At 41.7% G+C, this 144179-nt stretch overlaps 3 protein-coding genes and 2 long non-coding RNA genes across 6 annotated transcripts; all 5 read right to left on the bottom strand.

Moving 5' to 3' along the window:
- Positions 1–18853: 18853 nt before the first annotated feature.
- LOC113015719 (NLR family CARD domain-containing protein 3-like) lies at positions 18854–38306 on the bottom strand. The gene is made up of 12 exons (XM_026157902.1): positions 38246–38306; positions 36898–37021; positions 35541–35660; positions 31808–31888; positions 31607–31723; positions 30528–30606; positions 30151–30379; positions 28195–29980; positions 27672–27845; positions 23870–24031; positions 19646–19692; positions 18854–19481 (listed from the first exon to the last, which is right to left on the bottom strand). Exons 4-12 carry the CDS (start codon positions 31882–31884, stop codon positions 18940–18942), a joined length of 3213 nt encoding a protein of 1070 aa, XP_026013687.1. The 5' UTR covers positions 31885–31888; positions 35541–35660; positions 36898–37021; positions 38246–38306; the 3' UTR covers positions 18854–18939.
- A 16138-nt stretch (positions 38307–54444) lies between these two features.
- On the bottom strand, positions 54445–81664 carry LOC113015721 (protein NLRC3-like). Of its 2 annotated transcripts, XM_026157906.1 has the most exons (10): positions 81639–81664; positions 81370–81514; positions 81072–81185; positions 70300–70378; positions 69169–69397; positions 67246–69016; positions 58615–58788; positions 57913–58068; positions 55692–55738; positions 54445–55517 (listed from the first exon to the last, which is right to left on the bottom strand). In XM_026157906.1, the coding sequence occupies exons 1-10, from the start codon at positions 81661–81663 to the stop codon at positions 54925–54927; spliced, it is 3333 nt and encodes a 1110-aa protein (XP_026013691.1). In that variant the 5' UTR covers position 81664; the 3' UTR covers positions 54445–54924. The 2 variants fall into 2 exon arrangements, with proteins under 2 accessions (XP_026013691.1, XP_026013690.1); XM_026157905.1 differs by lacking the exons at positions 54445–55517; positions 55692–55738; positions 57913–58068; positions 58615–58788 and adding exons at positions 65375–66705; positions 66981–67154.
- A 19016-nt stretch (positions 81665–100680) lies between these two features.
- On the bottom strand, positions 100681–101063 carry LOC113015724 (uncharacterized). The gene is made up of 2 exons (XR_003271147.1): positions 100894–101063; positions 100681–100814 (listed from the first exon to the last, which is right to left on the bottom strand). It is a non-coding gene; the product is annotated as an uncharacterized LOC113015724 (long non-coding RNA).
- Positions 101064–105467: 4404 nt separating this feature from the next.
- On the bottom strand, positions 105468–105809 carry LOC113015725 (uncharacterized). The gene is made up of 2 exons (XR_003271148.1): positions 105681–105809; positions 105468–105601 (listed from the first exon to the last, which is right to left on the bottom strand). It is a non-coding gene; the product is annotated as an uncharacterized LOC113015725 (long non-coding RNA).
- Positions 105810–110975: 5166 nt separating this feature from the next.
- LOC113015720 (protein NLRC3-like) lies at positions 110976–139906 on the bottom strand. The gene is made up of 10 exons (XM_026157903.1): positions 139771–139906; positions 122578–122666; positions 122359–122457; positions 121298–121376; positions 120385–120616; positions 118457–120245; positions 118195–118368; positions 114371–114523; positions 111760–111806; positions 110976–111585 (listed from the first exon to the last, which is right to left on the bottom strand). The coding sequence occupies exons 2-10, from the start codon at positions 122664–122666 to the stop codon at positions 111038–111040; spliced, it is 3210 nt and encodes a 1069-aa protein (XP_026013688.1). The 5' UTR covers positions 139771–139906; the 3' UTR covers positions 110976–111037.
- Between the last annotated feature and the right edge of the window lie 4273 nt (positions 139907–144179).

Here is a 144179-nt window from a genome sequence, read left to right as displayed (position 1 = left end):
AGAATAATACTAATAAACAAAGCATGACAAAAGGATCAGAATACAAACCATAATAGAAAGGAATATAAGAACTGAAAATGCTGGGTCAAAATGACCCAGGACCGTGACAAAACCCTCCTCTGAAGTTAAGTTGTTCTGCGCTGGAACACTTGTAGTTTGTCGCGCACTGAATGGCTCCGTCGTTGCTTCTCCGGGTCACGGGTTGCCATGGTGACATTTGCTCCAGTGGCTCTATCAGAGACGTAGGGTCAAATCCTCCTCTTTCACATGGCTCCTCCACCCTAAATCCTCTCCGCTGCATTTCTCATACCGCTTCGGCCGGACTTTGGTACACCTGAGGGCCCGTGTCCCTGTGAATCTAGAGTTTTGTTAATGGAGATCGTATGCCCTTTTGTTTAAGTGTGCTTTTCACTTCTCTATATGCTGCACGGGACTGTTGTACTACCGTAGCAGTATAGCCATAGTCAAAACCAATGGGCTTGTCTTTCACAAGGATCTTCTTCTGCTATGCGTTTCTGAGGACTGTTTCCTTTGTTTTGAACTGAAGAAAACAGACGACAATGGAACGGGGAGTGGCATCAGCACCTGGCCTAGGACCGAGAGACCGGTGAGCCCGTTATATTTGTGGGTCAGTGCCATCAGGTATTAGCCTCTCTCTTCGGATCAACAAAGCTTGTATTTATTCTCGATCTACACTGAAGGTCTTCTAGCTTTTCGGTCAGTTTCCTCTGCTCCGTTAGCAATTGTCTCAGCGCGTCGTAGGCCACCGCTGACCAGTTTTCGAGCCCCGCCACTCGTGTTTCGGCTTCCTTAATACTAGCTATCTGCTTTAGTGATCCCTTCCTGTTCTTCAGTCAAGTCCCTGTGTCTGTCTTGTCTCTCTGTCTTATGTGTCTGTCATTGTCAGATTTCCCCATTTGGCATGTCTTCACATTCAGTTATATTTCCCTTTGTTTTCTCTGTATGTGTATTACGTACATGTACATATGTGTGTGTTAGTTCCTCTTTTTTAATCATCTCATGTAGAACTAATTTTTTAATTTGGCAGAAATATGGCCGCAGTTTGAAATGAAACTATGCCGGCTGTAGAGTAGGCGAGAATCAAGAATCTACTGAGATTTTCATTTAGACAATTAAGAAACATTTTTTTAAATGAATTTTTTATATGTAGTAATAATATTCCAATGAGCTTGTTGAATTTGTGGAGAAATGTCTGTGGAATCACACAGTGGGCTGAGATGAAAAGAGAAATCAGTTAAAAATTTAGTGTCAACTAGTAAGCATGAATTTTTTAAATTATTTTTCCAGATATCAAATTTTTTCTGTAATATAAAACTGTAATTTATGCTAGAAATAATTTTCCAGTCCAATCAGGCGGATCATCAATTAAGAAGTGCACTACAGCAAAACACACACAGACACACAAAAATACAATTTTACTGTGCCTTAACACAGTATCATAAATCTAATTATGATATGTGATAGTCTATTAAATAACAATTTAACTATGCTTCAAAAACATATTACAGCTTTTTTCAGTCTGTTGAACAATAATCACCAAAGAAGGAGAAGCACTACCATAAAACTTAGTGTAAAAGCGCAAGAAAGTTTAAGAGGCTTACAAATGATTGCTTACATAAACGTTGTGTTACAAGTCGACGTTGTTCATATGAGTCCGTCATCATGAACAATGCTATGATTTGTGCTGTTTGTGCTGGAACTAAGCTGCACACAGGTGATATTTGTTGTGATATTTTGATACCACGGTTAGCATTTACAGGAAATTGTTTTATACAGGAAAACTGTTCATCTACTAGTTGTTTTTCTCTTTCTCTCTGACCCAAGAATTGATGTGTAAGACTCACAAGCTGGTACCCCAAGGTCGAAAACACCACAGAGATGAGACCACTTCCTTACTCCCATCCTCCCTTTTTCTTTATCTCCTGGAAAAGGCTCGTTAAAGGCTAGGTGGTTTGTTTCAGAATTCACTAATGAAAGAACTCTGTATTTTATGTCTAGGAGTGTATTTTGCTGGGATGATCATAAATTATAGCTGAACTGATAAACTACACAAGGGATACTTTGCTCAGAAGGCAGGAAGACGTTTCCTTATTTAGTCTGTACCGGTTTGAACTGGGAAAGCTGACACACGAACCTTTTTTCCTCTATATAAACTGCTGTGTATCAAATAAACCTTTGAGTCGATTCGGAAGGCAACCTAAAGCAGTCTCTGTTTTCTTGTTCTCCCAAGCTGCTCCCGAGCTCGTACTAACACGCTGAATGGCATACCTGAGTGTTACTTTAAATAATTAGGAATCTTAGAAGGAAAGGACAGAACTCTGCTTATCGGTGCTCGTGCCTTGGAGGGAAAACCGGGATGGACATTTTTTCCTTCAATTTGGCGTCAGAAGTGGGATCCGCTGACAGAAGGTAAATATGCGTCTTTCATATTTATATAAAGACCGTATTATACCTCTCTCAGTGATCGATCCATAAAAAAACGGGATATGCTGACGAAGTTTCACTTAGTGATCCAGAGAGATACACTGACGACTTCCTCAGTCCCCGAATAAAGTAAATTAACCCTTGTGTGGTGTTGGTGGACACAGGAAGTTGCCTGTTGTCTTGAATATTTTAATTTTGTTAAAAAAAATAAATAATAATAATAATTAATTGTTTAATTAAACGTACGTTAAAAAGTGAGAAGTTGCTCACTCAGAAAAAGTGACACAGGAAGTTGCCTGTTGTCTTGAATATTTCTCGTTAAGTGAGAAGTTGCTCACTAAAAAGTGACACAGGAAGTTGCCTGTTGTCTTGAAACGCACGTTAAAAAGTGAGAAGTTGCTCACTCAGAGAAAGCTAGTAAATAATTAAATTTAATTTTGTTAAAAAAAAAAAAAAAAAAAAAAACGAAAGAAAACTGAAAACGGGTCTCACAGACCCGATTACCATACAAGGGTTAAAAGCAGTAAATTAAAAGCAGAAAGACACAGGAAGTTGCCTGTTGTTTTACGAGAAGTTGCTCGCTAAGCGAGAAGTTGCTCGCTAAGTGAGAGTTGCTCACACAAACAAAAAATTGCTAGCAATAAATTTAGAGTGACCTCAGCTGTGCCGCAGCGAAAATACTAACATAAATCCTCCTAGCGTGTAAACCCCTCTGGAAATCACTGAACATGGGTCAGAATTATTCAAAGACCACAGACAGGTCCGATAAAAAAATCTAAAGTACCTGTAAAACCAAAAAATTAATAAAATACAAAATAAAGTCTCAAATAACGGCTCAGTACGACTCCCATTTCCGGTTACGTGTAACCCACGTCCACGAATCGGCGAAGACTTCCATGATCACGTATCCAGAACATGCGGAAGTGCTTATGTGACTGACTTTGTTTACAACTTACGGACTGTAATTCAATGCATTCTAATTTCTTTTTGGAGCCTTATCCCGAACGATTATCGCCAGAAAACAGGTCAGTAGAAATGTTGAATACCATTTGTGATAAGAAAAGTAGTCTGCTTAAAAAGTCCTGTAGAAAATACATGATAGAATGCCGCGATGTGATACATCAAATGTTACCACTATGGAAAAAGGGACCGGAACCAGGTGTAGATGCTTTAACATCAAATAAAACTAGTGCAGGCTCCAGCATAGAAAATAAATCTACTGCGGGAAAAGCTAGTCTTGCATGCTCAGCCATTCAGCCCACAGCCCCGCCGCCTTACGAAGATGAGACCGAATTAATAGTTGCTGCCGCAGCCGCATGCAAACAACGTCAGCGCTTTGATCCAACCAGCTTAAAAGACAGTGACAAAAAAACCTGAATCACATGCAACGGATCTTAGCCATCTCTTTAAACAGGATCAGGAAAAACAATATATACGCCGCAAGGAAGAATTAGCAGAACATAAAAAAAGAGAAAAACTTTTGAAAGAAGAATGTGAGGAACTTATGAAAAACAATTTAGACGACTATGAAGAAAAACTTTTGCATCAGGCAGTGTCCACGATAGACACCCACATGAAACGCCACGATATCGTAGCTAGAGGTTTAGAGGTAGCTAAAGAAATACCTGTTACCCGAACTTTAATAAAGACTTATCTAAAAGGAAAAAAAGGAAAAACAAAGCCGGAATGACAAAGGTCCTTACGCCAACACTCGCGGTAGTAAACAAACAGACCCAAAATCTAGTGACGTCAATGACACTTACCCCTTTATGATAATAGGAGATCAGTGTTGTAAGCAGCCCCCTAAAATCTCAGAATTAGTGACAACTATTAAAGAGCTTCCCGATCCTCTTAAAAATCCTACAGCCTTTGTCTCTGCACTACAGAGAAGTACCAGATATCACCATTTGGGTGGTCCGGATTACAGGTACATATTGTGTCAATGCATTCCTGGAGTAACCGAGTCACAACTCATAAGAGAGATAGGTGAATTAGACCCAAAGCATGATAAAGCATCCACAACTGCAGAGTTTTTGTGGGTAAATAATGACAAAATCACCGATTTCTTTAAGAATCTAAAGGAATTCCTGCTAACAATGTCCAGAGACAAAATTGACTTAAATGCAGTAACTATGTGTAAACAGAAGCCTGATGAATCTATCCTAGTATTCATAAAACGCTTTATGCACTGTTGGACAAGCTAGAGGTGATAAATTTAGCTCAGTTTTCCAGCAGCCGCAGACACCCAGAGCAAAAATGAATTTGTGTATTTCATTTAACATAAAGGGTGAAATGTTTGCTGACACTGATAACAGCTTATGTTTTCTCTGCCCTATGTACCGACATGATGGAGAAGGAACATCCTCTGTGTCAGCTGGACCCTCAGCAGAGAATGAACTCAACATCCTTTTTGTCCGGTACTCTATGTCACACACTATGCCAAAAAAAAAAAAAACGTGTACAGACGCCACTAACAGGTAATCCCATGACTGGGAGCCACACTTTTGTTTCTCTAAGGTCAAACAGTGATTTTGTCACATAACTCAGACATAGTTTATGATATAACTACACCATGTCATCACATACATCTAACCTACCCTATCCACTGTACTATTTCTGCAGTTACATTGCCAGCTGAATACCAGAATATGACATTATGGTCTAAAAGTGAGAATGATATAGGATTTATTGACTGTACACTTTATCACGTACACCTATTAAAACACAACAAGCCAGTATATGTCAAGCAACATCCCATTTCTGCCGAAAAAGCCGCAGCCCTAGATGTCATGATAGGAGATTTATTGACTACAGGAGTAATAAAGCCCACACTCCTGTCAATCCTGTGCCAAAGCCTAACAAACCTGGCGTATGGCGTTTCATACAAGACTTAAGGCAAATTAATGCAGTCAACATTCCTCTGCCACCTCTCGTTTCAGATGTTCACAGCATATTGACATGCATTGCATACACACTTTACCGTGGTGGATTTATGCTCCGCTTAGTACCTGTGCATGAAGACACACAGCCGTTATTTGCATTCACACATAGAAATAAGCAGTACACTTGGACTCGTTTGCCCCAAGGCATGATAGACAGCTCTGCTGCTTTCTCAATGGTGCTTCACTCCTCCAGGGCTGCACCCTGATCCACATGTGGATGACCTCCTCCTCTGTGCTGAAAGTGAAAAACTATGTCAAACTGCTACACACATGCTTCTCCAGCACCTCCAAAAGACTGGCCACAAAGCATCAGCAAAGAAAATGCAGTACTGTCAGACTTCTGTTCAATATTTGGGATTCACACTGTCTCACGGAAAACGTTCCATGACTGCAGACAGGGTCAAAGCTGTGACCTCCGTCCCTCGTCCCACTACACAGAAGGAAATGTTGTCCTTCCTGGGCATGGTGAACTATTGCAGACAGTGGATACCAGACTGTTCTTTTCATGACCACATTCTGCGTGACTGTTGTAAAAAAGAGAAGCCTCCTCGAATACTGTGATCCACAGAAATGACTGTCTCTTTCAATGCATTAAAGGGAGTGCTGACCTCCGCCACTCAAAGGTGCTGCCTGAATTGTTCAGGAATGCCGGCCTGCCTGAGGGCAGTAGCAGCTTGCTCTATCATGATAAGGGACTGCGAGAAGCTCACACTCTAACATGACACTATTCTATACACCAATCACCAGGTCACGACCATTCTAGCAAACATAACTACACAACATATGCAAATCTCACTATAAAAGCGAGCAGCACACCTGATTCGCCAGCACATTTATTGATCCTATGCTGTGTTCTTCTGACCGACAGGATGGCTCAGACAGGCTTGACGATCATGACTGCATGACACGTATACAGGAATCCACAGCACCACGTCCAGATTTAGAGCAAACACCTATCCCAGACTCAGCCACGGTTTATGTGGACGGGTCCTGTTCAAGGCCGAATGACAACTCATTTCTTTGTGGCTATTCAGTGGTGACATTGCCTGACATCATACTAGAGGCTCACTCATTACCATTTCACTCAGCACAAAAAGCAGAGCTCATGGCTTTAATACGCGCCTGTGAGCTACATTTGGATAAGCATGTGACGATTTACACAGACAGCCGCTATGCATTTGGCGTTGTGCATGACTTTGGCACATTGTGGAGACAGAGAGGATTTAGATCTGCTGATGGAAAATAAATTGCTAAATTCTGATTTTGTTCAAAGACTCTTTCAGGCTATACAGCTACCATCGGCCGTTGCAGTTGTAAAAAAACGAAAGGACACAGTACAGCTGACACAGACGAAGCAACAGGTAATGCCCTAGCAGACGTGACTGCCAAGGCTGCAGCTGCATCACAGCTCCCACCTCCGCAGGAAGTATTATCTGTGCCCCTACAGCTGCCACTTGTTACACTCCCAGACTATTTAGAAACAAATGTTGATTTAAAATTTATACAAGAGCAGGCCTCTGCATGTGATTACACCTATTGGGAGAATAATGACTGTACCTTAGATGACAGAGATGGCTTATACAAAATCTTAAGGGTTTGATTGCCCTCCCATATTCCCTGATGCCAGTCCTTGCCCGACATTTTCACTGTGTGAGTCATGTCGGACAAAGAGGGGTAATAGGGGCAATAAAATCAAGATTTGTAATCAAGAAAACATCACATGCAGTAAAAAGCATATTAGCAACCTGTCTAACATGTGCACGAACTAATGTAGGTAGCTCAAAAGCAAAACATCAGCATTTACCACAACCAGATTTTCCATTTCATACATTACAAATTGATTTTACACACATGCCAGTACAAGGAAGCATCAAGTACTACCAGGATCAATTTAGTAAATGGGTAGAAGCTTATCCAACCTCAAAAGAAACTGCAGAAGTAGTCTGTCAAAAGTTGAGCAATGAAATAATACCCAGATTCGGAATACCTCACCAGATTAACAGTGATAGAGGATCTTCATTCACATTAGAAGTAATTCAAAAGTGTGCTAAAACTTTAATGACCTGGGTCAAATTACTTCCTCAAGTCCTCTGTGAGATTGGAATGACTCCATCTGCAGTAACCAAATTATCTCCATTTGAAATAAGACTATTTCCAACACCATGGTCAGCTTCCAGAGGGGCACCGCTAGTAGAAGGTGATGTATATTGCATTGTCCACTGATGTTCACAACCTGATAGAAAAACTGAATAATAACTATCAGAAAGTTTGTCTCTCTCAGCTTTTCCCCTCCACAGTTCCACCAGTGGAGACAAGGAGATGCATGTTGGAGAAGTCACTAAACCCAAGGACACTCTGGGAGGCCGCGCGTGTTCCAGCCCCAGACTGTACTGGCAGTGACGAAGAACCAGCATCCTCACAGACGGACAACCTCAGTGGATTCATGCCAGCAGGGTTAAGACCAGCCCAATCGGACCATCTCAGGCGTCGGATCAAGCAGACGACATCTCCGGCGAGCCAGCGCCCGGATCCAGAGCAAATAAACACACGGGTAGATGACATCTCAGGCGAGCCAGCGCCCGGATCCAATGTACACACACACACAATCACTGATTAACACACAACGCCTGAAAGAACAACAACAAGGTACTCGAACATCCAGCAGGAACAGAAAGCCAAAAGTACCACATGATGTCTAACCTGATAAAGCCAGACTCATTCCATCCTGATAATGGAGAAAATGAAATGCCCATTGTCATCATACGACGCTTATTCTATGTCTCTCGAACCTGGGACCAGGCCAGAAGACGAGTGAAGAACTGTCTTTCTTATATATTTAGGTTATTTATCATATCTATCGCATTAACCTTAGGATTTTTCTTTGCTATTTTGTATTGTAAACTGCGACCATGTTCATATTTCTGCAGGTCATATTTTGCTGACTATACCTGATGCTCCATTTTGCAAGACACCTACTTAGTGCACTCCTCACGTTCCCTAAAATCAGTAAATAGCAACATAGACGCCACTAATAAACCATTTTATGCACCCTCTAGAGCAGGAGCTAACGCCTGGTATGAAAATGTCAGAACAGCCGCTCGTGATTTAGGAAACAGTAACTGTTATGTCTGTTCAAAGGCTAATCCAGAACAGGTAATAGTAGGATACCCCATATCCGGTTTCCCCCTGACTGAGGGACTAGAGGAAATCGGCAGAGATAATGCTCTCCTTAAAGACACTTTACAGTTGACTCTGAGCCCTCTCGACTGCCTACTTAGACACACACACACACCAACTAACCCTGAGACTCCATTAGGCGAATTATTGAAGTTATCTACTGACACCGCAGGGACCTGCGCCCCAATGAAACGCCCTAAGAATAGGTTAAAGCCCTCACTGCCCTTAGGACAGATCCCTCTCCATTTTAATACTAGTATGATATGTCTGCGCAGACTAAAGTTAACTGGCCCAGACACACACATAGATTATACAAAGGATAACTATACATTCTTCTCTGACTCCCCAGGTGCACGCTGTAATGAGACATGGCTAGCTGTCTCTGTGGCTGAAGTTTTATCATATCTGGAGGAACACACACACAGTTCAAGTTCGAGCAGAGACTCGATCATTGTTCCCCCAGACGGTGTATTAAATGACACTGACTGGGGGGAGTTAGTTAAATCACACATGGTCACGCGCCTGACCAGACCAATCCCACATGCTTATTGGTTGTGCAATAATACCCTTAGATTAGCTTTACCTGTTAATTGGACCGGTACCTGTGGTCTAGTAACCGTTGATGTATGCTGTGCTTTCATTCCCAATAACACCGCCCCTAACGGTTCATTCACACAAGCTATGAATAGACTTGAAGCATTGAAGATAGAACTAATTGCCAATGCAGGCCACGGTCAGTGGCTACATAAGTGGCTACAGGACACGTTTGGAAGATGGAAGGAACTAATTGTAGCCTTTGTAACCGTTGCAGCATGTTTTTGATGATTATTGTCTGTTGTGTGGTACCCTGTGTACGTTCAATGATAACCCGTATAGCTACTAGTACAGCTACTTCAATGTATTTGCAATTGGCACAAATTGACCCAGATTATGTGTCAGATGTCATCAATGATGATCCTGATGTATGTATTGAGCATTAGATTGTAAATTACTCGATTGTCTAAGAAAAGAATGACGTTTTCTTCTGTTTCTTTTCTTCCTTTTAAAGTTTTGATATTAAGCTTCCTCAAAGGACTAGTTACATTTATGATTTGTTTCACATTTATGATTTGTCTTTATATTATGTTATTACATTCTGTCTTTATACTATGTTATCATTTCATGATAAAAGGAGAGAACTGTTGTGATATTTTGATACCACGGTTAGCATTTACAGGAAATTGTTTTATACAGGAAAACTGTTCATCTACTAGTTGTTTTTCTCTTTCTCTCTGACCCAAGAATTGATGTGTAAGACTCACAAGCTGGTACCCCAAGGTCGAAAACACCACAGAGATGAGACCACTTCCTTACTCCCATCCTCCCTTTTTCTTTATCTCCTGGAAAAGGCTCGTTAAAGGCTAGGTGGTTTGTTTCAGAATTCACTAATGAAAGAACTCTGTATTTTATGTCTAGGAGTGTATTTTGCTGGGATGATCATAAATTATAGCTGAACTGATAAACTACACAAGGGATACTTTGCTCAGAAGGCAGGAAGACGTTTCCTTATTTAGTCTGTACCGGTTTGAACTGGGAAAGCTGACACACGAACCTTTTTTCCTCTATATAAACTGCTGTGTATCAAATAAACCTTTGAGTCGATTGGGAAGGCAACCTAAAGCAGTCTCTGTTTTCTTGTTCTCCCAAGCTGCTCCCGAGCTCGTACTAACACGCTGAATGGCATACCTGAGTGTTACTTTAAATAATTAGGAATCTTAGAAGGAAAGGACAGAACTCTGCTTATCGCTCATGCCTTGGAGGGAAAACCGGGATGGACATTTTTTCCTTCAATATTAATCCGAAAAAAATAACACACTGCTTCCATTACCTTCACATGGAGATTCACACGAAGACAACCAGCTGCACCACCAAGTTTAGGAGACAGACAGTAAAACTTTAAAAAAGGAAACAGTGAGAGTAGGAGGAGTTTGTGGGAAAGCGGGGGCTGGGGAACATTAGTAACTGATTAGTTTATAATCAAGTTCTGTGTTTGGGAGTGGAAATGTTTCTAAGCATCTGTAAATGTTTGTTGGGGGGTTTATAGAAGCCGAATCATTTTGTGTGACAGTTAAAGTCAAACATACTCGTAGTAGAGAGAGACTGTCTCTGCTGATCAAACAGGTCTCACTGTAATGTCTCTTTAGTCAGACTCACAGCAGCGTCTCTTCTTTCTCCACAAACTAAGAAGAGCAGGAGCACCAGCCCCCATCATGTACACTTTCTACAGTGGCACCATCGAGAGCATCCTGTCGAGCTGCATCACTGTGTGGTTTGGAGCCTGCAATGCGTCCTGTCATAGAACCCTCCAACGCATAGTGAGAGCTGCAGAGAGGATCATTGGTGTCTCTCTCCCCTCCCTCCAGGACATTTACAGCACCCGTCTCACTAAAAAAGCCCTTTGCATAGCGGCTGATCCCACGCACCCAATGCAAAGCTTCTTCAAGCTGCTGCCGTCAGGGAGGAGACTGCGGAGTCTCCAGGCCAGGACCAGCAGACTGAAGGACAGCTTCATCCATCAGGCTGTCAGGAAGCTTAACTCCCTCCCGATTCTGCCCCCTCTCCCCTCTTCTCCTCTATGGTCTCACTGAACTCTGTCACACACACACACACACACACACACACACACACACACACACACACACACACACACACACACACACACACACACACACACACACACACACACACTCTGACTCACTCACTGGCCTGCACCAGTTACCAGTCACTTTGTGGAGCATTGGACTGCCACTACCTCATAAGACTTTGTTGTTATACTATCTCTTACCGTACATTACTAAATCTCCATTTGCACTATTTGCCTATTTGCACTACTCTGCCTGACTCAATGTCATTTACCCTTACCTGAATATTGTATATTGTATATTGCATAGCTTTCTTGTTAATTTGTATTGTATTTATTTAAATTTTTACTTTTTAATTATTTTATTTGCATTTTTTAATCACTCTCTTATATTTAAATGTTCATTTGCTATTTCATCTAGGGTTTGAGAGTAACGAAATTTCTATTCTCTGTATGTCCTGTACATGTGGCAGAATTGACAAATAAAGTTGACTTTGACTTTGACTCTGTCTCTGCTACATTACTGACTGCAAGCTGTCACATTTACATTTAGTAAATACTCCTTATACCACTTATACACTTTTATTTTATTACACTACAGATTTTCTGATGAAGAAATACGGTATATATATAGGCAACCTGATGAAGCAGTATTTCACTTCAAAAAACTAAGAAGGAAGCACTGCAGTGAAGTTACAGCTGAGTTTACCTGCATTCAACTGGTGATGCAGAAAATGTTTTATGTTTGAAATATAAAGTCTGTTTCATACTGCTGGAGTTGCAGCTGATAAAACATTACGACCCTGGAAATTGTGGTAAAAAATATTAATATCTGATTTCTGATCTTTTTTGTGACCAAATCCTACGGACTCTTTATGGTTATCATGGGATGGTCTTACAGGTGGAGGATGCTGATATTTTTCCTTCTCATCTTTTCTGACAGTTTGAATGTTTCCAAGAATGAAATTCAAATTGCGAAATCTCCTGGAGGTGAGTGACTGTTTTCCTATAATTGTTTCTTTGGATTCTAAATCACAGTTTAATGTAGTAAGACATTAGACCAGTATTAAGTAGAGGTAGAGTATAGTTATTTTAACATAAATTCTGACTAATGGAATTGTCCAATTTCAGGCACCAAAACTGAAAGTGGAATACAGAAAACTACTGTGAGAGAAGAGTGTGTGTTTCCACTGGTATTTTTTGGTGTGTTTGTCATCTATCTATTTATAAATAATAACAACTGTATTAATTAATAATTGAATTGTATGCTTTAAGCTCTTCCAGATGATAAAAATAAACCTGTCATGGTTCTGGGTCATTTTGACTCAGCATTTTGAGTTTCTTATGTTTTGGTTTTATTTTGCATTATGGGTTATATTCTGATTCTATTGTTGTACTTTGTTGGTTATTATTATTATTATCCTGTGTTCTGGTTTCTGTTTTTGTATTTTGAGCCCTTCTATTCTGTGTGTAGTCTATGTCTCTGTGCCTGCCCTGGTCCCATGTCTGTGATGTCATAGTGTTTGCTTTAAGTTTTGCCTGTCATGTTTCTTGTTTTACTTTGAAAGTCTGTGTCGATGTGTCTAGTTTTGATTCCCTTGTCTTGTTAAGTCTGATTTCTCTCAGCTGTGTTTCCCTCCTGTCTTATATTCCCTGATTACTCCAGTGTGTATTTAAGCCCTGTTTTCCTTACCTTGTATTGTGTTATACCCTCTTCATGCTGTATTTTTTTTCCCTTGTACTCCTGTTAGGTTTGTAGTGTAGGTTTCTTAGTTCCTGTTACCAGTTTAATTTCTAGTTTTGCTTTGAGGTTTTGGTTTGTTTTTGTAAAGTCTATTTTCTCAGCAATACAGCTGCGCTTTAAGTTTAACCTCCCGTCTACGAGTCCTGCATTTGGGTCCAATCCTTCCTGCCACACAGCGAATCATGACAAAACCAAGGAAAGTGGAAATTTTTCAACTGGTTGAATGTATTGCCTTGCATATACTAAAAGCAGAAAACCTGTCCAAATTTGAACTGTGTAAAGTGAATCACTCATAAATATATATTATGTCTGCAGGAGACAGCAAAGAGGTTTGCCCCTGGAACTGGTCTCCATACAGAGATCGCTGTTTCATTCATGTTCATTTATGTACAGATGAAAAGTTCTGGGATGATGGTGAGTGCAGGTCTACTCAGCCATAGCGCAGACAGATGGAAATCACCATAAATGCAGACACCTAAATGCTATTGCATTTAGGTGTGGACAAGTAAAACAGATTTACTCACGCAACGTCAAAGGTGTGCGCTGTTTTTGACGTTGCGCTTTGTGCCATGTTATTGTTTACATGAGATGAATTTCTACAATTGGCAGATACAGACAAAATACTGTTTCTGTTAATCTTACTATCTGCAGTTTTTACACACTTACATATACACATGCAGTTACTATCCCTCCATTTAGTTTTAGGGACATTGGAGAAAAAAAACATGAAGATGAACTTTTGCGACTTAGGCCGTATCATCCTTCGGAGGCCGCATTTGAAGGCCAATTATGTCACAGCCAGGCAACGAAGGCTGTCCCAATTCGAAGGCTGCTCCAAATGCATCTTTCATTTTCCCAAATTTGACTGATGCGTCGGGTATATCCTTCCTAGAATTCATAGCACGGTCAAGCCAATTCCAGTTTCCAACAATGTCGGCAGCTACTTAGTTTTAATATTACTCTTTCTGGGTCACAAAATAAATGTTTAAAATATTTTCAGGAGAGAATGTAGCTGTGAAAACTTCAAATATCTGCTTGGTTTATCAAGACATCACATATTTGCAAAAGTCCTCAGACATTTTTGGAGACATCTGTTAGCCACCATCAAGGCTGGACTGGGACAAAAAATCGGCCCGGGCATTTTGACTAGAGACCGGCCCACCAGGATAAAGATTGAAAATGTGACGTCATTCAGGGGTAAAACCGCAAAGGGTTCTGGGAACTTGTGGCAAGAGGTACTAGCGCACGCAGGCTTTCAATTGAACTCAGTTACACAGCGATAAAAAGAAACCCAAAAAATGGCAAGAAGCTGTTGTATTATTAACTTCAATAGCCGGTCACATGGCAGCCACGGGTAAAGAGATCGTTTTCTTTTTTTATCGGATTACGTCGTTGAAGAGAAATTTTTTAAGCCATGTTTCCGAAGTAAGAGCCGACGGATGGTCTGAATATACCAAATATAATGTCTCAGAACACTCCAGCTCACATGTTAGTCTGCTCCAAGCATTCCCACAAAGGTCAGAGTTTTGTAGTAGTTAATGCGTCATTTTTCTTAACATAATTGGTGAAATAGGTTACAAGCAAGTCTGGCACTGAACAGAAATTGTTGCGCTATGCTCCTTTGTTTATTGTGCATAAATAGTGAATTGTCCTGACACAATATTGCGTTTCGCTTCTGTTATTGCCATGGTACATTGACAAAAACATATACTTTTATTCACAGGATAAAACAGTTGTTTTGTATCACTAATTGTCCAGTGCGATTACAACATACAATATTATTGTCACTGCTACATTTCTGTAATGCTACCAGAAATTATTTCCACTACTAATTAATTACCGTTGAGCTTAAAGTTCCTATTAATAAACGGTTAACGAATGTGTTTTTATGACGACGATTTGTGAGACTGGTAAACTTACCTTTGTTCGTACGATGGTCTTTCGTTCTACACGGTGCATTTCAAGGTCCTGTACCCATCCGTCGGTAAACTGTACCTGGGCTTGTTGCAGTGACCTGAAGTTACTAAACTTCATCAGTGTATGCACTCACTCCAAGAACCGTATAATTATAAATCTGAGCGTGGTGAAAGTTGGGCAGCACGCTAACGTCTTTTGTCCCTCTGTGTGCTCGTAAGGGTCTGACCCTTTCACACCTTTGATTTTTTCCTCGTATCTTTTCTTTGTCTTTTCGTCGCGTCTGTCTTTGTACGGACCGGCATTGTTCTCCTTTTGTTTTGTACATTCCTTTTTTGTGCGGCAAAGAAAAAACAAGAAGGTATTGGAACCGGAGAATGAACGTTTTGCGGTGCTGCAAATGCTTGCATTTGATGCGGTACTTGGATTGTTTTGCCACTAGTTCCCGGCATGCAACGCGCGAAAATCACGTGATTGCTAAAAAAAGGGGGAGGGTGCATCCGGCCTCCTCGGCTGTAATTGGTCCAGCCCAGAGTCGATCATGACCAATTGGCCAATCCAACACCTTTCATTATATATACCCTTCCAATCCATCGGCCCATAAAAACAAAATATCGCCAGCGGCCCACCGGGCAAAGGCCCGGTATGCCCGATGGCCAGTCCAGCTATGGCCACCATCCTTTGGAGGCTGCCAGGTCGAAGCTGATCAGGAGGTCGAGGCCCACTAGAGCCGGCAAGAACACTGCACTCCCAGAACATCGTGCCTTGACCTCCCGGTCAGCTTCGACCTGGCAGCCTCCAAAGGAAAGGATCTCGCAAAAGTAACTCGGGATCTCGCAAAAGTTCATCTTCATTTTTTTTCTCCAGTGTCCCTTGCGGGGCTCCGTACATTACAGTTGTGAGGCTACACCAACCAAAATACTGTCTTTAGTTATACATTTGACATGCAAAGGGAAAGGGACAAATTATCAACTTGGAGTCAAACTCTTTTACATTTAGGCATTCCCTGAAAATTCATCATATTTTGAACATGTATAAGACAGAGATGGCACGATACCACTGTTTTATGTCCGATACTGATATCACAAATTTGGATATCTGCCGATACCGATATGAATCCGATAGTGTATTTTATAATGAATAAAACTGTTTTTTTTTAAATATCTTGCTGCATTTTGTAGAAGTTCATACTCAGGTTTTAAAAAACAAAACACTAAAGCTATTCTGTTAAACCTTTATCCAAAAAATACACTGCACCCAAAATATTCCATAGTTCATCAATACTGATCAATCTAATAAACTTAAAACTACACCATCCTCCCTATTTTGGTATTTTCAAGAGTACTTAACAGAAACATTAAACAGCCTTACTAACAGGGTTGCAAACTCCCAGCAAAAACAACAACAACAACAACAAAACAGGGAACCACCCCCCACCCTCCGCCTCATGATGCTTAATCAATGTAACTGACTTTAATTTCATGCATGTGTAAAACAAATTCACAGAAATCAATTATTTTTCTACAATAATTAAATAGATTCAACATCTTTCTTCAACAGAATTGCAGACTGCACAGATGGTAGCTTCCCAAAGGAAAAAGTACTGTAGCTTACTAGGGTATATATTAGACTTAATAGTTACTATATACGATAATGTACTTCTAGGGCTGGGCGATATAAACGATATATGATAGAAACGATATAAATTTGGCAAACGATAGATAGCACATGTTGATGATGTCATCAAGCTGCGCCTGTTTTGGTCGAAAGCATAGCTGCGGCTACAACCATTATCATCTGCAAATTATGTCGGGTGACAGTCATAGCAAAGAGATGAAGCACTTTTGAAATATGGGGAAAGCGAAAAACTGCACTTCCTCCACTTCCGTAACGTTGATTCATTAATGTTGAATTCTCTTGCAGCTGCTCTGTTCCCATGTTGTTGCAGTATATTAATAACTAACCTCGTATTGTGGATGAATAATCTCAGTTGTTCTCCTGACTGAAGTTTGGCCCGTGTATAGCATCCTGCTATGCGATTGCATTTGTCCCTGACCACCAGAATCCCTCACGTTAACTTTCGAGTGGAAAAAAAGTTGGCGTTCATCCTCCAGCTTCACTGTGCTAATGTTATGCTAACATAGCTGTGTAGCAATCACGTAGCACAACATTATATACCAGGTAGTCCAACTTCAATAACCCTGCAAACGGCACTGCTGTTTAGTTTTCTGTCTTCATTTCATTGTAGCAGAGCTGTACATTTGAATTAGTTTCAAAAATCTCAGTCAGAACATGGTATGTCATGTTTAGGTGGAAACTAGCGAGCTAACTTCCTGTTAACTTCTAACTCCGTTAAATTTAATAAATTCTGTTTTCATGGATGCATGGATGTTAAACTTAATTGTTACACCCGATAAAGCAGCAACGCTGATGATTTTGTTAAAGATGAAAGAATTTAGACCGTTTTTAACTCTCTGTGTTCGTTTGACTTTGGGACCTGAAACGGACGGAGTTTTGGACCCAGATTACTCTGCGAAGCTCCTCACTACGGCAGCTGTAATGCTCTGGCAATCCATCAAGCAGTGCGGCTTACCAAAGTTGTACTAAAACATTTTTTAACAGATTTCTGCACGCCCAAATCGGTTCGAGGTCCTTAAGCACAACCAGAATTCATACATAAGGCACACTCTCGTTGTTTGAGAAAATTAAAGGATTTTAAGTGTGCCTTATAGTGTGGAAAATACATTATACAGAAGAAAATAATATATCGTGATATATATCGTTACCGCACGTGCTTCAAATTATACCGCGATATGGATTTTAGGCCATATCGCCCAGCCCTATGTACTTCTATACATTTTACATCAGATGAAAACTTTGGTTGTAAGATTCAGATAATTATTTATTAAAAGCTAGACATTTTAAATGATAATAAGAAAGAAAATTATTTCTTTATGCCCACCTTTCCCTGTTAATGCCCTATCGGCCCCCCTGGCTAAACTTTGCTAGACCCGCCCCTGCACAGTTACCAGCCGTCAGCTACGTAGAAAAGGTGTAGATGTAGAGAGTAATAATAAATAAATTATAACAACAGCTTATCAAGATTAAACGTGCCATTATTGTTTATCTGCTGGTTTTCTGGTGCAAAGTGGGCAATAAACAAAAAAGAGATGGGACTCACGACAGAAAAGCCGATCAGCTGATCATTGATCAGTTTCATGATTGAAATAGTAACAGGTGAGGGAGGGGGAGAGAAGAAGAGACAGTCGGTCCATATATCGGTTGGTAAGCTTAACGTGGGAAGGCTTTACAAACATTCAGAGATAAACTTACACACTTGCTTTACTTCTCTGGGATACCTTTCTCTGAGATGAAATGGCGGTTTGGTAGCAAGGCTCCAAATGCTCAACCAGACCGCCGACAGGTCTCGCACGCCACAGCCACTCTATCACATGACGCATACTCCTCCAACGTGCTAAGGTCATAAGCTGGGTTACACTATGTTGCAAGTTTTGTGATTTGCTTTTCTGATAGTTAATGGATCGGATTACATTTTTTATTTCTCTCCAGTATTCGATCTATCTATTTTTTCTGCTGATAAAACAGGAAAGTCAAACTGTAACGTGCAGGCTAGTCAGACAGTTTTATTTTTAGATTGGAAACTGAACAGGCTTACAATGAAAGTAGAAAACTGGAAACCAGGAAGACAAAATAATGATTCAGCAATGTACAAAGCTGAGAACTAATACATTTATAACTGTTTTCTAAAGGATCATTTAATGCCATTACAGGCTAGCTAAAGTCTAGCTATCGCTTCATCATTCTAACAGCAAAAGTAAAAATCACAATGAGCCCTGGATGCTCATTAAACTTGTAACCATAGACAATAATGTGTGAATGTCTCTGAGCAGTTTGTAAATTCATCTTTTGGGTAACTGCTGTTCAGTGATTCCATAATTTAAAACAGTTTAAAACATTAACTGACTGAATCCATGAATCTGAAAACATGTTTCTGAGTGAAAGAGACAGACATGTACAGACTATCTGTTCAACAGTCAGAGCGTTTCTCTAACAGGAGGAACCTCTTTACACTCAACTCAGCACAGAGTAACTGAGGAACCAGGAAACCAGACTGTAAATCCAGGATAAAGAGGTTCAGTGAATGTGGTGTTGAAGGTGTGGAGGTGGATCAGAGTGTCAGAGGAGACTTTGTAGAAGGACAGAGTGCCAGCAGGATAATCCACATACACTGCTACTCTGTTAGAGACAGAGGAGGAGGAGGATGGGGGGTACAGATATGTTTCTCTGTTACCGTGAACGACAGAGTAACCCTTAACATTAGAGGAGAACAGACTCCAGGACTGATCATTCCTTCCAAACACACAGTCTTTACTGTCTCCTTTTCTTCGGATTGTTCCATAGCTCACCGATATTTGAACCTCTACTTTCCACTCGACCTCCCAGTAACAGCGACCAGTCAGACCATCTCTACACAGCAGTTGAGGATACTGGTAATCAAATCTGTCTGGATGATCAGGATATGAATGAACCTCCTCAACATGTGTCACCTTCCTGTTGTTGTCAGACAATTTGAGATTTCTGTGTACTGTGTTTTTGTCGATTGTGAGTTGACAGGAATCTGATGGAGAGAACAAACACAATCCAGCTGCAGTTATTGATCCATCATCTGTTCATTGATTGACACTTTGATGATGACTCCTGACATCAGAGATGTGAATGAGTGATGTGACAGTTTGAAGATGGTTGAATGTTTTTAATGAATCACATTAAAAACACACTTACACTTCCTCAGACCTGGTCTCAACCATCGGACTCCAGCAGGCTCCACCCTGAAAGGAGGAGGGGGATCAGACCAGCAGAGTCTCTTTCAGCATGCACACATGGACATTACATTGCTCTCATACACATTGTTATGTTTTTATTTTTTCATTTTTAAATTGCATTATTTAGTTCATTTAAATCAAACTGAGGTTCATTTTCTACGTTGGAACAGTCAAACATTTTGACACATTTAAAGAAAATGTCTCTAAAGTCCCTTCCTGTGGTTGTCATGTAAGTATCTTCAATCAGACCGTTATGTTTTTTTGCTTTTATTACTTCTCTTAAATATAACCTGGTCAAATAAGTTTAGATATTACATAAGTAATCAGATTTTCAATCTGACATTTTGGTATATTTTATTACTGATTAAATGAATCAAGTGGATTAAATTACTGTTGATTTCAACTGTTCCTGGATAGAAATACACATCGATACAGAAATGATTTAATGCCACGCTGAAGAAAGACTACTAGTTACAGCAGCAATTAGAGATATATTAGAAAAGTAAAATCAGAAAAAGGTAAATAATGGGGCTCTATGGGTGTAGGTGACTGGGCAGGACAAAGCTGGCCCTCTTTACCAGTCTACCAGTTTGTGGTTTCGAAACAGTCCCTCAGCATCTCATTGGGTTCTGTCAGGTCACACATTTTAACAATTTTGCTGAATTTCTTCAGGGTGAAATGATGTGGATTCAGGCTTTTAGAAATCCACCACATCCCCTCCGACCCGATCTACAGAGCTCACTGCTGATGGTGTTTTATTCACCTTGGGGATGTAGTCTGAAGCAAATGTTGGAAGCTGTGATCTGAAAAGCTGAGTGGGGATGAGGGGTGGCATGGGAATCGATGCATGGAGTTGCTTATTATCAAGTCAGTCTGATTGACATTTCTAGATTAAATAACTCTGTGAGTTAGTGTAATGTTCATCTGAACTGAAATTAGTCTGTGGAATTGGAAGGTTTCTTTGTAATGATGTAATTAATTCATAATTCATTAATATTAAGTTGAAATTCATGGGACCACAGGGCCCAGCCTTTGCTCCACATGTGCATCAGTGAGCCTTGGTCACTCATAACCCTGTCACTGATTTACCACTGTTCCCTGGACCACTTTTTATAGATACTGACCACTGCAGACTGGGAACTCATAATAAGAGCTGCAGGTTTGAAAATGCTCTGATCCAGTCATCCAGCCATCACAATTTGGCCATTGTCAAACTCACTCAAATCTTTAAATTTGCCCATTTTTCCTGTTTCTAAGTCAATGTTGAGGACAAGGTATTCACTTGCTCCCTAATGTATCCCACCAACTAACAGGTTAGTGTTATTCACTTTAGCTGTTAGTGGTTATGATGTTGTGCCTGATCTGTGTATAAACACAGTATGCAAAATAGACTGTTCAATGTGAGTGAAGTTAACACTTTGATTTTCTGTCATTGTTTTCTGAATTACTGTGGACACATGGCACTGTGCATCAACATGATGCACACCAGTCTTCAACTGAACAGGGCAGAATATTGACCTTAGAACCTCTGCCCTCAAAGAATAGGTATGTTGAATGACACCCTTTTAAGCAAGGGATTTCACAAGCTGGAATACTGTATTCTCCTCTGAACTATTCAACATGTTTTGAGCAGAGAGACTGTCACAGAAAGCAGAGCACAGACTTTTACAGAAGGCATCAAAGGCACAGGTGTTCATGAAACAGTGCTGTCCTTTGCCAAGCTTGACTGGCTGTTGATTATTTCCATTTTTACTTCTTTCTTTTTTTACTGGATCTGAGTGGAGCCATTCAGGACCAAGGGAGAAGTATGAAGTCAATTTCCTCTTCTTTGGTGGGACTGCAAGACCTCTCCAGTTTGTGGAGGCCTGGTGTGGATTCTGAAGCTTTACCATCCTGTCCAGCAACTTCTGCTTCTTTTCACAGCAAAGGTCACACACTGGACCTTGATTTTTTTACTTTGGGTTTAAATAATGATTTTATTTGCTCTGAGGACATTTTTATTTCTGATCACTATGTTATTATTTTTAACTTTTCTTTTAATGAGCCTTTGTCCCCCGTTATACGGATGGTTAGCTCTCGCATCTTAAACTCCTCCTCAGCAGAGAAATTTGTGGATGCTTTTAACTTACAGCTATCTCCTCAAAATGGTATTGATTTCTCAACCAGTCTTTTTAATAATTATTGCCTTTCTATTTTAGATGAAATTTGTCCGGTTAAGACGAGGAGTGTTTCTGCCTCCAAATCTCCTCCTTGGCTAAATGACAGTATTCGTTGTCTAAAATGTGATTGTCGTAAAGCGGAGCGCAGGTGGAGGAAAACTCATCTAAATGTTCACCTCCTCTATCTTAAGGACCTTTTAGCTTCTTTTAATAATGCGATCGGAGATGCGAGGGCTGCCCATTTCTCACACTTGGTTACAAAGAGCAGAGGCAATCTTAAGGTGCTATTCAACACCATAAGTGACATTTTGTTCTGCCTGCAGCCCCTATTTTTTCTAACGAGGACTGTGAAAATTTTCTCTCTTTTCTGCTTGCAAAAATTCATAACGTGAGAATCAATTTTACACACTCAGCACCTGTTATCTCGATCTCTACCCCATCTCGGCCCATTATCTTGGATACTTTCTCTCCTGTTTCACTACCTGAGCTAGTGAAATTAGTGAATTCTGTGAAAGCATCCTCCTGTTCACTTGACATTGTACCTGCATCATTATTCAAAAATGTCTTCCAGTCTATTGGCCCATGTGTGCTGACTTTAATCAACTCTTCACTGGCATCTGGTATAGTTCCGGTTCATTTTAAAAACGCTGCTATTCTCCCACTTTTATCTTGATGAATAATGATGCAGGAAAATGCTCTGTTCTACTCATGTTGGACCTCACATCAGCTTTCGACACAGTTGACCATCACATCCTCATTGAAAGGCTGAAAAATTGGGTTGGTGAATCTGGAACTGCATTAGAGGGGTTCTCCTCTTATCTCCATCACCAATCCTTTTCTGTGGCAGTCTCCGATTTTAGGTCATCCTCTACCTCCCTTACTTATGGTGTCCCTCAAGGGTCAGTTTTGGGGCCTTTATTGTTTTTAATATAGCATATAATGGGCTCTTTTGAGGACATTTCTTATCACTGTTATGCTGATGATATTCAGTTGTACGTTTCTTTTATGCCCGAGGATTTATCTAAGCTTCAGCATCTGAATGATTGCTTAGATTTGATCAAACGTTGTGTTTAATTTAACAAAAGTGTAAAGAGCTATTGGCGTCATCTTTTCACCAAGTTCTTTGCACAGATTTTGCCATATTTCAACACTTGGAGTTGAAATGTTTCATTTTTTTTGACTGCTTCTTTTGAAGCACCAAGGACTTCCAACACTGCAGTTTTGTTTACCACTGATCTCTTTGGCATCTGTTAAGCAAAATTAAAAAATATATTATATTACTGCTTTAATTTGGTTATAACTGTAGTTCAAATAATCAAGTGAAAATAAAATTACTTACTTTGATGCACTGCATTGAAATAGTGAACTGAAGTGTTGATGATTGCTGTTGATCACGATATCTAGCTTAAAATGGCTTCTGTGCCAATTTTAAATTCCTGTTTTGTTCAGTTCAGCTGTTTATTTCATTTAATTTAACTTTTTATTTTTGTGTTGCTTTAAATAACATTATTCTATGTTGTGCACTAATTTAGAAAAACACTGCCGTTTGTTCATAAAAAGTGCTATGAATAAAAACTTTTTTTTTTTTAATTCTGCAAGCTTGCATGCTCTAAAATGTACAGAAAAAATGCCTGGTGCTTGTCAGGTTCTACCACAGTTTTAATTATAAACCTTTTCTAATGATTTATTTTTGATCAAGCCAGGCTGAAGGTTTCCCCTGCGTACAGTCTTTCTGCTAGGATAAACAGGCCGTAAACCTGTCTCTATACAAAGAATACAGAAATACTGAAAATGAGTTAATAGTTAAACCTACAGAGATCAAAATGATGAATAAATGGTGCCCACCTACATAAATACCTCTTGTTATTGTTCAGTTAGACTGGTGTTTTTGTTGTAAGCAAAGGAAAGATTGTTCTCAGTGTGTTATTGTTCATGTCACATCTACATGAAACAAACAAGAGCTAAGTGAAGTACACAGAAAATGTTTCCAGCTCTTTCTCCTCTATCAGATATTCTTTCCATACCTGAGAGTGTCCAGGCTCAAGTGTAGATCCTTTAGCAGCTTCATTCCTGAGTCTCCAGGATGATTGTAGCTCAGGTCCAGCTCTCTCAGATTTGAGGGGTTGGAGCTCAGAGCTGAAGCTATAGAAGTACAGCCTTCCTCTGTGATCAGACAGCCTGAAAGACTGCAGACACACAAAAATAACAATCCATCTGTGAACACTTTATTTTAAATGTTTTTTAGTTTTTCTAAAAAACACATCCATATTCATTTTCATCCATTAAATCAATGTATCTTTATTTATAGTGACCACATGCAACAGACAACAACAGCTGTTTCAAGTTGTTAAATTGTGTAAGGTGTAAGGCGTTTATTCTAGCATGGCTAAAATGTGGTTCAGTCACCTGATCCAGTCCTAACTGTAAACTATAAGTATGAAGGGCGTCTTTTTTCTGAACTTCTGGTTCCATAGAAGAGAGATCTCTATCCTAGTTATACAAATTCTAACAGCCATAAGTAAGTCTGCAGTCTTAGTGTCAAGTGCTCTATTTGAATGGATAAAGTAAGTACCGAACACAGCACCAATTTTCTAAGTAAAGTTATTTCTAAAGGTGCTATTGGCATGAAATTCTCAAAAGATATGTGTAATAACCCATCCAATCCACACTTGCAAAGAAATTAAACCATAGATGTCCTTAAATCAAGTTTTGTGTAATAAACTTAATTTAAGGACACAGGAAAAATATTTTCTAGTGTTGAAAATTTTAGTAAGAGTTCTTCTTCTTTTTTTCTTTTTTTTCTTTTTTTTTTGTCTAAAAGCTTTTGTTGGCGGTGACAACTTCAAGATGCCTCCTGTATGGAGAAATTAGTCACATGCATCGTTCAGGTGTGGTTCTTCATCAAAAATAATCTTCAAATCTGGAAGGCTCCAATCTACGAACTCTGACCTTTAGATCTTGCTATAGATTTTCAGTTGGATTCAGTTTGGGTGATTGGCTGGGCCAATCTTTACTTTCTTTCTCTGAAAACAATTGAGAGTTTCCTTGACTGAAACATCCACACTCATTTCATTTTCATCATCCTGGTAGATGGCAACAGATTTTTATCAAGAATGTCTCGTTGCATTTTTCCAAACATCCTTCCTTCAAGTATATGAAGCATGCAAGTGCCCTGTGCTGAAAAATACCAATACACTATGATGTTCCCACATCCAAACGTCACTGCTGGTGTTTTGGGGGTGAAATACAGTGAAATACTATGGCATCCAAAGATTTTAATTTAGGTCCAATCTGAACAGACTATATTCTCCTAGTATTTCACAGGCTTGTCTAAATATTTTTCAGCAAACTTTAAATCATGGTGTTTCTTCAGTAATGGATTCTTGCACGATCAGAGTGCTAATAGGCCATGGTGGTTGAGTGAATTACTTTTCTTAGCAACAATTATACCTGCTGTTTCCAGGTCTTTCAGTATCTCCTCACAAGTGGTTCTTGGATCTTGGATAATTCTTTTCACTTGTCTGTCTGGCATTTGTGGGGAGCACCTTGTCATTGTCAGTTTATTTTGAAATTATGTTCTTTCTACTTCTGGATTATGACGCCAACAGAGCTCACTGGAACCTTCTGTAGTTCAGAAATTCTTCCTTAGCCTATACCATCAGTATGCTTTGCAGCAATTGTGAAGGTCTTGAGAGATCTCATCAGTTATACACATAGTGATATTTTTCTTGTGTGACACCTTGGTTATGAGACACATAGGCCATCAGTTGTGACCCTGACAAATCATATTAACTTGCATTGAGTGGAAAGATTGCTTTCTAATTACCATGATGTTCCATGCCTTTTTACACCTCCTTTGCTTCATGTATTCAATACTTTTTTCCCTGTATCATTTCTCATTGTCACACATAATTAATGGCCATCTATGGTTTGATTTCTTTGTTTGTTGCTGACATCTGGTGATAATTTCATGTCAACAGCACCAAATAGAAATATATTTACTTAGAAAGTTGGTGATGTGTTAATGTTTATTTTTGCTGTTGTAAATGAGAAGAAGTTGTTGCTCTGGATATAGCAGGAAGCCACTGATGAAAAGCCAATATGGATAAAATTTGATCTCTCTCTTTCTAGTCACTCTCAGTACTCCCACTGGAAGGTTTTGCTTAAGCTAAAGACTCTTCAGGGAGCTTTTAAAGCAGTTTAACCTCAAAGCAATAAATGCTACCCATCAGCACTACTCTGAGACTTTGTTTCTAATTATAGAAACATTAAATAGAGCAATTCCAGTTATTTGTTAAATGTGCACATCAAAGAACATATCATTAAAAAAGTGTATTCAAGTTTCATGACAATGTTACCAGAAGCTGAGGTAATGCCATCTAGAATAAGTATAAATTAAAAACCAAAAATTAATACATTCTTAAACATCAAGCTAAAGGTAGTCACCCTCGTACTAAATACTCATTCAATTTCAGATTTTTATTTTTTGGTTGTAACTTCAGTAACGATTTCAAACTATTCCAAAGGCAATAAGTTCAATTCAATTCAATTTTATTTATATAGCACCAAATCACAACAAAAGTCGCCTCAAGGCGCTTATAAGTTAAACCCTTGTGAGCTAAGAAAACAATTGATGATTATTTGATTTAAAATGATATCGGAACAGGCCTTGCATTACCATAAAAGGGCTGACTGGATATATTACTTTGATTTGTAGACTGTGGCAAACTTGCGACAAAAATAAATAGACCCAGAGAACAGTTAATATTTGATGTGTTTGTGATGTTCATTTTATATTTAAGGTAAAGGGGTTGCAATTATAGGGAACAACTCGGAGTTAGCATTAGTGTAGGATGTGTTGGCTGCAATGGATTGTGAAAGTCAAGAATAAATATACTTATAGGACTAAGGAATAAGAAGGAAACTTTGAAATGAATTAGTCTTCGTTTATTAATATGGGTTCTGCTCAGTGTTTAACTCAGTCTAATCCTCATGTGTTATCCATCCATGAAGTTTCAATACTATTAACAAGACAATCTACCTGTGTGAAAGTAAAGTTTAGGTAGCGTCTATAAATTGTGGTGACACATGGCATCGAAGAAAAACAAAGTCAAATCACTTCCATCTAATTGAGATTTGCAGGGTGTGAAGTATATCACAGTCAACATTAATTGCTGTGACATTAAATTCCCAATACTCTCATTTTGAGAAATCAACCTTTGAAAGTCCATCTATGCATTTGCGTCTGCTTATTCTTTTCAGGGTCGTGGGGGGTGGATGGAGCCTATCCCAGCTGTCTTAGGGCGAGAGGCGGGGTACACCCTGGACAGGTCACCAGTCTATGACCTGACCATAGACATAGACAACCATTTGCACTCACATTCACTCCCACATTCACACCTATGAGCAATTTTCAAATTAACCTATCCCCACAAAGTGAATGTCTATGGACTATAGGAGGAAGCTGGAGGACCCAGGGAGAACATGCAAACTCCACACAGAAAGACTTTGAAAATATATATTTTAAAATTCCAGAATATTTCGTTGCAAAGAGTGAAAAGAGTAAAAAATAGAAATACACCTGGACATGTAATTCTCTGGGTTTAAACTAGCCTGGTAACTGGTGTATGTTCAAACCAGTGTCATGCATATCAGTAATTGTTACCAGTTCAAAAACAAAATAATTTGAAGAAGAAAAACCTTTTCAGACAATATTCCAACCAAATTTAATTCAAAGTGACTAAAGAATTCTGTACAGGTAGTGGCTTATGCACTAATATGGTTCAGATTTTAAGTGGTAATCAGTGTAAAAGTCTGAAACCTGACCTGAGAGTTTCCAGTTTCCAGTATGGACTCTTGAGGCCAACAGACAAAAGCTTCACTACTGAATCCCGCAAGTTGTTGTTACTCAGGTCCAGCTCTCTCAGACTAATGGGCGGGGAACTGAGAAGTGAGGACAGAGCATCACAGCTTCTCTCTGAGAGGTCACAGCCACTAAGTCTGAAAAACAATGATAATAGTGGTTAAATTAAATCACTTAATATTGAACGTATTAAAGGAAAACAGAGTGTGTACTACAGTTCTTGGTTATTTAAAATAAATTAAAACATGTCTCAAATTTGTCAAATATAAAACACCTTAAATTTGCCCAGTAAAAACACAACTATGCCTATATAATTAAATCTAAACCAGTGAGGAGCTGGTAGATTTAGTCATACTTGTGTAGTACCCACTGACACAGGCACACTAGGCACAGTCTGTGTTTTGTTTTCTTTTTTTGTTGTTCTGTTTTGTTCAGGTAAGTAGAATAAACATTTTAAACAGACACAGATGAGTCCATTTTACTTACAGAGCTTTGCTGGAGGCTTTGACCACGGGCAGCAGCCTTAGAAGAGCCTTCTCTGAAGCAGAGTATTTCTTCAGGTCAAACACATTCATATCTTTTTCTGATGACAATAAGATGAAGACCAGAGCTGACCACTGAGCAGGAGACAGTTTATCTGCAGAGAGATCTCCCGATCTCAGGGACTGTTGGATCTCCTCCACTAGAGAACAATCATTCAGTTCATTTAAACAGTGGAACAGATTGATATTTTTCTCTGCAGACAGATTCTCACTGAGCTTCTTCTTGATATACTGAACTGTTCCCTGATTGGTCTGTGAGCCACTTTCTGTCTGTGTCAGCAGGCCTTGTAGGAGAGTCTGATTGGTCTGAATTGAAAGACCCATGAGGAAACGGAGGAACAAGTCCAAGTGTCCATTTGGACTCTGTAAGGCCTTGTCCACAGCAGTCTCATAGAAGTATTCATCTGTTTCACACTGATGCGATGATTTTTGTTGCTCGTCCAGCAGATTAACTCCAGAGTTAATAAATGTCAGGTGGACATGAAGAGCAGCCAGAAACTCCTGAACACTGAGATGAACAAAGCAGAACACCTTATTCTGGTACAGTCCTCTCTCCTCTATAAAGATCTGTGTGAACACTCCTGAGTACACTGAGGCTGCTCTGATATCGATGCCACACTCTGTCAGGTCTGATTCATAGAAGATCAGGTTTCCTTTCTTCAGCTGCTCAAAAGCCAGTTTTCCCAGAGACTCAATCATCTTCCTGCTCTCTTGACTCCAGTGTGGATCTGTCTCAGATCCTCCATCATACTTGACTTTTTTCACTTTGACCTGAACCACCAGGAAGTGGATGTACATCTGAGTCAGGGTCTTGGGAAGCTCTCCTCCCTCTCTGGTTCTCAGCACATCCTCCAGAACTGTAGCAGTGATCCAGCAGAAGACTGGGATGTGACACATGATGTGGACACTTCTTGATGTCTTGATGTGGGAGAATATCCTGCTGGCTTGCTGTTCATCTCTGAATCTTTTCCTGAAGTACTCCTCCTTCTGTGAGTCATTGAACCCCCTGATCTCTGTTACAATGTCAACACATTCAGGAGGGATCTGATTGGCTGCTGCAGGTCGTGTGGTTATCCAGAGGCGAGCAGAGGGAAGAAGATTCCCCCTAATGAGGTTAATCAACAGCACATCCACCGTGGTGGACTTTCTAGGGTCAGTTAGGATTGTAGCTTTGTGGAAGTCCAGAGGAAGTCGACACTCATCCAGACTATCTAAGATAAAAACAACCTGGAAGTCTTCAAAGCTGCAGATTCCTGCTTGTTTGGTTTCAGTAAAGAAGTGATGAACAAGTTCCACCAAGCTGAACTTTTCCTCTGTAAGCACATTCAGCTCTCTGAAAGTGAATGGAAATATGAGCTGGATGTCCTGGTTGGCTTTGCCTTCAGCCCAGTCAAGACTGAACTTCTGTGTTAGGACTGTTTTCCCAATGCCAGCCACTCCCTTTGTCAACACTGTCCTGACTGGTTGTTCTCTTCCAAGTGAGGCTTTAAAGATGTCTTCTTGTTTAATTGTTGTTTCTGGTCTGTCTGGTTTCCTAGATGCTGTTTCAATCTGTCTGACCTCATGTTCTTCATTGACCTCTGTAGTCTCTCCCTCTGTGATGTAGAGCTCTGTGTAGATCTGATTCAGAAGGGTTGGGTTTCCTGTTCTAGCAACCCCCTCAAACACACACTGGAACTTATTCTTCAGAGAAGATTTGAGTTCATGTCGAAAATCTGGAGCAAATATTTCTGAACACACAAAATAAATACATTTAATTATGGAATTATTATTTAGTAAATACGCTTACATTTTTCTTGCCTAAAGAATAGGTTTTTGAATCTACGTTGGTCCATTTCTTGAGACATTCCTAAATTTCCCATTTATGCAGCAGCTTAAATCTTTAAAGACATCCTCTTACTGCTCTGCAGACAGTCAGCCAGTTCCTCCTGCTTCAGTTTCCTTAGGAAGTGCAGTGTGATTTTCAAAAATGCTTCTGTGCTGTTTCTGTTCTCCTCTTTATCTTCACCCTCCAAGACCTCCTCATCCTCTTTCTGGCTCCCTAAGGATTCTGGGTAATCTGAACTTAGAATTTTCTGGATCTCCTTCAGCTCATTCTTCACAAAAGTGATGATGTTGTCCTCCAGTAGCTGGAACAGAAGATGATATGAATAATCCAGCCAGACTGAAATTGACCAAAACCTCAGACGATGGAAACATTAACAATTCAGTGGTCTATAAAGTCCAGAATGGAGTAAACAGAACAGATGTAAGAGCTGTTTTTCTGCATGTACAAACCATAAATACAGAGTCCAAATGTGTCTGATGGTGTTTGGCAGGTTGATCAATGGGAACCTTTGAACTCTTCTGGTCCACTCTATAAAGAGTCATAAAGAATTAGTTCACACTTTCCACACAGAGATAAATACAAGCTAAAGGACACAACAGATGCTTTGCTGTTTGTCTTGGTGTCAAATTGAGAATCTTCTCTCTGACATTTGAGAAGATCAGATCAGGTGACAAGTATGAAGAGTTTTGTTTTGGATTTTGTTTATTTTCATTTTTATGTTTCGGACTAGTCAGGTCTTAAATTTTAAAGCCAAAATAATAAATTTATCTGAACCCCTCTATGAAGTACATCCCATGAGATCAAGAACTTTGTGAACATTCTTCACAGAGCTTGTCATCCATCTTCATTATTGTCCTTTTTGATAGGTTTTTGTGGCTGATGTTAACTCAGAGTTAGAAATCATGGCTGTTATGCTTGTCTTAAAGAAAGAAATAATTAATTAATCTACTTGACATTTTTATGACTTAAAAATGGGTTACCCTCCCAAAATAAACCATATATCTCACTAATTAGGAATTTCTTTAGTATCAAACAATTTGCACTATCAAAAGAGCCATAACTAATCATAATCACCAGGTGAACCTCTTTTAAAATAAAAACTATAAAAACGAAAACTTTCTAAACTAACCATTAGTACTAATTAGCTTGCAAAACAAACACTCTTCTTTAACAGGTGTTCATATAGTAGTATAACATATGATATAAATGTACTTAAAACGTGTAAATAGGTCAGCACAAATACAGTACATAGGTACAAACATCTAGCATAATAATTCCCACTCCAACTTCATGGCCTTCCAGTGTATTTAGGTCAATTGTGTTAATACAATATGTAAAAAGTACACTCACTATAGAAACATATCCTACAAATACTCATTCTTCAATCTTTGACTGCTGTATTTATGAAAAGAAAAACTCCCAAAACACACAGCTTTACATACGAACATACAAATGTGTGTGAAAAGAGCTGAGCTGGCATTAAACATAATGTAAACATTTTAAGAAACAGCATTTAGTGACACATTACCTCTCTGCAGCAGAAGAATTTTCTTTGAAATCAATATTAAAGTTCTTTGACTCATCACTTTTTAAGGACACACAGCTGGGTTCAGGTTGATGTTTACGTTTAGTTCCTCGTTTCTTCCTGTGAATAATGATGGAGCAGTGATGTGAGTGCTGAGCTGTGACATGGAGAAGAGTCATGGACCGTTAGAGATTGTCATCTCACCTTTGAGCTGTGGTCTGGCTCTCTCTGGCTCTTTTAGAGGGAGGGACTCCCTCCTCTCTGTCCTCACACTGATCCATGCTGCTAAATACACATACACATCAGCTTACACACACTTTCTACCTTCACCTGCAGAGGAAACACAAATCATTCATGTGCACATCAACTGAAATCTTCTTTTCCATCACATGTGCTGTCCAAATGTCAGCTGCTTCTTTTGTCCTTCCTCTCAGTGTCAGCTGAATGCAGTCAGACAGCAGTGTGAGGCAGAGGAAGCTGCCATCAGCTGCTCTACTTCTACTATCAGTCCACTAGATGGAGCCATAAAGCACACATGATGCATTCACTGACACACACTAATTCACTGTGACTGGAAGTTTGACCAATTTACAACTTAAAACACTCATAAATATTGTGTTTTACATCCGATTACCCACTGAATGACCACTGAACGACCCACTGAACTGAATTTGGTGGTGAAAAATGTTTGTTATGCTAATTTAAGAGCTGTTGAAATAGACCAGTCAACACTAAAGTAAGGGGTGGGAGGTGAACACGACAGGAGGGCTAGATGCAGGAAACTCAGTCGCTTCCTTTGGCAGATCTAAATCTCAGACTAACCAATTTCACTCTGGCTTAGTGAACAACTGTGGACAGAAGAGATACTAGATGATGGATCTTCAAATTCCTTATCACTAGAATGTTGTGCATCTGGAGAAAATGAAAAAAAGTGATGTCATAGAGCAAACTGCATTTAATTTTTGAAAGTGCTGAAGAAGAATCTCCACCCCACACATGGACTGACACACAGGTGAGCTACTTCCTGGAAGGAGTCAAGACTCCACCTGAAGCAGGACAGGAAGGAGATGCTCAGCAGGAGCAGCAGACTTTAACATCAAAAGTAAAGGTTCCTTCTTTTCTTCTTTTTCCATTTCCTCACTTTAAACATCTCTGATTTTCCTGTAAATATCACTCTCCCAGGTGACACAGGAACATCTCTCTCCTTTCCTTCCTGTTGGCATTAGATTAAATCTGCCCTTTGATTTCCCTCCCATCAACATGTTCAGGAAGCAGGCACAGCATAACTTCACAAAACCTCATTTGATCTCATGAATAAGATCAAATCAAAGTTTTTCTGTGTCTCTACACAAACAGAAAGCATTAAAGTTCAAAGCTCCATTCTTACTGAGGATGAGCCATTTTTAAATACAGATCATGTTGGGACACAATAAGTAGCTGTGAGCCAGGAAATGACTGGAACTGAATTGGATACAGGCGTGATCAAATTTAAATTCGCGCTGCCGCCGCTTTCCACGCAGCCAGCCCCTTGAACTTTGAATTGTGGACTTTTATGCCGTCTACCTCTGGGTCAACCCACTGAAGTGTTTGGCCTGTAGGGAAAGTAACACGCCTTCTAAAGAGCACAGATAGCCACATAAGAACAGTAGAAGTCGCAGTGCGGGATAAAACATATACAAAAACCTGTAGCATGTCTCATCCCCCTGCCTTCACTTCCTGAAAAGGACTTTTGACTATGGTAATTTAAACATATTTCCAACTAGAAATATGGGGGCGGCTGTTGTAAAGATTCTTGTTTTTCTTACCATTTTTTCCCCACTCTCCTTCAGCTCACCAGATTGGCCTTGTTTCCTTTTCTCACCATTGATTGGCTCTGGACTTTGTCCCTTAATTGCACTCATCTGGCACACGTTCTATAAGGACTGCACTCACTTACAGCTCACTCATTTCACTCTCACATAGGGTGGGAGCTGAGGTGAGTTTGATTTGGTCTCTTGAGTTTAAACCTTTATTCGTAAGTTAGGTTAGTGACTTGTAGTCCAACCTTGTTTTCTCATTTAGAGTTTACCAGTCCATGTGTGTCTTCCTTTAAGTTGAGTTACCACTGATTACAATTCAATCAACTGAAATATACTTCAACAGATTGATGGCTGTTTTTTTCACATTCTGACCAGATGGTGATAACAACCTCAAACTTCCTTTGAACCTCTTCATTAGCACAATAATGAACTCTTCCATAAAACAATCTGGCCATCAAAATCAAACTGGAATCCGTCACGTGCACCAGTGTCTCATATCACATCTCCAGTTTTATAGTTTGACTATGAGCCCAGAGCTTCAGAGTCAAAGTGAAAACTGAGTCCTAATAAACATGTCATCATACTCAAACTTCACTGTTAAAGAGGACCAGACAGTTCTAGATGTGATGTAAAGTGGATGGTGAGAAACATTTCATGATGTTGAAGCTAACCTGCAGTCTTCTGATTAAGACACTCAGACAGTTATTCTGATGTGAGGAGAATACATCTCTACCTACAGACTCTACAAATATCAGCTCACAGACTTTTACAGTTTATTGTTGGAGGAACTTTGTGGTTTGATTGCCAAGACATTAAAGATGAAATAAATCTGTTCTCTACATAAACACGCTAACAAAACCTCAGAGAATCAATTAATCAAACTTCTGTTCTGAAACTCCACTTTCACAACAAAAGCTGCAGCTGCAGATGTTACTGAGGTTTTATCAGAGACACAGCGATCAAAAATAATCCTGAATTAACATCTATGGAAGATTTCTATGAAAATAAATAAATAATGGTGGTAGAGATATAGCCTCCAGGGAAGAATAAAAATCACATTGTGGCAGTACGCAGAGTTTTTAAATGGTTTTGAAAAAATCAATTATTTATTTATTTAATGCAAATTGCTCATGATTCTATACATGCACATGTTGTGATTATTGAAACAGAAGTTTATTTAGATGAGGATAATAAATTAGTTTTCATTAACAGAATATAACAATGGCATCTTTCTAGTTTTATCATTATCCCTATTACCGCACATTATCAGCAATGAGTGAGACAGGCTATTTAATTTTACCTTTTATTTATTACTGATTTTCTGTCTATCTATCCACACCTTACATGTCACATATGTGATCGTTCACACTACCTGGTCTCCCTTACAATCTGTTGGTATTTTGTGTCTTGTTTGTAGGCACCATAGAACTGGTGTAGCTCGTATCAGTGGCACTGCAACTGATTATGTAGCTGTGAGGGACCAACTACAGCAGAACTGCAGTGAATCCCTCAAAGCCTCCATAAATCCATCCTGCAGTATCACTGTAGACTGACAAGCAGCACTCAGGGGGAACCAGCAGGGGGCGCTCACTGATTCCTGTTAAATATTATCCACGAATTATGGAGAATATTTAACAAATGAACATGAACCTTGATGCCCATAAAACAACTTGAGTATCAGTCAGACTGGAGTCCAGCATTTGAACCATCTGAACTCAAATCAGAGCTCGTTTTATAGTTTGATTTGTGAGCCTCTATCTAATCTGTTCAGAGTTCACAAGAAAACTGAATCTTACTAAATATCACATTACAGTCTGATCTCCTCTGTTAAAGAGGCTCAAACAGTGGCAGATGTGATATGAAATGCAGAATGAGAAACATTTAATGAAGCTGGTAAAAACCTGCAGCCACCTGAAGACACTGACACAGACTGTTTGCCTGAAGAGAAGAGAGTAAACCAAATATCTACTTGTAGATTTTGTCAAGTTTATATTCAAGGCACATTATGGTTTTGAGTCTTTATCCAATGTATCACAGTCCTCATCAGTTTTCTGCATAAACACACTAACAAAGAGCAGCAGCTGATTTGTGATGAAGACAAAACCTCAGAGACTCTAATGAATCCAAGTTTCACTTACTCAGCTTCTTCCAATGAACTTCTTCACTCTTTGGTTCTCCACTGTGTGGACCACGTCTGTTCAGAAAAACAGAAAATCCTCTGCTTCTTCTCTGTGATCTGGCTGCCGCCACATTGAACACTTTAAATCATAAAAGAGTTTTAAGATGCATCTCAGAGCTCAAAGATCAGCTGCTCTACCTTTACCTAATGTCTTTGAACTTATCAATGATTACAACAACAGCAACAACTTCCTGCTGTGACTCTGATGCTGTAAAACAAACAGACACAGCCACACCCAGCCTGCTTGCTTTATTTGAAATATGAACATTTGTACTGCAAAGGTTGAAATATTAACAAATCTGTTTACAGACTACTTCTTCCAGTTAGTACAGATACCAGCATTACTTCAGACATCTGGAAGGAATCATGTTGGATAAATATAAGTAATAAATAATGGATGAATCTGATTATTTGTGAAAGAAAAGTGTTCCTGCAAACAACAACAACAAAAAACAACAACAACAACAACAAAACCCTAGATACTGGGCAGTGAAATGTGCTGCCCAGTATCAGAAAGCTTTGTCTCAGTCACAGGTCACAGATCCTCCAAAAGGATGATGAACCAAAACAGGGCTAAAAACTGAAACATGATTGTGCTGAACCACAATTAGTACATTTTCAGTAAATTTTTAACTATTTCGAGATTTGTCAGTTTTAAGGCAGCATAGTGGCTCACTGTTGCCTCACAGTGTGAACATCCTGAGTTTGACTCCACCACCAGTTCAGGGCCTTTCTGTGTGGAGTTTGCATTTTTTTCCTCCCACAGTCCAAAGACATGCAGCTAGTGGGGTTAGGTTGACTGATGATTCTAAACGCCCATAGATGTGAGTGTGAATGACTGTCTGTCTGTTTGTGTTAGTCATATGACAGACTGGCAACCTGTTATAAGTTGCTCAGAACAAAAACCATAATCTGAGCAAAAAAACAAAACAAATATATATATATATATATATATATATATATATATATATATATATATATATATATATATATATATATATATATATATATATATATTTATTAATGGGCATTATGATGGTGTAGACATGAGGAGTCAGAGAAGAGTGTAGTCGTGACAGAGCTGCTGACTTTACAAAGTAAGGTAAACCTATATTATAGGAAGTATATGAAGAGATTAAACTGATAATGCAAGCTAAAAATAAAACACACGTATGACTGTGTGTGACAGGAAAAGTAGTGAACAGAAGTTTACAATTAAAAGTGCGGCATGTTTGAAAAAGTTTGGTCCGTGACACTGAAAAATAGCTGCATAAGTTACCATTGGGAACATACCCCTGTAAGAACCCTGACATTACCTTGATAAGATCAAATCCTGCTTCGTAGTACAGACCTCAGTAACAGGACGTGTTCCAGTTGGATTCTTATATGTTGTGAGTAGAAGGACTAAGAAGGACTGGTGTTTCCCAGTCTGCAGTCTGCCTGCAGAAAACGAACCAATGGAACAAATTGAAACTGATTATTTCACACACATATTTCAGCTCACAGCTTTAAAATTACAACATTAAACCGTTGTTACTACAGAGAAATCTATCGTAATTTTTAAAAACACTTTGATTTAATACATTTCTGAGAAAGATCAACAAAGATCCATGAAAAGGACTCCGATTTATTCACAGATTAATTATTTATCACTGGAAACATTCTTCATGTGATCATGATTCTGTTTGCCTGTAGACGTAGTTCACGTTAACATCGATCTTTTTTTAAATTTAATGTTTTAGCAACATTTTATCTGTACTTAAGAGTTTTGAATATTTCAGTGTAAAATGCTGTCAGAGCACATCCAGACTCTCTGTAGATGTTCAACAACTCCCCAAAAATATATTCAGTGATGTTTGGAAGCAGTCATGTAGGGAAAAAGCTGCCCTGATGTCCACAAACTCAGTATTTCTAGATATGTATAGATCTTACCGAGATCACCGGCTCTGTCTCTACTTTGATGACAGACTGATGACATCAGCACTCATGCTGAACACAGAATGTGGGGAACTGATGAACTGATGTCTAACTGGAATTTAAGGTCTTTAAACACAAACTTGTGCAGATTAATTGTACTCTGATATCAGCTTTAGGAATAAGGTAATGATTTACAGACACCTGCTTCAGGCTCCCCTGGGCGTGTCAGTGAGAAAGTCAGTAACAATTGTGATTGATATGTAATCAGCTTTAAATGATTATGTTTAAATTTAATAAAGTTTAATGAACAATAAAAGTTCATAAAAACGTTTGGTCCAGTCAGTCTCTGAGTAAGACCACTCTTCTGTGGGTGTAAACAGTGAACAAAAGCCTACTTCCTGTTAGAAGAGAATCAGAGGTTTGTGACGCAGTATTTGTATTTCGAGGTTTATGTCGAATTTTTGTTACATCTATATTAAACAATAATTTACACAGACCTGTCCCTCTATCCTCTGAGTTAAGCTGCTGACCATCAACTAACTGTTTCTGCTCTCATTCCCGGACTCTGATCACACACACAGAAAATGGCGAACAGGTTACCAGTCGCTTTGTTCGTGAGTCCGTTATTGTGAACTATGCAGCAGCAGATTTGTGCTGTTTGTGCTGGAACTAAGCTGCACACAGCTGATGTTAACTTAAAAAAAACAAAACAAAACAAAAAAACCCATCACAGACTGCTTTCATTACCTTCACATGGATACTCACACCGACAAGATCATCTGCGACACCAAGTTCAGGAAAACGAAAGTGAAACTTTAATAAAAAGAAGAAGAATGTCATGGTCCTGGGCCATGTGGGCCCAGTATTCTTAGTTTTCATGTATTTTTGTATTTTGTTCTTTATTTAGGCCATGCTTCCTGGGTTGATCTGTTACGTTGTTCCTTATGTGTTTTCCCTTCGTGACTCTTACCCCCTGTGTGCCCCTCTGTGTATTTATGAGCCCTCGTCTCTCTTTGTGCTTTATTCTATGTTTTCCCCAGCCCGTTATGTCTGCGTTCTCCCCGTGCTCTCTCTCCTCCTGTTTGAACCTCTGTGTACTTCCTGCTTTACTTTGCCCGTCTCCCATCAGTGTTACGTTCACTCCTGCCGTGTCTTGTTATGATTATCAGTGTCACCTGTGTTCCCCGTGTGCATCCACTTCCCCTGATCTTCCCTCATGTGTATTTAGTCTCTGTGTTTCGTACAGTCTGTGTCGCGTCGTCTGTGTTCTCACCTCCATGTTTTCCCGGTCAGTCCTTGCAGTGATCATCATAGTCTGAGTTTTCTTAGTTTGTCGCAGTATTAGTTTTCCCAGTTTAGTTATAGTCTAGTCACGCCATCCCTGCTTTGTTTGTGCACTTTGTCTTCAGCCATAATAAAGGCTCGCTTTCTGTTAAGTCCACTCCCGTCTACTCACTTGTGTATGCACCTGGGTCCATCACACACACCACCGCACGGCCTGTCTGCAGACCGTGACAGTACGACGCGACCATGCCGGACCCAGCGTCACAAGACCAGGAGATCATTCGGACAGTGGAGTCGCTATGCGGCGGTTGGCTGCAGTGTTCCGGGGAGGAGGAACGGGTTGAGCTAGCCCGCCAAGCCGGAGTATGCATGTCCGCATTCCCCTGGTTATGGGAGGCGCTGCATCCCCTCATCATAGACTTTCTCGCCTCCACTCTTCAACTCCGCCCGCGACAGCAGCTGCCCGGTAAGCGTGAGCCGTCGCCTGAGCCATGCTGTAGCTCTGTTTCCCCGCTGCCTCGTGAGCCTGAAGCGGTCAGAATCGGTACGGTGTGGCTCACCGCCGACGCACCCTCGGCTCACGCTCCATCGGCTTCCGCTTCCTCGCCATCGCCTGACTGCACTACGCGGCTCAAGGAGATGCCAGCTGCTATTGACTTTGGTGAGGAGGAGCGGCAGCAGGTATTACGGGCGTATCGCGAGGACAAGCTCCGCTGGAAGCCCTGGCTCATCCCCGAGGAGGAGTTCTCGCCAACTTCCCCACCTCGCACCTGCCGCCCGCCCTCGCCGCCCCGATCGGACTACTCGTCCCCTGCTGTCTTTCTAGCACGGATGTGGTTGGAGGACGAGGAGCCGGTCGCCAGGGAGAGTCAGGCTTTGTCCACCGCCGCTTCAAGGGGAAAGCGGCGTTCTCGCCGCCATCGCGCACTGCTACGTCCTGTCTCGCCCTCCACGAAGCGTCCCGCGGACGCTGTGGGGGTCCTGGACGTCGGTCACGAGGGGCAGCAGCACGCCGCAGGCGCACAGCTAGTGGAAGAGTTCGGGAGGGAGCCGTGGCTCGCTCCTGATCATGACGAGCGCTCTTTCCGGGGAACTCGACTGGCTCTTGGGGGTCCCCGGAGTTGCCAGGGACTTCCACCGCTCACCCCGCCCGCTTCCACGGATAGAAAGAAACGGCACTCTCGCCGCCGGCGCTCTGAGCCCCACCCTAAGGAGGTCCCTCAGTTAATGCCATCTGAGGCTTTAACTCCCATCAGCCATCCAGCCGTGAGTACCCCTGACTCAGTTTCTGACGTCGTATCTAGCCCCTTAGCCAAAGACCTCAAGTCAAAGGGATTTTCTGAGGTAACTAGTGATGAGGACGTTACGTCTCACACAGTGAGCCTGCAATCGGTGGGTTTTTCTGGAATAATGAAAGATGCTGGGAGTAAGGGGTCAGACTCAAAGTATTCTGTATCAGACGACTTTCGATTTAATGTGTTGACATCCTTAGCGAGCAGTCCTAGTTGTGTGGGTGATCAAGAATTAAATCCTATTACCTCTGACAATTCAACGATTACCAAGCCACCTCATGCCAGGTTTGAAACTTTGCGTGAACCATCTACCGAGTCTGAAGAGAGACTGCCTAGCTTTCCTCAAGGAGCAACTACAGACTGTTTGTACTGTGCTGAAGTCTCTGAAGAGGTGGGGGCAGCAGCTGTCCAGTCAGCACCCGTCCTAGTTTTGCCCCAGACTCCTCTTGTAACGGAGGTGAGTGACTGTGCTTTTTCATCTCATGAACCAGATATAGTGGAGTGTACTGGGTTGCCCTTTTGTGGGCCCAGCTATGAAGAAACTGGTGCCAAAGACTGCTCTACCATTAATCATGATTTCATAGACACCCATGCTGTGACTGACCTAACTCTAGTTACGAATGAGGGCCAGTCAGAGCAGTGTTGTGATAATGAAAGGACTGTGTGTAACTGTTTTGAAAAACCACACAACGAAACCACAGACAACGTTCTTGGCCCTGTAGAATCCAGGACTTTTTCTAGTGTTGCTCCCATAGCCGCACCACATGGAGCAAAGGTTCATGAGACAGCGAAAGGGATTCACACGTCGACTGTACAGTCTGCTTCTGAGCCTGCTAGGAATGGCGTGAGCTTTCTCTCCGCCTCAGACTGTTATCTACTGCAGCAAACTCGTACAGCCGAGACGGAGTGTTACCCCCGCGTGCAGATCGTAGTGGAGTCTAGTTCCGTATTCCCTGATGGTGGGATTGCAGACAGGGCTCAAGACCAAATGCACAGGAACGTGAGCTCTGATGCTACTGCTTCTCAGTCGCAGACTGTTAGGCCAGCCATAAGCATGCCTGCCTCTTTATGTGACTCTGAATCCAGCTACGGACTTATGTGCAATCCTACCATGAACTATTGTGTTGACAATACCGACAGGGAGTTGGCATCTACTACTCGAGTTACCGAAAGTGTTCATGACCTGAGAAATTATGTTTTCAAAGCTTGTCATGCTAACAGTGTTCTATGTGCTGCCTCACCAGTCGCTTCTGAGCTTGAGACTCTCCCCAGGGCCTCCTCAGATGCCACGTCAGCTGGGGGGCCCGAGGAGCCCGTCCAGTCCCACGCCACGTCAGCTGGAGGGTCCGAGGGGCCCGTTCAGCCGCCTGTCTCCGCTGGAGGGTCCGAGGGGCCCGTTCAGCCACCTGTCTCCGCTGGAGGGTCCGAGGGGCCCGTTCAGCCTCAAGCCTCGTCAGCTGGAGGGCCCGAGGAGCCTGTTCAGCCACCTGTCTCCGCTGGAGGGTCCGAGGGGCCCGTTCAGCCTCAAGCCTCGTCAGCTGGAGGGCCCGAGGAGCCTGTTCAGCCACCTGTCTCCGCTGGAGGGTCCGAGGGGCCCGTTCAGCCTCAAGCCTCGTCAGCTGGAGGGCCCGAGGAGCCTGTTCAGCCACCTGTCTCCGCTGGAGGGTCCGAGGGGCCCGTTCAGCCTCAAGCCTCGTCAGCTGGAGGGTCCGAGGGGCCCGTTCAGCCTTCTGTCTCCGCTGGAGGGTCCGAGGGGCCCGTTCAGCAACTTTCCTCGTCAGCTGGGGGTTCTGGAGAACCGCACCAGCCTCATGCCACGTCAGCTGGAGGGTCCGAGGGGCCCGTTCAGCCTCCTGTCTCCGCTGGAGGGTCCGAGGGGCCCGTTCAGCAACCTTCCTCGTCAGCTGGGGGTTCTGGAGAACCGCACCAACCTCATGCCACGTCAGCTGGAGGGTCCGAGGGGCCCGTTCAGCCTTCTGTCTCCGCTGGAGGGTCCGAGGAGCCCGTCCAGCCTCACGCCTCGTCTGCTGGAGGGCCCGAGGAGCCCATCCAGCCACCTTCTGCTACGCCAGCTCCAGCCTGTGCTTCGCCTGCTGCAGCTCCAGCCAGTGCTTCGCCTGCTGTGGCTTCATCAGAGCCTTCGTCAGCCGCAGCTCCAGAGCCTTCGTCAGCCGCAGCTCCAGAGCCTTCGTCAGCCGCAGCCGCCTCAGAGCCTTCGTCAGCCGCAGCCGCCTCAGAGCCTTCGTCAGCCGCAGCCGCCTCAGAGCCTTCGTCAGCCGCAGCAGCCTCAGAGCCTTCGCCAGCCGCAGCAGCCTCAGAGCCTTCGTCAGCCGCAGCAGCCTCAGAGCCTTCGCCTGGTCCGGCCTCCGAGTCTTCAGCCTCGTCTGCCGCGGCTTCGGCCTGTGCTTCGGCTGGTCCTGTGCCCACCGGGCCATGGCCGGCACGCCTGACACTGGAGAGCCGCCGCTGCCTTCCGCGCGGCCGGCCCCCTGAACTGCTCCGTCGTCTCCTCCGCCGCCGCCGCTGCCTTCCGCGCGGCCGGCCCCCTGAACTGCTCCGCCGCTGCCTTCCGCGCGGCCGGCCCCCTGAACTGCTCCGCCGCCGCCGCTGCCTTCCGCGCGGCCGGCCTCCGGATCTGTTCTGTCACCGTGGCCACCTTTCCCGTGGCCGGCCTCCGGAACGGTTGGACTGGACTTTTGTGTTGTCGCCTCTCGGGTTGGCCTTCGGGCCTCTTTGGACATTCGCCTTCCTGTTCTGGACTCTTTTGTGTATTTGTGGACTCAGTTTTGTTCTCGTGCTCCTTGTTTTTGGTTCGTTTTGTTCCCTCCGTCCTGGTCCCCCGCCTCCCGCCCTGGGTGGGGTGTTTTCTGTTTCGCTTGTGTTTTGTTTCTCGGGTTTGGGCTGTCGGGAGCCAGCCCTTTAGGGGGGGGTGGTGTCATGGTCCTGGGCCATGTGGGCCCAGTATTCTTAGTTTTCATGTATTTTTGTATTTTGTTCTTTATTTAGGCCATGCTTCCTGGGTTGATCTGTTACGTTGTTCCTTATGTGTTTTCCCTTCGTGACTCTTACCCCCTGTGTGCCCCTCTGTGTATTTATGAGCCCTCGTCTCTCTTTGTGCTTTATTCTATGTTTTCCCCAGCCCGTTATGTCTGCGTTCTCCCCGTGCTCTCTCTCCTCCTGTTTGAACCTCTGTGTACTTCCTGCTTTACTTTGCCCGTCTCCCATCAGTGTTACGTTCACTCCTGCCGTGTCTTGTTATGATTATCAGTGTCACCTGTGTTCCCCGTGTGCATCCACTTCCCCTGATCTTCCCTCATGTGTATTTAGTCTCTGTGTTTCGTACAGTCTGTGTCGCGTCGTCTGTGTTCTCACCTCCATGTTTTCCCGGTCAGTCCTTGCAGTGATCATCATAGTCTGAGTTTTCTTAGTTTGTCGCAGTATTAGTTTTCCCAGTTTAGTTATAGTCTAGTCACGCCATCCCTGCTTTGTTTGTGCACTTTGTCTTCAGCCATAATAAAGGCTCGCTTTCTGTTAAGTCCACTCCCGTCTACTCACTTGTGTATGCACCTGGGTCCATCACACACACCACCGCACGGCCTGTCTGCAGACCGTGACAAAGAAGAAAAAAAACTGGGACAGGACGGGTTTGTGAGAAAGCTGGTGCTCGGAAACATAAGTTTAGAATCACTTCCTTTGTTTAGGAATAAAAATTTAAAGGTTTGTTGGAGGGTTTAAAGAAGCTGAATCATTTTGTGTGACAGTTAAAGTCAAACACTTGTTGCAGAGAGAGACTGTCTCCGCTGATCAAACAGGTCTCACTGTAATGTCTCTTTAGTCAGACTCTGTCTCTGCACATTACTGACTGAAAGCTGTCACATTCTGTAATGTGAATGCAGATATATCTTACACTACATATACTCCTGTTTTAATACTCTGCTGAAGGAATACATTTTCTATCTGCAACCTGTTGAGTCTTATCTGACAGAGAAGGAAGCAGTGCAATAAAGCTGACATCACAGTTTTTCTAATCTGCAGCAAAATAACTGCAGGCAGTGGCGGCTTTTGATACGGGCGATACGGGCGGCACGGGCGGTTGCCCGGGGCGGCATCGTGGTGGGGGACGGCATCACGGGCATCAGCAAAAAGAAAAAAAAAAATAATAAAAATTGCTCGTACTCATGCTGCCACGACGTCATGCCAGCGCATATTGGGAATGTCACAGGCACCGATCGGTTTTCTATCGGCCATTTGCTGGGAGTAAGGGCGCCCTCGTTTGCGAGGTGCGCCTGCTGCTTGCGGCACAGGGAGGAGAGGGCGGGGCGGGGGATTCTCTGGCTGGCTGGCACAGCATCTAATAACCAACTCGCAAAATAAAAACAAACCAACAAACATGAAAACACCAGATATTATAATATAGACTTATAATTTGCACCGATGTTTTTTCGAAATTCTGTACGCGAAAAGTGAGCGCGAGAGCCCTCGGTGCGCCTGCTCGCTGCTGAAGTCAAAGTAAAACTTTATTGTCATCTCCGCTACATACAGTCCAGTATATACAGACACGAGACGACGAAGCTCCAGTTACAGAAGTGCAAGTAAACAAACAATATATATAAGAAGAGTAAGAAAATAAATATGCACTTTAGGACTCGGGGTAAAGGGATCAATAACAATTAAAATTTATAATTTACAGTTTGATGATTTCTCACACACAACCTGTTGAAAGGGGAGGGGGTGCTTCCAAATAGAGCACATTTCATTCATAATGTTGTAAATCCAAGCCCATTTGTATTCATGATTTGAATCCTGGGTTGTGTGAAATCCCAGAAATACACCCTAGACAAAGTGAATCTGTGAACTAAGGTGTAGGTCTGTTAGGTTATGTTGTGGTGCTCCTCGATATGGGGGATTTGTGTTCATACTGGAGTGCAAAATTAAAACCAATGGAAGATGGACAAGAAAAGTTCAAAGGCATCAGGTGCTCAGTTTAGAAAAAATAGAAAAGAAGAGGAGAAACGAGCAAAAGATACAGGTAAGCAGATGTGCCATTGGATAATGGCAGGTCATGTATCCTGAAGCAATCAGAATCAGAATACTTTATTAATCCCTAAGGAAATTATGTAGGAAACAGGCTAGGGCCGCTACTGACTGCAGGCGACATGAACTGAATATTCTCAGCTGAACTGAGCTTCAGAGAAACACAACATACTGATATTCACTGTGAAAGTTTTACAAAGACAGACAAACAACATCTGAATCATAGTGTTGTGGAAGTTTTCCATTTAAATAAAGCCTGCAGATGAGCGGTGAGCGGTAGCTAACATTCTTTAATCCAAACACACAAAGAACAGAAAACCAAGCTTGTGGAGAGCCTACATGACCGCGGGGCAGACGGTCAGCAGAGTCTCACTGAGCCTAGCATGGCTCTCAGTTAAATACCTTCTCCAGGAACAAAAGGCAGTACACAGCTGTTTCACACCTTAAGATTCACACTCCTTTGCGTGAATCCTTGAAGAGACAAAAGACTCTTCCTGTAGTCCTTCCTGTGGTCCTTCCTGTGGACAAAAAAAAACATTAGCCAGCGGTGTGTCCTGCTGTAAATCATGTGATTAGATCAACCCCGATTAACCCTCTGCTGTGGAAAAAGTGATGTAGATGTTAGCGCAGCGCATCTGTATGAACACTTTCTCACAGTGACCTCTGCACTGTAAACAATACAAGGTCATTAATAACACACTGCTGGTAAATTCACAAAGACACAGAAAGTGGCATTTAAAAGGTTAAGTCAGCACGGCCCAAAAGCCCATGCAACATGTTGCTGTCACCTTTCTGCTCCTGTAAAAAGAAACATACATACATCCACCCTTTTGTCACTCTGGGTGGAGGTGCAATCTTGCATACTGGTGTCAAGTCAGCCAAAGCTTTTGTCAGTCCAGTCAGTCCCCATTTTTTATTTGCTGACAGTAGAACCTCTCGTGACGCAATGAGTTTCTACTGCCAGCAATTACGTCATTTCAAAAAAGAAAAAGAATTTAGACTGGATTACCTCGCTGAATCCTTTTTGGCAGGGACTTGTTTTCTGATTGTCCCAAATAAGTGGCTTTCTCCCGAGCCCATTTTAATTTTGGAGAAGCTCACTTGCGATTGTTCAACATGTTGTGTAGCGCTTTCGATTCCGATCTTGCAGGCCTGCTTGAAAAAGAGAAAATTGCCAAACAAAAAATCTCAGTGCACTGTTAAAAATCAAAAAAATATGAAGGCCTCTTTTTAGAAGTTGTCTAAGCGTACTCTCTTAGAATGATAGATCAAAATACAACTGGTAGGTTAAAAGTGGTACCAAAAGAAAATGCATCAGCCACGTAAATCCCCAAAACATTCATCCACCAGTCACACACCTCACACAACAGCAATATTCTATTAAATGATGAGTTTTTGCAAGGGCGTAGATTTGGTTTTGGCATTGGTGGGGACGGATGATTCAACCACTGAACTCTGCCCTGTTTCTTTTCCTTTTTGTTTTTGCTTCTTAATAAAAAGAGGAGAAATATACTTGCCTACTTATGCTATTCTACATGCTTTTAAACCATTTAAAATCACAATTCATAGTTTTATATGTGTCACGGTTTGCCGGGGCAAGCTGTGTGGAGGTGGAGAAAGGACCCAAAAGGCGGCAGCTCTGGTGCAGGTGAGTGTTTATTTACAGCAGTGGGTACAAACAGCAACGGGGTGTGAACATGAAACCGAAAACCTAAACTGGGTAAACTAACAACACAAACCAGGAATGACGGTGCAGGGAGATCTGGGGAAATACACATGAAGAGACGCAGGGAGACCGAGGGGAAACAACACAGACGAACCAGCAATTACTATGACAGAAGACACAACTTAAATACACTCAGAGAACACAGGGAGATTACATACAGGTGGGAACACAGCTGGGAGTGATTAACATGACGAGACTAGGGAGGCAAACTGAAAACACTCACATAAGACACAGACCTTCACAATAAAACAGGAACTTACACAAGAAAAGACACAAACTAAGAAACGCGGACTAGATACAGGAACACACGGGCAGAACAGAGTAAACACTAACCAGAGAAAGAACAGAACCACAATCACGAAGAGAAAACACAAAACGCTGGGTCAAAAGGACCCAGGATCATGACAATATGTGAATTATATAATGTTAAATTACTATTAAACAAATGACTGACTAAGTATTTTAGGCTTTAGTTTACTTCAGCCATATTCCATATAAATCAGGTGACATACAAAAATAAAAATAGCTTCAAATACACTCATGACAATAAAAGAATATGACTTTAAGGACTTAACAACATTACTTCAGTTATAGTACACCAACATCTCTGACACATTAGCACTAAGGGAACACTGACTGACCTGGTGGTTTTTGGCCATAAAACTACTCATGTAAGATTACCACAAAGTAAAAGATCTCTCAGCAAAATTATGCAATATTTTAGGCACTATTGCCCTCTATCAGATCAGTGAGCTGGGATCTTTTATTCTAAACATGAACTACTGTTACAGCAACAGACATGGACTACTGGTGCCCCACACAACAACTCAATGTCCACTATGTGAAGCAGCCAAACACATGCCCGCTCCTCTCGTTAGCTGAAATGAACTGCTGGCATATTGGTTTTACATCTATACTGTCCAGTCTCTCCTGGTGGACATGGCATACAGCGGCATTGTTTAATCTCATTTGAGTCATTGTTGACCTTAGCCATGTTTTTAGTCTTCTGAGAGCACTGAAGCTTCTTTCAGCCTCAGTACATGCGTTTTATCCTCAGATTAAAATTATTATTCTGTGCTTGATGTGCCTCACCTTTGGCCCTGGCTCTTCCCCTCTGACTACACTAGGACATATTGCCACCTGATAAAATAACGCATGGATTCGTGCCATATAAAAAGTGAGACATGTCAATTCAGATTCTTTGTCAAATATACACTAATGAATCAATTTACATCAGCAGCCTAACAGTTGTCATGATAATAAATACTAGTTAATCTACAGCACCAAATCATCAGTCAGTCACCTGTGACCTCGCCTCTTCACCTCTGTCCGAGCTACAACATAGCAGAGCTGCCTCTGTCACCTGATAAATAACAGTGAGACATTCCACATACATGCAGTCACACATGTGCTTCAAATACAGTCATGAACCACCAGGTCATCATCCAATTTCACCTGTGATCTTGTATCACCTTTGCTCTCTAAGCTCTGTGTTGGTTCTTCTGTCACCTGACAAACAGGACATACATGACATCCATCCATCCATCCATCCATCTTCATCCGCTTATCCGAGGTCGGGTCGCGGGGGTAGCAGCCTAAGCAAAGAGGTCCAGACCTCCCTCTCCCCAGCCACCTCCTCCAGCTTGTCCGGGGGAATACCAAGGCGTTCCCAGGCCAGCCGAGAGATATAATCTCTCCAGCGTGTCCTGGGTCTGCCCCGGGGCCTCCTCCCGGTGGGACATGCCTGGAACACCTCGCCCAGGAGGCGCCCAGGGGGCATCCTTGCCAGATGCCCGAACCACCTCAGCTGGCTCCTTTCGATGTGGAGCAGCAGCTGCTCTACTCTAAGCCCCTCCCGGATGGCCGAACTTCTCACCCTATCTCTAAGGGAGAGGCCAGCCACCCTTCGGAGGAAGCTCATTTCCGCCGCTTGTATCCGCGATCTCGTTCTTTCGGTCACTACCCACAGCTCGTGGCCATAGGTGAGGGTAGGGACGTAGATCGACCGGTAAATTGAGAGCTTCGCTTTTACACTCAGCTCCCTCTTCACCACGACTGACCGGTGCAGCGTCCGCATTACTGCAGCCGCAGCCCCAATCCGTCTGTCGATCTCCAGCTCCCTTCTCCCATCACTCGCGAACAAGACCCCGAGATACTTGAACTCCTCCACTTGGGGCAGGAACTCATCCCCGACCCGGAGTGGGCACTCCACCCTTTTCCGGCTGAGAACCATGGCCTCAGATTTGGAGGTGCTGATCCTCATTCCCGCTGCGTTACACTCGGCTGCGAACCGCTCCAGTGCGAGCTGGAGGCCCTCACCCGATGAAGCCAACAGAACCACATCATCCGCAAAAATCAGAGATGAGATTCTGAGGCCACCAAAGCGAAAGCCCTCCGCCACTTGGCTGCGCCTAGAAATCCTGTCCATAAAAATTATGAACAGAACCGGAGACAAAGGGCAGCCTTGGCGGAGCCCATCACCCACCGGGAACGAGTCCGACTTATTGCCGGCAATGCGAACCAAGCTCTTGCAACGGTTGTATAGGGATTGAATGGCCCGTAGCAATGGGCCAGACACCCCATACTCGCGCAACACCTCCCACAGGACGCCCCGAGGGACACGGTCGAATGCCTTCTCCAGGTCCACAAAACACATGTAGACTGGTTGGGCAAACTCCCATGCACCCTCAAGTATCCTCGAGAGGACAAAGAGCTGGTCCAGTGTTCCGCGACCAGGACGAAAACCGCATTGTTCCTCCTGTATCCGAGGTTCGACTAGCGGACGAACCCTCCTCTCCAGCACCCTGGCATAGACTTTCCCGGGGAGGCTGAGGAGTGTGATCCCCCTGTAGTTGGAACACACCCTCCGGTCCCCCTTCTTGAAGATGGGGACCACCACCCCGGTCTGCCAGTCCACAGGTACTGCCCCTGATCTCCACGCAACATTGCAGAGACGTGTCAACCAAGACAGCCCTACAACGTCTAGAGCCTTCAGGAACTCGGGGCGGACCTCATCGACACCAGGGGCTCTGCCACCAAGGAGTTGTTTAACTGCCTCAGTGACCTCGCCCCCGGAAATCGGTGGGTCACACCCCTCATCCCCAGACTCTGCTTCCTCCCCGGAAGACGTGTCAGTGGGATTAAGGAGGTCCTCGAAGTATTCCTTCCACCGCCCGGCAATTTTCTCAGTCGACGTCAACAGCGCTCCGCCAGCACTATACACAGTGCAGGTAGAGCACCGCTTTCCCCTCCTGAGACGCCTGACGGTTTGCCAGAATCTCTTCGAGGCAGTCCGAAAGTCTTTTTCCATGGCCTCTCCGAACTCCTCCCACACCCGAGTTTTTGCTTCAGCCACTGCCCGAGCCGCATTCCGCTTGGCCTGTCGATACCTGTCGGCTGCCTCCGGAGTCCCACAGGCTAACCAAGCCCGATAGGCCTCCTTCTTCAGCCTGGTGGCTCCCTTCACCTCTGGTGTCCACCATTTGGTTCGGGGATTACCACCACGGCAGGCACCAACCACCTTGCGGCCGCAGCTCAATGCAGCAGCTTCGGCAATGGAGACGCTGAACATGGTCCATTCGGACTCAATGTCCCCAGTCTCCCTCGGAATGCTGTTGAAGCTCTGCCGGAGGTGTGCGTTGAAGATCTCGCGGACTGGGGCCTCTGCTAGACGTTCCCAGCACACCCTCACTACGCGTTTAGGTGCACCAGGTCTGTCCAGCGTCCTCCCCCGCCACCTGATCCAACTCACCACCAGGTGGTGATCAGTTGACAGCTCAGCCCCTCTCTTTACCCGAGTGTCCAGAACATATGGTCGCAGGTCTGGTGATACGATTACAAAATCGATCATCGACCTACGGCCTAGAGCATCCTGGTGCCACGTGCACTTATGGACACTCTTATGTTCGAACAGGGTGTTCGTTATGGCCAAACTGTGATTAGCACAGAAGTCCAATAACAAAGCACCGCTCGGGTTCAGATCAGGGAGGCCGTTCCTCCCAATCACGCCCCTCCAGGTCTCGCTGTCGTTACCCACGTGAGCATTGAAGTCTCCCAGCAGGACAACAGAGTCTCCAGGTGGAGCACCTTCCAGCACCCCCCCCAGGGACTCTAAGAAGGCTGGGTACTCCGAACTGCCACTCGGCGCATAAGCGCAGATGACAGTCAGGACCCGTTCCCCGACCCTAAGGCGCAGGGAACAAACCCTCTCGTCCACCGGGAAAAACCCCAACGTACCGGCAGCAAGCCGAGGGGATATAAGAATACCCACCCCAGCCCGCCGCCTCTCACCAGGGGCAACTCCAGACTGAGACAGAGTCCAGCCCCTCTCCAGGAGACTGGTTCCAGAGCCCAGACAATGCGTAGAGGTGAGCCCAACTATATCTAGCCGGTACCTCTCAACCTCACGCACCAACTCAGGCTCCTTCCCCACCAGAGAGGTGACATTCCATGTCCCTATTGCCAGTCTTGGCAGCCGGGGGTCGGTCCGCCAGGGCCTCCGCTCCTGGCCGCCACCCGGCTCACAATGCACCCGACCCCTATGGCGCCTCCTGCGGGTGGTGGGCCTGCGGGAGGATGGGCCCATGTCTCCTCTTCGGGCTGTGCCCGGCCGGGCCCCATGGACTAAGGCCCGGCCACCAGACGCTCGCCCTCGGGCACCCTCCCCGGGCCTGGCTCCAGGGCGGGGCCCCGGTAACCCTATCCCGGGCAGGGTAAACTGTTCCCTCGATATTCTTTTCATGGGGGTCTTCTGAATCGCTCTTTGTCTGGTCCCTCACCCAGGACCAGTTTGCCATGGGAGACCCTACCAGGGGGCAAAAGCCCCCAGACAACATAGCCCCTGGGATCCCTGGGACACACAAACCCCTCCACCACGATAAGGTAGCGATTCAAGGAGGATGCCAAATACATGACAATAAGAATAAAATGTGGAGCTGCTTCAGTGTTTCTGTCAATTTGTGCAGATCTTGACTCATCAGTAATGTTTGTAGGCTGAGTGCATTTTTAAAACAATTTGTGCAAACTGCACTACAAGGTGGATATTTGCAAAATCATGACTACCTCAGGATATTTTGTCTCAAAAATTAACCCTATGAATATGTCAGTACCATTAGGATGAAATTATTGTGTCACCAACATTTTAATATTAGACATATAATTTTAACAGCCTCTGTAAACTAATATCCTGGCTTGCTCAAAGCTGCAGTTTTCTCTGACAGTTTCAATCAAAATTAGAAATGCTGCTCTGGGAGACTGAGATAACTAACAGTGCTGCCTGTTGTTGGGTTTGTTTTTCTTTACTCGAAGAGATCAAATTATTGGTGGGGACAATTCAATAATCGCTGGATATTGGTGGGGACATGTCCCTTCCGTCCATGCCAAATCTATGCCCTTGAGTTTTTGTTTCCCCCATGTACCCAGATGTGTGTCATGATATGACCTCCCCCACACATCAGAAGCAAGAAACTCAATAATCTATTAGTCTCCACTCATCTGACCCTCCTGCAGCATTCTGTTCACCCCTGCAATGATTCAATCATCCTTCCCCAAAAATAATAGTTCACTAGTGTATGTATCACCTTTTAACCTACTAAGTGAACCGGACAAGATGATGGTAACAGAAATGCATGGTTAAAAATACTGTTTGATCTTCATGAGCTTCATTGCATGTGTGTATGTGTTAGTAGGATTAATGCATTTTTCTGTTTGTGTAATTTTTGTGTACCTCTCCTCTTTGCGGTGCTCCAGACACTCTTCAATTCTCCACACAAGGCAGTCGTTTTTTCTTCCCAGTTTCTTAAACCCAAATTTCATTTCCCACACTAAAACAGCCTTCCTCCATGTCCTCCCCTGCTCCTTCCACTGTGGTCTCATCTCATCTCCCCCCCTTGCAGCAGTCCAACTATTCACATTTCATCTTTTAACTATTTAAATTTTCAGCTTTTCCTTTTTAAACAAATTTAAAGTGAAACAACACAAAACACTGCAAACCACAACACAATTAAATATAAATTAAAATATGAAAACAAAAAGAAGATGCACATTCTCTGTCATATGGACCTGCATGAATAAACTTTCGGAATCCTTTATCATCCGCAACTGAAAATAGTTGTGGATGATTACTATACCTTTTTAATGTGATGTTGTTGTCCCTGGCTCTCTTTCTGTCTCTTTCCCTCCCGCTCTGTTCCTGTGCTACTGCAAGTGTAACTACCGCCCCTCCCCCCTCTGCTCAGCGCAAAGCACAAGGCTTGTGTGTGGAGTGAAGCGGAAAAAAAGTGCGAGAGAGAGGGTGAGACAAAGGGGAAAAAAAACCCATGGCTCCTGTTGTCCGGCTCACTAGAATGGACTGGAGCCTCCTGCTTGAGGGGAGCAGTGTTTCATCTCATGTCCTACTGCTTTAGTCTGTGTAAACAAAATATGAGTAAAACATTACCAAGCCAGATTATATTTGGCATATTTTAAAAATAGAGTACATTACGGTGAAATCTGCTGTCAATTTGACATTTATATTTACCCTTTTAAAACACATTTTAGTTATATACATCAGACAAACTATTTGTAGAGCACTTAAATGTTTAATATTGTTTTTATAGTTGTACTGATAAGCGTTGATCACCAACAGCTTCATTAATTTTTTTTTTTTTTATTAGTCCTTTATTTATCCAGGTAAAAAAAATCTCATTGAGATTAAAAATCTCATTTCCAAGAGAGACCTGGCATCATGGCAACAAAAGTCACATACCACATAGGTATATAACATTTAAAACAAATACAATATCCCATACCACCATGTGTAAAATATACAATAACAGATCAAATTAAGAGTACATTAAAAACAATCACACTGAGTAAAAGAGCTGTTCACTTAAACTCTCCCAAGGTAACCAATTCTGATCATTTCAGTTCCTTCTGCAGATTATTCCAGGAAGCAGGGGCAGCATATTTAAAAGCCTTTTTCCCCAATTCTGTTCTGATTTTTGGGACAATCAATTGTATGATTTTGTTCGAACGAAGGCTGTATTGGTTGTGGTTTTTACACATATAAACACATAAATAAGATGGAACCAGCCATCTTATTTATGTGGATGAACTGGACGGTTCCAGGGAAACTATTAGGATCACTTGCCTCTAGTGGTCACTGTAAGTAACTACAACTCTACACTTGCAAGAATTAAAGATATTTTTTATTGCAGAAAGATGGAACAAAATTTTGTTTCACTCACTGGCAAACAATGGCAAGAGATAAAAATAGTTTGTTAAAAAAAGACAAAAATGGTAACAATAAAAAGAAATACAAACGACAGGATTATGATCAATACAATACACAGCAAATGACAGTGATGTTGCCATGGTGACCACTGCCATATATATATATTTAGTATTTCTGTTACCTCCCTTGTCTTAAACGTCAATATTGGCTGTGTTTCATTTTACTAATGAGTCCACTCTCTTCCCTGTCTTCCTCATGTTTGAGATTCTCTCAGAGAGGATTTAAGAAAGGGCTTTGATGATGGCTGGCTATAGCGCAGGAGATAGAGCAAGGCATCTAATGATCAGAATGTTGGTGGTTCAATCCCTGGCTGCTCCAGTTGGCATGCAAAATATACTTGAGCAAGATACTAACCCTCTCCATCATCCATCAGAGTATGAATGTGTGCAGAAAAGTGCTAAACAAGAATCTGTTTATTTACCATGAAAATATCAAAATAGAAAGCGATGTCAGTTATGGTGGACTGCACAGCCAGATCACATGACCAACTGAGTGGTACAAATAACAGGAAACCTTCTCTTATGGCGTTAATAATCATTTGAATTGATAACTTATGATTTGCAGACTGTTTTATATCTTTTCATTGTCATCTGTACCACAGAAAAAAATCATATTGGAAAATATAATATTTATATCTAGTTTCTAAAGGATGGTTTAATTCTCCAAATGCCACCACTGACATGTTAAAGTTGAGTTATTTCATCATTCTAAATGTACTGAAAATAAAATATCAGCATCTTTCATACATCTCATGATGTGTTTCTGACTGAAAGAGCCAAATATGTACAGACTGAGCTGTTTCTCTAACAGGGGAACGCTAACTACACAGAGTCACTGACTCAAAGTCAAATAATAGTTTATTCAAAGGAGGGCCATAAATGTCGATAATACCCTTTGCCAAACCATCCGATGGAGCCCAGAACCCAAATCCAGGATAAAGAGGTTCAGTGAATGTGGTGTTGAAGGTGTGGAGGTGGATCAGAGTGTCAGAGGAGACTCTGTAGAAGGACAGAGTGCCAGCAGGACAGTCCACATACACTGCTGCTCTGTTAGAGACAGAGGAGGAGGAGGCGGACGTTTTTATGCTTCTGTGCCAGACAGAATGAGCATCATTAGAGCATCTGAGACTCCAGGACTGATCATTTAAACCAAACACACACTCATCACTCCTTCCTTTCCTTTTGATTCCTCTGTAACTCACTGATAACCAAGCCGTTCTTCTCCACTCAACCTCCCAGTAACAGCGACCTTCAAGCTCATCTTTACACAGCAGCTGAGGATACCAGTCAAATCTGTCTGGATGATCAGGATATAATGGAATCGATAAAACACGTGTCACCTTCCTGTTGTTGTCAGACAGTTTGAGGTTTCTGTTCACTGTGTTTGTGTCGATTGTGAGTTGACAGGAATCTGATGGAGAAACAAACACAATCCAGCTGCAGTTATTGATCCATCATCTGTTCATTGATTGACACTTTGATGATGACTTTTGACATCAGAGATGTGAATGAGTGATGTGACAGTTTGAAGGTGGTTAAATGTTTCCGTTTTTTTTTTTATGAATCACATTAAAAACACACTTACACTTCCTCAGACCTGGTGTCAGCCATCGGCCTCCAGCAGGCTCCACCCTGAAAGGAGGAGGGGGGTCAGACCAGCACAGTCTCTTTCAGCATGCACACGTGGACATTACATCTCTCTCATACAAATACTGATAGACACTGATAAAGGAAAAATCCAACTTTTTGACACATACACTTGAAGAAAATGTCTAAACTTCAAAAGAGCAAAAATGATTAGCACATTACATCATAATCTTTATTATTAAGCATGATGTCCAGAGAGCATTCAACATGTGCCACAGTCACAGTCAATTTCAATACACTGTGACATTCATTCATGCTGTCAGGGAGTGAGTACATATTAAACATAAAGACTGGGACTGGGTACCAAAAAAATGATTTAGTACAGGTAGAGTGCAGCAGCCAGTGCATCACATATTTTGAGCTACTGTAGCGGTCATAGAATATGATGTGATCCTCATGATCATTAGTGTATCCTTTGCTATCTTTGCTATTGCTTTTACAAAGGTTATGCTTCAGTCAGGATGGAATAATTCATAGATTTTATTTACTAGCTCCACGTATTAGAACACAAATCTGCAATTCCATGCTTTAGTCTGTAAACAATTATAACTGTAATAAATGAGACATGATACAACATGCCATTGTGATATGACACAAACAGCAGGAATAGCCAATGAGCTTAATTTACCTAAAATTAAGTCAACATTCCTGCTTCCTGCCACTCATTCTGAGAAGAGTTCCTCTTTCATCACCCTATAAAATCATCTATTATTTTTTTGTTCAGACTCTGTCTCTGTCTTCTCTCTGTTTGTTCTAAATTGACAATATCAGTGACTCTGTGACCGGTTAATTAACAGGTATGTTGTATTTTTCTGCATGTGGATGATCACTGAGGGACCTGCTTGCTTTTCATTTTCCCATCTGTGATGTGCTGCTACTTAACCTGAATGTGAATGGCAAGAATTCATAAATAATCAGATCAATGTGCAAACAGAAGCAGTTGCAGTTAAGACAAAAGGAAGCAATTGTCACTTCACTTTTCATTTGTTTCTGTTTTTGTATTCTCTTGCTCTGTTTCACTCACTCTCATTCTCATACTTGTCGTTTTCGGATTGCTTCTGTCCTCTGGCTGACCTTTATGATGTATAGATTTATTTCATATTCTCCTAACTGTATATAACAGTATATATCCTAACAAATATTTGTACATTTGAGAGTTCAGTTGAGCACAGTATGTAATGTCAGTGATATTTCACAATATGATGTATCACAGCATCACACTAAAATAATTATAGCATATGTTTACATGTTCCTTTTGTATGTGTGTTTAAAGGCTCATCATCTTCATTTATTTATGCAAAAATATCAATAACATTTGACTGAAGTGCTGGTTGGCTGCAGGACCACCGTGCAGGCTCTTTCTGGAGCTCTCAATGGCACAGTACATATCCTGCAGTGCAGGCTGCAGGGTAACAGGTTGTTAATGCTAGACCGGCTTTACAGTCAAAAACACCCACTAGTCTGGGCCTAACACCCCAACCGGTGACCCAGTTTGCTCCACCAGCTCCATTCCATTGTTCCTTAGTATTCGCTTTCTGCTGTAATTATTATTTCTTATTATAATTGAATTTGAATTTCAACCAAAGTTAATTAACTTTGACTTTATGTAACTGTGACTGTGTCATCACAAAGTCCAGAAGATCAATTTGATATTTTAGCACAAACAAGTCTCAGATGTAAACGCTCAGAAGCAGCAAACTAGCAATGCAAAGCCTATTTTTGTAGGTGGCCAGTTAGGTTGAGTGACCTAGTAATCCATTTATATTAACAATTCTTTTTTTCTAAGCTAGGCAAACAACCCTAATTCTTCCCCTAATTCTAGTTTATGCTAGAATTAGGGGAAGAATTAGGGGCTAAACATGTCCTGGGCGTGGTCTCTACACACAGATAAAACTTAATCTAAATAAAGGTCAGAGAGTAAAGATGTAAGTTCCTTTCCACACATCAGTTAGAACAGGTTGCACCATTGTTGTTGATAGAAAATTTGCCCTTTGAGACCCCATACAGACATCTACTGTTTATGTTAGACCAGAATGGGAAAAATGTTCCTACATGTGTGATTATTCAAATTACACTAGTTTCCAGCATTAAGTAATCAGACAGGGTCAGTTTCCTCATCTATCAGACAGTGTTTGTGGTTGTAACGGCCATCTACATACCTCAGAGTGTCCAGTCTTAGCTGCTCAAGCATCTTCACTACTGCCTCTCCTGGATTATTGTAGCTCAGGTCCAGCTCTTTCAGATGGGAAGAATTGAGGCTAAAAGCTGAGACCAGAGACTTGCAACCTTCTTCTGTGATCAGGCAGCCTGACAGCCTGTAGACATGACAAATACTCTTAGAGAATAGCAACACAGCTAAATGCAAACAGAAAAATTGCAGCCAAAAATCATTAAAAAATGACATGACTGAAGCAGTAGTTAAAAATAGCCATTAGTCAATCTAAACCTTAAAATCTGCAAATGATAAAAAATTAATGAAATAAAAATTAAGACAAAAAATACATAAAGTAGGGCTGAGACTGTTTCGGGTGTCATCAGCTTTGTTGCTTTTTGGTTCTAATGAAAATATTGGGCAAGCGAGACGTCTGACCAGATTATGACAGCAAATTAAGTCTATATTATAAAAGTCTTTATATCTTATATTACCTTGTGAGGACAACAAAAACATCTGAAATAAATATGTTCAATATGTTGGACAACTTCCAACACTTTATTTATACGTTTTTCATTTTTTGATCAGATAAATCGCACAGATTAGGATGAACAATATAATACAGTAGATAATTTAAATCACAACAGAAAGCCCTGCATTGCTTAAAGATTTGAAATAGTCATCTATTGACCATTTTAAGAATGCTGACCTGAGTGTTTCCAGTTTACAACACAGACTTTCTAGTCCAGAAGACAAAACTTTCACTCCAGAGTCCTTCAGGTCATTGTTACTCAGGTCAAGCTCTCTCAAACTGGAAGGCTGGGAGCTGAGAAGTGAAGACAGAGTTTCACAGCTTCTCTCTGAGAGATTACAGACACTCAATCTGTAGAGACAATAATGAGAAAAATAACAGCATGTTAAACTTTGTGGTCTGCACCTTTGAAAAAAAATATGATCTTGATAAAATATAATCTTAATTAATTAAACATGTTATTAAATAATTTATTAAATGTCATTAATTTAATTTAAAACAGTTATTAAATTATTTATTTCCAAATTAATTAATCAATGAGACATTTAATTAATAATTATATATTTAATTAATCAATTTTTGAAATATTAAATTAATTATTTAATGATGTATTTACTTAATTCATTTTAGCACTCCTGGCCCTGCTGCTTTGTTCATTAATTAATTTCATTTGTCACCCATCAAAGTCAAGGGGTGGGGTTAACACTGCCACTCCAGCTTGTGTAACATCTTATTGCTTACCGCGCACAGTAAATGAAGACAGTTTGATCTTAGACAACCAATTGCTATGGACTGGCGGTAGTGTTGACTTGGGACAACCAGGTATCTCAGAATGCATTTCAAATCACAAGCGGTAATGGTGCTGCTATAAACTGTAAATAGTGATGATGTGATGAAGCCCCATGAATGTGTCGAATCTTTCTGGCCAATTGCTTCACCAAAAGGCAGATCACACGAAGCCTTGTTTAACCGCTAATTTGGAAGTACTGACACCTGCTGGTCCTTCGATGTACAGCAGCCCTGTGATTTGATCTGATGCTCATATGTGTTAGACTGGAATTCTATGACACTGATAACTATAAATATGATAACTTTAAATTAACTAATTCGTACATTTCTTTTGTAATGAAAAATGTAAAGAGTCATATCGCCGGTAAGTTATGCCATCTGTTTAATTCACAGTAGCTTTTCCAGTAAGTATGGTAACCACAGACACTGATCCAGGCCAGACTTTGGGGAGTACCCCTCATGTCTCTTTGAAACTAAAAAAACAGTCATTCATGACAGTCAGCTGTGAAGCGAGTTCATTGATTGTCTTCTGCATCGATGAAAATGTCTCTCCTGTTTATCTCTCAATTCGCATTTATTATAGCAATTATATCATGTTTTATGTGCAGTATAGATATAGATAGTCACCAATTACCATTAATTGCTAACCTTCTAGAAGAGGTTGTGGCTAAGCAACTTATAGCAGTTCTAGACAAACACAGCCTTTTTGACAAGTTTCAGTCCAGCTTTCAGAGAGTTCACTCTACGGAAACAGCCCTTCTTAAAGTCTCTAGTGACATTTTTATGAGTAATGATGCAGGAAAATGTTCTGTTCTGCTCTGTTCTGGACCTAACATCGGCTTTTGACACAGTTAACCACACCATTTTGCTTGAAAGGCTAAAATATTGGGTTGGTATATCTGGAACTGCCTTGGAGTGGTTCTCCTCATAGTTACATAACCAATGTTTTTCTGTGACGGTCTCTTATTTCAGGTCATCCTCTACCTCCCTTACTTACGGTGTCCCTCAAGGTTTTGTTTTGGGGCCTTTATTGTTTTTAATATAGCTTCTTCCCCTCCAACGTATAATGAACCCCTCCGAGGACATTTCCTATCACTGTTATGCTGATGAGATGCAGTTATACATTTTTTAAGCCCCAAGATTTATCTAAGCTCCAGTTTCTGAATGACTTCTTAGATTCGATCAAACGTTGGATGGCTGTTAACTTCCTCAAACTTAATGAGGGTAAAACTGAAGTCCTTGTATGCGCTCCTGACAGATTTTTTACCCCAGATAGTGTAAGCCCTTGGTCCTCTTTTGGTCTATGTTAAATCCTCTATCAGGAATTTAGGTGTAACTTTTGACTCGACTCTCACATTGGATGGTCATGTCAAATCTCTGGTTCGGTCTTGTTTTTATCATTTAAGAAATGTTGCTAAATTAAGATGTATTGTATCTCGCTCTGAACTGGAGATTGCTATACATACATTTATTTCTTTATGCTTGGACTACTGTAACTCACTTTTTATTGGCTTCTGACCAAAAGATGAGAACTAAAGGTGATAGAGCTTTTGCCACTGTGGCCCCTGTTGGAGTGATTTTGATAAAAGTTGTCATTGTTGTACTTAAAATTGTAAACTTTGTCCTGAACTGCATGTTCAGATATTTTTCTGTCCCTCCTCTACATGTAGGATGATGGGGAGGCAATAGCTATAGTGTTTAATTGCAGGCACATTCTATGTAAGGTTCTGGTTTGCTTATTTAGTAAGGCATGTTTACTTCCTTCCATTTATGGGCTCACCTGTGCTTGTATATGGTGGACCATTAAAGGAGTTGAGCCATATAGGGGAGATGTACGGTGGCCCTGAGAGGCCAAACGGACTGCAACTTCAGAAAGCACTTGCAAAAAGAAAAATGCTGCAAAAAGGAAAACGCTGCAAAAAGAAAGACGCTGCACTGCAACTTCGAGAAAAACGCTGCACTGCAAAAAGAAAAACGCTACAAAAAGAAAGACGCTGCACTGCAATTTCAAGAAAAACGCTGCACTGCAAAAAGAAAAATGCTGCAAAAAGAAAAACGCTGCAAAAAGAAAAGCGCTGCAAAAGCACACAAAGCACAACGGAAATAGGAAAAAAGACAACGGAAATGTTCCTGGGGAGACAATAACCCGACGGACCAGTTGCACGAACCAAAACATGCTAACCAGTGCGCTAGGACTGGGAGACACTTCAAAGAAGTGGAGGAGAGGTAAATATGTTGTAATCTCATGATTCTAATAATACTACAGATATCTGGATTATATATTCAAAGATAATTCTAACAAAGGTAATGTTTAATGTAGCCTTAGAAATGAAGCTTTTTTAAACTCGAGAACAAATACTAATAAGTCAAAGTCATTAAGGAATATTGCAGTTAATGTGTTCAGGTTTTAATTTGGCATTGCCTTCATCAGGCAATGTATTGTCCATATTGTGGAATCCAGCTAGTGGGGCAAATTGGAGTTTTTTGTGGGTCCTGTGGAACTAACATTCAAGTTTTAGCACCTTTTATAGAGAATGGTAGCACTTCACTTTCCTAAGTTCTAGTATTTATTGCTCACCTTTTAATTGCTTCATAATGACTTATATACACCACAGTAGCTTCAGTAATGCGTGTTAAACTTTTTTTGGGGGGGATTATTATTGATGTGCCATTCCAAAGTACTATATTCATTTGCTTATTCTAAGGTTTTTGTATTGTTAAAGACTCTGTATGCAAAGATAAATCAGAATTCCAAAAACGAAAAGGCATGAACTGGTATGTACTAAGAACTGTATTCTGGTTTAAGCCTGCCACCGGTTCTATGGCATAATTTTAAAAACTAGTTTATGACTTAATAGGGCATATGTACACAGTGACGAAATTCTTCTAACTTCTCTAATTTTGCTCATTTTGAGTTGTCAGCATAGAGGTCTTAATGAGAGTGATAAGTCCTGAATCCTGGTCCATGTTCTTTGAGCTTTTGCTGGCCTTTATTTAAGCACACATCAAGAAGATTAAATACTTGAGTCATGTTTATTGAGACTTGTTTCAGATGTGGTATTTTTTTTAAAAACACTTATTAAGTGCATTTGTGGATTCCTGCGGTCGTAATTATCTTTTCATGTTTTCTCTTCAACCTTAGGCCCAGTCTCAGTCACAGACATCATCAATAAGTATTTCTCTGAGGGCCTGTTACGTCTGGTTCGGTTTGGGTAAGACGGAAAAACAGCCGAGTCCGTGTATGAGTCTGAGAACATTAAAGAGGAGGCTAAAAGATGCTGGAATGACTAGAAGGACAGACTTTACTCCCACTGACATTGTCATTTCCACTGTTACACAAGAACTGAGAGGCTCAGGTCAGCTTCTGGGTTACAGATCCATGTGTCAGACACTGCGACAAAAGTATAATCTGAAAGTTAAAAGAAATGATGTAATGCACATACTCTCAAGACTAGATCCATATGGTGTTAAGCGTCGCTGTAAACGCAGGTTTGTTCGAAGAGGATATTTTTCAGAAGGACCAAATCAAGTGTGGCATGTGGATGGTTATGATAAGCTGAAGCCCTTTGGTGTTGCTATTAGTGCATGTGTCGATGGATTTTCAAGGAAAGTTATGTGGCTCAGCTGTGGCAGCTCAAATAATGACCCAGGTATCATTGCAAAATATTATATGGAGTGCTTGTCACGGTTTGGTCAACTTCCAGCATGCCTTCACAGAAAATGGCACAATGGCAGCCATTCACTGTGCTTTAAGATCAGACCATGGAGATGAACTTGCAGGAGCCCACAGTCATATGTATGGTACCTCAACTACAAATCAACGGATTGAAAGTTGGTGGTCTTCGTTCAGAAAGCAAAGGTACATGGCTTTTAAAATATATTCTGAAACTAAAATTGAATGGTTCTGAAGGTGTTTCGTGGTCAGCGATATACTTTTTTTTGTGGGTGGGGTTTTATACTCAAATATTAAATTACAGTCACAAACAAAGAAAGAAAAACATAGTCACCTACACATTTTTCTCATGTGATGCACAACTGCTTCAAAATATATAATAAATGGTTTGGTATACCAGTGACATTTGTTTGTATTAAAACAACTCACTCAAAAAGAAAATCCTACTCAGACATTCCACAAAAGTCCTAAAAAGGAACTATAAAAAACAACAAACAAACTGACATTCAACATTTTAATAAATTATTATGAATCCTAGAGGCAATGGCATCAGTAAAGATTGATGTATTTAAAACTGAGTAAAATTTATTCAAATTTGTGTGCCTACGTAGTACCAAACTAACATCTAGATCAAATAGTTTACCTGTAGGGAGTCATATAAATAAAAGAACAAGGGTTTCTTCAAATTTGAGAACTGTAATATTAGTAATTTAAGAACATTGATCCAACATGACAGAAATTTGTTAGAGGAGGTCATTCGTTTCAGACATTTCTTCGACTTTGTGTGCCAAAAAAAAATACTACTGTTTTCACTAGCTTTTGGATTTCTGTGTGGTATCTAACAAGTGATAACAGCTTCAGTGTTCATGGAGAAACAAAATAGTACATTTATATGGACAGACCTGTATATTACAACTTTTCTTAAGTTCAACCGCCAAATGCAGGAATAACAGAAGGATTAATCATTTTGTTAAATTTTGTTATTTGTGTGAAGTTGCTTTTTTTTTCCTGCAGTGCATTGATGAAACACTTCAAAACATGTGAATAAGCTTTTCTTTGAACGAAATTGCGCACATTTCAATATTCTTAAGATTACGACTTTTTTTTTAAAGAGGACAATTACATTGAATTACTTGTGTTATTAAATTTTATATGCCTTGTCATTCCACCATTAGAACTCAGTTCTGGAAGGGAGGAAAGGATCTTTTGTAAAACAATCCCTATAATTGGACAAATTAAATAACTGAAAACAAAATGTTAATTTCTAATGCTTGAAACCCCTTTGCTGGCAATGACAGTCTTGAAGTCTTGAACTCATAGATATCACCAGATGCTGGGTTTTCTCCTTTTTAATGCCCAGTGACTTTACTGCAGTGACTTTCATTTGCCGTTTGTTTGTTGGCCTTTCTTTTTTTTAATTCAAAACATTTTTATTGAGTATTTGTGGATATAGTTTATAAAGAAAAAAAGAAGACGAAAAACACAAACTGTTTACAATGAATACAAAACAGAATTTCTCATGTTGGAACATTGTTTTCCTCTCTTATTATTTACCAAACAAGCAATGAGAAAAAAGAAAAAGAACAAAAACAGAAAACAAAAAGAGAGATCCCCCCCCCCCCCAAAAAAAAAAACAAAAAACAAAAAAACAACAACCCCATAAGAGCCACACAGAAGTTAGCTACACCATCACTGAGCTCCACGTTCCCGTTAACACAGACAGACATCTGACCACTATGGAGAAGCAAATCCGTTAGACAGCTGGAACATCCTTAAGTTGAAGTTAAGAGAAGTTGTCCAGAAAGAGACATTTGTTGGCCTTTCTGTCTGTAGTTTAGTCTTCAACAAGTGAAATCCATGCTCATTTGGGTTAAGATCAGGTGACTGACTTGGCCTTTCAAGATACTACCACTTCTTTGCTTTGATAAACTCCTGGGTTACTTTGGCTGTTTTGGGTCATTGTCCAACTGTATTATGAAACACCACCCAATCAGTTTGACTGCATTTATGTGAGCAAACAATACATCTCTGAACACATCAGAATTTATTCAGCTGCTTCTGTCCTGTGTCACATCATCATACTTTTTTTTCTAGCCATCATTCTGGTAGACGGTGTTCTTGGTTTCATCTGTCCAAAAAACATTTTTTGTGCTGGCTTTTTTAGAGTCCAATCTAGCCTTTCTATTCTTGAGGCTTATGAGTGGCTTGCACCTTGCAGTAAATGCAGTCATTTGTTTATGGTAGCCTTGAATATCAATACGCTTACCTCGTGGAGAGTGTTTGTTTACATTGTTGGATGTTGTAAAGGGGTTTCTCTTCAACATGGAAATCATTCTGCAGTCATCCAGCACTATTGTCTTCCCTGGACGTCCTAATATTGTAGCAATTTCTCAGATAGGCTTAAGGATGGCTTGTTTCATGGAGAGCTCCTTTGACCATATGTTTTCTGTTCACAGCAAAATCTTCCAAATGCAAGCACCACACCTCAAATCAACTCCAGGCCTTTTATCTGCTTAATTGATAATGACATAAAGAAGGAATTGCTCACACCTTCCCATGAAATAGCTTTTGAGTCTTTTAGTCCCTTTAAAGTAGCTGAAACTCCTAAATCCTTCATCCAATTTGAATATGAGTACCCTCAAATAAAAGCTGAGAGTCTACATATTATGTCCATGTTTCCATTATATAAATAATTAAATATATATATAACTAAACAGGTAAAAAAAAAAAAGAAAAGAAAATTTGTGTCTTATAAGTGTGTGCAAGGGGAATGCACTGCCCACTGTACTAAAATCCACTGAAGTGCAATCTGTGTGTCACATTGTCAAAGGAATGCGCATGTATGAATTTGGGAATTTAGAAAATGTATAAATGTTGCTCTACTTGATTCTGATCTGCTGCTGAATCTCTTTTATGCTGATGGAAATGTAGAGTTTGATCTGTGACACACTGAAACATTAATCTCTTATTGGGCTCTTCAGTGTCTCCAAGAACCTGGGCCTGTTGCATGAAGCCTTGTATGCATGCTGGATGTTTGTGTAAACAAGGTATAACATGTTGTCCCCTCTTGTTGCAAAGTCAATGTTCCGATGAAATTTGGGTAGAACTGATTTAAGTTTTGCATTATTAAAATCCCCAGCGACAATGAGGAAGCTGTCAGGGTGGGCTGTTTGCAGATCACTGATAATCTTGTAGAGTTCACTGCGTGCTCCACTAGCTTTAGCATTAGTGCTAGTACTAGGTGGGATGTAAACAGCAACAATGATCACCACAGTAAACTCTCTTGGGATATAAAACGCCTGCATCTGACTGCTAAGGCCTCCACAAGTTCTAAAAATTGCACAGACACAATTGGAGCATTCCTACTCCAGCTGTTATTGAAGTAAACACACAGTCCACCGCCATGTGTCTTGCCGATGATAGGGGGTCTCTGTCGGCACGGTAGCTATCTAGCCATTTAGCTGGATAGCGTGGTCTACGATGCCTCCGTGTAGCCATGTTTCAGTAAAAATAAGAACAAAGCAGTGCCTTGTTTCTTTCCTGGAGTTTATTTGTAGTCTCAAACAGTCCAGTTTGTTTTCTATGGAGCACATGTTGGAGAGTAGTGATGGAAGCGCGGTATACCGGCATGGATACCGGCTCGCTTACTGCACTTCCACTTCCTCGCCGACACCGTTTTCGATGGACTTCCAGGCGGACGCTAAGATGTGGTGGTGCTGTAGCCCGTCTGTTCAGAGCTTGCAGAATGCTGCAGCAGCGCAATTTCTCCACTTTGTCTCCATCTGGTTGAGTTTAATGGTGTTTTCCTAAATCCAAAAGTTGTTGGTGGTTATAGAAGTGTTTGACTGTAGTTCCGACGTACATTACAGCTATATAATGAACCAGGACTCAAGTAGAACTTGAGTAAAAACACGAAAATTGCACCATGATTTCGACACGGTGTGGCCGCTGCGACCTAGCACACCACCATCATGGTATTTACCGTAATACCATACCAAGAGTAAGGATATGTCAGTACAAAAACTAAATGTAGCTTTTATGTTGCAGATTTCAAGTCAAATCATAAACAACATAATCTGACCTGAGCGTTTCCAGCTTCCAGTTTGTAGTCTTCAGTCGAGAAAACAGTAGTGTCAAACCTGAGTCTTGCACGTTGTTGTTACTCAGGTCTAGATCTCTGAGCTCACAGTCTTCTAGTTGAAGAGAAGAGGACAGAGCTCCACATGCTCTCTCTGACAGGTTACAGCTATTCAGCCTAAAAAGATATATGTATAATAAGAAGAATGGAATAGCAAGAGTTTTCTGTTTGTAAACTGAATTTAAATTATAAAAACATCATGACTTACAGAGCTTTTTTAGAGGCTTTGACAACTGGCAGCAGCCTCAGAAGAGCTTCCTCTGAAGCAGAGTATTTCTTCAGGTCAAACACATCCAGATCTTTTTCTGATGACAGTAAGATGAAGACTAGAGCTGACCACTGAGCAGGAGACAGTTTATCAGTGGAGAGACTTCCTGAACTCAGGGACTGTTGGATCTCCTCCACTAGAGAACGATCATTCAGTTCATTTAGACACTGGAACAGGTTGATGTTTTTCTCTACAGACAGATTCTCACTGAGCTTGTTCTTGATGTACTGAACCGTTTCCCGATTGGTCTGTAAGCTACTTCCTGTCTGTGTCACCAGGCCTTGCAAACAAATTTTATTAGTTTTCAGACCCAAGAGAAAACGAAGGAACAAGTCCAGGTGTCCATTTGGGCTCTGTAAGGCCTTGTCCACAGAACTCTGATAGAAGTCGTTCTCTGTCTGAGAGCTTGTTTGTTGTTCTTCCAGCTGATTGACTCCGGAGTTGATGAAGGTCAGATGGACATGAAGAGCAGCCAGAAACTCCTGAACACTCAGATGGACAAAGCAGAACACCTTGTCCTGGTACAGTCCTCTCTCCTCTTTAAAGATCTGTGTGAACACTCCTGAGTACACTGAGGCCGTTCTGATATCGATGCCACACTCTGTCAGGTCTGATTCATAGAAGATCAGGTTTCCTTTCTGCAGCTGATCAAAAGCCAGTTTTCCCAGAGACTCAATCATCTTCCTGCTCTCTGGACTCCAGTGTGGATCTGTCTCAGTTCCTCCATCATATTTGATCCTCTTGACTTTGGCCTGAACCACCAGGAAGTGAATGTACATCTCAGTCAGGTTCTTGGGCAGTTGTCCTCCCTCTGTGGTTTTCAGAACATCCTCCAGTACTGTAGCAGTGATCCAGCAGAAGACTGGGATGTGACACATGATGTGGAGGCTTCGTGATGTCTTGATGTGGGAGATGATCCTGCTGGTCTGCTCCTCATCTCTGAATCTCTTCCTGAAGTACTCCTCCTTCTGTGGGTCAGTAAAGCCCCTGACCTCTGTCACCAGGTCCACACACTCAGGAGGGATCTGACTGGCTGATGCAGGACGTGTGGTTATCCAGAGGCGAGCAGATGGGAGCAGGTTCCCCTTGATGAGGTTTGTCAACAGTACATCCAATGAGGTGGACTTTCTTGTTTCAGTCAGGATTTTAGTTTTGTTGAAGTCCAAACTAAGTCGGCACTCATCCAGACCATCAAGAATGAACACAACCTGGAAGTCTTCCAGCCTGCAGATTCCTGATTCTTTAGTTTTAGTAAAGAAGTGATGAACAAGTTCCACCAAGCTGAACTTTTCCTCTTTTAGCACATTCAGCTCTCTGAAAGTGAATGGAAATATGAACTGGATTTCCTGATTGGCTTTGTCTTCAGCCCAGTCCAGAGTGAACTTCTGTGTTAAGACTGTTTTCCCAATGCCAGCCACTCCCTTTGTCAGCACCGTTCTGATTGGTTCATCTCTTCCAAGTGAAGATTTAAAGATATCTTCTTGTCTGATTGTTGTTTCTGGTCCCTTTGATTTCCTGGATACTGTTTCAATCTGTCTGATCTCATGTTCATCATTGACCTCTGCAGTCCCTCCCTCTGTGATGTAGAGTTCTGTGTAGATCTGATTCAGAAGAGTTGGGTTTCCTGCTTTAGCGATTCCCTCAAACACACACTGGAACTTCTTCTTCAGTTGGGCTTTAAGTTCACGTTTATAGAGTGGAGCAAATATTTCTGAAAATAAGTAATTCAGATAAATTAATTATTATATAATAAATATCATAGCCTTTCAGTACCCCGAAAGGATAAATGAGTGAATAGATATTGGTCCATTTCTTGAGATATTAGGAAAGATCAATATGCAATCTTTAGAGAAATTCTCTTACTGCTCTGCAGATGGTCAGCCATCTCATGCTGCTTAAGTCTCCTCAAGAAGTGTAATGTGATCTTCAGAAATGCTTCTCTGCAGCTCTTTCTTTGATCTTCATCCTCACCTTCAAACATCTCCTTATCCTCCCTCTGGCTTTTTATGGTTTCTGGGTCATCTGGACTCAGAACCTTTTTGGTTTTCTTCAGCTCATTCTTCACAAACATCATAATGTTGTCCTCCAGCCGCTGGAAAAGAAGACCATATGAGTTACCGAGCGGTCTTTCTATACAGGCGCTATGGAGAACATCCTCACACAGAACATTGCATCCTGGTATGGGAACAGCTATGTTAAGGACCAAAAAGCTATTCAGAAAGTGATCCGTACAGCAGAACGCTGCTGCAGGGCTGGCCTCCCCTCCCTACAGAACATTTACACCAGGAGATGCTGGACTAGAGCAGCTCAGATACTGAAGGACCTGTCCCATCCCAGCAATACACTGTTCCAACTTCTGCAATCATCTGAGCCCTGAGTCTCAGGCCATCCCCCCCATTCACAACGGCACAAGACACTTTAACACACCATTTAGAAAATGTACATTCTCAGATTTGAATGTAAATTTCCAGATTGTTTTATTTTATTTATATAATATATATAACTCACTCACTTATTGGATATAATGTCATCTTTGTATATATTCACTCCCAGTATATAATGTTCTCTCTCTCTTGTTTTTTTGCACAGTCGAGCGTATCATGTTACATTTCACTGCGTGTTGTACTTCTATAACTATGCAGGTGACAAATAAACAATCTTGAAATGCACTGGTTCTCATACAGCTCTTCTACACTCTGTGCATTCAGAGCACTTTATACAACATGCCACAACTTTAACACTCTGATGGTTGCATCAGAGAGAACTTTGGGTTTAGTATCTTGTCCAGAACATTTACCAGCCAAGGTTTGATCCACCAACCTTCTGATTAGTAACTGACCTGCTCCCCTCCTGAGCTACAGGCACCCCCAAATGGACTGAAATCATGGAACCAAAAATCTGATTCATATTGGACACAATGACAATCCACTGGTCTACAAAGTGCAGCATAGAGGTGACCGAAAAAAAACCACATGTAAAAGTAGTAGTACAGACCATAAACACAGAGTCCAGGTGTGTTTGACGCTGCTGTGCAGACTGACCAGTGGAGACCTCTGCTCTCTCCTTGTCCACTCTGTGGAGAAGTAGTGTATAATTAGGTCATGTTATGTCTGTCCACACACAGACGCAAGGTCCATGAAGTGATGTTTTGATGGGTTCAGTGAATACAATGACTCCCTGCAATGGTGAAGCTTTGCTAGTCCTGGTGATCTCACTGAAAATTAAAAACTCAGTTTTCAGATGTCTGTAGCTTTCCGCTCAGTTTTTTTTAGTCCCAACAGCTCTTACCATCTCGTGCATTAAGCTTTCCCTCCATGCTGAGATGCCCTGGAGCAAGGTACTCTCTTTGCACCAGTGACTGGTTTGAAGTGACAACTTTCTGACTTTTTAGCCTCCAGGGGTCCAGAGTCGACTGCGGATTGAAACTCAGACTCTGGGGAGGCCCTGGAGAGAGTTACTGTCTCTAAACAGGCCAGCTTTTGAGGAACGATTACATTATTTATGGGTTTGTCTCTCTACTTACAATGGACGAATGAAAAACAATTCCCTTCGGATAGAATTGATTTAGCTTGTCGTACTGGAGGAGCAGGTGACACAGGTCACCGGGCTAGTGGCTGCTGAAATAGAGGCTGAACTAAGGGCAACTGAAGTAAAGGTTGAAATGACAACTGTGGTGGAGTTGGAGACTGAGCTTGAGGCCGGGCGGCTAACTGAGCTTGAGGCCGGGCGGCTAACTGAGCTTGAGGCCGGGCGGCTAACTGAGCTACAGGCTGCTGTGTAGGTGACACTGGAAACTGGGTTGAAGGTAGCTGAGCAGTAGACTGAACAGGCGATAAGCAGTCATTGTCCTTTGCCGTACAGAACATAACCCCTGAGTAAACAGTCCCACAGTTCAAACCAATACTATTGTCCTGTCCACTCACCACAGCCGGCCGCTCTGAAATCCCTAGGTCCGACTGTGGTGAGGAGCGTTGACGGCGTGAGCGCCGTTTCCCTTGTGAAGGCTGTGTTGACAGGCCGGGCAGAGCATCCTCCATCAGGACAGGCAGCGAAGCATGAGTTGCAGGGTGGGTGGTAGCAACCGGGGGGTGAAGACAAAGTTCGTTCAGAACAAAATTCTGTGCGAGTGGATGAAGTGAGCTGAGCAACCAGGGGAGACCAGAAACTAAGCGCTGCAGCCGATTAGCTATGGCCTGACGGAATTCTCTCCCCTCGTGCTCCAGCCATAAGTTGATTAATTTATCCACAGAGTTAATAATATCCCCCCCGAAGCTCCTCGGTCGGGTTGAATGCTGCTGGGTCCATTGTGGCCGGTTCGTACTGTCACGGCTGCCGAGGTGAGCCGTGTGATGTTGGAGGGAGAAAGGACCCAAAATGCAGGCAGTAGATGATAATGCTAGTGATGTTTATTTACAAAGTGGCGTAGTGGCAAAACAGGCAATGAGGGATGACAAAACTAAAGAAACCTAAACTGGGAAAACTAAACAACAAACCTTAAATGATACCAAACGGGGTGAGAGGCAGAGAGACGAGGAACAGGGCACCGTGGAACACAGACAAACCGGCAACAAGCAGGAGAACACACAGGGCTAAAATACACACAGCAGTAATCAGGGGATGAGAGACAGGAGGGCAACACACCTGGGAGAAATCAGAGCCGACGGGACAGGGGAAACGTAAACTGAACACACTCACATGAGACAGGGACCTTCAGAATAAAACAGGAAACTCAGACACAGAGAACCAGACAAGGCACTGAACTAAAAAGACAGGTTCACAAACAGACAGTGTGACACCATAGACAGGCAGAACACAGAAGTGGGATCAGGGCAGGCACAGAACAGAAACCTAACAAATGGCAAATCATAACAGAATACATACTCAGAATAAACAAACGCATAAAGAAACACAAAACCCTGAGTCGGCAGGCTCAGGACCATGACACTATGTATGTATGTGGTTTTATGTCACGACGGCCAATACAGGTTAAAGGACTCAGGTGCAGACACCACTCTGAAGCTCGGAGGATGAGCAAAAAGCAAGATTTTATTTCAGCAAGCGAAGGTGACACAAGGGAAAATAGTTAAAGGCAAAAACACTAAACAAGAACAAAAGGCGAGAGGAATAAATCTAACCTCAGGAGTTACTCAAACTAAAAACTAACATGATGCTACAAACTCAGGGGACTAAGAAAGTGAGATTAAACACACTCTATGGCAGGTAAGAAACTCAGTCACTCTTGGTGGCGCTGTCACTTGGTGTTCGCTCTCTCTGCGGTAGAGTATCACTTCCAGTTCCTGCTCAAACACAGTGATGTTTTTGAGTAGCTTATCTGCTTAGCAATTTAATTAAAAACTTTAAATACATTCTTTTTCATAGTATAATCTTCATGTGTTTCATCCGAAGCACACTTTCTGTGTACTCACTACCTAATTTATAGCCAAAGTTTTCACTCACTGTGTCTGTACTGTTTTGCTAGCTTAGCTCGTAGCCGACTCGCTACCACCATGGCTACTTCACCTGTCCCTTCTGCACTTTCCTGCTTATTGTGTCAGATGTTTAGTTACTCCTCGGCCTCCTTTAGCAGTAATGATACTTGTAACAAATGTAGCATATTTGCAGCTCTGGAGGCCAGGATTACTGAATTGGAGACTCGGCTTCGCACCTTTCATTCACCTGTAGCTACCCAGGCCCCTGTAGCTGGTGCAGCCGAAGATAGCGTAGGCCCCGCTAGCTGTTCCCCGGCAGACCCTAAGCAGCTGGGGAAAGAGGGCGGCTGGGTGACGGTGAGGAGGAAGCATAGTCCTAAACAGAAGCCCCAGGTACACCACCAATCTGTTCATGTGTCTAACGGTTTTTCCCCACTCGGCGACACACCTGCCGGGGGTCAAACTCTGGTAATTGGTGATTCTGTTCTCAGACATGTGAAGCTAGAGACACCGGGAACCATATTCAGTTGTCTTCCTGGGGCCATAGCAGGCGACACTGAGGGAAATTTAAAACTGCTGGCTAAGGGTAAACGTAAATTCAGTGAAATCATAATTCATGTCGGCAGTAATGACACCCGGTTACGCCAATCGGCGGTCACTAAAATCAATATTGAATCAGTGTGTAACTTTGCCAAAACAACGTCGGACTCTGTCGTTTTCTCTGGTCCCCTCCCAAATCAGACCAGGAGTGACATGTTTAGCCGCATGTTCTCCTTAAATTACTGGCTGTCTGAGTGGTGTCCCAGAAACAATGTGGGCTTCAAAGATAATTGGCAAACCTTCTGGAGGAAACCTGGTCTTGTTAGGAGAGACGGCATCCATCCCACTTTGGATGGAGCAGCTCTCATTTCCAGAAATATGGACAAGTTTATTAAACCCCCCAAAATATGACTATCCAGAGTTGGGACCAGGAGTCTTACACGCCTCTCTGCAGCTTCTCTCCTCCTGGTACCCCCCCCAAAAAAAAAACCAAAAAAAAAAAACCAAAAAAAAAAAACCATCTCCATCTCCATTATGTCAGCTCCCAAACAGACAAAAGATAAACTAAAAACCAGCAATAAACAACTTAAACATAAAAAATCACAAAGAAAGATCTATACAGTATCCACATCTGAACCAAAGAGTAAAACAGTGAAATGTGGATTATTAAATATTAGGTCTCTCAACTCCAAGTCTCTGTTAGTACATGACTTAATAATTGATCAACAAATCGACTTACTCTGCCTTACAGAAACCTGGTTGCAGCAGGATGATTATGTTAGTTCAAATGAATCAACACCCCCGAGTCATTCTAACTACTAGAAATCTCGAAGCACAGGCCGAGGGGGCGGTGTGGCAGCAATTTTTCACACCAGCCTATTAATCAACGAAAAACCAAGACAGACTTTTAATTCATTTGAAAGCCTGATGCTTAACATTGTCCACCCCAGCTGTAAAACTCAGAAACCAGTCTTACTTGTTATCATCTATCATCCACCTGGGCCTTACACAGAGTTTCTCTCTGATTTCTCAGACTTTTTATCTGATTTAATGCTCAGCTCAGATAAAATAATTATTGTGGGTGATTTTAACATCCATGTAGATGCTAAAAATGACAGCCTCAACACAGCATTTAATCTGTTATTAGACTAAACTGGCTTCTCTCAAACTGTAAAAGAACCCACCCACCACTTTAATCACACTCTAGATCTTGTTTTAACATATGGCATAGAAACTGAACATTTAACAGTGTTTCCTGAAAACCCTCTCCTGTCTGATCATTTTCTGATAACATTTACATTTACAATAATTGATTACACAGCAGTGAAGAGTAGACTCTATCACAGTAGATGTCTTCCTGAAAGCGCTGTAAGTAAGTTTAAGAATATAATCCACCCACTGTTATCATCTTCAATGCCCTGTACCAACACAGAGCAGAGCAGCTATCTGAACGCTACTCCAACAGAGGTCGATCATCTTGTTAATAATTTTACCTCTTCACTACGTACGACTCTGGATACTGTAGTTCCTGTGAAAACTAAGGTCTCAAATCAGAAGTACCTGACTCCGTGGTATAATTCTCAAACACGTACCCTAAAGCAGATAACTCGTGTGCTGGAGAGGAAATGGCGTGTCACAAATTTAGAGGATCATCATTTAGAATGGAGAAATAGTTTGTTGCTTTATAAGAAAGCCCTCTGCAAAGCCAGAACGTCTTATTATTCATCACTGATTGAAGAAAATAAGAACAACCCCAGGTTTCTCTTCAGCACTGTAGCCAGGCTGACAAAAAGTCAGAGCACTGTTGAGCCAACAATCCCTTTAACGTTAACTAGTAATGACTTCATGAACTTCTTCACAAATAAAATTTTTATTATTAGAGAATAAATTACCAATAATCATCCCACAGATGTAATATTATTTACAGCTACTTTTAGTACCATTGATGTTAAGTTTGACTCTTTTTCTCCAATTGATCTTTCTGAGTTAACTTCAATAATTACTTCCTCCAAACCATCAACGTGTCTTTTAGACCCCATTCCTACAAAACTGCTCAAAGAAGTCCCGCCATTAATTAATGCTTCAATCTTAAATATGATCAACCTATCTCTAATAATCGGCTATGTACCACAGGCCTTCAAGCTGGCTGTAGTTAAACCTTTACTTAAAAAGCCATCCCTAGACCCAACTTTCTTAGCTGATTATAGGCCAATCTCCAACCTTCCTTTCATATCAAAAATCCTTGAAAGAGTAGTTGTCAAACAGCTAACAGATCATCTGCAGAGAAATGGCTTATTTGAAGAGTTTCAGTCAGGTTTCAGAGCTCATCACAGCACAGAAACAGCTTTAGTGAAGGTTACAAATGATCTTCTTATGGCCTCTGACAGTGGACTCATCTCTGTGCTAGTCCTGCTAGACCTTAGTGCAGCGTTCAATACTGTTGACCATAATATCCTATTAGAGCGATTAGAACATGCTGTAGGTATTACAGGTACTGCACTGCAGTGGTTTGTATCATATCTATCTAATAGACTCCAATTTGTGCATGTAAATGGAGAGTCCTCTTCACACACTAAGGTCAATTATGGAGTTCCACAGGGTTCAATGCTAGGACCAATTCTGTTTACATTATACATGCTTCACTTAGGCAGTATCATTGGAAGACATAGTATCCATTTTCACTGCTATGCAGATGACACCCAGCTCTATCTGTCCATGAAGCCAGGTAACACACACCAATTAGTTAAACAGCAGGAATGTCTAAAAGACATAAAGACCTGGATGGCCGCAGACTTTCTGCTTCTTAATTCAGATAAAACTGAGATTATTTTACTCGGCCCTGAAAATCTTAGAAATATGGTATCTAACCAGATTCTTACTCTGGATGGCATTACCTTGGCCCCCAGTAACACTGTGAGGAACATTGGAGTTATTTTTGACCAAGACATGTCCTTCAACGCACATATTAAACAAATATGTAAGGCTGCTTTCTTCCATTTGCACAACATCTCTAAAGTTAGAAATATCCTGTCTCAGAGTGACGCTGAAAAACTAGTTCATGCATTTATTACTTCCAGGCTGGACTACTGTAATTCATTACTATCAGGATGTCCTAAAAACTCGCTGAAAAGCCTTCAGCTAATCCAAAATGCTGCAGCAAGAGTACTGACAGGGACTAGAAAGAGAGAGCATATTTCTCGTGTTTTGGCTTCCCTTCATTGGCTTCCTGTTAAATCCAGAATTGAATTCAAAATCCTGCTCCTCACATACAAGGTCTTAAATAATCAGGCCCCATCTTATCTTAATGACCTTGTAGTACCATATCACCCTATTAGAGCACTTCGCTCTCGCACTGTAGGCCTACTTGTTGTTCCTAGAGTATTTAAAAGTAGAATGGGAGGCAGAGCCTTCAGTTTTCAGGCCCCTCTTCTGTGGAACCAGCTTCCAGTTTGGATTCGGGAGACAGACACTATCTCTTCCTTTTAAGATTAGGCTTAAAACTTTCCCTTTTGCTAAAACATATAGTTAGGGCTGGACCAGGTGACCCTGAATCCTCCCTTAGTTATGCTGCAATAGACGTAGGGTGCCGGGGATTCCCATGATGCATTGAGTTTTTCCTTTCCAGTCACCTTTCTCACTCAGTATGTGTTAATAGACCTCTCTGCATTGAATCATATCTGTTATTAATCTCTGTCTCTCTTCCACAGCATGTCTTTATCCTGTTTTCCTTCTCTCACCCCAACCGGTCACAGCAGATGGCCGCCCCTCCCTGAGCCTGGTTCTGCAGGAGGTTTCTTCCTGGGTAAAAGGGAGTTTTTTCTTCCCACTGTCCCCAAATTGCTTGCTCATATGGGGTCATATGATTGTTGGGTTTTTCTCTGTATCTATCATTATAGGGTATACTGTACAATATAAAGCGCCTTGAGGCGACTTTTGTTGTGATTTGGCGCTATATAAATAAAATTGAATTGAATTGAATAAATACAAAATCAGAATATTACTATGGGAGACTATGAACAAAAGCAGAACTACGAAGCACTAAACTATACTAGAGCAACTGTCATAAAACATGAAAGGATGAAACGAGTGCTTTAGCAGAGTCCAAAAGGAAAAGGTCTCTTTAGCAGGCTGGGGAAGCAGCCAGGGAACCCGACATCGGGCATTTTCTAGAACTGGCGCCGTGAGCTGCGGGGCAGAAGGAGGATTATGGAGTTACGCTCACAGAGTCACTGTAATAAGGGAGAGCAAAGTTAAAGTGAGCCCCAAGCAACAGTCCAGGGAGAAAGGGCAATTTGCAATTATCGTACTTTTGCAGGCGGAGGCGAGGCTTAGGGGTAGTAAAATCCAGGCAAGGCTAAACCAGTCAAGATTCACTCACTGGAAAACCGGGCAAGGAGGTAGTCAGGTTAGTAAACCCCGAAAACAGCACGCAGGCCAGTGGCTGTGTGAAGGGAAGGAAAAATGACGGCGTGATCCAGACATCCGTGAGACTGCAGCGAGTAGAAAGACAAGATTAGTTCCAAAAACTGCTATGAGGAGAACTACTTAACTGTGGCTTTCACTAACAAGGGCTAGCTAACGTTCTGGCGAGAAGTGTTTGTTGGTGGGCGGATTGATTGAAATATCAGTTGTATCGATACTAAATTGGTATTGGATCGATACTAGCCTGGTGAGATCGATTATTTACTTTAAGTTCCGCTCTTGTTTGCAGTGCTGTGGTTTCAGCAAAGACGAAACAGCCAGGTCACCGGATTAGCCGCTCCTGTGTCAGCGCAGAGCAGGCACACTTTGCTCCCCCTCCCCCCTCTTGTGTTTAGATTTTGCACCATTACGTGACTTAGATGCACAAAGCAAACAAACAAGCAACTTGCCAGCTCAGGTTCATCAGCACAGAGAAAATACAACAGAAGAACGGCAGAGAGGAAGAGGAGCGCAATGTGGCTGCATTTTCAAGTCGAAAATGAGACAACTGCAAAATGTGGGATTTATAAAAAGCTTGCCAGGTATAGTGGAAACACTACCATTTTATATAAACATATATAAAAAAAATCTGTCCCATCTGCTCTGCCCCAACTCCTGAAACAACCTCAAGCTCGTCTGGAGGGGCTGCTTCATCCCCACCTGCAGCAAAAGGTGGGATATGGGAATAATTTCACCCTAAAGTCCTAGCATCTCAGCAGCATCGGACAACTGGTACTGATGCCCTAATTGAGATGTGCAGGTACTCTGAGGAAAGGCCAGTTCCTTGGGCATAGGATCCACTACTTTGGTGGAAAAACAATGAACAAACATTCCCATCTTTGAGCAAACTTGCCAAAAAATACCTGGCAATGGTTGCAACATCAGTGCCAGCTGAGAGGATTTTTTCAAAAGCAGGGCAGTTAGCGAGTAACAGACAAAGTGCATTACAAGCAAAAAATGTTAATATGATACTGTTCTTGAACAAAAACCTGTAGCCAAAACCTTTGTTCTGCACAGACTAACTAAAGGCTTTGGGGGTTGTTAAGTTGTTTACATATTATTTATATTTTCACCAGTTGTTGTTGTTGTTTCTGAGAATTTTAATTGTAATTTTTGTATTATAGTTTCTCAACAGTACTTGCTTGTTTTGCTTTGTTTACTGGTTTGCATGCACTTTTTAATTAAGATTTTTCTAAAAAAAAATTATAATAAAGCATTTTCTATTTAATTATGAACTTTGTCCTGATTATGTCCTGTGTTTTAACTATTTAATAATAAAAAAGTAAACATTACAAAAAAAAAACACTTAAGGTCATGAAAATTAATTGAGATTTAGCAATTCAATGACGCATCCACCTTATTTACTGAAAAGTATCCGTATCCGTATCGGCAATACTGGCCCGTATTTACTTGGTATCGGATCCAAAATATGCAGTATCACACTCCACTAGTGTTTGTGAGTGCTGGTCTTAAAAGCCTGTCGGCTGATTACTCACAGGTGCACAAAGCGAGAGGGGGTGTGGCGACTCTCCCCAATGGTGGATTCACTGGCACGCTGGAAAACCCAGCACTCACTCGGACCATGACAGTTTTATTGTAGCAAAATTAAAATCGACTTCTCGTCTGGTCTTCATAGTTTCTGAGGGCTGTCCATAGAAGCTCTCTGTCCTTCTCCTGTAGGTCTTCTTGGCTTGTTTGATGCTTCTCCTCAGGTTGGCTGTGGTAGTGCTGTACAGAGAATTGGTCTGATCAGAGCCTGTACTTTACTCTTCATCCAAGGTTTCCAGTTAGGAAGAACCCAGATGGTTTTGGTCACTGTCACATTCATTACACAGCACTTAACAATTACACAACACCTGCTATTTGAAGATGGACCAGTCTGTGAGATTAAAACAGTCCTGTAGATGGTGGAGAGCATCATCTGGCAATGTTTTAATGACCCAGATGCTTGAAGGAGTCCGTTTCTTTAGGCAGGTGTAAGCAGGGACGAGGAGCAGATAGAGGTGATCAGATGGTCCTAGGTGGGGGAGGGGTGTCGCTTTGTAGGCCTGCTTGATGTTACTATACACATGGTCCAGTGTCTTGTCCTGAAAAACTAGTTCATACATTTATTGCTTCTGGGCTGGACTTCTGTAATTATCATCAGGATATCCTAAAAACTCCCTGAAAAGCCTACGGTTGATCCAAAATGCTGCAGCAAGAGTATTGATTAGAAAGACAGCATATTTCTTCTCTATTGCCTTCCCTTCATTGGCTCCCTGTTAAAGAAAGAATCAAATTTAAAATCCTGCTCCTCACATACAACGTCTTAAATAATCAGGCCCCATCTTATCTTAATGACCTTGTAGTACCATATGACCCAAATAGAGCACTTCACTCTCAGACTGTTGGCTTACTTGTTGTTCCTAGAGTATTTAAAAGTAGAATGGGAGGGAGAGCCTTCAGCTTTCAGGCCCCTCTTCTGTGGAACCAGCTTCCAGTTTGGATTCGGGAGACAGACATTCTCTCTTCCTTTTAAGATTAGGCTTAAAACTTTCCTTTTTGATAAAGCATATAGTTAGGGCTGGATCCGGTGACCCTGAATCTTCCCTTAGTTACATTGCAATAGCACGAGGCTGCCCTGAGTTTTCCCTTGCTGTCTTCTTTGTAGTACAGTTTCCCTATGTAGTTACTTCCTGGTGCAAAGTGGCTGTGATGATGCTGTGATAGCTTATCACTATCAGAGCTCTATGATTAAGACATGTAAGAACACCTATTTGTATTCGTTGGCACTATATCAAATACGTATGGAGATTAAGCCTATGTTTGAATTCTGTTTGAATTTTTACTATCGCTCAGGCTGTTAAGCATCACTATAGCTTCATATCTTTTTTTCTCTGCCAGCTGGAAATTTATTTGAAAAGTTAGGTGGAAAGTTTATTGCTTAGTTTCACCAAAGTAAGAAAGAATTATAATCCATAAACCTTCATAAAGACAAACATCTCCCCAGAAGATTGAGCACTGCTGAAGTGTCATTGAAGAGGAGAAAAAAATATTTGTCCATCCGGCAACACCTGAAACACCTGAATGGAAGTTCCCACCTACACTGTGTTTGATGCAAAGCACAAAGGAGACACGTGCATCTGGAGTCCTACAGACACTCAGCCTCTTCACTACAGAAACCCCTTCTACAACATCCATTCTTTACACTCTGACTGCTGTCTTTGTGGAAACATTCCAACACACACCACTTCACACATGAACATAGAAATGTGTGTGAAAAAGAGGTGAGCTGATATTAAACATGATGGAGGATTTATTCACATTTATTCACAATGACATTTAGATACACATTACCTCTTGGCAGGAGAAGGACATCCTTTAAATTTTTCACCAATATCTTTTGACTGATGGCTCTTTAAAGACGCACAGCTGGGTTCAGGCCCAGGAGATTCTGGCTTCTTACTGATCCTAGAAGTAAAACAATAAATGTAAAAGTTTCATGAGACAGATGGAAAAACTGGAAATATTAAATTACTTACATGATGAACAAAATTACTCAAATCAGAAAAAAATGATGTAAAACAAAAAAAATTAAAATGAGAATACTTAATCCCCCAAAACATAAACAACCAGAAAAAAGTAAACTACTTACTCTTTGTCACATAAAAGTTCTTTTTTAAAGTCAGCACCAATATCCTTCGACAGGTCACTCTTTAAGGAAACACAGCTGGGTTCAGGTCCAGGTTCTGGATTAGTTTTAGGCTTAGGTCCAGCAGACCCTGGTACACCGTGCACCTCTGGGCTTTAAAACAACATACACATAAGTATGAGTGTGAATAATGAATAATGATGGAGCAGTGATGTGAGTGCTGAGCTGTGACATGGAGAAGAGTCATGGACAGTTAGAGATGGTCATCTCACCTCTGAGCTGTGGTCTGGCTCTCATGTTCCCCACACAGAGTGGTTTTAGAGGGAGGGACTCCCTCCTCTCTGTCCTCACACTGATCCATGCTGCTGAATTCACATCCACATCAGCTCACACACAGTTTCTACCTTCACCTACAGAGGAAACACAAATCATTCATGTGCACATCAACTGAAATCCTCCTTTCCATCATGTGTGTCCAAATACCAGCTGCTTCTTTTCTGCTTCCTCTCAGTGTCAGCAGAATGCAGTCAGACAGCAGTGTGAGGCAGAGGAAGCTGCCATCAGCTGCTCTACTTCTACCATCAGTTCAATAGATGGAGCCATGAAGCACACATGATCACGGTTGGGAAGGTAACTTTTAAAATGTATTCCACTACAGATTACAGAATACATAACCCAACCTGTATTTTGTAACGTATTCCGTTACGTTACTCAATGAGAGTAACGTATTCTGAATACTTTGGATTACTTAATATATTGTCATGCTTTTTACAACTGCATGAATGTACTATTGCTGTGTGATTTATTACTATTACTGAACGTTACTCGAGATACCAATAGCAACTAGATTTTTAAATCTTAATATAAAATGAGTAACAGTAGGGTGGACATTAGGTAAGGCTGCACTTTTTGCAGCGATCTCATATAGAAAACTATTCTGCTCATATATCAAACAGATCCGCGGCTCCGAACCGTAGTAAAGGGACCTCTGGCTAATACGTCGGGTTCTGTGTCGGGCTCGTAGCCGAAAACTAGCTTTACTTTGTTGTGTGGGTCAACTTTGCTAGCGAGAGACAGAGAGAGGCGTTGAAAGGCTGCTCCAACGGAACTTATTGTTTCAGAGGAAAACACGAACACAGTGTACAGTCGAGTCTTAATAACTTATTTACAACTGGGCTCGTCGGGCACTCTTTTTGGCTGCAGTGGTTATTATTATATTTACTATATATATTATTATATATATTTCTTATATTACATGCTTCCATCTCCCGTTTCTGGTCTGTGACAACTCATACTTTTGACTCTCTTTTTTCTCCCTCCTCGCGCTCACAGACACATAATGGTATGGCAGTCCATTCTCCCTGCAGCACGGACTACACTGCTCATGAGTCTACATTCTTTATGGCTATGCCTGTAACACTCTGCCTATTGCCTTTATATTAAATAATTTTTTGAATAATAATTTTGAAAAGAATTTTCTTCACGTCATTTATACGAGCCGCAAGTAGAGGTGACATGGGCCGCAAGACTGAGACACAGGCATTAGAGCCTCTTATTGCGTGTTTTCTTAGGGTTTTCCACAGGTGTGAAATTAACAAAAATTGAGAGGGCATAGCCTAACATATAAAACAGGAAAAGACTGCCATGTAATCCATTTATCTCAACAAATATTCTGAATATCCCCCTTTTAACTGTAACAGAATACAGTTACTCATATTTTGTATTTTAAATACGTAACATGTATTCTGTTACTCCCTAAATAATGCATTCACTGACACACACTGTGACTGGAAGCTTCAACCCTGGGCCGGTTCTAGACAGGCATATATGAGGGGGCAGTGTTAGGGTTCCTGGGTCGGTGACCCAGTGTTTTGTGTTTTTGGTTATTTGATTTTGTTATTTCATTATATTCTAGCTTTGCTTTACAGGTTTTTCTTAGTTAAGGTCCTCTGGGTGGGGTTTGGTTAGAGTTTTAGTGTTTTGGTTTTCTGTCTGTATTTCTTTAGTTACTCTGTCTCCCCTATCACCTGTATCCCCTTGTCTAGTTCGCGTCTCTGTGTATCCTTAGTTCCTATATCCCCGTGTTCAGTCAGTGTTTGTGTCTGCCCTGGTCCCACGTCTCTGTTCCCTCTGTAGTGCCTACATGTGAGTCTGTGTCTTTGTTCAGTCTGTGTTATGTGTTTCCTGTTTTACTTTGAAGGTCTCTGTCTTATCTCAGTGTGTTCAGTTTATGCTTCCTTTGGTCTCGTCAGTTCTGATTTGCCCCAGCTGTGTTTCCCTCCTGTTATTCATTCCCTGATTGCTCCCTCTGTGTATTTAAGCCCTGTGTTTCTCTGTGTCTGTGTCGTGATCTACCGTTTACCTTGCTGTGTGTTCTGTCATTCCTCCAGTTTAAGGTTATTTTGAGTTTTTTCAGTTATGATATATTTTGAGTATCACATTAAAGCCATTTTGAGTTCACGGCTGTCTCCGGAGTCTGCACCTTGGGTCCTATTCCTGTCTGCACACAGCCACACCTAACAGGCAGACAGAAATACCTAGTGGCAATGGAGGCGAGAAAGGTGTGGGGGTTGGGTGGGCTGATCTGGTCTGGATTAGGGCTACCACAAACAATTATTTTGATAGTCGAATGGTCACTGGTTATTTTTGCGATTAGTCGACTAATAAGATTATACATCCATTGGACATAAAACGTACAGCTTATTCCACCAACATGCTGGTGGAATAAGCTCTTATATAACTATCATTAGTTTAGTGTTTAAGGTATGTGCTAACTAAAATTAAGATGATAGTTTATTAAACTTTTAATGAAATTTGCAGACTCAGCCGTCTGCTCCTTGCTATCTAAAATATACAGGACATTGGAGTAAATTCTCAACCATCTCTCCCTTCTGTTTAATCAGTTTTCTGTTTGACGTTTATTCAGCTGTGTGAAAACTATAACTTTAATCTCAGGCAAACCGATTTACTCAGGAACAAATAAAACACTGAAAAAAGCCAAACAATAAAATTTTTAAGTTATCTAATTGACTTATATATCATGTTTAACCCGAGGAGCGAAAGACCACGGGGGGTTTGAAAACAATGTGCCTGGAGTTTGCTGTTCAAGCTGGCTCTAGAGAGCTTCGAACCCCTGGTCAGCTATCAAGCTGGTGGGAAACAGGCGTCTCTGAAAACATCGGAGCACTTTTGCAAATATGTGATGTCTTGATAAACCGAGCAGATATTTGAAGTGATCTGCTGCTACATTCTCTCCTAAAATATCTGAAAACTATTTTGTGACCCAGAAAGAGTAATAAGAGTAATATTAAAACTAAGTAGCTGCCGCCATTGCAGGAAACTGGAATTGGCTGAGCCGCACTGTGAATTCTGGGATAGGTTGGGCCACGAAGGATACACCAGACCCATCCTTCAAATCTGAGGAAAAGGAGGATGCATTTGTCGGCCGCATTTGTCGGAGTCTTTGAATTTGGCCAGCCTTTGTCACGTCGCTGTAATGTAATTGACTTTCAAATGCGGCCTCCGAAGGATGTGGCTACATTTGGACACAGCCACGATACTGGAGGCTGCTTCTTCTTCTTTGGCGTTTAACAGCAGCTGGCATCCTTGTACATGCATTGCTGACATCTTCTGTTTCACACTCTTAAATCCTACTACCTATTCCTGCGTCTTTCAGGATCTTAGCTTCAAACGACGCACCAAACTCAAATTAGTCGTCGACGTAATCGTGACTAGTAGACTAATCGTGGCAGCCCTACTCAGGATAACTGTTTCTGTCATGTAATTGGATTGCAATTTGTCAGGCCTCTACCCTAAGACCTGACCAACTTGGGTGTCCCACCTGAAGGCTAAGCTTCTGCGGGTCTAGCTTTTATGGTCACTAAGGCACGCAAACCCCCTGACCACGTTAAGGTGGGAATCCCTCAGGGGGAAAACAGAAAAGCGAAAACACCAAAAAATAAAATAAAATATTCTTCATCAGATTCTAACAACTAAAAACACGGCATTTACCTTAATATCAAATATATTCATACCAACAATAAAACTTCTCACTATTGCCAATATGAACAAAACTAAAAATGGTAGGCCCAGTTATAAAAAGAAAAGGAGAATTTGCAAATTCTTGGAAAATAACACTGAAAAATACAAATAGAGAATAAACTAAAATATCCATCCAGATCTTTACAATCAACAACATAAGATCGAACTTAATTGGATGGCCTAATTCAAATAAATGTGCAAAATTAAATAAGACCCAGCAACACACTCACACAAAAACTGGTTCATCCAAAAGACAAAACTCCTAAACACAAACTTAACAATGTGTAGTGTATGCTGTACAGTGTAGCGAGGAATGCCCAGACCTCTACACTGAAGAGACCAAACAGGCCAAACAGGGTTAGGGTTACTTATCATCTCATTTGTGCCTTTTCCAGTGGATTATTAAGCTACTGTAGTAAATCTTGCCCATATTCAGTTTGTGGGCAATCTATTATTTTCTTTCTCAACTTCTACATTTTGATTTAAGGGGACAGGACGTTTGTATAAGGGGGCATTGACCCCTCTTACCCCAGTGTATAGCCGGCCCTGCTTAAACCCATTAATATTCAGTCAGTTCAACACGTCTGAACAACATTTTCAAATATTTCAGCGCATCCATGAAAGGTTCACAATAATTATTCTTAGGCAGAGAAGTGTACACACACATATTGATTTACAGTTAATAAGAAGCATCTTCCATCCAGTAATGTTTTGTCTCCATAAGTTTCAGGATTAATTAGTTGATGAGTTACAATTGGGAATATACCCCTGTAAGAAGTGAAACCCCAGGGTTAACCCTAACCCTGACATTATATGGATAAGATCAAATCCTGTGTCATAGAACAAGCTTCAGTACGTGGATGTGGTCCAGTTGGACTCTTATATGTTGTTAGGAGAAGGACTAAGAAGGACTGGTGCTTCCCAGTCTGCAGTGTGCCTGCAGAAAATCAACCAATGGAACGAACAAATTACAGCTGATTATTTAACACACAATATTTCAGCTCACAGCTTCAGAATTAGAGCATTCAACCGTTGTTACCACAGAGAAGTCTAACATCATTTTTATAAACACACTTTGTTTTAGTAAATTTCTGAGAAAGATCCATGAAATGGACTCTGTTTATCATTTTCATTTCTAGCCAATAATTATTCACTGATTAATAAACATTCTTCATGTGATCTTTTGTTCTGTTTGCCTATAGATGTAGTTTGTGTTTTTATTGAGAGATCTTATTTTAATTTAATGGTTCAGCAACATTTTATCTGTATTTAAGAGTTTTGAATACTTTAGTGTAAAATGCTGTCAGAGCACATCTAGACTCTCTGTAGAGGCTCAACAACTCCTCAAAAATATATTCAGTGATGTTTAGAATCAGTCATATTGGGAAAAAGCTGCCCTGATGTCCACAGACTCCCTAGATAGCAAGAAGATATTGAATTGATGTTGATTTTTGACATCTTAAATTGTAACTTAACAGATGATGGTTATCTTTTTTTAGATAATACACAGTTGTCTTTTTCACATGTTTAAGTATTGATGATAATTTGCAGTGGTTTAGTTGGTTGAAGTCCTGTCGATTTTCAATCATGATTTTATTGTTGTTTCAGTATTAACCAAGGCTGAAAAATGATGTAAAATCAATGTCAGATTTCAGTGTCGATTCAAGGGAATTGCCTGATATTGATTTAACATTATTTCAATGAATGTTCGCTATCTGGATTGATGACAGACTGATGATATTAGCACTCATGTTGAAGACAGTCTGTGTGGTATAAACTGTGTCTAACTGGAGCTTCAATGTCTTTAAGCACAATCTTACAGATTAAGGACATGAGTCACAGACAGCTGTTTCAGGCTCAGCGGGGACAGTCAGTAACAAATGTGACTGATATGTAATCACCTTTAAATGATTATGTTTAAATTTAATAAAGTTTAATAATAAAGTTTTAAAGCGTGATGTGTTTAATCCAGTTAGTCTCTGAGTAACACCACTCCTGTGGGTGTAAACAATGAAAAATAGTCCGCTTTCTGTTGGAAGAGAGCCAAAAGTTTGTGACGCAGTATTTTTATTCATTTTTTATTCTGTTTTGAATTTATGCCTTATCTATATTTAATAATAAAAATCACACCGTCCACTCTCACCCTCTATCGTCGCTTTACGTTTTCCTCCCTACCGTATGCGTGAAAATCCCACAGAGTGATTATAAAGACCCGGAGCTCTGAGTTTCTCCAGCGGCTTTCCGGTGCAGCTCAGGCCAGATTTAGCGTGTCAGTGAACGGGAGGGCAGCGGCTCCTCTCCGCTTCCTCCATAGACTAGTGGAGGCAGAAGAAGTTGCCTTCAGTCATCAGTAAGTGGATCCACAGTAACAATGATTCTGAGTCCAGTTGCTGACCATCAACTAAAAGACCTTTCACATAGGACGCGGCACTCATTCGTGTCTATTCTTTGCGCCACGCAATAACGGTTTCCCGCTGCGCGGACGTACCTTCGCGCGACCAGTAAAAACTGCTGCGCTAAGTTGAACCTCACGATGAAGGAAAACATTCTGTCCGAGTCCGGTGAACTTTTTGTCACAGATTCAACGGACCTCCAGAGCCTTTTCAATGGCTCTGCGGACCTCGGCGGGGAAACCCGAGTTGTGGAAACGACACACTCGTCACTGGTCGGGATAGTTACAAAGCTTTCTTCTTCATGAATGCGATACATTTTTCTTATTAAACACTTGAACATAATACATAAACCACAAATTCTCGTAGAGGATACTAAGTCAGTGAGGTGAAAGTCTCGAAATGACAAGGAGCAGGCGCATCTGGTACACGAAGAAGAAAAAATAAATAAATACGTACAAGCAGAGCGCGGCGGCCAGCGAAGTTTGACGCGCATGCCGCGTCCAGTGTGAAAGGGCCTTAACTTTGCTGCTGCTCTCATTCCCGGACTCTGATCTCACACACTAGCAGAAAATAGTGTGTGACACACCTCGTTGGTCCAGCTGTGAGTCCGTTACCGTGAAGTATGCAGTTTCACTTACCTTCCATTCATACCGAGACGATCATCTGCGACGCCAAGTTCAGGAAAAGGAAAAGAAAGTAAAAAAAAAAAAAAAGAAGAAAAAAAAAGGGAAACAACAAGGGCAGGAGGGGTTTGTGGGAACGCTGGGGCTCGGGAACATAAGTAACGGATTAGTTATGATCAATTTCTGTGTTTAGGAGTATTAATGTTTTTAAGCATATAAATGTTTGTTGGAGGGTTTACAGACGCTGAATCATTTTGTGTGACAGTTAAAGTGAAATATACTCGCAGCAGAGAGAGACTGTCTCCGCTGATCAAACGGGAGAGTCTCACTGTAATGTCCCTTTAGTCAGACTCTGTCTCTATCTCACTGAAACTTGTCACATTCACATTTAGTCATATGAATGCAGTGTGAATGTGCCTTACAGCAGAGATACACTTTTCTTTTAATACTCTGCTGAAGGAATACATTTTATAAATTCAACCTGTTGAGCCTTATCTAACACAGAAGGAAGCAGTGCAATAAAGTTACAGCTAAACAAAAGTCATGAATTTACCTGCATTCAGCTTGTGATGCATAACGTATATGTTTTTATGTTTGATCTTAATCTGCTTGACATACCTGATAAAATAAAGATTATAAAACTGATCAGTCTGTTTGAAGGCTGTTCATCACTGCCTGCATAAGTCAAATGAATTTCACTTTTATCTGAACTAATTTAGATGTCTGCTTGAACTGTGGAGCGGCAGATAAGGATGTGGTACACAGGCTTTTTGTAACATTTTATTGGACTTTGTATTAAAGGAAAATGAACAAATGTACAATGTTGGTGAATACATAAAATTCCATATAGTTTTTAAAGGATCATTTAATTCTTCAAACGTCACCACAGACAAGTTAAAATCGAGTTCTCCTTATATCATTCAAGTAAAAATAAATATCAGGATGAACCCTGGCTGCTCACCAAGAGCTGAGCAGTTTGTAAATTCATCTTTTGAGTCACGCAGTGATTCCTCTCTGATATCACAGTTTGTCTCATCTGCAGCTGACATGAACTCAATCATCTCAGCTGAGCTCAGAATCAGAGAAACACAACATACTGATGCTCACTGTGAAGCTTTGAGTGGAAAAAGACAGAAAAAACATGTGGATTACAATTAAGGACAGTTTCTGACCCACCCAGGAACTTGAAATAAATCCATGCACAGATTATTTAAATATATGTTTATCATGTAAATGACACCTATCATGAGACAAAATACAAACCTAGTTGTTAAAAAAGTGATTACAAAATATTATTTTAAATGCAAAATAGTAATTATGCACTGCAAGTTCATAATTATTGTTCCCACAGCCTATGTGTTACCCTGCTTCTGAAAAATACTTTGTCAAAACAAAGAAAGAAAACTGTGACTGTTATTGCTAACTTCATGAATATACAAAAGGTCAGTCCTCTTTGACAAATGCTTTTAGTTTTGGAGTATTTTCTGAGAGTTGGAAGTTCGCCTTGTAATTGGAAGGTTGCCGGTTCGAGTCCCGGCTTGGACAGTCTCGGTCGTTATGTCCTTGGGCAAGACACTTCACCTGTTGCCTACTGGTGGTGCCAGTGTCCGGCAGCCTCGCCTCTGTCAGTGCGCCCTGGGGTGGCTGTAGCTTGCCATCACCAATGTGTGTGAATGGGTGGATGACTGGTTGTGTAAAGCGCCAGGGTTCATCCTGATATTTATTTTTACTTGAATGATGTAATGAGAACTCGATTTTAACTTGTCTGTGGTGACGTTTGAAGAACTATATGGAATTTTATTTATTCACCAACACTGTACATTTGTTCATTTTCCTTTAATACAAAGTCCAATAAAATGTTACAAAAAGCCTGTGTACCACATCCTTATCTGCCGCTCCACAGTTCAAGCAGACATCTAAATTAGTTCAGATTAACAGAAGAGGACAAATTATTTTCAGCGTTTCCTTCCTTTATTCAGACAACTACACTTATCCTTGACTTTCACAGTAAATGATACTCCACAGCTGGTGTCTGCTTCTGAGAAAACAGTAATACTAGCACTGATCTGCAACCATGTTATCATACATATAAAACCAGGATTACAAACATGCTGTAAGGTGCAAAACAACAAAAGAATATTATTAAACAACCTTGTAGGTGGTCCTGAGACTTCGTTTGTTACATATATGTCATAATCTACAAGTAAAAGTAACATGTCCATTCAGTTATGTTGTGCTACTCGGTTTTATTTTACCCCCATTATCACAACATTTTAAAAATACAATAATGATAAATGTGTTTGTTACCTCGCAGGGGTTTAATCTGATACCTTTGTAATTGTTTGAATTATAATATGAATACTTTTTTTGAAAAAACAAAAAGACAAACAAATGTTTACTGAAATGCTGGATGAGGTGGATTTCTAAAGTTTGTTGACTCAATACGTATAGAGTATGAGTGTGACTGTCTTTTACTTAAGGATCAGGAATGAATTAACAACATTTATTTCTTTGACAGGGCCCAGGTTAGCACTGAGTCTACTGCCCTGAATTTTGTCCCACCTTCTGCCACGCTTGACAAATCTACCATGTCATGACTATTCCCAGAAGCTGACCTTGAATCTGAATTTGAGCTTTCTACTCTCTTAGAGACAGAGGAGGAGGGCGACGAGATGCACATTTGTCTGTTATTGTGCCAGACAGAACGAGGACTACCAGCAAAGCAGCTGAGACTCCAGGACCAAACAGACAGACATTGCTGTGTCCTTTCCTTTTGATTCCCCTGTAACTCACTGAGATATTAACATCTCCTTCCCAAGCGACCTTCCAGTAACAATGGCCAGACCATCTCTATACAGCAGCTGATGCCAGTGAAATCTCTCTTGATGCACAGGATCACTCCACATGTGTCAACTTCCTGTTGTTGTCAGACAGTTTGAGTTTTCTGTTTACTGTGTGTCAATTGTGTCAGTTGTGAGTTGATAGGAATCTCAAGTGAATGAGTGAATGAGAAAAAACACACATGCAAGAAGCAGAACATGAACTCTCATTCATGTTCTCTTTTATATTCATATCAATATGATATATATATGATATGATATATAATATGAACAGCAGCTCCAGAGAGCCCAAAGCAGGAGGCTTCAGATCCAGGAAGAGGAGAGCTTTAGAGAGAAGACAATAGAGAAATGCAGCTCTACATGAAGAGGAGGCTGCAGCTGTAATGGTAGGAATGAACACTGTGACATCATGGTTCACAAATGTACTTTCCTAAATCCTTTTCAAGCAAGCAAGAAATATATAGTCTAAGGAGCTTGGAAAGAAAAGCGTCTGGACTTTTTTAAGTTGCCTAAAGACGTTTCACTCCACATCCGAGAAGCTTCTTCAGTTCTAGGGTCAAATGTCCCAGGTTTAAACCCTGTGGGGGTATCCCCCCCAATGATCCTCTACCTAATCACGTGAGCCAAGGTGTGAAAACGGGTGTACGTCACCATCAGCCAAGGTTTCGGGTGAGGTTTCGGAAAATTAAAGCAAATGGTAGTTTAGATTTGAACAAATTCATTTAAGCTTCAGCATTACCAAATACACTTATCAATTGTCTTATAACTAACACTATTTGTCTAAATAATCTCCAACACCCTGGAGAACAACGAGGAGAGTTTAGAGACTCTCCAAGATTATATTGATCAGTGCTTTCAGGATCTCGTGATGAAGAAGACCCAGTGTGCAGCTTCCCCGGCCAAACCTGAGACGCCGTCGTCGAAAAGGCAACGCCCGGCAGATTCCCCTGGCTCAACATCGCCAGCCGGCAAAGATATTGCTGACATACTGGAGTCAATCGACAAGCGATTGTCCAGTTTCGACGCAAGGCTGTCCTTGGTGGAGATTCTTCACCGAGAATTTAAATGCTTGCGAGAATCCCTGGAGTACAGCCAGCAGCAGGTGGAAACGCTTGCTGCTGAAAATGCCACGCTAAGGGAGTCGGTGAAATGTCTCACAGATAATGTTACCCAGCTCAATAGAGAAAATAAAAAAATAAAAGAAACAGTTATCGATCTACAAGCTCGTAGCATGCGTGATAATCTGGTATTTTCTGGTATTCCAGAAGCCGCTGGAGAGGACGCGGAGACCACGGTAAAAAGCTTAATCAAAACCCACCTGAAGCTGCCGGAGGACACTGTGAAGAACATCGTCTTCGATCGGGTACATCGCCTCGGCCCCATTCGGGCTACGGCCGGGAGACCACGTCCTATCGTGGCCAAATTCGGCCACTTCAAACAAAAGCAACATGTAAAAAGCCGCGGCAGGGAATTAAAAGGAACGGACTTCAGCGTGAACGACCAGTTCCCCAAAGAGATCTTGGAACGACGCAGGGTCCTCTTCCCAATCCGACGCGGCTTCATCCAGAAGGGCTCCCGCGCTGTCATCGCTGTGGACCGGCTGTAAGAAGAAGAAGAAGAAAGTGTGTACATTATTGTACTTTATTGAGCCCCGTGGGGAAATTGCTCTCTGCATTTAACCCATTCACTCAGTGAAGCAGTGGGCAGCCATTGGGCGCCCGGGGAGCAGTGTGTAGGGACGGTACCTTGCTCAGGGGTACCTCAGGGTAGCTGTTAAGGGGAATCGAACCCCCGACCTTCCGATCATGGGGCAACCACTCTACCTACTGAGCTATCCCTGCCCTTACTGAGCTATCCCTGTACGTGGACGGACAGCTCCACCGCGACCCCAACATCACTCCGTGGCTGTATTAACCTCACACCAGATAAGAATCAGCTGCACCCTTTCCCTATCCACTCACACTAACTTGCATTAACATCTGTTTAACTTACCAGTATCAAATCGCATCTTAAAGTGTGATTTCATAGCAGAATTAACACCGTCACTCTCCGTCAGTGATTTAATTGGAATGTTTACGTTTTGTTTTTGTTTTTTTTTTCTTCTCGTTTTTCCTCCTCTCTTTTCCCCCTCTTGGTTTTATGCTGCTCACCCCTGTCCTTGGTTTCTTTCTTTATTCCTTTCACTGCCTCGATCACCTGCTTCGACACTCATCCACAAACATCCTTTATTTCGACACATACGCACCATGCGCTCAACGGCAGCACATTTACATCAGTCAGACAGCGCACACAGTCATATAAGATACACACACACTTAAGCCAAGCCTACTCATATTAGTAACTATGCATACACAAAGTCAGACTCAGGGAGCATCTCGCCACACATTTTTTCTCTCTCTCCTTCTCTTTCTTTATGAACAAGTGACGTATTCTCTCCACCTGTCTAAGCGACGCACACAGCATACATCCCTAGTTATACACAAACATCTATGGGTACACTGAGGTTCATTACATGGAATATAAATGGAGCTGGCTCCAGAGTAAAGAGGTTAAAAATATTTAACCAACTCAAAAAACTACAGGCAGATGTTGTCCTTTTACAAGAGACCCACAGACCTCTTAGAGGTTCGAATGAACTTAAAACACCTGAGTTTCCCAATGTGTTCTCAGCTTGTTATAATTCTAGACAAAGGGGAGTAGCAATTTTAATACATAAAAATATTAATTTCACAGTACTCGATACAGTTATAGATCCAGAGGGCAGATTCTTAATCATTAAACTATCTATACTTGATAAAAAGCTACGTATTGCAAGTGTATATGGTCCAAATGTTGATGATCCCTCATTCTTTCACGGTTTTTTCAGTGCACTCTCTGAACACTTAGATGGCACACTTATTCTTGGAGGCGACCTCAACCTTGGACTAAATGAAGACATGGATAGGCTCAATACAGCAGGAACTCAGCGTAATTGGCAGTCCATAAATATAATCAAACAGTATATGAGCGACTTTGGTCTTTGCGATGCATGGCGCTCCCTTCACCCCACCAGTAAGGAATATACTTTTTTCTCACATGTCCATCACTCCTACTCTCGTCTGGATTATTTTTTGGTCAGCAGCTCACTGCTGAACGACATTTCAGACACTGAGATTCACCCTATAGCTGTCAGCGATCATGGTCCTGTATCTTTAACACTAATGCACAAGAATAATACTACGCCAAGAAAAAACTGGAGATTTAATATATCACTACTTAAAGATGAAGACTTTATTAAATATTTTAAAAAAGAGTGGACTTCATATTTGGACTATAATAACACTCCCGGAACATCAGCTTCTGTTCTATGGGAAGCAGGGAAAGCTGTGATGAGAGGTAAAATCATTTCTTTCTCATCACATAAAAAGAAAAAAGAAAACAAAAATATTCAGGAATTAGAAAAAAAACATCAAATCACTAGAAGAAGCCTACACGTCCCACCAAGATCAGGAAACATTGATGTCATGGTCCCGGGCCATGTGGGCCCGGTATTCTCAGTTTTTGTATGTTTTGTATTTCATCCCCTAGTCATGCCTTGGTTCCTAGGTTCTTCTGTTAAGATGTTCCTTATTTGGTTACCTCCTGTGTGCCCCTGTGTAACTGTGAGCCCTCGTGTTTTATTCCATGTCTTCCTCAGCCCGTTATGTCTGTGTTTTCCCCGTGCTCTCTCTCCTCCTGTTTGAACCTCTGTACTTCCTGTTTGACTCTGCCTGTCTCCCGTCAGTGTTATGTTCACCCCGCCCTGTCTCGTTATGGTTATCTGTGTCAGCTGTGTTCCCCGTGTGTTCCCACTTTCCTCGTTAACCCTCTGTGTATTTCTGTCTGCGTCTCCCTCTGTTCGGTGTCGCGTTCTCCCTCATGCTGTGTGTGATTCCCCCTGTGTTTCCTGGTGAACTTTATGTTAGTTTTTCCCAGTTTAGTTTTCCTATTATCTTTTGTCAGCAATAAAGCTGCATTTTGAGTTTATCCCTTGAGTCCGTGAGTTTTTGCGATTGGGTCCTCATCCTGCCTGCCACACAGCCGTATCATGACAATTGAACAAAATACGCAAAACAAAACTAGAATTAAATGAGATAATTGATAAAAAAACAAAATTCTTACAAAGACTACGCCTACAAAATTACGAACACGGTAATAAATCCGGTCAATTTCTAGCAAACCAGCTAAAAATAAAGAAAGAAAAAACAACTATATGTGCTGTTCAAGATTCATCTGGGAACACAATATATGATCCGATACAAATAAACAACATTTTCAGGGATTTCTATAAAACGTTGTATTCACCACAAATAAACCCATCTGAAAAAGAAATTGATCAGTTTTTGGACAACATAACTCTTCCAAAATTATTAGACACTCAAGCAATGGCACTGGATTCACCACTGACACCAGGTGAACTCCAGGAAGCCCTGATAAGTATGCCCAATAATAAGGCTCCAGGTCCAGATGGCTTCGCTGCAGAATTCTACAAAGAATTCTGGTTGATTCTAGCACCAGTTTTCTACAGAACGTTGTTGGAAATTAAAGAAAAGGGCAGACTTCCTTCAAATATGAATTCTGCAAACATTAATCTCCTGCTAAAACCAGGCAAAGACCCTGTATATCCCTCAAGCTATCGTCCAATATCCCATATAAATGTAGACCTTAAAATAATCTGCAAAGCTCTCTCAAAGAGACTGGAGAAAATAACCCCCCTCTTAATTCAGCCTGACCAAACTGGTTTCATAAAAGGTAGGCACTCATCAACAAATACACGTAGATTACTTAATTTGATAGACTACTCATACAGTAAAAACCTAGAAACTACAATATTCTCTTTAGACGCAGAAAAAGCATTTGACAGAGTTAACTGGAAATTTCTATTTGCAACTTTACACAAATTTGGTTTTGGATCCTCTTTCATAAACTGGTTAAAAATATTATATAATTCCCCAACAGCGTGTGTTAGAACAAATGACCAGACATCCTCCAGCTTCTGTCTCTTGAGGGGCACCAGGCAGGAATGCCCACTCTCCCCTTCACTGTTTGCAATTTTTATTGAACCACTAGCAGCAGCAATTAGACAGAATTCAGTAATTAAGGGCATAAAATGCAAGAACGTGGAACATAAAATCAGCCTTTATGCAGATGATGTGTTACTCTTTCTCCAAAATTCACAAACCAATATCTCTGGGGTGATTGAATTGATAAACTCTTTTGCAAGAATATCAGATTACTCAATTAACTGGTCAAAATCTACAGTCCTAACGATTAATTGCTCCTTCCATAATTCCTCTTCTACACCACTGCAATCGGGAAATATAAAATATTTAGGTATTAATGTTTCTCCCAAGCTTGCAGATCTAACTAAATTAAACCATATCCCACTTTTAAAGAAGGTAGAAGGCGATCTGGCTAGGTGGAAATGTCTACCCATATCACTCATGGGAAGGGTTGCCGCTATAAAAATGATGGTCTTACCAAAAATAAATTATTTATTCTCAATGATCCCAACTAAACCGCCACAAGATTGGTTCAGATCTCTAGATTCATGTATGTCCAAATTCCTTTGGAAAAATAAACCCCCACGTATAAGCTTAAAAGACTACAAAAGACCAAGGATAAAGGAGGACTAGAACTGCCTAACTTTCAGCACTACTTCTTAGCCAACAGGCTTCAGTTTATCTCAGGATGGCTAAAACATACCCTCTTAGATGAACCTTGGCTAGATGTAGAACAAGCACTTTGCAATAATCTAGAGATCTCAGACCTACCATTTATCAGCTCAAACATCCAACGACATGAATGCTTTAAAAGCATCAACATCAGCTCTTCTCTGACAGCATGGTGGGAGTTTCTAAAATTGACGGCGTCTTCATTAATCCCATGCAAACGTACACCTATCTGGAACAACCCTGACATATTACAAAACAATAATATGATAAACTTTTCAGATTGGAGTGGTAAAGGAATCAAATATTTAGAACATATACTAGAAGGAACAGAATTTATCTCATTTGACGGACTAGTTACACAATATGGGATCAACAAGAAAAGATTTTTAGAATATCAACAAATTAAATCCATAGTAAAAAAGAAATTTAAACCAGGTCAAGTTGAACTACAAACACCACCAAGTGTGGTTCAATTTCTTACTCTTAAAACCCCCAAATTACTATCCAAAATATACAGAATGCTTTCTAAAACAGATGAATCAATATCACTTCCTATTGCAAAATGGGAAGCGGATTTATCAGTTAACTTAGACCTAAACTTCTGGTCTCAGATTTGCTTAAAAACCTGTCATCTAATTAGAAATCCCAGTCTTCAATTAATTCAATACAAAATATTACATAGAGTGCACTATACAGGTCATCGGATGTTCAAGATGGGCTTTACGTCTACCAACAACTGCTCACACTGCCAAACCAATTCACCGGACAATTATATCCACGCTCTTTGGTTCTGTCCACCAGTTCAGAAGTTTTGGCGCGAGATATGTGAAGACTTATCGAAGTGTCTGAAATGTAACATTCCAACTTCCCCCTTAGTGTGTTTGTTGGGCAGCTTAGATAATGTCACTTCAGAAAGAATATCGCCCATATGGTTTTCACTGCCCTATGCATAGCCAAGAAAACAGTCCTCATGAACTGGAAAAATAAAAATAATCTTAATTCTAACCAATATAGAAATTATCTATTAGATTACATTAGTCTTGATACAGCCTCTGCCACCACATCAGATCAATTGCTCTGGGCTCCTTTGATCAGCTCCATCACCTAGTGGGGGGTCATTGCTTGGTCCCGCCTTCACTGTTGTGATTGGTGAGGGGGTAGGGACAGGCTTAGGGCGTCGGGGGGTTCCCCAGAGGCATCTTCCTTGGGGGGCTCAACCCGGGGTAGTGGTCATGTCCGGTTAGGGGCTCTGTTGGCTCTCAGGTGACTGTTTCCTCGCGGCTGCGTGCAGCGGGGCTAGGGGAGGGTCTGTGCTGACGGACGTGGGTTACTGACCTGGTAGCCTGGCTGCCCCTGGGTGGGTCCGGGATGGGCGTGAGGTTCTGGGGGCGCTCCGTCTCTGGGCTGGGGCCCGGGCCGGGCCTCGGGGGCTTGGGTCCTGGTTGGGGTGTTGCCCGGGTTGTGGGCGGGTGGGTGCATGGGGGCCCACCCCTGGAGCAGGGTGCCGCCGGTGCATCGAGCCACCTGGGGGGCTCTTCAACTGGTGGGGGAGATTGTCACATCCTGCAGGAGCTTTCCTCTCCTCGGGAGCTCTCTCTGCAGGAGGGGGAGATACAGGAGAGGTGGAGGAAGATCTCAGCCTGGGTGTTTATTGTCTTATGTAGTCTGGAAGATGAGTGGATGGTGGGGTGGGTGCAGTTTTCTCTGTGGTGGGGTTGGGTGGACTGTCCCGGGCTCTGTGGGGCCGGGAGGCGCTGCTGCACTGGGCCCCGGTCTGGATGGGCCTGGGCCCCCTTTCCCTGACGGGTCGCGGACTATGGGGGTGCCTACTGGGGTCAGCGGGGGAGCTGGCCCCAGGGAGGGGTCACCTGCCCCTCCCTTCCTTCCCTCCCCATCTCCAGCTGCCTCCCTCTTCCCGCTCCACCACAACCACCCACACATGCAGGACCTTGGAGTAGGGGTATGTCACCAGGGTGCAGAGGAGGCTACCCCCCCCCCCCCCCCCCCCCCGTCCCCTTCTGGCTGCCTCTGCCTCAATTTTATCCCACAACTTAGACATTCACATTACTCACACTCTCATTACACATACATATAGGATCTTGGGGGTGGGCACGATACACGAAATCCAAAGTACCATCAGGGTGTACACCCCACCCCTGGTGTCGTTGCCCGCCTCTCAAGGTTAAATGCACGTAGACATTGAGGGCTAGCAGGAGGGACCATGCGCTTACCTGCTGCTCTCTGGCAGGTAGCTCCATGCCCTCCTGGGTTTTAAATGCACCTTAGAACACACATGCATCAACACTACAATGAGCGGGTGGAGGGAGGTTTGGAGTCTTCTCTCACCCCCATTCTCTGCGGCCTGCTGGAGCGGGGGGGCTAGGAGGAGTTGGCCGTCCGACTGCGGTCTGGAGTGTGGGGCCTCCCTGCTGCTGCGGAGTCGGGGCGCTCTGCCTCCCCCCACCGCAGGGAAAAGGGTAACACCACCTGGGTCTGGGTGCAGTTCCCCCTCCAGGGGCAAGGGTACCTAGACCCGGTTTGTAGAGTACGCTTGGGGAGTGTGATCGTGTGTACAGCGTCTCTTTATGTCTGTCTCCACGTTGGTTGAGTGTGGAGTAAGTGCATATGAGAGCATGAGGGTGGGAATGGATGTTTGTATATGTGTGTGCCTGTATTTCTGTGTCTATATGTCAGGTTGGGTGTCAGGCGCCACCTCTCTGGGGACATTTCAGGCCCTCCAAGGTTTGGAGGCCTATCTCCCCCTACCACCACTTCCCCTGCCAGTGGCGGACTCCCTCAGACATCCCTCAGTTGGTGGTTCTTTGTGTCCGGGGATGGGCGTCCAGGTACACACCGGCTCACTCCTTGGCGGCCGCTTATCGGGGCCTGGAGCCTGGGGCTCGCTCGGGCCACTTCGGAGGTGGGGTGCCCCCAGCCTCTCGGCCTGGGGCTCGGTCACTCAGGCACGGCTGGCTGCCGGCGGAGCTCACGGGCGCGTCACTGCAACTCCCCCTGGCTTCTGCTCCGCGGCTGCTGAGTGAGCCCTCATCTGGGACTCTCCTCAGCTCTTTCTGGGACAGTGGCGCGGCTGCCCCTCTGTTGGTCTTCCTTGGTCTCTTGTGTTCTGGGGGCCTCTGGGTGTCTGGAGTTTTGATCTCCTCCATACCTGCTTCATGCCCTGGAGGACGGGGCTGTGGCCCCCCCACACCCTCTAGCAGATCATTACATGAAGGAACCTTTTAAAAAACAAGCGCGTCCATGCTCACAGGTGTACACACGGGTGATCACACCCACAAACTACACCCTTTTTGGCTCCTACCTCAAAGCACACTGTGTTCTGTTGATCTTATGTGCTGCACAATAATGTTTAATATTTAGTATTTACTGTCATATTCCCATATATCATTGTGATGCTGTTTATTCTATTACTCTTGTTCTCTTCTGCTTGTTTTCTTTTTTCTTTCTCAGCAGGTGATCCAGGTGATTGATATATGCATTTTTTATTTATTTATTTTTTCTGCTCATTCTGTTGGTTTTTGTTTTTTGCCCTTCTCCCCCGTCCCTCTTCTCAGCTGTTTCTCTTTCCCTCTTTCTTTCTCCCCTTCTTTCCCCCAGTCAAGTCTGTCCCGTATTCAGTAAGTGAAAATAAAATAAACAATAAAAGGTGAATCAAATGGACCATTTCTGTCACGGAGGAGCAGGGAGGACTCGGCGCAGACTGAAATCTCAGAAAAACAGGTTTATTTACACACTCCAGGTGCACTATATACAGGTGAAGGAGAAGGGGGCCAGGGTTCCCAGGGGTGCAGAGCGGGGTCGGGAAAAGCGTCCAGAGTCTCCAAACCAAACACGAGAAATCTGCATACAGAGAACAAGGGTTAGCACGGAACTTTCACGGACAGAGCTCAAAACTGGCTGAGGCTAAAGTAGCACTGACGAGCGTTATTCAATAGTCCAGCGGCGAGGTGCTCTCAGTCACTGCCTTAAGTAGCGGGAGCAAACAAGGTGAGGAGCCACAGGTGATTGCCTACAGGTGGTGGAGGCCGGGAGCTCACAATGAGCTCCGCCCAGGCAGCGAGCAGAGAGAGAGGAGAGAGAGAAAAGACAAAACATAACATGTAGCCACACAGGGCCAGCCGAGCAGGCACGGGGACCATGACAGTACCCCCCCCTCAACGGGAGCCTCCCGGCGACCCACCAGGCTTACCCGGATACCGACGATGGAAGTCCCGGATCAACTCCTTGGCCAGGACAGCCGACTGGGGCACCCAGGATCGTTCCTCCGGCCCGTAGCCCTCCCAATCCACTAGGTACTGGAAACCCCGTCCCCGGCGCCGAGAGTCCATAATACGAGTGATGGCGTACACCTCCTGACCATCCACAAGCTGGGCGGGCGGAGGGGCCCTAAGAGGGGGGCACAGCGGGCTGGAGAGCACGGGCTTGACCCGAGAGACGTGGAAGACGTTGTGTATGCGCATATTGCGCGGCAGCTTCAGGCGAACAGACACCGGGTTGACAACAGAGTCAATTTCAAAAGGCCCAAGGAAGGTGGGCGCCAGTTTCTTAGACTCAGCGCGAATAGGCACAAAGCGAGTGGACAGCCATACCTTCTGACCCGCGGTGTATGCAGGGGCAGGGGTCCAACGGCGATCAGCGAGGGCCTTGTTTCGCTCCTTAGTTCGGAGCAGGGCCGCTCTGGTAGTACGCCAGGCCCGACGGCACCTTCGGAGGTGGTGTTGCAGAGAGGGGACCGCATGCTCGCCTTCAAGAGCAGGAAACAGCGGCGGTTGGTACCCCAGAGAAGCCTCGAACGGCGACATTCCCGTGGCGGACGACGTGAGGCTGTTATGAGCGTACTCAATCCACGGTAACTGGTCGCTCCAGGTGCCTTGATTGTGGGAGACAACACAGCGAAGGGCAGCTTCCAGCTCCTGGTTGGCACGCTCCGTCTGTCCGTTGGTCTGAGGGTGAAAACCAGATGAAAGACTAACCTTTGCGCCCAGGGTCGTGCAGAACTCTTTCCAAACCCGCGAGGTGAACTGAGGGCCTCTGTCGGACACGATGTCGTCAGGGATGCCGTGCAGCCTAAACACATGTGCCGTGAGCAGTTGAGCAGTCTCCAGTGCGGTCGGGAGCTTTGTGAGGGCAACAAAATGTGCAGCCTTAGAAAAACGGTCCACAATGGTTAGTATTACTGTGTTACCTGAAGAGGACGGCAGCCCCGTGACGAAGTCCAGGGCGATGTGGGACCAGGGCCGGCCAGGAGTGGGGAGAGGCTGGAGCAACCCGGACGTCGGTTGGTTGGGACGCTTGTTTTGAGCGCACGTGGGACAGGCGGTCACATAGTCTCTAGTGTCTTTTATCAGGGAGGGCCACCAGAAGTAACGTTGCAAGAAGGAGATCGTGCGATGAAGTCCAGGGTGGCAGGAAAAGCGGGCGGTGTGACCCCACTGGAGAACACGTGACCTGACGGATGTGGGAACATAAAGCCGCCCTGGTGGGCCCGTCCCTGGGTCGGGTTCGGTGACTTGTGCCTCGAGGATTTGGGATTCAATCGCCCAAGTGACTGCTCCGAACACGCAGGAGGAGGGGAGGATGGGCTCAGGGTCAGGGTCTTTCTCCGTAACGGTGAACAGCCGGGAAAGGGCGTCAGGTTTTACGTTTCGTGACCCGGGCCTGTAGGTGAGAGAAAAGTCAAACCGTGAGAAAAACAGAGCCCACCTGGCCTGCCGGGAGTTGAGACGCTTCGCTGACCGGATGTACTCCAGGTTTTTGTGGTCTGTCCATACAATAAAGGGATGCTCAGCGCCCTCTAGCCAGTGCCTCCATTCCTCTAGTGAGAGTTTCACAGCCAGCAGCTCTCGGTCCCCGATGTCGTAATTCCGCTCCGCTGGTGTGAGGCGGCGAGAGAAGAAGGCACACGGGTGGAGTTTACCTTTAAAGCGCTGAGACAGGACTTCCCCAACCCCCGTCTCCGACGCATCCACCTCCACCACGAACTGTTGGTTGAGGTCAGGCTGTTGAAGGATAGGAGCGGTGGCAAACCTTTCCTTTAGGCAGGCGAACGCCTCCTGGGCTGGCGGGTCCCACTGAAACGACACCTTCGGGGAAGTAAGTCTTGTGAGAGGCAATGCGATCTTACTATAATCTTTAATGAAGCGCCTGTAGAAATTGGCAAAGCCCAAAAAACGCTGGAGCTGCAGGCGATTTGGGGGCTTGGGCCAGTCTAGGACTGTTTGGACCTTTGCCGGGTCAGGCTTCAGATTACCTTGAGCGATGATGTACCCCAAGAACGCCACTGAGTCTACATGGAAGTCACATTTCTCCGCCTTCACAAAGAGTCTGTTCTCCAACAGGCGCTGGAGAATCTGTCTCACATGGACTTCGTGCTCCTTCACAGTCTTTGAAAAAACAAGAATGTCATCAAGGTAGACAAAAGCACAGCGGTTAATAAAATCCCTGAGGACATCATTGACTAGCGCTTGGAAAACAGCAGGGGCGTTCGTCAGACCGAAGGGCATTACCAAATACTCAAAATGACCAAGATGTGTATTGAATGCCGTCTTCCACTCGTCTCCCTTTCGAATCCTCACTAGGTGGTAAGCGTTTCTCAGATCGAGTTTGGTGAACACTGTAGCCCCTTGAAGTAGTTCAAAGGCAGAGGAGAGAAGGGGCAGCGGGTATTTGTTTTTGATCGTGATTCTGTTGAGGCCACGATAGTCTATACACGGCCGGAGGGTTTTGTCTTTCTTGCTGACGAAAAAAAACCCCGCACCCACAGGAGAAGAAGAGGACCGCATAATGCCCGCGGCCAGCGAGTCGGTGATGTATTTCTCCATTGTCTCTCTCTCAGGTTGGGTGAGACTATACAAGCGGCCAGAGGGAAGCGGCGCCCCCGGGAGGAGGTCAATGGCACAGTCGTAGGGCCTGTGGGGGGGGAGCATTTTTGCTTTGTCCTTGCTGAATACTGCTGCCAGGTCGTGATAGACAAAGGGAACAGCGGACAAATCGCACTCCTCTGTGGGCTCAACTGTGGTTAGCCGAGTGACCGGGGGGGTAGCAGTTTTAAGACAGTTCATGTGGCATTCCACACTCCACCCCGTAACACGCTCTTTCTTCCAGTCTATCTGGGGGTTATGTTGCACCAACCAGGGGTAACCTAACACAAGTGGTGCAAACGGTGTCTTGAACACGAAGAAGCTAATCCTTTCAGTATGGTTACCGGAGAGTGAGAGAGACAAGGGTTCAGTAATATGAGTGATGTCTGGCAAACGTTGGCCTGATAAGGCAGACACACGGAGCGGATTAGGCAAAGCTATGGTAGCAACGTTCAGCTTTGTGGCTAGTGAGATATCAATGAAGCTCTGCTCAGCACCAGAGTCTATTAATGCAGAAAGAGGGTGAATCGCTGTCTGTATCGTGAGCTTTGCGGGCAATGTTAAACGTGGATGGGAGTGTTTACCAGACAGGTCGCCCACCAGTACCCTCTCCATTACTGGTGGGCGCGCTCTTTTGCCAGAGCCGGGCAGGTGGAGATAAAGTGACCCTTACGGCCGCAATACAGGCACTCACCAGCGGAGAACCGACGCTGACGTTCCGCGGGTGAAAGGCGGGAGCGTCCTATCTGCATCGGCTGCTCTCCTTCCTCGCCCCCGCTGTACTCACGGGCTCCTCGTGACTCGGGGGAAGGGTCTCTTGTTGCCCGCTGCAGCCGATCATCCATCTGAATACACAGCGACATAACAGCCTCCAGAGATTGAGGGAGTTCACGCATCATTAATTCGTCCTTTAGGTCGTCGTTGATGTTGTTTAGTAACGTGGTCCTTAATGCCTCCTGCCCCCACTTTGTTTGCGCTGCCAGGGTCCAAAAATCAACAGAATAATCAGCCATGCTGCGCTTACCTTGTTTAAGGTTGAGTAAGCGGTGACCGGCGGCTTCTGTGCTGGAGCCCTTATCAAACACAGCCTTAAACTTGGAAAGGAAGTCAGCATACGTAATTACAGGGTTTGCTTGAAGTTGAGCCTGCGCCCAGGTCAAAGCACGGTCACGTAACAGCTGAACGAAATAGGCGATCTTGACCTCATCGCTAGAAAAGTCATGTGGCAATTGGCGAAAATGCATAGCGCACTGCATCAAAAACCCCGCGCACTTCCCCAGCTCCCCCGTGAATGCCTCAGGTGTGGGCAACAGCTTATCCAAAGACACAGAGGAGAGAGGTGGTGCAGCAGCGCTTGCAGCAAAGCCTGATGTTACCTGAGGAGATGAGGCAGAGGCTGGGCGCTCCGGGGGGCTCGCCTCGGGGGGGCTCGCCTCTAGTGGTGTTCGTTGGGCAACGGCCAGAGCCAAGGCGGCCACCTCTCCACTGAGCCGGACTAACATCTGCTCGTGCCGGTGTAGTAGCTCCTCCAAGGTAATCGGGGCCGGGGCCGAGGAAGCAGAGTCCGCTGAGTCCATGGTTGGCTGGACTATTCTGTCACGGAGGAGCAGGGAGGACTCGGCGCAGACTGAAATCTCAGAAAAACAGGTTTATTTACACACTCCAGGTGCACTATATACAGGTGAAGGAGAAGGGGGCCAGGGTTCCCAGGGGTGCAGAGCGGGGTCGGGAAAAGCGTCCAGAGTCTCCAAACCAAACACGAGAAATCTGCATACAGAGAACAAGGGTTAGCACGGAACTTTCACGGACAGAGCTCAAAACTGGCTGAGGCTAAAGTAGCACTGACGAGCGTTATTCAATAGTCCAGCGGCGAGGTGCTCTCAGTCACTGCCTTAAGTAGCGGGAGCAAACAAGGTGAGGAGCCACAGGTGATTGCCTACAGGTGGTGGAGGCCGGGAGCTCACAATGAGCTCCGCCCAGGTAGCGAGCAGAGAGAGAGGAGAGAGAAAAGACAAAACATAACATGTAGCCACACAGGGCCAGCCGAGCAGGCACGGGGACCATGACAATTACGGCAAGGCTGGGATGGTCAATTTGGTAAAGTAAATCCGTTGGGCATCTTTCTTTGCCTTTAGACAACAATTCTGATGGCAAAAGAGCCAAACGGGACAGGCAAAAAAGAAAAAAAGAAAAAAAGACAATGTTGTTGTCTTTCTTATCCTCCCGAGCTGGTGTCTGATGTTCTTTTCTGTGCATCTTTGCTGACTTGATGAAAGCCCAATTATGATAACCACATGTTTTAATCATTAACCGCTGATTACTCAAAGTTTGTGTTCCATATGGTGGTGGAAGTCAAAGAGTAGGTACTGGTCCATGCGTGTGGGCTTCTGGTAAACTTAAACGCTGAGGTTTCCATTCTCTTCAATGCGCACAGCGCAGTCCAGGAAAGGCAAACAGTTGTCCTTTGTGTCTTCCCTGGTGAACTTGATGTTTTTATCCACAGCTTTAATGTGAGCAGTGAAGGACTCCACTTCTTGTGTTTTGATTTTGACCCAGGTGTCATCTACATATCTGTACCAGTGGCTACGTACTCTCCCTGGTACAGATATGTAGACGACATCTGGGTACGTATATGAATAGGAAGTTAGTGTGGGAACACACTGCTTCCTATTTTGGTGTATTTGTAATGATTACAGTTGGCAACAAATGTGTGTGTGTGTATGTGTTTGTTTGTTTGTTTGGGGGGGGAGGGGGTGTCAGTGTCTATCCAAACTTAAAAGTGTTTCCAATAAAGAATCTGGGGGAGAAGACAAACATATAGATCTGTATGCAAGAACTGAGTGACCTTCACTCTTCTAATGCAATTGTAAATTAACAATTTATTAATGCTACACTTCATTACGCAAGGTGCTTTCATTCAGTAGTGATCTCTCATATTCGCAAATCCTAAATTAGTGCAATGTCCCATAAATAATTGTAAAACCTATAAATAAATGTATGTAGCTTATTCTCATTGGTCTAACACTGTCATATGCGTCAAGAACCCACCCACTACTTTAATCACACTCTAGATCTTGTTTTAACATGTGGCATAGAAACTGAACATTTAACAGTGTTTCCTGAAAACCCTCTCCTGTCTGATCATTTCCTGATAACATTTACATTTACAATAATTGATTACACAGCGGTGGAGAGTAGACTTTATCAAAGTAGATGTCTTTCTGAAAGCGCTGTAACTAAGTTTAAGAATATAATCCACCCACTGTTATCATCTTCAATGGCCTGTACCAACATAGAGCAGAGCAGCTACCTGAATACTACTCCAACAGAGGTCAATTATCTTGTTAATAATTTTACCTCCTCACTACGTACGACTCTGGATACTGTATTTCTGGTGAAAACTAAGGCCTCAAATCAGAAGTACCTGACTCCGTGGTATAATTCTCAAACACATACCCTAAAGCAGATGACTCGTAAGCTGGAGAGGAAATGGCGTGTCACAAATTTAGAGGATCATCATTTAGCCTGGAGAAATAGTTTGCTGCTTTATAAGAAAGCCCTCCGCAAAGCTAGAAGGTCTTACTATTCGTCACTGATTGAAGAAAATAAGCACAACCCCAGGTTTCTCTTCAGCACTGTAGCCAGGCTGACAAAAAGTCAGAGCTCTATTGAGCCAACTATCCCTTTAATGTTAACTAGTAATGACTTCATGAACTGCTTTACAAGTAAAATTTTAATCATTAGAGAAAAAATTACCAATAATCATCCCACAGATGTAATATTATCTACAGCTACTTTTAGTACTATTGATGTTAAGTTTGACTCTTTTTCTCCAATTGATCTTTCTGAGTTAACTTCAATAATTACTTCCTCCAAACCATCAACGTGTCTTTTAGACCCCATTCCTACAAAACTGCTCAAAGAAGTCCCGCCATTAATTAATGCTTCAATCTTAAATATGATCAACCTATCTCTAATAATCGGCTATGTACCACAGGCCTTCAAGCTGGCTGTAGATAAACTTTTACTTAAAAAGCCATCTCTAGACCCAGCAGTCTTAGCTAATTATGGGCCAATCTCCAACCTTCCTTTTATATCAAAAATTCTTGAAAGAGTAGTTGTCAAACAGCTAACAGATCATCTGCAGAGGAATGGCTTATTTGAAGAGTTTCAGTCAGTTTTCAGAGCTCATCACAGCACAGAAACAGCTTTAGTGAAGGTTACAAATGATCTTCTTATGGCCTCTGACAGTGGACTCATCTCTGTGCTTGTCCTGCTAGACCTTAGTGCAACGTTCGATACTGTTGACCATAATATTCTATTAGAGCGATTAGAACATGCTGTAGGTATTACAGGTACTGTACTGCAATGGTTTGTATCAAATCTATGTAATAGACTCCAATTTGTTAATGTAATTGGAGAGTCCTCTTCACACTAAGGTCAATTATGGTGTTCCACAGGGTTCGGTGCTAGGACCAATTCTGTTTACATTATACATGCTTCCCTTAGGCAGTATCATTGGAAGACATAGTATACATTTTTACTGCTATGCAGATGACACCCAGCTCTATCTATCCATGAAGCCAGATAACACACACCAATTAGTTAAACTGCAGGAATGTCTTAAAGACATAAAGACCTGGATGGCTGCTAACTTTCTGCTTCTTAATTCAGATAAAACTGAGATTATTTTACTCGACCTTGAAAATCTTAGAAATATGGTATCTAACCAGATTCTTACTCTGGATGGCATTACCTTGGCCTCCAGTAATGCTGTGAGGAACCTTGGAGTCATTTTTGAGCAGGACATGTCCTTCAATGCACATATTAAACAAATATGTAAGACTGTTTTCTTCCATTTGCGCAACATCTCTAAAATTAGAAATATCCTATCTCAGAGTGACGCTGAAAAACTAGTTCATGCATTTATTACTTCCAGGCTGGACTACTGTAATTCATTATTATCAGGATGTCCTAAAAACTCCCTGAAAAGCCTCCAGTTAATCCAAAATGCTGCATCAAGAGTACTGACAGGGACTAGAAAGAGAGAGCATATTTCTCTTGTTTTGGCTTCCCTTCATTGGCTTCCTGCTAAATCCAGAATTGAATTCAAAATCCTGCTCCTCACATACAAGGTCTTAAATAATCAGGCCCCATCTTATCTTAATGACCTTGTAGTACCATATCACCCTATTAGAGCACTTCGCTCTCACACTGCAGGCCTACTTGGACTTGGGTGAGAGGAGGATGCTAGTAAAGCTGATATCCATCATAAAGAACCACATCACCCTCTGCATGAGTCTGTGAATGTGCTGAGCAGCTCCTTTAGTCAGAGACTGAAACACCCTTGCTGCAGGAAGGAGTGCTTTCACAGATCATTCATCCCAACAGCAGTTAGACTAGCTCCTCAATCACAATGTCATAAGTCACTTGTAATTGTGGACATCCACGGTCACCACTTTATGCATAATGCACCTTCTATGTGTAAGGACGTGTGCAGGTATATATGTATGTATATGTATACATATGTATATTTAGTGTGTACATGTGTGTGTGCATGTGCATGTCTGTACTTATAGATATCTATAACTTACATAGGAATAGTGGTGGTAGAATAGTTAAGTTAATCTATATAGTTTATGTCTTGCATTTCTCCACAACCATATCCATAATCACATACTGAGTATGCTACTGTTGTATATTACGTATTATCTTACTTGTTTTGTATTTTTTTGTTTTTTATTTGTATTTTTTGTATTTTCCTCTGATACCTGAGATGAGGTAACGCAAAAATTTCCCCGTCGTGGGATCAGCAAAGTCCCACCTAATCCCAACTAATAAATTTAGTTGGGATTAAAATAAATCAAGGCTGATCAGGCGTCAGACTGGTAATTTCAAAAACTCTATGAAATCTGAACTTGAGTGTCTTAGCAAAGGTATAAACCACATTGAATCAGTGCTACCACACATAATGACATGAAGAATGGCTTTATTTGAGTTACAAGCACAACACGTGTTTTCATTACAACAAAGGAAAGAAATTATGTTATCTTAGATAACTTACATTAACCCTTTAAAGCCTGAATCATGAAATAATTGTCAGAAAATTTTACTTTTTAAAAAATAGTGTTTATTTAACCTTCTTTTGTTTAATTTTTTAAATTAAAAAAAAAATCACATTTCCATATATGACATATTTTCTTATGTTTTTTTAATTGCTTAAAAATACATTTTGCAATTTTTTTAGGCTTTACAGGGGAAAAAATTCACACTGTTGAAAAATTCACAATGATGTTGAAATCCCCAAAACTGGCAACCCCCCCCCCCCTCCCCCCCCCCCCCCCCCCCGTATGTGTCAAATATGATACACTAGGCGTTAAGGAATTAAATAAGGTCACAACCAAAAAAGCGATGTAAAAGTCTAGACACACCAACATAATTTTAGGTTCTCAGAGGCAGTGTCATGCTCATCCAATAAGAGGACTAAACATTTACTAAAAATTCATCGTTCTTTGAATGTACATTGGAGAAAGATTTTATTTGCTGATCAAACTTGAGTCTCACTGTAATATGCCGATTAGACTTTTTTTGTGGAAACTGAGCAGGTTCACAATAAAACTACAATACTGGCATCCACCAACACAAAATAGTGATTCAACAATGAATAATGTTGGGAACTAATACATTTAGGGGATCACTTAATGCCACCACAAGGAAGTTAAAGTCCAGCTATATTTCATTATTCTAAAAACAAAACACATATCACAATGAACCCTGGCTGCTCATAAAATTTGTATCCATTGGAGACTAATGTGTGAATATCTGAACAGTAAATTGATCTTTTGGGTAAGCTCAGTGACTCCTCTCTGATATCACAGTTTGTCTCATTTGCAACAAACTAACTGCAACTAAAATGAACTGAATCATCTCACCTGAGCTTAAAAGAAAAACAGCATACTGATATTCACTGTGCAGCTTTGAGAGGAAAAAGAAAAACAACACGTGGATCCTGGAAGCTTCCATCTTTGAAGGACTGAAGAAGAACTTTAAAAGGAATCATTTAGTACAGTTTAAACAATAACTGATTGAATGCACAAATCTGAAAATGTGTTTCTGAGTGAAAGAGACAGACATGTACAGACTGAACTATCTCTTCAACAGTCAGAGTGTTTCTCTAACAGGAGGAAACTCTTTACACTCAACTCAGCACAGAGTCACTGAAGCACCAGACTGACCAAACCATAACCCAAATCCAGCATAAAGAGGTTCAGTGAATGTGGTGTTGAAGGTGTGGAGGTGGATCAGAGTGTCAGAGGAGACTCTGTAGAAGGACAGAGTGCCAGCAGGACAGTCCACATACACTGCTACTCTGTTAGAGATGAAGGATGAAGAGGAAGAGGAGGAGATGGATGTGTTTTCCTTATTCTGATAAACACTGTATCCATAATCATGAGAGCAACTCAGACTCCAGGATTGATCATTCCTTCCAAACAAACAGTCATTACTGTCTCCTTTCCTTACGATTCCTCTGTAACTCACTGATATATTAACCAGTTCTCTCCATTCGACCTCCCAGTAACAGCGACCAGTCAGCTCATCTTTACATAATAGCTGAGGATACTGGTAATCAAATCTGTCTGGATGATCAGGATATGACTGATCCTCCTCCACACGTGTCACCTTCCTGTTGTTGTCAGACAGTTTGAGTTTTGTGTTCACTGTGTTTGTGTCGATTGTGAGTTGACAGGAATCTGATGGAGAAACAAACACAATCCAGCTGCAGTTATTGATCCATCATCTGTTCATTGATTGACACTTTGATGATGACTCCTGACATCAGAGATGTGAATGAGTGATGTGACAGTTTGAAGATGGTTGAATGTGTGCTGCTTTGTTTTCATGAATCACATTAAAAACACACTTACACTTCCTCAGACCTGGTGTCAACCATCGGACTCCAGCAGGCTCCACCCTGAAAGGAGGAGGGGGGTCAGACCAGCACAGTCTCTTTCAGCATGCACACATGGACATTACATCGCTCTCATAAACATACATTTAATACATACACTTGAAGAAAATGTCCCTAAAATCCTGTCCTATCATCTTCCATTGTAAAACATATTCACTAATTAATTCAAAAGGTCTCCTACCAAAATGTTTCACTCTAGAGAGGAAACTCCTACAGCAACAGTCCACATTTTTCTCCTACTGGTGTGACATGGCCAGAACACCTCACCCAGGAGGAATCCTTGTCAGATCCCCTAACCACCTCAACGAGCTCCTTTCAATGAGGAGGCTTAATGGCTCTACTCTGAGTCCCTCCCGAATAGCAAAAGTCCTCACTCTATCTCTAAGGGAGAGGCAAGCCACCCTTCAAAGAAAGCTTATTTCCACTGCCCGTATCTGTGATCTCATTCTTTGGGTCACTACCCACAGCTCGTGATGGTATTTGAGGGTAGGGACATAGACTGACCGGTAAATCCAGAGCTTTGCTTTAATGCTCAGCCCTCTCTTCACCATGATGGACCGGTACAGAGTCCAGATCACTGCAGCCGCAGCACCAATCCTTTTGTTATTCTTCTGCACCCCTGTCCTTACACTTGTGAACATGCTCTTTGTCATGGTCCTGAGTCTGATGACTCAGTGTTTTTGTTAATATTATCTTATGTTCTTGTTTATTCTGTTTAAGTCTTCTGTTAAAGATTTTCTAGATAGGTTTTGGTTCTGTACTCCCTCTGTTCCTGTTTGGTCAGTTCTGAGTCTGTGTCTCTGCATGTGTGTTGAGTTTCCTGTTTTACTTTGAAGGTCTGTGTCTTATGTCAGTGTTTTCAGTTTTACGTGCTCCTCCAGCTCATCTATGTAATCGGTGTCAGCCGTGTCTCCCAGCTGTTTCCTCTTGGTCCTATTCACCTCTTGTATTTAGTGTCTACGTCTTAACCTGCTCATCATTGTGTTGTTCCTCATTCTGCACTGTGTGTTTTGTCTGTCAGCCAGCCTGCATAGTTTATTTTTAAGTTCAGTTTAGTTATTTTGATGTCCAGCAATAAAACTGTTTGAGTGCACTTTTTCACATCCTGGAGTCTGCACTTTGGGTCCACCATTCCTGCCTCCCTCCCATGACACTCTTTCTATTTATTGTCTTGGTGAATGCTCAATCATCCAGGAAAGCATCTCCCAAAGGGTTGATTCTGTTCATTTGGACGTAGCGTTTTCAGTGGGAGAAACGTTTTGACACCCATCCAAGTGGCTTCTTCTGTCTCAGCTCCAACAGAATTAACCTTTTGGGATTGACACACATTGTTCTTTGCCCAGTGAATTTACTCTTGTTGTCTTGGTGGCTGTCTATGTTCCTCCCTCTGCTAACCCCACAGCTGCATGTGACATTATTCGCTCTGCCATAGTCCGGTTACAGACTCAGCACCCAAGTGCCTTTATATCTTTCGGTGACTTCAACTATCTTCCTCTGTTCCCCCCACTGGGTCCTGAACCTGAGTTAGCTCAGCCTCTGCTATGTGCCTATTGTGAAGAGGAAGCCTGTGACCATTAGGAGTATTAGGAGGTGGTCAAAGGAGGCCTTAGTGGCTGTTTTGAGGTGACAGAGTGGGAGACACTCTGTGAACCTCATGGTGAGGACACCAATGGGCTTACTGAGTGTATCACTGACTACATAACCTTCTGCATTGACTCCATTGTCCCAGTGGTTAGCATTGTTGCCTCACAGCGAGAAGTTCCTGAGTTCAATTCCTCCATCAGGCCTGGAGTCAGGCCGAGCAGAACAGCATGAGTGAGGTATGGTGTGGCATGAATCACTAGATTGAGGCCATCCAACAGCGTTGGAGGACAAAGTCATTGAGTCTAATTTGTTCTTCAACGGATTAGACACTGCAGTTAATGCTCACGCCCCCTACGCAACTTGTTCCCTCTTTTTCCACTTTGTACCTTAGCCTCCAGTGAAAGTCCTGACACCCTTCCCCACATTTCCCCTACACTCACAACCAGGTTAGATTTTACAACCAGTTTCTCAACCAGCAAGTGACATTGTACTTCAGAATCGGTTGTAGTTATAAGGAAATTATTTCTATTTTAGCACATAAACACAGTGTGGTAATAAGTACAAGTACACTAAAAAGATGGTGCAGAAAGCTGAGTCTCAGAAGAAAAAATCCCCACTAAAACTTGGAAGAGTTGGTCAGATTTGAACAAAATGAAATGGTTGGCAATAGAGACATGCAAGGATACCAATAGTTACACCCTCGTGCAATAAAGAGGGTGCATGTTGTATCAGAAGATCAGGCTGATACATTTATTTAATTAACTTACTTTTTCCACTAGCACAAGGAGTTTTGCAGAGGGTATAGCAAACGTGGCAGTTTGTCTTGAAAGAACAACTGTAATGTCTAGATTTTGACTTTTTTCTCTGTTTTGATTTTAATCTTGAAATATCGACTTTATTGTCAGAATGATCAATACCATTTGTTTACTTGATCTAGCCCTAATACCCCTTCATACTCCATGGCTGCACAAGTCTCTCCATACCTGAGAGTTTTCAGTTCCAGATTCTGCAGCAGCTTGACTGCCCCTCCTGGATGATTGTAGCGCAGGTCCAGCTCTTTCAGATAGGAGCAGCTAGAGCTCAGACTTGAGGCCAGAGAAGTACAACCTACTTGTGTAATCAGACAGCCAGACAGCCTGTAGAGATCATACATAACAGATGCATGCTCTTAGAGAAAAATGGTACAATTAATGCAAAGATTAAGTTGTCTCCAAAATAAAAAATAAAAATAAAAATAAAAAATAAATTAAAAAAAAAAAAAAAGGGTGAGGCTGATTAATAAAGTATAAAGTAGGGGACAGACCAGAATTGTCACCAGTTTTCCTTGGACAACTAGAACATGTTTTAATTAAAGTGAGATCTTATTGATCACATGGAGTTCTGGCGAATTTGTTTTGGATTTGCATGTGGCTTATTTAGAGTTTAATAGAGATTAATGCTAATTGTATATATGCGAGTTTAGGACAAGGTGCACAGTGGCTGCAGACTAACTTCTAATCAGAGAGAAATGCTGGGGAGGATCTTTCCCAATGAGCAAGCGCCATATCACAGCTGACTCCATTCATCTTGAGCAATGGATGTTTTAGTCTATCTCAGTTACTGGATAAAAAGGGAAAAGGTCAACAGTATGAAATCATAACATTTACCTTAGTCTTTAATTATTTTTAAACACCCCTTTTAAAAAAAAAGAAGAATTTCAAGGTGATTTTAAAAAAATGTATAAACAGGGAAGCACAGTGGTGTGGTGGTTAGCACTTTTGCCTCACAGTAAGAGTATCCTGAGTTTCACTCCACCATCTGGCCTGGGAGTTTGCATTTTCTCTTCAGGTATTCCCGCAGTGAGATTAGGATAACTTGTGATTCTAAAACGCCCATAGCTGTGACTGTGAATGGTTGTCTGTCAGACTGATTACCTGTTCAGGGTGTACCCCACCTCTCAAATTAATGGAAGAGGATGGATAGTATTAATATGGTTTCTGTGAAGTTGCTAATAACTGATCATCTGTTGCTTTTGCTTACTTCCAAACAGGCTTCTGGCACTAATGGGGTTTGTTGGGGGCGCTGTCAATGAGGAAACTATTGCTCTCCTTCCAAATCCCCTCCGTCTTGATTCAGAGTCTACTAATGTCATTTCTGAAAGAGGTATTTTAATGGACTGCCTTCAGAAACTTCATCAATTACTTTACCTCTTATTTCAACTGTTAATGATTTACACATGGTGTAGCCTAAAGCAATGAAATGCATTTAAATTCATTCAAAGGCTGATGCATGGCTTGGAACAGAAACTAAGAGACTTCTACTAAATCTGCAAAGTTTGAGAACTCAAAGTTTTTAGAGTCTGAATGTAACTAAATATATATCTGCAGATATGGTTCTAAATCATCACACATAAAAAATGCTTTGTCACTTCTAATATGTAAGCAATGGCAACTTGTGCAGAATAAACCTGTTTTCTGAAATTTGGGCCTCCTGAATATTTTTCTACTAAAACCTCCACTGATGCTAATTTTATTTTCAGATGAATAGTGTGACTTTTTTAGAAATGAGGAATGGAAAATGTGAATACAACTGTACTTTGAACTGTATTTTGTCCTCTGTTTTTTTAATGTAACTATATATGTAACTATTGTAGGAGAATGGAATCTGTTTTTCACTTATCTGTGGAGTCCAGAAGCATTTGAATAACATGAGTAACACTTGCTTTAATGAGGTAATCAGTTTGTATGATTTGAATGCATAAATGAGACTCTTGTTCAAATGAAAGCAACTAAAAAATCATATGTTGCAAGAACTTTAACATTAGTTGTATTATTAATAATTATTTTTATTATTATTATTAATAATAATAATACTTCTGAGTAGTCTTTACTAATTTAAGTGTGCATATGACATAAATATGTACAATTTAAACTTAGGTGTGAGTGAACTACACAATAAAATCCATTCTTACTAAAACCTACTAAATTTCCACTTGTTTGTTTGCAGGGTTTGGGGTTTTGCTTTGCTTTCCTTTTTTTAAGGTTTGAATATATATATTTGGTAAGGTCAACTAATTACAGTTTACAGTGTAACATGGTTACAAATCAGAGGTGGGACCAAGTCATTGTTTTGCAAGTCTCAAGTAAGTCTCAAGTCTTTATCCTCAAGTCTCAAGTCAAGTCTCAAGTAATGTCAGGCAAGTCCGAGTCGAGTCTCAAGTCACTGGTGTAAAAGTCCGAGTCAAGTCACAAGTCTGAAACTTTGAATTTCAAGTCCTTTCGAGTCTTTAAAAAAAAAAATGAAAAAAGAATGTTGCAGTTATGCTAAATGTAAATATTAGACCATGTAATTTTAAAATCTGTGTTTTTCTCAACACATGACAAAATAGTGAACTTAGAAAATATACACAAATTGTGAAATTGCACCTCTTTAAAATGCAGCTCAATTAAACCTAGCTCCAAGAATAATTTTCACCAACAGTTCTGAGATAAGCTGCATGTTATTCTTGGATGCGGTTGTAGGACCGGCTTTAAAATCGCATGACAAAAATATCATACACATTAAAAAAACTGTATCACCAACGTAGCCTGGACAACATTTGCTAGTTAGATGAAGTCAGCTATCTCATCGTAGCATATTTATATGCATATTTATAATCATACGGTTCTTGGAGTGAGTGCACACACTCATGAAGTTTAGTAACTTCAGGTCACTGCAACAAGCCCAGGTACAGTTTACCTACGGATGGGTACAGGACCTTGAAATGCACCGTGTAGAACGAAAGACCATCGTACGTATCATAAGTTTACCAGTCTCACAAATTGTCGTCATAAATACACAATCCTTAACAGTTTATTAATAGGACCTTTGAGCTCAACGGTAATTAATTAGTAGTGGAAATAATTTCTGGTTCATTACAGAAATGTAGCAGTGACAATAATACTGTATGCTGTAATCGCACTGGACAATTAGTGATACAAAAAACCTGTTTTATCCTGTGAATAAAAGTATATGTTTTTGTCAATGTGCCATAATAACAGAAGCGAAACGCAATATTGTGTCAGGACAATTCACTATTTATGCACAATAAATAAAGGAGCATAGCGCGACAATTTCTGTTCAGCGCCAGACTTGCTTGTAACCTATATCACCAATTATGTTAAGAAAAATGACGTATTAACTACTAAAAAACACTGACCTTCGTGTAAATGCTTGGAGCAGACTAACCTGTGAGCTGGAGTGTTCTGGGACGTTATATTTGATCTTTGAATGGCTGCAATCCAGGCCACCCGTCGCGTCTTTGTTACTTCAGAAACATGGCTTGAACAATTTCTCTTCAACGACGTAATCCGATAACAACCGATCTCTTTACCCGTCGGCTTCCCGTGGCTGTCATGCGACCGGCTATTGCAGTTAATAATACAACAGCTTCTTGACATTTTTGTGTTTCTTTTTATCGCTGTATAACTGATTTTAATTGAAAGCCTGCGTGCGCTAGTACCTCTTGCCACGAGTTCCCAGAATCCTTTGCGGTTCTACCCGTGAATGACGTCACATTTTCAATCTCTATATAATATGCATGTTAAATTTTATATTTGGGGTAAAATATCAAGTCTTTTCAAGTAAACCGGTTCAAGTCCAATTCAAGTCCCAAGTCATTGGTGTAAAAGTCCAAGTCAAGTCACAAGTCTTAGAACATTTTTTCAAGTCAAGTCTAAAGTCATAAAATTAATGACTCGAGTCTGACTCGAGTCCAAGTCATGTGACTCGAGTCCACACCTCTGTTACAAATACAAACCAGATTTTAAATGATTTGTAGAAATCTGACCTGAGCGTTTCCAGTGTCAAATGTAGACTTCCCAGTCCGGAAGACAATATTTTCACTCCCAAGTCTTTCAAATCATTGTTACTCAGGTCCAGCTCTCTCAGATTAGAAGACTGGAAACTGCAAACCGAGGAGAGAGCTTCACAGCTTCTCTCTGAGAGGTTACAGCTGCTCAATCTGATGGGACAATAGCAAAGTATGATATTTTTATTCTCTGTTAAAGCGATAGCAGAATTTTTCAAGAATAAAACTTATTATAACTTACAGAGCTTTACTGGAAGCTTTAACTACTGGCAGCAGCTTCAAAAGAGCTTCCTCTGAAGCAGAGTATTTCTTCAGGTCAAACACATCCAGATCTTTTTCTGATGACAGTAAGATGAAGACAAGAGCTGACCACTGAGCAGGAGACAGTTTATCAGTGGAGAGACTTCCTGATCTCAGGGACTGTTGGATCTCCTCAACTAGAGAATGATCATTCAGTTCATTTAAACAGTGGAACAGATTGATGCTTTTCTCTGCAGACAAATTCTTACTGAGCTTCTTCTTGATATGCTGGACTGTTTCCTGATTGGTCTGTGAGCAACTCCCTGTCTGTGTAAGTAGGCCTCGTAGGAGATTCTGATTTGTCTGTAGTGAAAAACCCAAGAGGAAACGAAGAAAGAGGTCTAGGTGTCCATTTAAAGTCTGCAACGCCTTATCCACAGCACTCTTGTACAAATGAGTCTCTGCAGATTTTCTTGTTTCAGAGTTCTGATAAGCTGTTTCTTGTTCTTTGAGCAGATTGACTCCGGAGTTGACGAAGGTCAGATGGACATGAAGAGCAGCGAGAAACTCCTGAACACTTAGATGAACAAAGCAGTACACTTTGTCCTGGTACAGTCCTCTCTCCTCTTTAAAGATCTCTGTGAACACTCCTGAGTACACTGAGGCAGCTTTTATATCAATGTTGCTCTCTGTCAGGTCTGATTCATAGAAAATCAGGTTTCCTTTCTGCAGTTGGTCAAAAGCCAGTTTGCCCAGAGACTCAATCATCTTCCTGCTCTCTGGACTCCAGTGTGGATCTGTCTCAGCTCCTCGATCATACTTGACCTTTTTTACTTTGACCTGAACCACCAGAAAGTGGATGTACATCTCAGTCAGGGTCTTGGGCAGCTGTCCTCTCTCTCTGGTTTTCAGCACATCCTCCAGAACTGTAGCAGTGATCCAGCAGAAGACTGGAATGTGGCACATGATGTGGAGGCTTCGTGATGTCTTGATATGGGAGATTATTTTGCTAGTCAACTTCATATCTCTAAATCTGTTCATGAAATACTCCTCCTTCTGTTGATCAGTGAATCCTATCACCTCTGTCACCATGTCAACACAGCTAGGAGGGATCTGATTTGCTGCTGCAGGTCGTGTGGTTATCCAGAGGTGAGCAGATGGGAGCAGGTTGCCCTTGATGAGGTTTGTCAGTATCATATCCACTGAGGTGGATAGTGTAGGGTCAGTTATGATCTCAGTGTTGTGGAAGTCCAGAGGAAGTCGACACTCATCCAGACCATCAAAGATGAAAACAATCCGGACATCTTCAAAGCTGCAGATTCCTGCTTCTTTGGTTTCAGTAAAGAAGTGATGAACGAGTTCTACCAAGCTGAACCTTTTCTCTTTCAGCACATTCAGCTCTCTGAAACTGAATGGAAATATGAACTGAATGTCTTGGTTGGCTTTGTCTTCAGCCCAGTCTAGAGTGAACTTCTGTGTCAACAGTGTTTTCCCAATGCCAGCCACTCCCTCTGTCAGCACTGTTCTGATTGGTTTATTTCTTCCAGGTGAGATTTTAAAGAGGTCTTCTTGTCTGATTATTTTTTCTGGTCTGTCTGGTTTCCTGGTTGCTATTTGTCTGACCTCATGTTCATTATTGACATCTGCTGTCCCTCCCTCTGTGATATGGAGCTCTGTGTAGATCTGATTCAGAGGGGTTGGGTTTCCTGCTTTAGGAATTCCCTCAAAAACAGTGCAGAGCTTCTTCTTCAGTGTAGATTTAAGTTTATGTGGGCACAGGGTGGGAAATTCTCAAAGAACACACAAAAAATATATTCTTCAGGATCATGAACTTCACAAAACCTTTCAGGCTGAGAATTAAGGAAATGTAAATCTATAAATTTCATATCATTTAACCACTGTTTTAAATCTTTAGAGAAATCCTCTTACTGTTCTGCAGACGGTCTGCCAGTTCTCCCTGCTTCATTTTCCTCAGGAAGTGCAGAATGATCTTCACAACTGCATCTCTCATGCTCCTCTTCTGCTCTTCTTCATCCTCACTTTCCAAAACCACCTCATCCTCCCCCTGACTCTCTAAGCCATCTGAGTAATCTGGGCTGAGAATCTTCTTGGTTTTCTTGATCTCATTCTTCACAAAGCTGAAAATGTTGTCCTCTAGGAGCTGGAAGAGAATTTTAAAAAAGTGCTTTGTCCATGTTTTTTTTGCCTTGCTGTAGAGTTGCTGATTTGCTACTCGGTCATGTTGAAAACAAAAACCAGAAATAACTAAAAAAAAAAAAAAGCACTTTTATTTTTACCCAACTAACTTTTTTCCCTACATTTTACTTTGTCAAAAATTGGATGTACGTGCTAATTTTAGGATGTTTGCTCATCGTAATCAGTTCTAATTTTGATTAATTTGTGTTTGTGTCATATGGAGTTGTAACAAGCATGAAATGCGATCAAATTAAAAGCCTGTACTTTGACCCTGGACCTGACCTTCCAATTAACAAGAAAACTAGGAGCCTCCAGATTATAATAGCAGTCATTACTTCTGCATAGTGCATTCAGTTGGGAGTCGTCAAAATAACAAAAAAAAAAAAAAGTGGACAGTGCAAACTTTCCATCAGCCAGTAAATGGCACAAAATAAAATAAAACAATCAATCAAATAATTGTGGCAAACATACTACTTTTTAATATTTTTTTAATTAAATGAAATGTGCTGAATACAAAATATGAAAATTACTCTATTTTATCCTTTGAAAAAATGTTAACCAGCATGATATACTGCTCTTCCAACTGCAGAATGGCGATGTCTGTGAACAGAACAGATACAAAAGTACTTCTTGTACATGTACAAACCATAAATATTGAGTCCAGATTCCTTTCTTGCTGCTGGGAAGACTGATCACTGAGAACTTCTAAACTCTCCTGGTCCACTCTGTGGAGGAATCATGGAAAAATTAGTTCACATAACAGAAAAAAACTGTTCCAACTCAGTTCCAAATTTTAGGTACACATTACCTCTCTGAGGCAGACTGTTGCTCTGTGTTGAAATTAACACCATATAACTCCTTTGACTTTTCACTGCTCAAGGATACACAGCTAGGTACAGGACAGTCTAATCTTTCAAAGCTCCTGATGGAAAAAGCGAAACAAAAACATGATTACATTATAAGTACATTTTCTATATATCAAACACAGAATCATTTTAACGGAGATGAACATAGTCTTGTTTAGAGACACATTATCCATTACATTTCACAAACCTGCTGCTTTATTGATACACTGCTGAGTTCAGGTTTAATTTTCTGTTTACGTTTTTGTCTTCTTCTAGATTTCTTTCTGTGAATAATCATGGAGCAGTGATGGGAGTGCTGAGCTTCAGTTCAACCTTCAGGAGTCTACTACAATTTTAAACCTGTGTTAATAGGCCAAGTAAAACCAGAGTTATACTAAATTTTCCTGAATACTGCAGTGTTTGCTAGTGCAGGAAGAAACAGTAAAAACATGTTTTTTGAAGAAAACTGCTCACAAGTTGAAAGTGCTTGCCAGCAACCCCCAGCCCCCCCCAAAAAAACAACAAACAAAAACAAACAAAAAACATGACATCAGATTTTTTTGTAATTTTAAATAGTTGTACAAAAAGCACCTGAGGCATTGGCTGCACGTTTGTGCATTTTTTTTTTGTGGGATTTTAGGTCAGATGTGTTAATACTGTTTGTCGAAATGACACTTAGCATCTTCACTACAGCAACATCCTAGAAAAATTCATTTTTCAAATTTAAAAAAAAAAAAAACACAAACCCACACAGCTTCACATACGAACATAGAACTGTGTGTGAAAAAAAGATGAGCTGACATAAAATATGTTGGAAAATTTGTTTAGAATAACTGAGTTGCAACATTTCGAGACAGATTACCTTTCTGTAGAAGAAGGATTTTCTTTAAAATCAGGATTAAATTCCTTTGACACATCACTTTGTAAGGAAACACAGCTGGGTTCAGGTCCTTGTCCATTTTTATGTTTTTTCCCACGTTTACGTTTACGTCTTTTCCTGTGAATAATGATGAAGCAGTGATGTGAGTGCTGAGCTGTGACATGGATTAGAGTCCTGGACAGTTAGAGATGGTCATCTCACCTCTGAGCTTTGGTCTGGCTCTCATGTTCCCCACACAGAGTGGTTTTAGAGGGAGGGACTCCCTCCTCTCTGTCCTCACACTGATCCATGTTGCTGAATTCACATCCACATCAGCTCACACACACTTTCTACCTTCACCTGCAGAGGAAACACAAATCATTCATGTGCACATCAACTGAAATCCTCATTTCCATCAGCTGCTTCTTTTCTGCTTCAGCTCAGTGTCAGCTGAATGCAGTCAGACCATGAAACTGGGTCTTATGCATTTAAATTAAAGTTTATTTAAATCATTTTTTAATAAAATTAATCAACAATAAACACCCAAGGCAATTTAAGATGGATGACAAGCTGCAGGAATGATGTAGACAGTCTTTGGATTTGGTTAATAAGCTTTGAACTGTTCTTGGCTTTTTTAATGAACAGAACACATCAATGACAACTTTCCATGAAAACACATATGTATCTTCCCCAAGGACACCTTGGCATGCAGACTGGAGCAGCCAAGAATCAAACCACCACCCTTCCAATTTTTCGATGAGCTGCTGTACCTCCTGAGCCACAGCCACCCCAATTTGACAACATATATCCTAACACTCGTGTCTGACTGTCAGTCAGTGTCAGACTGAAATATTTAAGTTAACAGTAGATGAAAAAGTATGGAACTTTGACTTTATACAGTGGAACCCTGACTTACGAATACCCCATTTAATGAAAAATTCAAGTTACGGCAATATTTCTGCCCATATTACGGCAAAATGCCCGCGTAACGAAATCTGCTGGCTCTGATTGGCTGAGCTCACAATGCCTTCCGAATCATGCGACAACCCCCTTGGCTTTTGTACTTGGCTTCGCTGTTCCACTTGAACTACGTATTGTTGTTGCAGTTAGCAAATAGCCTATAGACTATCGTTCACTCAAAAGGCGCGATGGGTGCTTCGACTTACAAAAATTTTCGAATTACGAAAGACCCTCGGGAACGAATTAATTTCTTAAGTCGGGGTTCCACTGTACTTAATACTGTACTTAATACTGACAGCTTAATAGTGTCAGTATCAGAACTCCAACACTGGGTTTTAAATAGTTTTAATGCTTTTATTTCAATATTTGCTGCTGATGGCTTCCATTTTAAAATAGAAGATAAAACATATTTGTCATTATTCTGGGTTTTTGACAAATGTGTTTTCTATGTTTGGACTTTTTAATTCTTATTTAATATTCTGAGTTTGAGACGTGAGGTGTTCCAGGATTTGATTTGAATTATACTTTCAATTCTTTTGTGTCTAGTCTTCTACTCCAAATATCCTGTTTAATTTCAACTTTGTTTAGTATTTCTATTCTCAAGTCTTCTTAGTTTTTTCCCCAAAGTTGGTTTAGTTTGCTTTTTGTGTCTCTTGTTCCTGATATCATACCTCCCCTTTGTTCCCTGTACCCTCTTGTCAAGTCAGTTCTGTGTTTGTTTACCTTCCTGTTGTATCAACTCTGCGTTTTTATTTTGTTTTGTCGTGTTTTATTTTGGTGGTCTACAGTTTTTGTGCTTTGTATTTAGCTCTACTTCCCCTCTCTCACCACCTGTAGTTAGTTTCAGCTGCTCTCTCTTCAGTTTGTTCCCTCGTCCTTTCCATGTTCTACCTCATAGCTGTGTCTCCCAGTTAGTTTTGGTTTCTGATCTGATATTATGTTGTGCTTTGGTAAAAGTGAAGCAATAAAGCTGCTTTTAAATATATTTCTTATTTTTGGGTCCAACTCCTGCCTGCCACACAGCTGACCTCCACAATATTTCACGAGGGGAAAAAACTGCTCCAGGAATTAATGTTGCTGCCCAGACGACACTAAACTGGGAATGAACAATGTAACTGTGGTTGTGAAGGAGTAACTACAGTGGGGTAATAAAATGGAAAAGATAAAGTGATAATAGGGAACAGGCACTTTTTAAATGACACCAAAGTTCATGTAACTGTACAAGACCAGCCCCATATGTTAAAGCGATGTTAAACTAATTTGTTTTCAGAGAAATTATATTATTAATAAAAAGCAAATAAGCTGGACTGCCGAATGGTCAGTGTGTGTTGATGTGTACATTTGATTACATTTTTGTGTTCACCTTATTACCCCACTATTTTTTTTTATATAGTATTATTACTGAGATGTAATATAGAGTTATACTGGATCAGCTTTTTGGTTTTGAGTCTTTATCCAAATGAGTCTTCATCTGTTCTCCACATAAATGAAACTTTGCTTTGTGATGAAAAGGAACTCTTAAAAACTCTAATGAGTCAGATTTCTACTCACTCAGCTATTTCCCGTGAACTTCACTCTGCAGCTCTCTGGACAGAAAAAAAGAAATTCCTCTGAATCATCTCTGTCATCAGTCCTCTATGTGTGAGGGCTGTCGTCATATTAAACATTTGAAACCATGAAAGAGTCTTAAGCTCGAGCTCACAGGTCAAAAGTCAGCTGTTCCACCTTAATATGATGCTTTCATCTCATAAATGATTAATCTGTAATAACCTCATGCTCTGACTCTGACATCCTGAACAAAACATGATAACAGTCTACTATGTTATAATATACAGTCTATATGAATTCTATATAGTCTGTAGTGATTTACAGTCTATAATAGACACACAGAACGTGACAACAGAACATGGAATGGGTGTTCTGGTGGATCAAATTAATTGACTGACACTATTTATTTCAAAGAGTTTGGACATTTAAAAAATTTGAAAAATGCTGAAACATATTTCATGAAGGAAAGATGATGATAAATGTTTCACAAACTGGAAATAATAATGGACTATGATCCTCCATAAAACAACATGCACATCAAAATCAAACTGCAATCCACCACCTGAACCAGTGTCTCATATCACATCTCCAGTTTTATAGTTTGCCTATGAGCCTGTTCAGAGTCCAAGTAAACATCTCATCACAGTCAAACTGCTCTTTTAAAGAGGATCAACTAATGAACTCCAGGAAGCTCTGATAAGTATGCTCAATAATAAGGCTCCAGGTCCAGACGGTTTTCCAACAGATTTTTACAAAGAATTCTGGACAATTCTGCCACCAGTTTTTCACAGGATGTTGCAGGAAATCAAAGAAAATGGTAGACTACCACCAAATATGAACTCTGCAAATATCAGTCTCTTACAAAAACCAGGCAAAGACCCTGTATTTCCTTCAAGCTATCGTCCAATATCCCTTATTAATGTAGACCTTAAAATAATCTGCAAAGCTCTCTCAAAAAGATTAGAGAAAATAACCCCCCTTTTAATTCATCCTGACCAAACTGGTTTTATAAAAGGTAGGCACTCATCAACAAACACTCGTAGATTACTTAATTTCATAGACTACTCATGCAGTAAAAACACTGAAACCATAATATCTTCTTTAGATGCAGAAAAAGCATTTGACAGAGTTAACTGGAAATTTCTATTTGCAACTTTACATAAATTTGGTTTTGGACCCTCTTTCATAAACTGGTTAAAAATATTATATAACTCCCCAACAGCTTGCGTCAGAACAAATGACCAAACATCCTCCAGCTTCTCTCTTCTGAGGGGCACCAGACAGGGATGCCCACTCTCCCCTTCACTGTTTGCAATTTTTATCGAGCCACTAGCAGCAGCAATTAGACAGGCTACAACAATTAAGGGCATAAAATGTAAGAATATAGAACATAAAATCAGCCTTTATGCAGATGATGTGTTACTTTTTCTCCAAAACTCACAAACCAATATCTCTGGGGTAATTGCATTGATAAATTCTTTCTCAAGTGTCTCAGATTATTCAATTAACTGGTCAAAATCAACAGTTCTTCCGATTAATTGCTCCTTCCATAATTCTTCTCCTTCCCCACTGCAATGTGGAAATATAAAATATTTAGGTATTAATGTCTCTCCTAAACTTTCAGAATTAACTAAATTAAACCACATCCCACTTTTAAAGACAGTAGAAGGCGACCTGGCTAGATGGAAATCTTTACCCATCTTTCAGTCATGGGAATAAAAATGATGGTCTTGGAGAATGAACTCAACCTGGGTGTCTATTGTCTTGTGTAGTTTGGGAGATGATTGGATGATGGGGTGGGTGCAGTTTTCCCCGGGGTGGAGTCAGGTGGGCTGCCCCGGATTCTGTGGGGCTGGGTGGTGCTGCTGCTGCTGCGGGCCCCGGTCCGGATGGGCCTGGGCCCCCTTGCCCTGTTGGGTTCCAGAGTGTGGGGGTGCCTACTGGGGTCAGCGGGGGAGCTGGCCCCATTTCTTCCCTCCCCATCCTCAGCTGCCTCCCTATTCCCGCTCTACCACACCCACCCACACACACAGGGCTTGGGGTGCAGGTATGTCACCAGGGTGCAGGGGAGGCACTCCCCCTCTGTCCCCTTCTGGCCGCCTGTGCCTCAATTTTATTCTGCAACCTAGACATCCACATTACTCACACTCTCACATAACACATACATATAGGGCCTTGGGGGTGGGCACGTTTTACAGCATCCAGAGGATGGTCGGTGTACTCCAACCCACCTCTGGCGCTGGTGCCCTACCCTCAATTTTAAATGCATTTAGACACTAAGGGTTTTCGGGAGGAGCTCTCTGAGAGGAAGCTAGCACCATGCTCTCCTGAGTTTTAAATGCACTTTAGAACAGCACATAGCAACACTACATATGAGCGGGCGTAGGGAGGTTTGAGGTCTTCACTCACCCCGGTTCTGTTAGCCGTCAGGGCTGGGGGGCTGGGAGGAGGTGCTGGCCGTCAGACTGGGGTCTGGGATGCGGGGCCTCCCTGCTACTGCAGATAAGGAAGTGGTCCGCTTGCCTCCACCCCAGAGAGAAGGGTTACATCTCCTGGGTCTAGGTGCGGCTTGCCCTTCTGAGGGCGGGGGTACCTGGACCTGGGATATAGAGTGTGTTCGGGGAGTGTGACTGTCTGTGCAGTGTCTATTTATGTCTGTCTACACGTTGGGTGAGTGCCGAGTATTTGGTCATGCATATGGGGTAGGAATGCACTTTTGTGTCCGCGTGTGCCTGTTTGTCTGTGTCTATATGTCAGGTTGGGTCTTAAACTCAACCTCTCTGGGTACATCTCAGGCCCTCTAAAGTACGGAGGCCTATCTCCCCTCACCACACTCCCTGCCGGTGGCTGATGCCCTCAGACGTTGGTGTGTTGGTGGTCCTTCTCGTCTGGGGCTGGGCGCTCATGTATGTACCGGCTCGCTCCTGGTGGCCAATTGGCGGGGCCGGGTGCCTGCGGCCCGGCTGGGCTCCTTCCGGGGGGTGGGATGCCCTCAGGCCTCTGGCCTCTGGGCCTGAAGCTCGGTCCTCTCTGGCACAGCTGGCTGCCGGCAGAGCCCGTGGGCACGCCACTGGAACCCCCTCTGGTCTCTGCTCCGTAGCTGCGGGGTGACCTCTCGTTTGGGGCTCTACTCAGCTCTTCCCAGGAGGGTGGCACAGTTCCCCCCCCTTTGGTGGTCCTCCTCGGGTCCTTGTACTCTGGGGCCTCTGGATGTCTGGGGCCTGGATCTCCTCCATACCTGCTTCATACCCTGGTGGACGGGGCTATGGCTTCCCACACTCCCTAGCAGATCGTTACATGGAGAAACCTTTGGAATACAAGCATGCTGATCCACACAGGTGCACACAGGTGTACACGGGTGTTCACAGACGCGGACTACACCTTTCTTGGCTGCTGCCTCAAAGCAAATTGTGCGCTGTCTATCTTGCGTGCTGCACAATATCGTTTATTATTTAGTATCTACTGTTATCTACTGCTAGCTAGTTTATTGTGATGGTGCTGTTTTTTTTTATTATGTTGCTCTTTGTTGTTTGTTTTCTCTTCTGTTTTTTTTTCTCCATACAGGTGATCCAGGTGTTTTGTTTGTTTGTTTGTTTTTTCTTTCTTTCTTCTCCCCCTTCTCACCGTCTCTTCTCCCCTTTGGTTTTCTTTCTCTCCCTCTCTTTCTTTCATTCTTTCTCCCTGTCCTATCCCTCAGTCATGTCTGTCCCGTTTGTAGCAACCGAAAATAAAATAAATTCATAATTATAATAAAGGTCAATCAAATGGACCAATATGGCAAGGCCATGATGATCCACTTGGTAAAATAAATCCGCTTGGCATCTTTCTTGGCCTTAAGACAACAATTCTGATGGCTCATCAAGCACATCTACTGCGGGTGGGTTGCCTGTTATCGGACCAGGAGTCAGCAACATCCCCCAAAAACCCGAAGATTAGAGTCCTGGCCCCTAGCCCTGCCAGTGTAGCAGAAATGATGACGGCCGATGATGGCCGATGATGGCAGCAGCAGCCGTTCTTCTCTGCGTGAGTAGCTTAATGTTGTTCGTGTGTAATTTACGTTGAGTAGGCTAACCACGTTATTAAATTAATGCATGTAAGGTGAACTAGCAAACACCGTCGTAGTTACATGCGGCTGTCTTCTTGTTTGATGGCAGATACTCCCTTCACCCTGGCCAAAAAGGCTAAAATGACCAAAGAAAAAGTAGAAAACAGCTAAACATGAGAGGTTTTTGGACAAAGTTTGTGTTTTTTCCATTGATTAAGCACTGCTTCCAGCCAAGAGTGATACCATAAATCCCCTATAGCTGCAGAAAAGGCTAACATTGTTATTTTTTTACAAAGAAACAGCTGAACATGAGAGGTTTTTGGACCAATTTTGTGTTCTCCATTCTTTAAGCACCGGTTCGAGCACCGTTTAAGCACCGGCACCGTTTCAAAAGTACCAGTTTGGTACTGGTATCGGATAAAACCTAAACGATACCCATCCCTAGTGCTAGATGTGATGTAAAGTGGATGGTCAGAAACATTTCATGATGTTAGTACCAACCTGCAATCTTCTGATTAAAACACTCAGACAGTTATTTTGTTGTGAGGAGAACAGATCTCTACTTAATAATAATAATAATAATAATAATGGATACTTTATTGATCCCCATGGGGAAATTACTTGTTTTTCTCTGCATTTGACCCATTCACTCAGTGAAGCAGTGGGCAGCCCACTAAGCAGGCGCCCGGGGAGCAGTGTGTAGGGACGGTACCTTGCTCAGGGGTACCTCAGGGTAGCCGTTAAGTGGATTCGAACCGCCGACCTTCCGATCATGGGGCGACCACTTTACCTACTGAGCTATCCCTTGTAGACTCTCTGTAGAAAGTCTGTGAGCTGCTATTTGTAAAGTTTATTGTTGGAGGAACTTTGTGGTTTGATTTCCAAGACATCAAAGATTAAATAAATCTCTACATAAACACGTTAACAAAACCTCAGATAATCAATTAATCAAACTTCTGTTCTAAAACTCCACTTTCACAACAAAAATGGGGGCTGCAGATGATACTGTGGTTTTATCAGAGAGACACATCAATCAATAATCCTGAATTAACATCTATGGCAGATTTCTATGAAAATAATGGTGGTATGAATGGAGCCTCCAGGGGAGAATAAAACTTCACACTGTGGCAGTGAGCTGAGTTTTTAAATCATTTTTGAAAAATGTATATATATTATTATTTACTTATAACTTATTATTATTTATTTATTTAATGCAATTTGCTCATGATTCTATACATGCAGATTTTGTGGTTATTGAAACAGAAGTTTATTTGGATGAGAATAATAAATAAGTTTTCACTAACAGAACAGAAAAATCATTCATTAAACTTTATTGATCCCAAAGGTTGTCCCAAGTTTTATCATTACCCCTATTACCACAAATTATCAGCAGTGAGTGAGACAGGCTACTTAATTTTACCTTGTATTTATTACTGATTTTCTCTCTATGCTTCTCCACACATCACATGTCACATATGTGATCATTCACACTACCTGGTCTCCCTTACAGTCTGTTGGTATTTTATGTCTTGTTTGTAGGCACTATAGAACTGGTGTAGCTCGTATCAGTGGAACTGCAACTGATTATGTAGCTGTGAGGGACTAACTACAGCAGAACTGCAGTGAATCCCTCAAAGCCTCCATAAATCCATTCTGCAGCATAACTGGAGACTGAGAGCAGCACTTGAGGGAACCAGCAGATGGAGCTCACCGATCGATGTTAAATATTATTCATGAATTATGGAGAATATTTAACAAATTAACATGAACCTTGATGCTCCATAAAACAACTTGAGTATCAGTCAGACTGGAGTCCAGCATCTAAACCAGGTTCTCAAATCAGAGCTCGTTTTATAGTTTGATTATGAGCCTGTTCAAAGTTCACATGAAAACTGAGTTTTACGAAATGTCACATTACAGTCTGATCTCCTCTGCTAAGGGGGACCAAACAGTGGCAGATGTGACATAAAATGCAGAATGAAAAACATTTAATGAAGCTGGTAACAACCTGCAGCCGTCTGAAGATACTGACACAGACTGTTCGTCTGAAGAGAAGAAAGTAAAGCAAATATCTACTTGTGGATGTTGTCAAGTTTATATTCAAGTCACATTATGTTTTGGAGTCTTTATCCAATGTATCACAGTCTTCATCTGTTCATCTGCAATAAACACACTAACATAGAGCAGCTGCTTTGTGATGAAGCCAAAACCTGAGAGACTCTAATGAATCAAAGTTTCACTTACTCAGCTCCTTCCAAAGAACTTCTTCACTCTTTGGCTCTCCACTGTGTGGACCACGTCTGTTTAGAAAAACAGAAAATCCTTTGCTTCTTCTCTGTGATCTGGCTGCCGCCACATTGAACACTTTAAACCATAAGAGAGTCTTAAGATGCAGCTCAGAGTTCAAAGATCAGCTGCTGCACCTTAATACGTCTTTAAACTTATCAATGATTACCACAACAGCAACAACTTCCTGCTGTGACTCTGATGCTATAAAACAAACCTGATCACAAACAAACCCGTCTCTGTCACAGCCACACCAGGCCTGCTTGCTTTATTTGAAATATATAAATAAATATATGAAATAAATAAACAAAATGTTTTTGTATTACTGTTACACCTCGTGGCAGGTATTAACTAACAATCACACCATTTTTAATACTTAGAACTACTATATAACGTCATGGGGTCATTTAAAGAAAAAGTCATACTCTGTATTTTCACTTATTTATTCGTTTTCTGTCACAAATTTCTTAGGGAAATGACAACAGGAATAGTGCACAGAGTGCTTTAACAGCACGATCCATTTTTGTTTGGGTTTTTTTTTTTTTCATTTTTGATTTTTGATTTTTAGCCTTTAGCAGGTGGTGTTGTGATGTCTGCCTTTTGTGACTGGGAGCTCTGCAGCAACCCCAGCACCTCTTCTTCCAGCGGCTGTGATCCACAGTAACAACTCTGAGTTCAGCTGCTGACCATCAACTAACTGTGCTGTTCCTCTGTGGAATTATTTTATGTCATAACAAACAAAACAGTAAAAAATAAATACAAAATCTGAGCAAATCCTTTAATTTTATGGATGTAATGATGGGGTAGACCTGAATTAGTATTAATAGTAATACAGTGTCCAACCTCACATCCTCAGGTCAGTAGCTCACAGTTTAATGACCCATGTAAATTTTTATTGGATTGTGCAAAAAAGCTTTTATTGTTTAGTTCGTGTAATATTAAAGCAATTTAAATAATACAATATTTTATATTATTTTCTGAAAAAAAAACGTTGCAAAAGCCTTGAAATAAATATGGTCTAGTACACCCCACGCCCCCCTTTAGACTCACCCCTGTTTGCTACAGGTATCACCTCCATTCAAAATAGGACAACTGTCATAAACTTATACACCAAGCTGTATAATTTAAACCTGCTAACAGACAAAGTTAACTGTTCATCTGCCTCTTTTAGTACAACTGCCAGAGGCTCACTATGATTTTTCTCTGTGTAAAACAAAACAGCAGAGGATGGAGCAGCTGCAAAATTACACTTTCTTCACATCTGATTTTGTTGATCAGGTACTTTGATGAAGCACTCCCGCTCGCTGTTTCTCAATAAAGGTTTTAATTTTGATTACAGGAACAACACTGCTATTTTGGATGTTGGAAACAAGTTTTCTTTCACTCAGCCTTAGCTTTTCATCTCTTTAATGGCTTCGCCTTTTTGCTCTTCTCTGTGTGTGAACTGACTCCTCCTCTAACTGTGCCTGCATCATCATCACTGCTGCTACTGTGTTATCAGTGTTTTTGCTTAAAACTGAATGCTGTGTGGGCTTAATGTCATTTATCACAGCTACATAGCTGTGTGTAAAACAAAGCACTGAAGCCAAGAATTTGTGTGGAGAATTTTTTATATTATAACTGCTGCCCCAATAATAATTAATGATTAAACGCAGTGAGGTGTATAAACACATAGCAGCCTACACCTATAGCAGCATAACTAAGGGAGGATTCAGTGCTAGCTGAGCCAGCCCTAACTATATGCTTTAGCAAAAAGGAGCTGGATTTCACAGAGGGGCCTGAAAGCTAGGGCTGGGTATCGTCACTGATTTCTAGAATCGACTCAGATTCACAACGTCCCGAATTGATTCGATCCACGATTCGATTCGATTCAATTAGATTTGAATCTGGGAAATTTTGCCTCAGACAGTCAGAAATATTATAATTCAGATCAGTACATTTACATATTTTTGTATCTATAAAAAGGAAGCTGACACTCGCAAGACTTTATCAAAGGTGTAAGCATCACAGCAGATGCCTTTGTGTCAAAGTAGCTGAAGATAAAACACAGAAAAACATGAAGGTGATTTTCCTGGCCTGGGATTTTATAAAAATATTCTGCAGTACATCAAAAACGAAAGAAAACCATTAATCAGCATATGAACATTACCTCTAAAGTTACAGAGGTTTTATTAGAGCCACGGCTAAGCGTTTTGCATTTTGCATAATTTTAAAAAGTTTACATTTGGTCAGAAGCCTATTGAACAGCAGAAATGAGGCTTTCTTTCCGGAAGTAAATAAAAGGAAAAAAAAAAACAGCGGCCGACAGCGCTGTAAACAACGGTAGACTTGTGCGTAACAAGCGAATAATGCAGAAAACAGATTTTTAGACGGGAAACTGTTCTTGAAGTATACAGAGAGAGAGAGAGAGAGAGCTGTGCATGAAGTGTGATTTTATTGTGGTGGAAGCAAAACGGCAGAAGTAAGAGTGAATTCATGACGATGTTTTTGTGAAGCGTAGTTTGGATCTTCTTTTGCTGCTGGTTCGGTCAATATTGTTTGGAGAGAGATAAAACTAACAGCTTTAGAATCAGCGCAAAAAGGGCGTAAACCATAGCTGGACTGACCATCGGGCATACCGGGCATTTGCCCGGTGGGCCGATGGTGATTTTTCGTTTTTATGGGCCTATGGGGGGTTTTTTCCGTTTTTTTTCCGTAACGGTATAAACACTGAAAGGTGGTGGATTGGCCAGATGCTGGGAGATGTGTAAAAATAACTCAGTTGTTTGGTGGTGGCTATTGCGGAGCTTCCACAGATTCAGTAACATTAGCAAGTGGTGGAGGCCAGCAGATGCAACACGCTGGCAGGTGGATGACAGAAAGGCAGGAGGAGCAGAGACCCGAGGCGGTGAACTGAACTTCAGGTAAGAAGTTATGACCTGCAGTCTATCTGGGTCAGATATAAACCAAGTTTAGGTGGAGTTTATTTTCGTTACGCTGACTTTTTACAGTCAGTACAATCACTCGTACTGCGTACTAGCTAGCATGACGGAGTTTATATACAGCTGGGTGGGTGCTATGATATTATTGATGTTGAACTTGTTTTATCTTATTTAATTTATAAGGTTAGTTATTAGAGTTTCCAACCGTCTGGTAAAAAACGGAATCGTCTGGTATTCAGAGAAAATATTGCGCGTTTCGTATTGAGGTGAAAAGGAGCGCAGTTTGTCCCGTACTTCAGCTACAATGAAAAAGACACAAAGCTGGAGTTATTCTGTGTCTTTGCTGCACAGCTGCCTCTTCTTTTCTCATCCTCTCCCCCTCCCTCTCCTGCTTCTACTTCAATCATGAAACTGATCAATGATCAGCTGATCAGCTTTTCTCTCTTGTTTGTTTATCTCCCACTTTGCGCCAGAAAGAGGAAACCAGCAGATGTCGCACTAAACAACAGCAGCACATTTAAGCTTGATCAGCTGTTGTTAGAATTTATTTAATATTAATTTCCAGTATCAGCAGATGTTTGCTGGAGCCACAACTATAAAAGCTGCTGGTCATGATATCGGTTTGGTTATCTGGTGAGAGGGAAACATGAAGATGAAACCAGGAGATGTTCTTACTGAATCATCAGAGCTGATGGAGAAACAGGTTTACCTTTTAGGTCACACGAATGAGTTGAAGGGAAGTTATGAACTGTTTCTGAGAGACAAATAACACCAGCATCCTTTTCTAAGTAGCTGACAGCTGGTAACTGTGCAGGGGCGGGTCTAGCAAAGTTTTGCCAGGGGGGCCATGTAGGGCATTAACAGGGAAAGGGGGGCACAAAGAAATACTTTTCTTTGTTATGTCATTTAAAAACTTTGAATAAATAATCTTAATAATCTGAATCTTACAACAAACGTTTTCATCTGATGTAAAATGTATAGAAATCCATTATTGTACATAGTAATTTTTTTGAGGGTCCCAACATAATTTCTTCAGAAGTAAGTACTGTATATGATGCCAGTATTTTCCCACATTTTCTAGATACTGTACCAGTACTGTGTGTAAAATGCCATCAAAAAGTCAATTAAGTTTTATTCTTTCTCACCTGTCTTTCTGTCTCCTTTCACTTTTTAAAGGTTGCCATGTTAGAAAAAATATTCTGCCCTGCCATGCTGTTTATTGATGTGGTAAATGAATGGTTTATGAAAATATATCTAAATCTGTCATCAGTAATCAGTAATGATCATGTCTCACCTCTAGTCTCCTCTGTCTTAATTTCAGGTTTTCACCATGTGTTCTAGATAGTTTAGGAGGTTAACTCGACCAAGCAGTCTACTTTTGGGTACAGTTTAGAATATCAGAATAGGGAGGATGGTGTAGGTTTAAATTTATTAGATTGATACATATATACCAACAAGACAGTGTACATCACTGTGACAACAGCGTTTGTTTTCATTCAAAGGCTTTATGATTTTTCCTATAATACCTGGTTGGCCGGTCTCTAGTCAAAATGCCCGGGCCGATTTTTTGTCCCAGTCCAGCCCTGGCTGTTACCATCAACTTTTCCAGGTCTTGCGGCAAGAAGTAATTATTTTAACAACTATAAATAACTTGTCGACTATAAAATGTGAAACAAACAAACAACATTCCTGTCACAAGGTAAAAGTTTCAGTATCAGTTTTCTGGAAAAGTGACTTTTATATAACCTTCATTTATCCAGGTAAAAAGTCTCAGTGACATTAAAATTGTCTTCTTTTTTTTTTTTTAAAGAGTGACCTGACCAGGAGGGCAGCAGAAATTGCAAAAAATATAACAACAGTTCTATCAGGATTTTTTGTGACCAATTGTACAGCCTCTTTACTGAAGCCTATTTACCTTTATAAGTAAAGACATTACACATAAAAAATAGAGAAATACTGGAAATCACTTTATCCTGAAACAAGAGCTGAACATGGTGTACAGATATTATAGAGCCGAAACAAACAGTAACGTTTCCAAAGACTGACAATTAAAGCAGGAAACAAAGGAAACTTACAGTTTCTTCAGCACGAAGAATTTCCACTCGGCACCTGACACTAAACACTAATACACAGGTGAGCTGCTTCCTTAAAGAAGGTTGGACTTCACCTGAAGCAGGTGGGAGGGGTTCAGCAGGAGTTACAGTCTAGTACAGGTGCATCAAAAATTATTTTACATGGCGGGCCACATACAGCCCACTTTGATCTTAAATGGACTGATTCTTATATAGTGCTTTTCTACTCTCCTGGAGTACTCTATACAACACACCACGTTAACCCATACACACCAGCACTCTATGCTTTGTCAGCGCTTTACCTAACTTATACACATTCATACGCCGACGGATGCATTGGAGAGCAAGTGAGGGTTAGTATCTTGCCCAAGGATATTTGGCATGCAGACTGGGGGAATCCAGGAATTGAACCACCAACCTTCCAATCAGCAGATGACCTGCTCTACCTTCTGAGCTAAGGCCACCCCAACAAACAACCAAACAGGCCAGACCAGTGAAACTCTTCCTTCTATCAGTGTAAAGAAGTCACATACTTATCTGTTTTTCTACATGATGAAGAAAAAAGCTGCTGTGACAAAGAAAGAAATCTCTCGGCACCACTCATTTTTAAATTGTAAGAAATGTGTGTTTCCAATTTTGTTTTAACTGTAGTTGTAAAACACTGAAATTTCTATAGTAAAATGTAAAAAAATAGAAACTTTGTCATTTAATTGTTTATTGCATAATTACTTTATCTAGTATAAATTTCTATAAGGAGGTTTTTTATTGGTAGGAAAATGTCTGAAAATAAAAACTGCTATCACTTTGGCCAGCTCCGAAAAATTTTGCAGTCTCCGATATCATTGAAATGCAGAGCAGTCAGATGCTGCTCATTCTCTTTTCTAAAACTGTAAATTTAATGAAATTTTGTGCCTTATGTTTGACAAACCTAATCTATATTTATTTCTAATTTAAATTAATGATACATTTAAATTAATCGTTTAATGACATATGTAATTAATTCATATTGGCACTCTTGACCCTGCAGCTGTGTTTATGAATTTATTTTATCTGTCAACCTATCAAAGTCATGGGACGTCATGGTTAATGCTGATCAAGTGAAAACCATTGCTTTTGGCTGCTGGCCATTCTTTTAGTGGGCGTTTCACAGTATCAAGTAGGTGTTTGAACATGTGTATACCCAAACTATACTTAATGTTTGTGTGTCACCATCTGCATGTTTTTTTAATAGGTTTTTACCTGAGAATTTAGTGGAGTAATATTCAAGTATCTGGTCATTTTGTGAAGATAGAGCCTATTATCAAAAGTGCTCCGACATTTACAGAGATGTCCGTTCCTGCTGCCACCTCACCTCCCAAATTGTGACAGATTGGTCAGAGTTTCTATACCGATGACAGCATGCTCCCGGCACACCACTTACTTACTTTTTATTTTCTGATGTTAACATATGTTATACTTGTTACTTGTGTATCTTTATACACATCTTTAAGGAGGAAAGGGATAAAGATACTGAAGACTGGTGTCTTCAGCCTGCACAAGAAATGATTAAATTGTTAAATCTGTTTTTTCTATATTTATTTGACTGCAAACTAAACACAAGCTGTCTGTTAGAAGTTTTAGGAGTCTTTATGTGACAGGTGATTATTAGTAGAACAAAAATAAAATCCAATTAACACCTCGTCTTTGTGTTTTTTTGTTCAATAAACAGCTGGACGTATACAAATAATACAAATAATCTTTTTTAAAAGAGATAATAAGTCATGTATAGTAACTGTTAACTTTAACTGTGTAAGGCTTGTTAGACACTATGAAACACATACAGATTTCTGGATGGCAGACTATTTTCACTGTGAATATTATTCATAAGGTAAAAAAGCAGTCCAGCCTCTGTTTCACAGCCCTGTGCCATGAGGAAAGGTCAGGATTTCCAGGATATCTGGAATCACTGACCCTAACACTGGGACCAGGATAAACGTGCACACGAAGCAGGTTATCAACTCACTAAGCTCACTCTGCAGCCTATTCACACCTACAGGCCAGTGGACACTCTTTCAAGGATGAGGATGTTCTCATCCAGGACAGGGAGGAACGCTGGTTTGAGCGCGGAGTCAAGGAGGCCATTTACGTGAAAAGGGAAAGACCATCTCTGAATCAAGGGGGGGGCCTCTGTGAATGGATACTCAAGGCTATTGATCAATGATCAAGGGTCAATCATCAGTGTTTGCTCGATGGTCATGATAATTTGCATAATAATTATTAAGAAAAAAAAGAATAAACAATTAAAAAAAACAGATGATGTAATCGTTTCTGGAGTAGGCTGAGTCTTCAGTAACCACAAACAGCATCAACATACTGGTTTGAGACATTTCTGCTCCTGGTGGAACTACTCTCTTTCTGGTTCCCACAATATCATCTGTTCATAACAATTGATTGTCTAGGGTCTACCTGTCTTGACTTTCTGTGTACATTAACCAATCAGATGTTAGGGTCTGTTGTCAAGCTGCAGTAGCAGCATTAACCCCGCCAGGAGGGCCCTTGAGATAAAAACAGGAGCCAGACATCGGGTCTAAAGTACTTCGCTTTTTCAATAATCACATTAACATTCTGTTTTTACCACACACAATAAAATGTGTTTACTGCTTGGTTGTGGCAGCCTTTGTCTCTTAGAACTGTCTAGAGAGGCGGCGGCCATAGTGCCATGTAAAACTATTTTTTTAATTTTGAAACTGTTTGATAATAAATTATGAAAACTTTTAATATGAGCATATTTATCTTCTCTTACAAATAGAACACATCAGTGAGAATAAAATACAAAAATTGAAAAAAAACCCTAATTTATCATGAAAGTTGGAAATGGATCACCTGTATGTAATAGATCTGTTTTTCTAGCATTTGTTTTAACAGCATAAATATTTTCTGTATGGTTTCACAGTATGTGAGTAACTGGTTAAAGTAGGGATGACGTCATTTGATGCAGCAAACAATATTTTCTGTTGAAAGTAGAAAAAAAAACACTAGACAACAGATGAAGTCAGAGCTGAAAACTCCCTGAAAGCAGAGGCGGCTTTTACTGAAATATTTTAATGAGTTTACAGCACTGTATGCAGTCTGCTCTCGGTCTGCTGATAGTGTAGGGAGCTCAGTCTGTTTTTCTCACTTTCCCCTCATCTACACGCCAGTAATCATTCAAATAAGATATCTGATCCTCTTTAATTATTTAATTACACTTTTAGTGGAAAAGAAATTGGCTTCATGAGCGACACCTGCTCCCATGAGCTTAGTTATAAAAGATCCCTTCTTTCCACAGCGGCCCCATTTTCTCACCACCCTGATTCTGACACCAGCTTCCTAAATCAGTTAAGTATTTCACCTGATCTCCCTCTATGTTGCAGCCTATGAGCCAGCCTATGAGGTTGTGACACAAGGGTTGTTTCAGTGAATAATGATGGAGCAGTGATGTGAGTGCTGAGCTGTGACATGGAGAAGAGTCATGGAGAGTTACAGATGGTCATCTCACCTCTGAGCTTTGGTCTGGCTCTCTGGCTCCTTTAGAGGGAGGGACCCTGTCCTCACACTGGTCCATGCTGCTGAATTCACATCCACATCAGCTCACACACACTTTCTATCTTCACCTGCAGAGGAAACACAAATCATTCATGTGCACATCAACTGAAATCCTCCTTTCCATCATGTGTACTGTCCAAATATCAGCTGCTTCTTTTCTGCTTCATCTCAGTTTCAGCTGAATGCAGTCAGACAGCAGTGTGAGGCAGAGGAAGCTGGCATCAGCGGCTCTACTTCTACTATCAGTCCACTAGATGGAGCCATGAAACCACAACAACAGATTTAATGTTTTTCTTTTCGTCACACATGTAATTAAATGAAACTCTTTAGATTTTGGACTGTTGGCCAGACTAAACAAAGAACCTCAATACCTGTGGCTTTAGCCATTTAAAAACTATTTTATGAGATAACTGCTACTTTAATCATACTTTATTATTATAATAAATATAATCATTATAATTATAATAAATTATAATCATACATTATTTAAAATAAATTTTATTAAATACATTTATTGTATTTTATTCTGTGCATTCTTCTGTGCTTCTAGTTGCCACATTTCTCCATCATTCTACTGCCCATAGTTCAGGATCTTCTGGATGCTGATCTCCATGACAAGGTTTCGTTTTATTGCTGCACACTTCACTGCTCAGGTTTGCGCCAGTCCTCATTTCCACTTGTTCTTCCTCCTGCCACAGTATCTTGTTTATCACTGGGAAACAAGGTTGAAATCGTTCCTCTCACTCTCCACTCTAAGAACTCACCTGGCCATCCACTTCCCCCTAGCACCCTCCACACCCTCGAGCAGATCGTTACATGGAGAAACCTTTTGAACGATGACTCCTCTGCCTGAGTGTAAACAGTCAACAGCTGACGCCACATCTTTCGCAGGCTGCATTTGAAGGCCGATTACATCACAGCGAGGCACCCATGGATGTCCGAATTCGAATGCTCAAATGTGTCCTTCTTTTCCCTGGATTTGAGAGATGGGTCGGGTGTATCCTTCGAGGTCAGTCAATCTGAGCGAAACACAAGCTCCAGCAGCTAGTGATGGTGAATTCGATTCTTTTTACCAAACTGACTTTGACTCACTCACCAAAATGAATCAGGTTTTTTGAGTCACTTGAGTCACTGAGTCAGTTGCCCAGAGAGTGCAAAAAATGTACATCATGTTAATCCTACTGCTAAGATGAGTGATTGAAAAAGAAAACAACTATTTTATAGATAAAAGAAGAGCAACAGAATTAAGATTTCTAAAGGGAACATTTATTTTATTTTATTTTATTTTATTAGTATTTTCCTCAAATGTGTCAAATATATATTGTGTCATCTAAATAATTTAGTGAAATAGCGAATTTCTGATTATTTTACTTACATTATTGCAGCAGCAGTATCCGAGTCAGACACTGGCTGTGTCCCAATTCAGGGTCTGCACGCTTGAAGTACACGCACTACGCGTACTACGTACGGTGCGAAGTGAGAGGCTTGTGAAATGGAACGATCTAACCTTCGTTGCGCTGTTCAGGTTGCCTAGCAACCATGATACTAACCGCGAGAAACGTTACATACAGCATTGTGTGACAGAAATGAAGGAGAAAAAAATGTTTTGTTGGTCATTCATTTTTGTCATGACATCACTTTCATTAGTTGAGTATCTGAGGCTGAGACCACAGGACTGTAAAACATGATTGGGCTTCATTTCTGTACTGAACAGTCATTTCAAGGTTAGTTAGTAAATAACAATTAGCTGATGTTGTCCATGAGACTAAAATCATTTCACTGTGGTAATGTAAATATAATATGGACAATATTATATGTATTGTCAGATTATTATGATATATATATATATATATATATATATATATATATATATATATATATATATATATATATATATATATGTTACAGGATATATTACAGCAGTGAGCTTGAACTCTGGGTCAAAGATTCAAGTTGCATTTATTTAAATATCCTTTCACCTTAAATCTTCACTCAAAGACAAGTATGTTTGACAGTGTATATATAGATGTATTATATATAAGAGACAAATATTGTTCTTTTAATATGTTGGCATTACTAAATTTGGCTCAATGCTTACATATATGTGTAAAAACAAAATGTACGAGCTGTGAAAACTGTTTCTGATATACTGAAGAGTAGACCGATATATTAAATATTCCTTTATTGGGTAAGAAAATCAGACCATGTCATAACTGCTTTAAGTCATACAGAATAGATATCAGAGCCTTAAACAGGCTGACTTCTGCTAAATGGGTCAAACTGGGCAGAAAGTCTACAAACACCTAACATCCTTATAGAATATGATGTAACACTATAGATCAACTTACCTCAGAATATATAAAGCAGATAAACAATTACAGCAATGTGATGCAACAAACACAGCAGTACTACTAATCCAAAATACTCAAAGCTTCATAGAACTGAAACAAACATTTATTTTTAGGTCCATTCTGCTGCTGATACATACTTTAGGTTTCTGGACATTAAACTTGTTGCTGCCTTTCATAGTGTGTAACTTGAAGGCCCTGAGTACTTTCTCCCACACCGCAAACACTGGAATGATAAAATTATTTGAACATTACCTAATAAGACTGATTCAGGACAGACAATTAGTTATGTGAAACTTTTCTAGCAGTCCTTCACAAACAGGAAACAGGAGGGGGTGAGTAACCCAAATGTGCTGTTAGCATGTTAGCAGAGCGATGATACTGTGAACTGATGAGCTATTGTCTTGAAGTGAGCTTTCTACTCAAGGCTTTTTCTTCCAGTCCAGAGCAGAAATGTTTTTGTTAATAAACTGGCTGTTGTTTTTTTCCCACAATTTTAATTTTAAGCTAGATATATTTCTACTAATGAAATTAGTTTGCTAACAGCAACAGGGATGAGTCAGTGAATGAGTCATTTGGGATTGGGAATCATGATTCATGAGTCAGTAAAGTGATTCTCGGGTATTAGACGATTCGTTCATGACTCGCACATCACTACCAGCAGCCTTTCTCTTAGGAAACAAACTACATTTACTTATTCTTTGCAGAATATTGCGCCGACATTACGTTATATAGAGCAGCAGCTGCCAATGTTAAACTGCAACTATCACCAGGTAATGTGAGCGTGTTTCTTGAATTAGCAGCAGGTGTTAAACAGCTGACAGGTGAGCAGGATGTATGCAGGTAAACTAAGGGTCCATTGAGCTGATCGCTAGTGTCGCAAGGACAATGTTGGCTCGTTATTTATGTTATAAAAACAGAGACACAAGACCAGGCGGAAAGAGATGACGGTTCGCTGAAAATGAGAATCTGCGGATGCAACATCTAAGCTGGAACACCGGGGCTGTGAGCTCTGTACACTCTGTCAGCTCACTGTTAGCGTAGCTAGCAACAAACAAACATCAGAACACTTTTGCAAACATGTTCTATGTTGACAACCTGACCAGTTCAAAAATACATGGTGACAGACGGGCAAAAGTTCAACCCGTGCAGACAAGGGTACATCACATATACTTTTAATAACCATACACCGACATATCACTTCTCTTTTCTACATTACTTGCCTTTTAGGGTAATAACTTCAGGTCTTTGGATTTCTGAGAGCTAATAATGGACCCTCGTCATTAATCACTAAGTAAAGTACGTTAGCAGCCAGTCTCAAACTGAAGCAGAAGACGCTTAGGCCTTTGCTCAGACCTGCTACTAGATTAATATGTGTATCGTAAGCGTGCATGCAATTAACCTGCTATGTTCTCATCTCCCCTCAGCATGTATCATCTGGACACTCTCACCAGTGAAGCTTAAAACCTTCTAGAATGGAACATCAACTCTAACCAAGCACATTTATGCATTGTGTATAGAATGAACTCAACCTGTAAAAATAGAAAGGTCAATGTGATGACAGACATATTCAATGCAATATAAACCCTGTAGGAAATATTACTGATAAATGATACTGTTAAACATGTTATTAATACATTCTTCATAAGGCAAATTATATGGTAGCAATAAAAGAATCTCTGAATCCCAACATCTTATATGCTGCACAATAATGTTTAATATTTAGTATTTACTGTCATATTCCCATATATCATTGTGATGTTGTTCTATTACTCTTGTTCTCTTCTGCTTGTTTTCTTTTTTCTTTCTCAGCAGGTGATCCAGGTGATTGATATATGCATTTTTTTTCTTTTTTTTTCTGCTCATTCTGTTGGTTTTTGTCTTTTGCCCTTCTCCCCCGTCCCTCTTCTCAGCTGTTTCTCTTTCCCTCTTTCTTTCTCCCCTTCTTTCCCCCAGTCAAGTCTGTCCCGTATTCAGTAAGTGAAAATAAAATAAACAATAAAAGGTGAATCAAATGGACCATTACGGCAAGGCTGGGATGGTCAATTTGGTAAAGTAAATCCGTTGGGCATCTTTCTTT

Source organism: Astatotilapia calliptera, chromosome 23, assembly GCF_900246225.1.
Source record: "Astatotilapia calliptera chromosome 23, fAstCal1.2, whole genome shotgun sequence".
Classification (NCBI taxonomy): domain Eukaryota; kingdom Metazoa; phylum Chordata; class Actinopteri; order Cichliformes; family Cichlidae; genus Astatotilapia; species Astatotilapia calliptera.
The sequence above is the reverse complement of the archived record's forward strand: the minus strand, read 5'-3'. Positions and strand labels throughout refer to the sequence as shown.

Bases quoted from the DNA above. Each gene is read 5' to 3' on its own strand.
- LOC113015719 (XM_026157902.1), bottom strand. From the start codon at position 31,884: ATGGATCAGTGTGAGGACAGAGAGGAGGGAGTCCCTCCCTCTAAAAGA. The intron at 27,846-28,194 runs GTAAGTAAAATG...ATTGTTTTTCAG, and splicing joins AAAGCCTCCAGCAAAGCTCT to ACTTAGTGGCTGTGACCTCT. The intron at 19,693-23,869 runs GTATGGAAAGAA...TCCTCCTTTCAG, and splicing joins TTGAGCCTGGACACTCTCAG to GGTGGAGCCTGCTGGAGTCC.
- LOC113015721 (XM_026157906.1), bottom strand. From the start codon at position 81,663: ATGAGAGCCAGACCACAGCTCAGAG. The intron at 69,398-70,299 runs GTCTGTACTACT...CTTCTTTTCCAG, and splicing joins ACCTGGACTCTGTGTTTATG to CGGCTGGAGGACAACATTAT. The intron at 55,518-55,691 runs GTAAGTGTGTTT...TTTCTCCATCAG, and splicing joins GACACCAGGTCTGAGGAAGT to ATTCCTGTCAACTCACAATC.
- LOC113015720 (XM_026157903.1), bottom strand. From the start codon at position 122,666: ATGGATCAGTGTGAGGACAGAGAGGAGGGAGTCCCTCCCTCTAAAACC. The intron at 120,246-120,384 runs GTAAGAGGATTT...GTGTTCTTTGAG, and splicing joins GGCAGACCGTCTGCAGAACA to AATTTCCCACCCTGTGCCCA. The intron at 114,524-118,194 runs GTCAGATTTCTA...TGATCTCTACAG, and splicing joins TTGACACTGGAAACGCTCAG to GCTGTCTGGCTGTCTGATTA.